The 144,179-nt window shown below is 39.3% G+C and overlaps 2 protein-coding genes and 2 non-coding genes across 5 annotated transcripts; 3 read left to right on the top strand and 1 right to left on the bottom strand.

Moving 5' to 3' along the window:
• The first annotated feature begins 16,154 nt into the window (after nt 1-16,154).
• TRNAR-CCU (transfer RNA arginine (anticodon CCU)) lies at nt 16,155-16,227 on the top strand. The gene has a single exon. It is a non-coding gene; the product is annotated as a tRNA-Arg (tRNA).
• Nucleotides 16,228-47,176: 30,949 nt separating this feature from the next.
• VCPIP1 (valosin containing protein interacting protein 1) lies at nt 47,177-75,842 on the top strand. The gene is made up of 3 exons (XM_068983402.1): nt 47,177-49,889; nt 59,651-59,737; nt 71,037-75,842. The coding sequence occupies exons 1-3, from the start codon at nt 47,177-47,179 to the stop codon at nt 71,906-71,908; spliced, it is 3,672 nt and encodes a 1,223-aa protein (XP_068839503.1). The 3' UTR covers nt 71,909-75,842.
• Nucleotides 75,843-84,462: 8,620 nt separating this feature from the next.
• MYBL1 (MYB proto-oncogene like 1) lies at nt 84,463-119,407 on the top strand. 2 transcript variants are annotated; one of them, XM_068983738.1, is made up of 16 exons: nt 84,463-84,482; nt 93,686-93,791; nt 94,118-94,189; nt 95,640-95,732; nt 98,642-98,862; nt 100,800-100,974; nt 103,310-103,384; nt 103,990-104,094; nt 108,681-108,914; nt 110,143-110,511; nt 112,873-113,015; nt 113,439-113,553; nt 117,088-117,204; nt 117,293-117,397; nt 117,839-118,018; nt 119,279-119,407. In XM_068983738.1, the coding sequence occupies exons 1-16, from the start codon at nt 84,463-84,465 to the stop codon at nt 119,405-119,407; spliced, it is 2,259 nt and encodes a 752-aa protein (XP_068839839.1). The 2 variants fall into 2 exon arrangements, with proteins under 2 accessions (XP_068839839.1, XP_068839840.1); XM_068983739.1 differs by lacking the exon at nt 117,839-118,018.
• Nucleotides 119,408-125,245: 5,838 nt separating this feature from the next.
• LOC138088835 (U6 spliceosomal RNA) lies at nt 125,246-125,352 on the bottom strand. Its single transcript, XR_011145743.1, has one exon. It is a non-coding gene; the product is annotated as a U6 spliceosomal RNA (small nuclear RNA).
• Between the last annotated feature and the right edge of the window lie 18,827 nt (nt 125,353-144,179).

Below are 144,179 nucleotides of genomic sequence, written 5' to 3'. Positions count from 1 at the left end.
CCATCTTACATATTATCCATGGAATTCTCTAGGCCAGAATACTGGAGTGGGTAGCCTTTCCTTTCTCCAGGGGATCTTACCAACCCAGGGACTGAACCCAGGTCTCCCCCATTGCAGGCTGATTCTTTACCAGCTAAGCCACAAGAGAAGCCCAAGAATACTGGAGTGGGTAGCCTATCCCCTCTCGAGCGGATCGTCCAGACCCAGGAATCCAACCGGGGTCTCCTGCATTGCAGGCAGATTCTTTTCCAACTGAGCTATCAGGGAAGCCTGCACAATTTGCCTTACATAATCACCCTCCTTTCACTCACCCTCATTGCCCATCCAGTGTTGAATAATAGAAGAAACTGTGGCTACAAGGATTGTTGGGACCTGTCAGACACAGGAAAGGCCCTGAGAAATTGGTCAAGGGCGAGAAGATTTTACCCTGCCTAGTTCTCTTTGAAAACTCTCTGGCTCAACTTCAGACAGGCTATAACATTTTACTTCTTGAGACTCTGAAACAGCCTCCAACATCGGATTTCCATGTTGTCTTCTTCAGCAATGATAACTCAGAGTTAGTACAGAGTTAAAATTTCTTTGACATGAACTACCAGATGTGAATCAGTACTATCTTTCTCCATTAAATTTTTTCAAAAGTGAAATGAGATCAAAGACTCCACCATAAAGAATGCAATAGGTAAAGGAAAACAGAGACACAGAGTCCCTTAACATAATGTGGGGGCTGTTTCTGTCAGGAATAACATGTTACATAATTTGAGTTTCATGAATCAGCAGTTTTAGCCTGTAATTACAGGAATTTTTCAAAAAGGGAAGAAAAAAAAAAAAATCCCTGAGGATTGGAAAAGGTAAAGTAGTTTTTGAAACGAGGCAGGTTTCAAAAGTATTTTATTCCACCCCCATACAAAAGAATGTTGACAGGCAGATGACTCAGTCTGGCTTCATTAAGGGTTTCTTAACACCTAAAATTCTTCATGGGAAAGCCCACCCCATCTCTCATTTTCCTCCATAGCCCTTCCCAGTTCCTCCCACCAGGTAATGGCCATGTTTTCCTCTCTCACTGAAGGTTATCCATGTAGAGGAAACATACTTGAGGATACACAGAGTTACACTTGAAGGAGAAAAGTTGAGGATTTTTGTTTGTTTTTTGAAATACTACAGTAATTGTAACACTTCAAAAAACACAGCAGTGATGTCAAACACTTCAAAATAATTATAATACCTATGATCTCTGTGTTTGAACTTGCTCATAAACCCAGGTGGCTTAACTGAGTTCACTTACAATGAAAACCTACAGTGATTGGCAGTCCTTAAAAATGATCTTGAATGATCAGGAAGAGATAAGAAAGTTGTCAACACAACCATGAGACCCATGTGTCCAATGGCAACTCCAATTCAGAGGGGGGGAAAGTAGGATGCTTGAAAAAGGGAAAAACCAACTTATTTGCTTTTTCAAACACCAGACATGATCAGTTCCAAGAAATGAGTTCAAAGGGCTTTCCAGCTCATCCCTTTAGTAGAAATTATGTGGTAGCAGATACTATTTGACCTGGCAATCCCTTAGTCACAACTCAACTATGGTGTGACAACTCAACACATAATGTTTTGAAATACAGCAAGAAGTCTGAAGTCATTGGGAGTCATTCATTCCACAAATGTTTATTACAGGCTGGCATGTGCCAGGCACTGTCCATACACCTGCTCTCCATTCAAGCTCTGCCTCTTACCAGCTGTGCTATCCAAGCTAAAGCACTTCCATATTTCTATGCCTCAGTTTCCTCATCTGTAAAAACAGGAATGAAAACTGGCTATCCACCTCATGAGGTCCCTCTGAAGAACAAATAAGTATAGGCAGAAGCACTCTGTAACCCATCGAAGTGTTGGTTGCCATTTGGCTGAACTGAACTCATGAGTGTCTATGTGCCATAAAATTATATCAGAAGAAAGTGAGCCTTCTTGCTTCCAGGAGACACTTCATAATCTTATTTAATAAGGCTCAGAGTGTCATTTCATCATCTCCCTGGAAATTTAAATATATGAAACAGAGAAAGCTGGTATGACGTGAGGATTTTGACATTAGATTCATAATCACTGTAATGACAAGAACCATACTTATTCCAGTCACCATTCCGGGTTTCCATCTGGCCATCAGGCTAAGGCACCATTTGAAGAGGGTGCTTAACTCTGGAAAATATTCTCTCAATATATCTACAAATTACAAAATGATTACCTAGAAGGTTGACCCATCAACTCAGTGTTACCTGAGTTTTACAGTTTACAGCAAATGGTAGTAAAATTACAAAGTGTTGTTTGTTATGCAGATGTGTTCAAACAAAAACGTTCTATTTTATAGTACATTTCAAGTTCAGTCTGACCCTCAAATCTAAGCTAGTCACATTTGTGTGTATATATTAGTCGCTCAATTGTGCTTGATTCTTTGTGGCCCCATGGACTATAGCCTGCCAGGCTCCTCTGTCCATGGAATCCTCCAGACAATAATACTGGAGTGGGTTTCCATTCCCTTCTCCAGGGGATCCTCCTGACCCAGGAATCAAACCTGGGTCTCCTGCATTGCAGGCAGGTTCTTTGCCATGTGAGCCATCAGGGAAACCCAAGCTACAGTCATACCAATTGTCAAATATATTAGGAAGGAAACAGAATTAAGCTCAGTGCAGTGGCAGCTGAAGAAAGGGGAAGTTCTGGTCTCCTCAGAGTTAGTTAAGGATGGGCACTCTGTCCGCTGAGAAGGACCATGATATTGAAGATGCTAGCAATTTGACCAGAAATCTGTAAGAAGAGTTCTCACTCCCTTCACTCCAGACTCCCTTCCCCCAGGGGAGTAGATGGGTGATGGCTTGCTTTACTGGAGTGGAAGCCAAGCCGGCTAGAAGGCACACCCAGTCCTAAAATATGCCTGAAACTTCCTCTGTTTCTAAAAGCTCTTGCAATGACATTCAGGGAACTGAAGTATGCACAGCCTGGACACTGCTGGAACTGCTATAATTTAACATTTTGAGTTAATAATTTGAGTTAATATTTATAAAACACTTAGAACGAGCCTAACACATGTCAGAGCTACCTAAGTGTTTGATAAATAAAAAAGCACTTCCTAGATTGGCTGGGTGAATGATCAACCTACTGACAAAGTAGAGAATCAAAATACACAACGGTCTACTTGTTTTTTTTTTTTTTAACCCTGATAAAGATTTAGAAACTGTCGTGTTCTGCATCTCAAGTGTACCCTGTACACCCTTGTGCAGAACTGAAACTCTAGTCGTGGTTCAGATATCACTACTAAATTAAATAACCTAAAAGTTTAACTTTCAACGGATGAATTCTCTTTTCTGTCTTTCCCGGTAACCACCACTAAAAATGACAAAATCTAAAAATCTCAAAGCATCTCTAGATGGCACATACCAGTGCTCAACTGGGAATCAACAGAGCCAAATGCACGTTAAAAGGGACAGAAAAGGTTTCAAATCACAAAGAGCTTAAAGGACAGCCACGCATTAAGGTCTCAGACGGCAGGTTCGCTGACAACAGGTTAAGGATTTCGGTGCCCTCGCAGATCCTCACAGGTAACCTGCACCCACTTTCGACCTCAGGTGGGGGGTCTCCCACTCTCCCGGGGTCACCCACCCTCCCGGTTCCCGGCTCCGAAGCTGCATTCAGATTAACAACATCTGTCCCCAGGGACACCCCTCGGGCGTTTAGAAATCGGAAAGCAGAAACCGAATTCACCTCTTGGAAACAAAGACCGCAAACTCTCAGAGTCGAGGGCTGGGCGAGGGAACGGCTTTTCCCACCCGACCAACGCGGAGGTTTCCGGGCTGAAAGACGGGGGCGCCGCCACGGGACCCGGGAAAGTCACGTTTGCTCCAGAAAGAGGCAGCCGAGGAGGCCCGGGTACCCTCGCCCCGCCCGGCCCCACCCGCCCGAGGGCCCGACTTGCGGCCCGGCCGCTCGCCCACCCCGCGGGCCCAAGGTCCCCGCCGCCCCGCACCTACCCGGCTCCGCGGTGCTGCCTCCCCGCGCGGCGGTCGCGGAGCCGAGCGCTCTCGTGCTTCCTCCTTCCCGGCAGGGCCGCCGGGCGCTGGCGTTTCCTCCCAGACGCGTCACGGCGGCCGGCTCCTCCCGCACGGCGAAGCCGGGCGACCGGCAGCGCGCGGGGAAGGCGCCCGCTCCGGGCTGAGGGGCGGCCCGCCCCTCGGGCCGGAGCCGCGGGCTGGGCGATACCCCCAGCCGCGGAGACCCGCGCTCCGCCCGCTTCCCCGAGGACCCTCGCGAGAGTCCCCCGCCTCGCCCGGGGCGCCAAGTTCGGGGGACCCCGTGGTAACCCGCCTAGACTCCCCGGGGTTTTCCGCTGCTCCGCTTGTAGTGACCGCTGCCCTGGGGCCCAGGAACGCTGTGCCCGGCCCGGCCGGGGATTCTAACCCTGGTGCGCGCAGGGGGCAGGACCGCCCGACCCCCGGGAAATGGCCTGGTGGGCATGTGTAGTGGTGTAATGCAGAAGTATCCAGATAATTTTAGGGGAACAGCTGTGCTTCATTTAGCATTATTTGCACAATTTTCTACTTTTTCATCAGCAGAATTTTGGCTTTTGTAAGATGGGAGAGCGCTTTCACAAAGTGGCAGATCCTGTGTACAGAGAAATTTCCTTTCCACAGCTATTTTTGGATCCCTCTCTCTCAATATATATGTATATATTGGGGAAATGGACATAAAGTATAGTAGATATTAAAATCCAATACATACAAATCAACATATCGCCAGTGGTCCTTTGTATATTTTTTCTGTGGTCCACACAAAGCAGTTCACACAATAAAGCACAGAGAAGCTAAAGAAGTTCCTCTAGTAACAAAATCAACAAGTGATCAGTGTGATCTCTTAATGAAAGCTATATTCACTGGACTGAAAAATTTCTCAGACAAAAGGAAGTTTTGTGACAATGAACTCCAAGTGAGATGATAGACAAATACCTGGCTATTACTATTCTTTAACTTTTTTTCTTTTGTTTGAAAAACAAACATCTGGGAACCATTACCTTTTCAAGAGAAATTTGTCCTCCTACTGTGAAGAACACAACACACACACACACACACACACACACACACCCATCTTGCACAAACATTTCAAGACAGGAAGGTTGGTGGGCAATGTTCAGCTGATAAGACTGGATATTTTGCATTTACAATCTGAGAGCTGCAATTTAATAGCTTGATTTCTCAGGACAGTAGAGGTCATAAATATATTCAAGAACTATTAAAGGACTTTTTCACTTAAAAGCACACACTTTAAGGCTGATCACTGATTAATCATATTCACCTATAGATATAGATCATATCTCCATTTTCCTTTACATTTCCAATTTCCAAGTTTACACTGTAAAAGCTATTGAATTTTCAGCAATATCTAGCTGATGTTTATGCCTTTATAAAAGGTTTCGTGTACATTCATGTAAGGACTCTTTTTAATAGAGTATTTTTGTTAGACTCTGGGTTCCAATATTTTGTTTGCAAATATGATTCATTTCATGAGATAGGGCAAATATTTTGTTCATCTGTTATATTTATAATGTAGAAATTATGAACACAAGCTTTGGAATCAGACTCAGATTTAAGCTGTGGCTCTGCTACCCTCTACTTCAAATTCACCTCTCTGAACAATGATTTCATCAAAAACTTAAGGATGATAATAGTACTTTTTTCTCCTTAGTAAAACATATAATGCGTGTGTGTATGCTTAATTGTGTCCAACTCTGCAACTCCATGGACTATAGCCCACCAGGCTCCTCTGTCCATGGGATTCTCCAGGCAAGACTACTGGAGTGGATTGCCATTTCCTTCTCCAGGGGATCCTCCCAACCCAGGGATGGAACTTTGACTCCTGCACTGGTGGGCGGATTCTTTATCACTAAGTCACCTGGGAAGCCCAAAACACATAGTAATAGTGCTTATCTCATGAAATTGCTATCAGAATCAAATGAACCTAGTAGAATGGCTGGAACATATTATCAACTGACTGATGATTGTCTTCACATTATTATAGCTTTAACATAGATATAAAAATGCCAATTTTCATATTTCATTTGCACTACTATAAAGAATGGAGCTTCCCATGTAGCTCAGTTGGTAAAGAATCTGCCTGCAATGCAGGAGACCTGGGTTCGATTTCTAGGTCAGGAAGATCACCTGGAGAAGGAAATGGCAACCACTCCAGTATTTTTGTCTGGAGAATCCCATGGACAGAGGAACCTGGCAGGCTACAGTCCATGGGGTTTCAAGAGTTAGACATGTCTTAACGACTAAACCACCACCACTATAAAGAATGGTCAATTTTTAGAGCTTTGAGATTTTTGTAGAAGTCCAAAAAGTAACAGGAAAGAAAAAAATCACAAGAGGAAGGGGATATATGTATGCATCCAACCAGTCCATTCTGAAGGAGATCAACCCTGGGATTTCTTTGGAAGGAATGATGCTAAAGCTGAAACTCCAGTACTTTGGCCACCTCATGAGAAGAGTTGACTCATTGGGAAAAACTCTGATGCTGGGAGATATTGGGGGCAGGAGGAGAAGGGGACGACCGAGGATGAGATGGCTGGATGGCATCACGGACTCAATGGACGTGAGTCTAAGTGAACTCCTGGAGATGGTGATGAACAGGGAGGCCTGGGGTGCTGCGATTCACGGGGTCGCAAAGAGTCGGACACGACTGAGCGACTGAACTGAACTGAACTGATAGCTAATTCACTTACTTGTACAGCAGAAACTAACAACATTGTAAAGAAATTATACTCCAATAAATAAATAAAAATAGATTAAGGATCTCACGTTAAAGAAAAAGAGAAATATTGAGACATAGTTACATTCAGACTTTTAGAAAATTGGACTGGCAATACTATAAACTACTGACCCAAACATTAAAAAAAAAAAAAAAAAAACCTACCTAACCAGGGAATAGGAAGGAAGGCTTTGTCACTCAGCTGTGTCTAACTCTTTTTGACTTTTCCAGGCCAGAATACTGGAGTGGGTAGCCTTTCCCTTCCCCAGGGGATCTCTCCAACCCAGGGATGGAACCCAGGTCTACCACATTGCAGGAGGATTTTTTACCAGCTGAGCCACAAGGAAGGCCCAAGAATACTGGAGTGGGTAGCCTATCCCTTCTCCAGCGGATCTTCCTGATCCAGGAATTGAACCGGGGTCTCCTGCATTGCAGGCAGATTCTTTACCAACTGAGCTATCAGGGAAGCCCAACCAGGGAATACAGTATTTCTTTTTAAATAATATATTCTGATAAGATGATTGGTTTTCATCCTCTTTTCAAAATGGAAAGCCTTTTCTCTAATATGGTGTCTGATATGGAACCATCATGACTTTTTATATCATAATAAAGTCCTATGTTATTTATAATTCTTTTATTGTAACCATGGAAAAGTTGAGGAATATAACAATATAAGATTATCACTTCCCTTAGGGAAAAAAAATTTGATAAAATAGGCAGTCTTAGGACCTGAATGACTCTATTCATAAGTCAGCTGGAAATGGAAGTGAGGGCCAGTATTCATTAGAATATTTGTTTTATAGCAGGAAACTCACCAAGACTAGAGATGTAAAAAAATACTACCAACTACATGATTAGAAAAGGAAGGATGTTCTAGATGCATGTTATTTGTATAGTTTTTATATAAATTTTTCATAATTTTTCCTTTCTTCTACTACATACTCATCTACTTAAGTGGGTCAGACATCGTAAGTTGTTGCTATAGTTTCCAGCTATGTTTATCCGTTGATATACCAACCATCTCTGTGCTTGGCGTTCTAAGTCCCTTCCATCGTGTTTGACCCTGTGTGACCTCATGGACCGTAGCTTGCTCGCTACTCTGTCCATAGGATTCTCCAGGCAAGAATACTGGAGTGGGTTGCCATGCCCTCCTCCAGGGGATCTTCCTGACTCAGGGATCAAACCCACGTTTCTTTCGTCTCCTATATTGGCAGGTGGGTTCTTTGCCACTAAACCCACCTGGGAAGCCCCAAGCCAATCACAGTCTCCCACAACTTCAGTAAAGAGAAAAACCAGTTTTTTAAGAAAGTAATTTAAGGCATAGTCCTAGCCATGAATCAGTTCAGAAAATAACTAACAAGAAAAGCCTGCTGTAAAAATAGGTAAGGATATGAGAATTAAAGTGACCAACTTACTGAATTTTCTGAGTAAAGTAATTTAATAAAACAGAAACAATGCAAATATGGAGAAGGCAATGGCAACCCACTCCAGTACTCTTGCCTAGAGAATCCCTTGGACAGAGGAGCCTGGTGGGCTGCTGTCTGTCCATGGGGTCGCACAGAGTCGGACACGACTGAAGCGACTCAGCATGCCTGCATGCATTGGAGAAGGAAATGGCAACCCACTCCAGTATTCCTGCCTAGAGAATCCCAGGGACAGACGAGCCTGGTGGGCTGCTCTCTGTCCATGGGGTCTCACAGAGTCAGACACGACTGAAGCGACTTAGCAGCAGCAGCAGCAATGCAAGTATATTTAGAAAAACTCCAATACTCACTGGAACTGAAACAGTAATTGGTTTATCCTGCCTTAGCACAAAGCGGAATTACCCTGTTTCCTTGAGCCCTTGTGGCTCAGCTGGTAAAGAATCTGCCCACAATGAAGGAGACCTGGGTTCGATCCCTAGGTTGGGAAGATCCCCTGGAGAAGGGAAAGGTTATCCACTCCACTATTCTGGTCTGGAGAATTCAGTCCATGGGGTGGCAAAGAGTCAGACACTTTTGATCTGGAAAATGGTTCAGAACATGCTCATTTTGTATGTTGCAGGTGGGAGTGGCTCAAAGCTCAAAGTCTTTCTTGGGCCAGATTAGCCATGTTCAAACTCAAAACTGAAATACCTGATACTCAGGCATGTTTTGTATTGGTAATAAAGAGAAAACTCTATTTTAAAACTATATGAGGGATAAATATAAAGCTTCCAGATCACAGAACTTTCTTACTTTCTGTATTAGACTCAAGATAAAAACTACAGGGAAGTGTCAGATCAAACTCCCTAAACTGCTAGCATCAGCTTTTTTATTAAAACGTTGCTAGAAATTGCTTTAAATCCTGCTAAGACCATTCATTATCTGAAGTAAGACTATCTTCCGCTATTAAGGAAATCTCATTGCCTTTCCATCTAGTTGTGAGTATCAAGAACAAAATGTAAATTGCTTCCTTTTTCTTTCTTGATTTTTCTCTTGGTTTTTTTATGTCTCTGGTTTGGATAGTCTGTTATGTACAGTAAACCATGTCTGTTAATAGTTGACCATAACTTATTTATGTTAAGTCAGTCAGCAGTTCCTATGTTCCTCAGAGAATCGTATAGGCCTTTGAGCTCCAACCTACTAGGTGAACTTTGAAGATAATAATTATTTTAGTTACTTATCAGTATGGAATAATAGCTTTTCTTAAACACCATTCATTTGGTGACTCAGTTACTTACTGTCAATTATGTGTGATTAATGATTGAACCCATTTCAGATGGCAAAGGCTTAATAGCCTTTGGCTTAAGGAGGAGCATTGCTGTCATTTCCTCACCTAGTTCCCCAAGGAATCTGTGTCAAAGGCATAATAAAACTTAAGGGACTATAACTCTTCAGATACCAAAAGACCCTTAAATTCCCTAGGTTTTGCAGAATAAACAGCATTTTAACTTTTTCTACTCTTTCTCTTTCTGATGTTTTACAACTCTCAGACAACTTCTTTCCAAATTTTCCACATTCTATTTTAGATGAGATGCCATTATGAGTCACGGAATCTTCTTGGAAATGATTGGGCAAGCCCGTAATATATGAGAGCTTTCTCTCAGCTTTTCAATTCACACTCCTATAATGCAATTTGGAATTATTCTTATATTTAAAATTGAAGTGAAGTGTTAGTCACTTAATCATGTCCAAGTCTGTGTGACCCTATGGACTCTGACTGCCAGGCTCCTCTGTCCATGGGATTCTCCAGGCAAGAATACTGGAGTGGGTTGCCATTCCCTTCTCCAGGGAAACTTCCCGACCCAGGGATTGAACCCTGTATTGTGGGCAGATTCTTTCTCTTCTGAGCCACCACATTTAATATTATGTAGACTAAAATCAGAACTCTAAATGTTTGTTTAGCCTACTTATACTTCTCAAATTATATTTAAGGGGTTATTTTGATTATCCTATTGCACTCCTCTGCACCTGTTTTACCAGACCTCTATTTTTCCTGGATGATTTTAAAATATATATATATTTATTTATTTGGCTGCTCTGGGTCTTAGCTGTGGCATGTGGGATCTAGTTCCCTGGTCAGGGATCTAACCCAGGCCCCCTACACTGAGGAAGTACATGCAGAGTTTTAACCACTAGACCACAAGGGAAGTCATCGGCTCGATGTGTTTTTTTAATTTTATCAAATTCTTTAAGACCAAAAACATCCAAAGCGGAGGGTACGCATCCTAGGAGTACTCAAGACAATCTACCACAGTTGAGAAAGAAAATATCCCAGTGTCTAACAGATCTTCCTCAACTTATGATGGGATTAAGTCCGCAGTAAACCTCTGGTAAGTTGAAAACATATAGTACACCCTACATATTAGACATCATAGCCAAGCCTAACTTAAACCTTCTCAGAATATTAAATTAGGTTACAGTTGGGTAAAATTCTCCAACACAAAGCCTCATGGACATCTCGTAATTCATTGAACACTGTACTGAAAGTGAAAAGCAAATACTTATCTGGGTCCAGATTGGTATGGACTATTCACCCTACAAAACTGCATGACTGTTCAGAAGCTGTCACTGGCTACTGCTGTACACCATCACCAAGAGGATCATACAGCATTTCCCTAGACTAGGAAAAGATGAAAATTCACAAGTCAGAGTTTGGTTTCTACTGAGTTCGTATTGCTTTCACTCCATCTCCAAGTTGAAAAGTCTTAAGATGAACCATTGTGAGTCAGGGACTATCTGTATTTGTTTTACCTAAAAGGAAGAAGTTTAGCTTTATTATTTAACATATCAGCTTCCCAGGTGGCTCAGATGGTAAAGAATCTGCCTACAATGCAGGAGACCTGGTTTCCATCCTTGGGCCAGGAAAGATCCCCTGGAGGTAGGAACTTCGACCCAATTCAGTATTCTTGCCTGAAGAGTTTCATGGAGAGAGGAGCCTACCTGGCTACAGTCCACTGGGTCGCAAAGAGTTGGACACAACAGGGCGATTAACACTTACACGCTTATGCTTATTTAACATACACACTACCACTAGCATGCTCATACAGTCCTTTGTCAGTCATCCGTCTGTTCTGCAGGGTATCCTGAGAATGGTGGGCTTCCACTTGAATGGAAACTCCCATTGATCCACCATCAGTTTGTTGCAGTTTTGTGCACTATCGGAAGTCATTGATATGATTAATTTTGTAAAAACAGATCCTCTCAATAGACTCTATATAGTACTTTGTACTGAGATGGGGAGTAATCATGGAAAACTCTTTATCTTCCATCAACATTTTCAGGATGCTGAGGATTAAAAGTACAGCTCCTGGATCCACACAGTCTAGTTCTGACCATAGTTCTGCCATCACTAGCCACGTAGCCCTGAGCAAGTTATTTCACATCTCTGGGTTCATTTTCTTCATCTGTAAAATGGAGGTCATCATAATATCTACTGCATTGGGTTATACTGAGGTTGAAATAAGTTTACGTATATGCAAAACCTGTATGCAAGTCAAGAAGAAACAGTTTGAACCCGATGGAGTTCAACAGAGCAACAGACTGGTTCAAAATTAGGAAAGGAATGTGTCAAGGCTGTATACTGTCACCCTGTTTATTTAACTTATAAGCAGAGTACATCATGAGAAATGCTGGGCTGGATGAAGCACAAGCTGGAATCAAGATTGCCAGGAGAAATATCAATAACCTTTGACATGCAGATGATACCACCCTTATGGCAGAAAGTGAAGAGGAATTAAAGAGACTCTTGATGAAGGTGAAAGAGGAGAGTGAGAAAACTGGGTTAAAACTCAACATTGAAAAAACTAAGATCCTGGCATCCAGTCCCATCACTTTATGGCAAATAGATGGGGAAACAACAGAAACAGTGACAGACTTTATTTTCTTGGAATCCAGATCACTGTGGATGGTGACTGCAGCCATGAAATTAAGACACTTCCTCCTTGGAAGAAAAGCAAGGACCAACCTAGACAGCATATTAAAAAGCAGAGACATCACTTTGCCAACAAAGGTCCTTAGAGTCAAAGCTATGGTTTTTCCTGTAGTCATGTACAGATGTGAGAGCTGGACAATAAAAAAAGGCTGAACACTGAAGAACTGATGCCTTCGAACTGTGGTGCTGGAGAAGACTCTGGAGAGTCCCTTGGGCTGCAAGGAGAATCAAACCAGTCAATCCTAAAGGAAATCAACCCTGAATATTCATTGGAAGGAGTGATGCTGAAGCTCCAATACTTTGGCCACCTGATGTGAAGAGCCAACTCATTGGTAAAAACCCTGATGCTGGTAAAGATTGAAGGCAGGAGGAGAAGGAGATGATAGACAATGAGATGGTTGGATGGCATCACCGACTCAACGGACATGAGTTTGAGCAAACTCCAGGAGATGGTAAAGGACAGGGATGCCTGGCATGCTGCAGTCCATGGGGTCACAAAGAGTCGGACATGACTGAGTGACTGAACAGAACAGAGAATATATAAATATACCACCAAAATAAGCTTTACATAAGCTCTAGTTGTGATTACTTCCTGTGCTGTGCTTAGTCACTCAGTCATGTCCAATTCTTTGTGACCCCATAGACTGTAGCCCTTGGGGCTGCTCTGTCCATGGGGATTCTTCAGGCAAGAATACTGGAGTGGGTTGCCATGTTCTCCCTCCTCCAGGGGATCTTCCCAAACCAGGGACAGAACCCAGGTCTCTTGCAATGCACCAGTCCATTCTAGAGGAGATCAGCCCTGGGTGTTCTCTGGAAGGAATGATGCTGAAGCTGAAACTCCAGTACTTGGGCCACCTCATTCTTCACCGTCTTAGCCACCACGGAGTAGTTAAATATCAAGATGAATGATGCATTTTCCTCTGATGAAAATACAAGGAATCCAAATTTCCCTGTCTTTTCTAGGATTAGTACTTTCCTTTCAAGGTAAAGTTGAAGCAATGAGTGAGAAAATAACTTTATCCACCCTCCTTTTTAAGAGTACGTGTTTTGAAAGAAATACTTCAGAGAGAAGGCTTTCAAAATGATGTTTGGAAATAGGCAATTCTATTGCAAAAAAAAAAAAAAAAAACTGTGTCATTGAGAACAAACAAACATATGGACACCAAGAGGGGAAGAGGTGGGTGGGATAAACTGAAAGATTGGGATTGACGTGCATGTGTACCTGCATGCTAAGTTGCTTCAGTCATGTCCAACTCTTTGTGACCCCATGGACTGTAGCCTGCCCGGCTCCTCTGTCCATGGGGTTTTCCAGGCTAGAATGCTGGAGTGGGTTGCCATGCCCTCCTCCAGGGAATCTTCCTGACCCAGGGATTGAACTTGCATCTCTTAAGTCTCTTGCATTGGCAGGTAGGTTCTTTACCACTTGTGCCACATGGGAAGCCCTGGGATTGACACATATACACTATTATGTATAAAATAAATAACTAGTGAGAACCTACTGTATAGCATGGGCGGTGAGAAAAAGAAGGTACAATCTGTTTGTTGCATATATATTAAGTTAATCTTTAAAATGCATTCCAGTAAACATTGTTGTTATTTATTCACTAAGTCGTGTCCAGCTCTTTTGTGCCCCCATGGACTGCAGCCCAGCAGGCTCCTCTGTCCTTGAAATTTCCCAGGCAAGATTACTAGAGTGAGTTGCCATTTCCTTCTCTACCAGTATATATTAGGTGATAAATACTATTTGGTTCCACTTATACAAGATACCCAGAATAGTTGAATTCATAGGATCAGAAAACACACTGGTAGATCCCAGAGGCCAGAGGATGGGTGGGGGGAGGTTTGGAGAAGGAATGGAGATTTTTAGTTTAATGTAGACAGAGTTTCAGTTTAGGAAGGTAATAAATTTGGGAGATGGGTGATGGTGAGAGTTGCACAGCAAGGTGAATGTACTTAAAGACACTGAAATATACTGTTAAATACAGCTAAAATAGTATGTTTTGTATTATGGGATTTTACCACAATAAAAAAAACCTGTATATGTGTTATATTAAAACTCTAATACATGTACAGTTAAAATTTTTGGAAACAATTTGTAATGTGTTTAAGTATTTTCCAAATAATGGATTTCACTGGGTCTTGGAATGCTGAGTGCCAAAGAACTGATGCTTTTGAACTGTGGTGTTGGAGAAGACTCTTGAGAGTCCCTTGGACTGCAAGGAGATCCAACCAGTCCGTTCTAGAGGAGATCAGCCCTGGGTGTTCTTTGGAAGGAACGATGCTTAAGCTGAAACTCAAGTACTTTGGCCACCTCATGCGAAGAGTTGACTCATTGAAAAAGACTCTGATGCTGGGAGGGATTGGGGGCAGGAGGAGAAGGGGAAGACAGCAGATGAGATGGCTGGATGGCATCACCGAGTCGATGGACGTGAGTCTGAGTGAACTCTGGGAGATGGTGATGGACAGGGAGGCCTGGCGTGCTGCAATTCATGGGGTCTCAAAGAGTCAGTCACGACATGACTGAGCGACTTAACTGAACTGAAACTCATCTCTTGAAAAGATTAAATGCAATGCTTCTAAACTGCAGGCAGACCTTAGGGATACTTCAGGTTCACTTCCAGACCGCTGCAATAAAATGAGTATCTCAGCAGAGTCACAAAACTTTTGGTTTCCCAGTGCATAGATCAGTTATATTTATACCCTACTGTCATTATATTAAGTGTGTAATAGCATTATAGCTTTAAAAAATATACATGCGCTGTGCCTACTCAGTCATGCCTAACTCTTTGCAACCCCATGGACTGTAGCCCACCAGGTTCCTCTGTCCATGGGGATTCTCCAGGCAAGAATACTGGAGTGGATTGACAGTTACTTCTCCAGGGGATCTACCCAACCCAGGGATTGAACCCAGGACTCCCTCATTGCAGGCAGATTCCTTTTACCATCTGAGCCACCAGGGAAACCCGAGAACACTGTAGTGGGTAGCCTATGCCTTCTCCAGGGGATCATCCCCCCAGGAATCAAACCGGGGTCTCCTGCATTGCAGGTGGATTCTTTACCAGCTGAGTTAACAGTCAAGCCCAAAATGTACATACTTTAACTTAAAAATACTTTATTGCTAAAAAAAAATGGTAATAATCATCTGAACTTTCAACAATCTTTTTGCAACAGGAACATCAACGATCACTGATCACAAATCACCATAGCAAGAAAAAGTTTGGAACATCTCAAGAATTGCCAAGATGTGAAGTGAGCAAATGCTGTGGGAAAAATGGTGGCCAGAGACGCCTGACACAGGGTTGCCACAAAGCTTCAAGCTGTAAAAACTGCAGTAACTGCAAAGCATGAGAATGTAAAGCATAATAAAATGAGGTATGCCTGAAGTTTGCCAGAACTGCTAATTGATAGCAGGGAAGATGGAAATTTCCTTGTCAAGCTTCAGCATAAACCTTTCCAGAACTGGTTGATGAGATAAAAAAGAAAATGAGTATTTTAATAGAAAGAGGCAGCAATAAAACATTTCTTCTATTTAAATCCAAATACTCTCTTGAAATATCTTTTCCAGCTGGGAAAGCTATTCAAATGTAGTATTAGAATAATCTAACCTTAACACCACATCTGCAAATCACTATATCATAAAATATTAAGCCAAGATTTTAAAAGAGTAATAATGTACTGATAACAAAGCATCAAGTAAAAGCAAAAGGCTCTTATATGGAATAACATACCATGAAATTATTTTAGATATATTGATTATTTTACTTTTTAAATTTTGGGTTTATATTGTGTACAATCTGCTACCATGGGTCACAAATACATAATTCATGTGTATGCAGAAACATTCTTAAGGATGGGTGCACAATTCAAAAAGCAAGATATTAGTTACCTTTCATCATCCCTGTTCCTTGGTTTGGTGTCATCTAAGAATTTAATGACTTTTATTCTCTTCTTTCTTCACTCAATAACTACTTGTTGGGACTTCCCTGGTGGTCTAGTGGCTAAGATTCCGCACTCCTAATGCAAGGGGCCCAGGTTCGATTCCTGGTCAGGGAACTAGATCCCACAACCAAGAGTTTGCATGCCACAACTAAAGATTCAGAAGACTGAGGATCCCTCATGCTGCAACTATAACCCCGATGTAGCCAAGGAAATAAATATTTTAAAAAAACAACAAAACTATTTGTTGAGTGCCTAATATGGTCCAGGTATTGTGCTAGATACAGAGAGGCAGAAATTAAAAATGTAATCCTCACCCACATCAGTAGTTTAAATCCTTTATGAAATATATAAAAATATAAAAGGACTAAACTCCAAACTATCACCTGCTTCTCAATTCCTTCCCTGACCTCCAAATCAGGCCTTTTACCTAGGGAATGATTCCCCATAGGTTGAGAATTTAATTTGAAACTGGCCATTTGAACACCTACTTAGTTTTTATGTGTTTAAATAAACCATGTATGACTCATTTTCTCTTCTTAATATCTGCAAGGTGCTTTTAATGCAATCTTATGTAAATAAACATTACTAATTCAACAAACACTTCCTCTTCAAAGCACTGTGTTAAGACAGGGGGAAGTTTCCAGGTACAAAGACAAAGATATACTGTACTTGCAGGGAGGATTTTATATCCTTGATAAAACAAAAGAAAAAATGAGAAAAACACCTTAATTTTTTCTTATGCAGTGTAGATTGCCTTCACTATTGAACATATTCCTCAGTATACTGCATTTTAAATTATTTTACCACTTTTGCCTTGTATTGTTTCTTCAAGCCTAGTACCATGTGTTTGGAAGTTTTACAGGCATATTGTTTGGCTTCAACCCCGTCTTTCAAATTTCATCTCGTTACTTGTAATTTTAACCCATGATTGGGGTAAATTATTTTTAATTGCTACTTATCTTCATTGGAGAACAATCATGAAAAACAAGTAGAGGAAAATACTTCTGGAAACTAAGATCATAGAATGATCCTATCTACTTAAAATGGTATCCTGTACCATTTCCCTACATAGCAAGAAAATGTGGTGATTTGAGGGATTCAGGGCAAGAAACTGGATCATGTGATTTCCTGAGGTCTTGTTTACTTTTAAACTCTGCAAATAAGCAAAATCCTAAAGCTCACAACCTTTGGAGGAATTTATACCCATTTGTCTTTTTAAAAAGGAAGCCCTATTAACAATTCAGAAACTTTGGCATGGTCTGAATGGTCAGATTTCTTACAAAAGTCTGTGATAATATAAAATTCCATTTAGAAACCTGTTAGCAGCACATAGGGGCTTCCCAGGTGACACAATGCTAAAGAATCCACCTGCCAATGCAGGAGATGGAGATTTGATCCCTAGGTCAGGAAGATTCACTGAAGGAGGAAATGACAACCCACTCCAGTATTCTTGCCTGGGAAATCCCATGGACAGAGGAGCCTGGCAGTCTGCAGTTCAGGGGATCACAGAGTCGGACAGAACTGAGCATGTATGCACATATATGTATGAATAATTGACCCTTGAAAAACATAGGGGTTAGGGGTGCTGATCCCTGTCTCAACCCCAGCTGAAAATCTGTGACTAACTGGCATCTCTTCATATCCACAGTTCCACATCCATGGATTCAACCAGTTGCGATCGTGTGTTGCTGTAGTATGTGTTTATTGAGAAAAATCTGCATGAGTGGATACACACAGTTTAAACCTGTGTTGTTTAAGGGTAAACTGTTAATGTATATAAATTACATATATATTACATATATAAAATACCCATTTAGATAGGCAGGATGGTGGTTCCCCTAAAGATGTCCATATCCTAGTACCCAGAATCTGTGAATATGATACATTACCTGGCAAAGAATTAAGGTTGAAGGTGGAATTAACATTACTAATCTTAAGAATCTTGAGCGTCCCTTGGACAGCAAGGAGATCAAACCAGTCAATCCTAAAGGAAATAAGTCCTGAATATTCATTGGAAGGACTGATGCTGAAGCTGAAGTCCCAGTACTTTGGCCACCTGATGTGAATAGCCAACTCATTGGAAAAGACCCTGATGCTGGGAAAGATTGAGGGTAGAAGAAAGGGATGACAAAGGATGAGATGATTGGATGGCATCACTGACTCAATGGATATGAATTTGAGCAAACTCTGGGAGATGGTGAAGGACAGAGAAGCCTGGTGTGCTGTAGTCCATGGGGTCGCAAAGAGTCGGACCCAACCGAGCAACTGAACAACAAGGTTCAGATAGGAAGAACGTCCTGGATTTTCTGGGTAGGTCCAATGGAATCAAAGGGTCCTTAGAAGTGGAAGAGGGAAGCAACAGAAAAGAGTCAGAGAAAGAGATGTGACTCTGGGAGAATGTTCAGAGACATGCAACACAGCTCACTTTAAAGGTGGAGAAAGGAAGGGGACTTCCCCAGTGGTCTAGTGGCTCAGACTGTGCTCCCAAAGCAGGGGGCCTGGGTTCCATTTCTGGTTAGGAAACTAGATCTTGCATGCCACGGCTAAGACCTGGAGCAGTCAAATGAATATATATATTTTTTAAGGTGGAGAAACGAGCCAAGAGTCAGAGAATGTGGGTGGCCTCTAAAAGAAGCTGGGAAAGCAAAGGAAATGGATTCACTCCTAGAGCCTCCAAAACAGAATGCAGCCCGCTGACACACTGATTTTAGCCCAGTAACACCAATGTCAGATCTCTAACCTGCAGAACTGTAAGATGATGCATTTCTATTGTTTTACGTTTCTAAGTTTGTGGTAATTTGTTACAGCAGCAGAAGGAAAACAAATTGAAATGTTAGATTTATAAGCAGCTCTGCAGAGATGCAGCTAAGCTTGGGATATGAAGAATTATCTTTGTTTTCCCCAGTTTTGGAAACCATGCTAATTCAAAAACATTTTCATTTTTGTTTTCTTTGTAGAACTAATTGCAATTGTAAGATTATCCTGTGAGTAATGGAAGTGCTGTTGGCTAACTGCTTAACTCCTTACGACGTGTGCTCAGTCTGACTCTTTGTGACCCCATGGACTATAGACCACCAGGCTCGTCTGTCCATGGGATTTTCCAGGCAGGGATATTGGAGTGGGTTGCCATTTCCTCCTCCAGGGATCTTCCAAACCCAGGAATCGAACCCACGTCTCCTTCACTGGCAGGTGGATTCTTTACCACTGTGCTACCTGGGAAGCCCTTCTTGGAAGGGCTGGCCTTTCTGGAAGCAGCTAGAAACTAGGGAGTGCTTAGTTAAAATTTATTTCCTGTAATTGTCCTTGATGATGACAGCTGACAATTACAGGAAATAAATTTTACTTAAGAATGCCCTCATTTCTTGTGATTTTCTCACTTGTGTCTACACATCTAGAGTACTGTACAAATCAGTTACAAGCTGATGACCACAGGAGTGGCCCTGTCACCCTCAGGAGTGGCCACCTCATCAGAGGTGAGGACAGAGGTTGTCAGTGGAGGCAGGCCACACTCACTGCCTGCTTCATGCTTCTATCAGAAGCACATTATTCACATATTGCCTTTAATCCTCATAACCATGCCAATCACACCATTTGACAGATAAAGAAATGGAAGTGCTCAGAGGTCACCCAGTAGGAAAGTGGCAGAGATAAGTCCATTTGATTCCAAGCCCATGATCTTTGTAGAGCATCACAGAGCCTCCAGGGACAACAAGTAGTGCTGAGTGAAAGGCAACAAGGACCAGGTGTTGGAGAGTTTACAAACACCGGAAGCACCAGGTGGCACCACTGGTACTGAGCGTTGGAGCTGGTGAAAGTGACGCGGGTGGCAACTAACACTCAGTCTTGGTGAGTGGCAGGTGGGGGCGTCCTCTCTCCAGGGAGCGGCTGACAGCTGCTGTATGTAAGAGCACAGGCCCAGTGTTGCCAGGTCAGTTCATTTTTCAATAAAAACTAGCAATATACATTTTCATGTGAAATGGCGTGACTTCAAAATGCTAGGAAAAGGAAATTCCCTTGGTGGGCCAGCAGTTAGGGCTCCATGCTTCTGTCGCATGGGGCAGGGGTTCCATGCCTCGTCAGGGAACTAGGATCCTGCAAGCTGGGCATCATGGCCAGTAATAAGAAGAAGAGGAACGAATTCAGGTTTTCTTAAAACACTGTGCAAGCCAATAAGCCATATCTATCTAGCAAATCTGCCTCAGGGACTGTCAATTTGAGACCACTGCCTAGACCCTAGGGGTCAGTACTCCCCCAAGAGTGGTCCATGGTCAAGTTACAAGAGAGATGTGGAAAGGACTGGACTGGATTTTGACTGAGTAACTTGAGAAAGGAAGGTGCCCTAATCTGAGAACAAGGGAGGTATATTCTAGGGCATTGAGGCACATTGGATAAGGGAGTATGACTCAACTTCTCCACAGAACCTTCTTAAAGAGACCTGTCTAACCACGAATTAAAACAGCTCTAAACATTAACCTACCTGTTATTTTCCCCTCTCCTCTTTGCTAATGTAGAAGCACTTTTGGGTGAGGCTTCATCAATAGATATGTTTATCTGCCATATTACTGCATGTGATAATTAGTAGCCAGATTTGATCAATTATTTTAATAGAAAATGGATTAATTGATGAGGTGAACTCATTTTATACATATACAAAAAGTTGACATATATCTATAGCACAGGAGTAAATGGCATAAGGCTTTGAAAATATTTAATCAAAATAAAACAATATCAAAAAAAGAAAATGACAGTTAAAACTTATTGATAGGCATTTTGAACTAGAAAGCTCTGATTTGAGAAACACAGTTGCAGAAAACACTGAGGGATAAGCTGATAGAGGAGACTGCAGGTTGCACTGCAGACAGCATGTTCACCATTATGATTTTGGGGGACTTCCTTGGTGATCCAGTGATTAAAACTCTGAACTTCCAATGCAGGGGTTGCGGGTTCAATCCTTGCTGGGGGAACTAAGATCCCACATGCCATGCAGTGTGGGGAAAAAAAATCAAACAAAACCAAAACACTGTTGTGATTTTTCTTCAGCAGAGCTGTACAGTTCCAATGTAGCCATGAGAATGTAGACACCTGGATTGAACCTGGGTTGGAAAGGTTCAAAAGAGGGTCAACAGGGCAGAGGAAGACAGCCCATATGGGGAGTCAGGACTTTTACACTTGCTAAGGAAAGGAGGAAGTTGCAAGCAGAAAAATGCAGCCAAGGATGTGGGGAACTTGAACAGGTACAGAGTAAGGTTAAAAAAAAAATTGCTACACACACTGACACTATTAACAATATTTTCCATTTTAAAGCACACTGTCATGTTCAAAGCATTTTAAAAGATAAACTCTATTGTTCAGAACAGTTTTAGGTTCCCAACAAACCTGAGCAGGAAGTAGCAGAGAGCTCCCATAGACCTGATAGCCCACGTATACACAGCCTTTCCCACTATTGACATCTCCTACCAGAGCAGTACATTCATTAAAATCAATGAACTTACACTGATGCATCATGACTAAACAAAGTCTATAGTTTACATTAAGGTTCATTCTTGGTGGTGTACATTTGGTGGACAAATGTATAATGACGTGTGTGTGTATGTGTGTGTGTTAATCCCTCAGTTGTGTCCAACTCTTTGTGATCCCATGGACTGTAGCCCGCCTGGCTTCTCTGTCCATGGAATTCTCCAAGCAAAAGTACTGGAGGAGGTTGCCATTCCCTTCTTAAGGGAATCTTCCCGACCCAGGGATAAAACCCAGGTCTCCTGCACTGCAGGTGGATTCTTTACTGTCTGAGCCACTCAGGGAGCCCATATGATGTGTGTTCAACGTCATAGTATCAGAGAGCATAGATTCACTGCCCTGCGAACCCTCTGTGCTCTGCCTGTTCATCTCTTCCTTCGCCCCACCCCCACCACGCATCTGTTCACTGTCTCCATAGTTCTGCCTTTTCCAGATTGTCACACGGGAGGAATCATTCGGTATATAACCCTTCTAGATTGGCTTCTGTTACTTAGTAATATGCATTTAACACCCCCACCCCTCATCTTTCCCTGGCTTAATAAGTCATTTCTTTTCAGCACTGAATAATCTTCCCTTGCCTGGATACACAAGTTTATCCATTCAGTTACTGAAGGATATCTTGGCTACTTCCAAGTTTTGGTGACTGTGAATAAAACTGTTAAAAACTTCATGTGCAGATTTTTGTGTGGACAATGCATTTTTACATTCATAGTCTGAGTCTGAATACAGAGCACATTTTCTAAATCAAATTCTAATGAGCCAAATGGAGCACATGAAATCACATCATTAACCAATATGACTGGTAGGGATTACCCTTCAAGTACACAAGGAAGTCACAGAAACTGTAACATTTACATTAGGAATGAAGAACTCTGTACCAATGGTGTCAATAAATGTTTTGAAGAAGTCTTTAATTTTATCATTTCCCTCATCTCTCTGCTCTGCACCTCCCTAATACTAAGCACAGGCAGCATGATACAGTGGATCAGTGGATGCTCTAGCCGTGTTGTTTTTGTATCCGTTTGTATAACGGGGCTCTGACACTTATGGGCCACAGGAATTGAAGCAAGTTACTTAATTAACATCTTTGTGCCTCTTCTTCCTCATCTGTCAAGCAGGGATTTTTAATAGAGGCTACCTCGTAGCTGAAACGAGTCTATGTTCATACACTCTTAGAATGATGCCTGCCTGGTACATAAGTAGCTGTCAATTAAAACAAAGGGTATGTACGTGGATCTCTTCTGTGAATGCCAGTCTCACAAGCCTGTACACAATTCTGATGAGGTTGTCCTGTTCAGTCGGACTGTCAGGTCCGTGATTTGATTTTATCCTATTTACAAGGCAACAAGTTAGCTAACTGGTGTCTCACAGATGCTGCAAGAAGACACAAGACCCCTGAGTGAGAGGGAAAAAAACTATAGCAAAAAAAGCATGAGCATCAAAATGTCTGTATCAATTCCTCTTGTCTCCAAGTTACACACAGGTGACATAGGGGTGCCCCAGAGAGATGCCATACAGGCAGTGGGTTGGTGTTGCAGCTGGGGAACAGTAAGCCTGGGGAACCCACTGCTTTTCCAGCAAGCACTAAGCTAAGCCTGCTCTTTGTCCCAGAGGAAGATCGTTACTTCATCTCTCAAGACTGCCCACTGCAAACCCAATCATGGGAAATGGTGTGGGTAGAGTGAGCGGTAGAGTACCTCCGTTGCTGTGTGTTGCTATTTAGTTGTTAAGTCCTGTCCGACTCTTTTGTGCCTGCTAGGCTTCTTGTCTGTGGGATTTTGCAGGCAAGAATACTGGAGTGGATTGCCATTTCCTTCTCCATGGGATCCTCCAGACCCAGGTATTGAACCTGCGCCTCCTGCATTGGCTGGTGGATTTTTTTTACCACTGAACCTCCAGGAAACCCCAGAGCACCTCCCAGACAGCCCATAGTGGTTCTTGCCTCCCAGTATTCACTCCTTTGTGTGACCCCCTACAGTTGACTATGGACTGGACTTCCTGACTCACTTCTAACTAACTGAATATAGCAGAAGTGACAGGATGTTGCCTTTGAGAGGAGGTTTTAAAAGCACTGTGGCTTCAGTCTTGGGCACCATGTTTTGTTTTCTTACTTACTCACTCTAAGAAAGACTGCTGTCATGTTGTGGGCTGCCTTATAGAGAGACCTGGATGGTCAGGAAAGGATGCCTTTGGCCAACAGCCAGGCGAGTGAGCATGGAAGCAGAATTTCCCCCATTCAAGTGAGGACATGACTGCAGCCTTGGCCAGCAACCTGACTATAGCCTTGTCAGAGACCCTGCCCCAGGGACACTCACCCAAGCTGTTCCCAGATTCCAAATCTACAGATACTGTCAGAAAGTAATGATTGTTGTTTTAAGCCTCTATGGTTTAGAGTAATCTCTTGTGTAGTAATATATAAGTAATACAGTCAGGGTCTTGCATTCTGGGCATACTGAGCAAGACATGCAGGGTCATGAGAAACTCACAGGTAACCCTCTCCCAGCAACAGGGTAAACAGACAAATCAGGGGTCAGCAATGCCATCCTCCCAGATGAAGCCTTGCAGGACTTCTCTGGTGGTCCAGTGGCAGGGACTCTGTGCTCCCAATGCAAAGGGCCCAAGTTCTATCCCTGGTTAGGGAGACAGATCCTACATTCCAAAACTGAAGATCCTGCATGCCACAACTAAGACCTGGCACAGCCAAATAATAATAATAATAATAAGGCCGGCAAGCTTAGTGTCCAGCATGTAGGAAAGAAGCAGATACTGAAACTGGAAACTAGAGTTTGGAAGAAAGCCTAGAGCTGAAACTCATCTTACCAATCTTAGAGCTGTTTTTGAAATTTTTTACTTGCTGGAGGATATAATTTGCTGTTGTTGTCGGTTAGTTGATAAGTCGTGTCTGACTCTGCCACTCCATGGACTGTAGTGCACCAGACTCTTCTGTCTGTGGGATTTTTTAAGGCAAGAAGGAATACTGAAACGAGTTGCCATTTCCTTCTCCAGGGGATCTTCCTGACCCAGGGATCAAACCCGACTCTTCTGCATTGGCAGGTGAATTCTTTACCACTGAGCCACCTGGGAAGCCCTTGAGGACATAACACAGGGTAGAAAAAAGTGGCTTCTGCTTTGTGCAGGTAGTAGGAAGCAAGGTAGGGAGGAATCCTTTTATGGTGTCTAATGCAGAAATGCCTGCACTTCATTCAGTGAACAAATGATCTAGTTGCATATTATTACTCCCTGTGCTCATTTGTCTTTTTTTCTTCCAGAGCCCTTTGTAAACTTCTGTTAAATATTTTTCCTGGTCTTATCTGTATGCCAGGGAATTCCTGAGTGTCTGATGCTTGAGCCACAATATTAAAGGGGAAATGGCGCCCCCTGGAGGCCAGAGTGGCAATGCTCAGAGACCCCCAACAGGGAGAAACTAGGAGAGGCAAGGGAGATGGCAAGGTTCTCAAGAAATGCTAGGAAAATATGTGATACAATTTAAAATCCCTCTGATTTAAAAGCCTTTAGGAAATTGACATGAGAGTTTTGTAATTATGTGTGGTGATGGATGTTAACCAGACACTGTAGTGATCATTTCATAATATATATGAATATAGAATTATTTTATATATCTGAAAATAGTTATATGTCAATTAAATCTCAATTTAAAAATTCATTCTAAATAACTAAAAGAACTTTTTTTTTAAAAAAGAAACAGGTTGGTATGTTTATCTTTAATACCATAAAGAGCTTTTTGGTTTCCTCTTTTTTTTTTTTTTCTCCAAAGAGAGAGTTAACTTTATATGTAATGAAGGGCCAGATAGTAGTTATTAAAAACATGGTTTTGAAATATGACAAGGCTTCCTTTTGTTAAGTTTGGCAAGTTGACAAATCTGAGCCTATTTCTTCATCTGTAAAACATGGATAATATCTTATTGGATTATCAGTTCAGTTCAGTTCAGTCGCTCAGTCGTGTCCGACTCTTTCAAACCCCATGAATTGCAGCATGCCAGGCCTCCCTGTCCATCACCAACTCCCGGAGTTCACTCAGACTCGCGTCCATCGAGTCAGTGATGCCATCCAGCCATCTCATCCTCTGTCGTCCCCTTCTCCTCCTGCCCCCAATCCCTCCCAGCATCAAAGTCTTTTCCAATGAGTCAACTCTTTGCATGAGGTGGCCAAAATACTGGAGTTTCAGCTTTAGCATCATTCCTTCCAAAGAAATCCCAGGGCTGATCTCCTTCAGAATGGGCTGGTTGGATCTCCTTGCAGTCCAAGGGACTCTCAAGAGTCTTCTCCAATACCACAGTTCAAAAGCATCAATTCTTCGGTGCTCAGCCTTCTTCACAGTCCAACTCTCACATCCATACATGACTACTGGAAAAACCATAGCCTTGACTAGACGGACCTTAGTCGGCAAAGTAATGTCTCTACTTTTCAATATGCTATCTAGGTTGCTCATAATTTTTCTTCCAAGGAGCAAGCGTCTTTTAATTTCATGGCTGCAATTGCCATCTGCAGTGATTTTGGAGCCCAAAAATATAAAGTCTGACAGTTTCCACTGTTTCCCCATCTATTTCCCATGAAGTGATGGGACCGGATGCTATGATCTTCGTTTTCTGAATGTTAGGAAAAGGAGTACGTCAAGGCTGAATATTGTCACCCTGCTTATTTAACTTATGTGCAGAGTACATCATGAGAAATGCTGGACTGGAAGAAACACAAGCTGGAATCAAGATTGCCGGGAGAAATATCAATAACCTCAGATATGCAGATGACACCACCCTTATGGCAGAAAGTGAAGAGGAACTAAAAAGCCTCTTGATGAAAGTAAAAGAGGAGAGTGAAAAAGTTGGCTTATTGGATTATAGTGAGGATTAAATGAGATTTTATATATATCATGTCCTTAGCACTTAGTAAACACTCAGTATTTAAAAGCTGCTATTATTACCCACTAATACTGCTACTAGTGGTACTAGCAATACTATTACTACATTAATAAGATGATGTGTTCTATGTAACCACAACCTAATATAGTATTCTATATGCTGGTAACAGAATTTTCAGATAAGAATTTAAAGACATATCTGGATAAGAAACCTCAATATTTACTTTTTAAAAGCCCATTCTTAAAAAAATAAAAATAAAAATAAAAGCCCATTCTTCTCATGCTGATCTGTAAATTAAATGCAATTTTAATCAAATTCCCAATGGAATTTTTAAATTTAAAAGTTGATTCTCTAGCTTATCTAAAAGAGTAAATGCTTGAAACTAGCCAAGGAAGTTTTGAAAAACAACTGTAGCAAAATAGGACTTGGCTCAGGAGACACTGAAACGAACATGGTAAATAGGATAGTGTAGTACTGATCAAGAAAACATAAGTAGATCGTAGAAGTGGAACAGAGTCCAGAAAATAATGAGGGTTTTTATGTAGAGGATTTCATATATGCTCAAGGTTGTATTTCAAGTCAGTGAGGGAAAACTGGATTATTAAATACAAACAGCACAAGGATAACTGGCTACCCATAATTTACCAGAGATTTAAAGATCTAAATGGAAAAACTGAAACAATAAAACTGTTTAAAAAAAAAAATAGGGACTTGCCTGGTGGCTAAGACTCTGCATTTCCAGTGAAGGGGGAGTCTGACTCTTTGTGACCCCAAGGACTGCCCACGCCAGGCTTCCCTGTCTATCACCAACTCCTGGAGCTTGCTCAGACTCATATCCATTGAGTCGGTGATGCCATCCAACCATCTCATCCTCTGTCGTGCCCTTCTCCTGCCTTCAGTCTTTCCCAGCATCAGGGTCTTTTCTAATGGGTTGGCTCTTCTCATCTTATGCTCCAGCAATTCTAAAATATGTCACTGGTAAACTTTTCCTGTTCTAGGCTCCAGTTTCAGATACCACACCGCATTGAGCTGCCATGTCTCCTTAGCATCTTCTAATACATGGCAAGAGTCTCCGTCTCGCCTTGTTTCTCAGAACATCGATACTTTTGAAGAGTACTGATCAGATATTAATATTCTGTGAAATGTTCTTCCATTTGGGTTTGCCTGGTGTGTTCTCATGATCAGACTATAAGATTGTCCCCTTCTGTCACCTGCTACAATATGGATGAAGCTTGAGGATGCTGGTGGTGGTGGTTTAGTCACTCTGTCATGTCCAACTCTTTTTGACCCCATGGACTGTAGCCCACCAGGCTCCTCTGTCCATGAGATTTCCCAGGCAAGAAATACTGGTGTGAGTTGCCATTTCCTTCTCCAGAGGATCTTCCCAACCCAGGGATCAAACCCACGTCTTCTGCATTGCAGTCATACTCTTTACTACTGAGCCACTGGGGAAGTACCCTTGAGGATGCTATGCTAAGTGAAACAGGCCAGTCACAAGAGGACAATCACACTGTATGATTCCACTTATGTGAGGTTCCTAGAGAAGTCGCTTTCACAGAGGCAGGAAGTAGAACACTGGTTGGCAAGGGCTGGGGTGGAAAAAGAGAATGGGAACTTGCTGTTTAATGGGTACAGAATTTCGGTTTTGCAAGATTAAAAGAACTCTGGAGATGGGTGGTGGTGATGGTTGCATAACAATGTGAACACGCTTAATACTAATGAACTGGATGCTTTAAAAAGGTTAACATGGTAAATTCTGTTATGTGGATTCTTTCACAATTTTTGAAAAAGAACAAGGATGGCAATGGATTAAAACACTTCAAATAAATCTCACTTTGGATAAAATGTTAGAGATGTCTAATTAGAGTCATATATTGCATTTGATCATGGCAATAAAGACAAGTACCAGCATGGGATGCAGTGATTTGGGAACCTGCATACATGGACAGGTCAACTCATGTTATTCTGGAGTAAGTGGAGGCTCTGGCTTGTTAGGGTAGGGAAATCTGACCCTCTTCATTGGAAAGATTTTTAAACTTTTATATACTTAGAAGTCACTGTGATTCTTACAGTCTGTCAGGCTGGTTTTCTCATATGTGCTGGCAAGCCTCTGGTGATCCAGTATTCAGTAGTGATTAATAAAGGCAAGAGTTAAATTCTAAATCTACATTCTATCTATTATGACTTCAGGCAAATTGCATAATCTCTTCAAGTTTGTTTCCTCATCAGTAAAGTGGACTCTTGTGAAGATTCAATTATCTACAGTAAGAAAAACAATTAGTATAGCTCCTGGCATATAGCTGCTATTCAATAAATTACTGTAATTACATACAGCACTGTAAACTACTTCCCTTTAGGACTCTTGTGACTTATAACTTCTATTGTTCTCTTATTCTTATAAAAAATCATTCCCAGACACTTGATGTATACATCAAGGTCTCAATAAACATTTGCTAAATAAATGGATGACAACAATTGGTTCAACAATTCGTCCATTATAACTCGTAGAATATTATCTGTCAATGTTAATCTCATTGTTAATGTAGTTGGGCTTGGTTTAAGTTACTTTTGCTACTTTACAACTAGTTGAATTGAAGGATGAGGAAGCATCAACATTTTCTACCGTTAGAAGGCCAATTTAATTAAATAAACATTTACTGAGGGCTTACTAGAAAGACAGCTATGATCCCTGCTCTTAGGATACTTATATTTCAGTGGAAGGTATATATTTGTAGACGGTAAGTATAATACAAGGTAGGATATGATCAATCCAAAGAGCTACAGGAGCACAAAGAAAAGAGGGACTAATGATCAGTGGACTGTGGGAAAGACCATCCACTGCCCACCCAATTCATCCCAGACAGTATGTCAAGGCTCCAGCCTGGTTCTCTACACATGTATCTCATATATGGATCAAGAGAGGGCAGCAGAAACCGCAGTAGCTGTCTGGTTGAGGCTTCAACGATCCTGATTCCCAACTCTCTTTCATGTTAAAATAACTAATATAGGGACTTTCTTGGTGGTCCAGGGGTTAAAACTCCATACCTCCACCACAGGGGGTTGTGGGTTTCAACCCCTGGTTTGGGAACTAGGATTCTCATGCCGCATGGTACAGGCAAAAAAAGTGCCTCCCCCCAAAAAGCTAATATGTACCCCTGTCAAATGGCTCCTAAATTAAGGCCTAATATTTTAAGATCTAAAAGACACACCCAGAATTACCCAAGTTACACTTTAAACTCTGTTTCACTTATTATCCCTAAGTCCCTATAAATTAAGTAGGGTGTGTTCCTTTTACACAAGAAAACTATGTTACAAGTTTTCTCTAGCATGTACTGTGGTAGGGCCAGGATTAAGTCCAGAATGTGTGAGACAGGTTCAATGAAGAGATTACCTTTGTTTTACAGAAGTGAAATGATATCAAATAGTTTTCTAAAATACAAGATTTATGCTCAGTTTGGAATTGTAGCTTTTCTTTGAATCTTCAAACTACTAAATGATTCAAAATGATTAGCATAAGATGGATTTTTTTTAATCCTTTAAAATTGACAACATTCATGTACCTGTTGAAACAACAAAGCCAAAAGAACCAGTGATCTAATTCTAGTTACTGCAGGTAAGTTCTTGGCATCATTGGCAACAGAAGCTAATTATAGCAAAGAAATCAAAGGTGAAGCTGACACTGAGGTAAAGAAAACATGCATTGTTTCGTAGCTGCTTTTTCGGTGCATCCTTAGATTGGAACCAAATGTGGTTTTCAGTGAGGCTACCTCCCCCGCAGGTGGCGCTAGTGGCAAAGAACCCACCTGCCTTGCAGGAGACATAAGAGAGGCGGGTTCAATACCCGGGTTGGGAAGATCCCCTTCGAGGAGGGCACGGCATCCCACTCCAGTATTCTTGCCTGAAGAATCCCATGGACAGAGGTGCCTGGCGGGCTACGGTCCATGGGGTCAAAAACAGCCGGACACGGCTGAAACGACTTAGCATGCTGGCAGGATGCTACCTTCAGTTCAACTATTTTTAATTTTCTAACGTCTGAAGTAGAGAAGACTCAAGTTAGCAAACAAGCACTATCTTAATTGTTTTTAAGTGCTTCAGAAACGGTGCTATGTTTCAGATGCTGTTAATTTAGTAACAGTAGACAAATCACAGTGACGAAACAAGTCAAGAACCTGAGAAGGCTGAATGATAAAATTAAAACATTCAGCACAAGCTCTCTTGTTTAACAGCCTGTGTATGCCTGCCAAGCGTGGTGAGTGTTCATGGTTCACTGGACTGGACTGTATGCCAAACACTTCAAAGAACGTTCCAGAGAGACGGGCTAACTTATTGGAAGTTGAAAGGCTCAAACTCCACAGTTTGTTCTTATTTTTACTTTTTAACTTTAAAGTTTTTATTATGAAATAGACATAGGACAACTAATCCAGTTTCTACAAGTCAATGACAGAAATTTTTAAAAAGGAAAAAGGAGGGAGAAAAAAAGCAATGCCCTGGATTAAAAGAGACTTAAAAGATCTGAGATCAAAATACATGGTGTGGACCAACTATGAAAAGACATTTTTGAGACAACAGAGAAATTTGGTTATATTAATAGAATTGATACTAGATGTTAGCAGTAAATTTTTATGTTTCTATTTTATGCTTTGTGGTTTGTAGGAAATGTTTATATTTTAGAGCTAGAGAAGATATGTGAAGGGATAAAATTACGTATTTGGGATTTGCTTTTAATTACTTTTAATGGAGAAGGAAATGGCAACCCACTCCAGTACACTTGCCTGGAAAATTCCATGGACTGAGGAGCCTGGTGGGCTACAGTCCATGGGGTCGCAAAGAGTCGGACACGACTGAGCGACTTCACTTCACTCACTTTAATTACTTCAACAAAGGATGAAAAAAGTGGTAGATGAAGTAAATGTCAGCAGACTTAATATTCATTGAGTAATTCCCAAGGTAATGGGAATTTATTATACTCTTCCTTTTCATGAAGTTTAAATTTTTAAAAATAAAATGTTTTTTAAAAAAACCCTCTAAACTTTAAAGTGGGAAAGGGAGTTTTGGTTATCAGTCTCGACCTTCCAGACCTGTGAAGAGTCTATGATAGTTATTTGCAAACTGCATAAACAGTTCTTTATAGATGAAGTTACTGTAAGTCTGTTTTATTTGCCATTGTGGTTTTTAAACTCTCTGACAAGAGGGAAAAATAATCTGAGGTCACAAAAACTTTCCTTTGTCAAAGATGCCCTGAATGATATCCCTGCTTCCATGTCTGACTTTCTCTACTCACTCTCCACCTACCAGCTGGGGTTATATTTAAAACTGTAAATACAGGTATCTCACTCTCTGCTGAAACCCTTCAGTGGATTCCAGTTCCTGGAGTGAAATCAAATGCTCGTGACTCACTAGGCCCATGTGAGCTAGTTAGTCCCTGTGTGTCTCTCCTGCCTGCTCTGGGCCACTCACCTGCCCCACTGACTGTATTCCTGCCCCATTGACTTCCATCAGCCCTCCAATGGCTGAGGTCTGTCCTGGCCCATGACCTTCCCTGAGCTTGTCGTTCGTCTTGGAACATCCTCCCCAACCTATTGTTTTCTCCCTAATGGAAACAGTTCTTTCCTCTTTTATCAATTTTCACAATTGCTTAGGGTTTATAGTTTTGTCTCTTTACCCTACTCTTCTCCATGTGTATTCTGTTTACCACTGTATAGCCAATGACATTCCATTTTTGTTGAATTAGCTAAGAATCATTTTTACTAAGCTTCTAGTCCTGTAAGTATCATACGAATCTTGAAATTTAGAGTTGGAATTTTGGAAAAAGGGAGTATGGTGAGTATCATCTGAAAAGTTAACTGAAGGTTTGGAGGAATTAGGGTTGAGGGAGCAGGGGGAATTTGAAAGGAAAAATATCAGAGTAGAGCAAGTGATGAGTTGGTTGCAGAGTAAACCTCGTGCGGGGGAGATGATACCACTGTGGTTCCTGGCGTGTTTGAATTCATGAACTTACATTTCCCTGTGATATCTCTGCTGTTCAGCCAGTGTCCTAACTTCATCCTAGGTCTCTGCTGTGCACTGAAGCACAGCCCTCACTAATGGGAGGGATCAGGGGCTGGGATTTGGGCAATGACTAGAAGCTCTCACTTCTGTGCCAAGGAGGAAGAGTTGGAAGAATACAGGCAAAGATATATAGCTCTAAAATCACAGGGAGATTTCAACCCACTTCTCTAAATATTGACAGCTTGTACACATACAATTTGAACAAGACAGTTAAAAAATATGAGCCAGAGGGGTAAGATAGGGGTAGGGGATTAAGAGGTACAAACTATTAAGTATAAAGTACATCGGTTCCAAGGAAATAGTGTACACCACAGGGAATATAGCCAATATTTTATAATAACTTTAAATGGAGTATAATCCATACAAGTATTGAATCACTATGTTATACACCTGAAACTAATATAATATTATAAATCAATTATACTTCAATAATAAAAATATGAGCTAGAGGGCTTTATTTATAACTTACAACCAAATGGCTATTTATTAAAAATCTAACACTTTATGGTGCTTATGCTGTGCTAGCCACTGTTGTAAGTGGTTTACAGCTATTGGATCATTTGCAGAATTCTCGGGTTATATAGAACATTCATAAAAGTGATCAAGTTCTGGATTACAAAACAAGTCTCAAAATAACAAAAATTCATCTCTAGGTCTAATCATACACAGCAAAAGGACAGAAACACGCAAGCCAGCAGGTTCCCTGACAAAGGTGAGGGAAGGCAAGAAGGGAGGAAAGGGGCTGGGTGAGGAATGGGGAGCTCAGCTCTACCTAAATGTTTTATTTGAGAGAAAGCAAGCAAGGAAGGAGAGCTTTCCTGGTGGCTCGGATGGTAAAGAATCTGCTTGCAATGCAGGAGACCTGAGTTCAATCTTTGAATTGGGAAGATCCCCTGGAGAAGAAAATGGCAACCCACTTCAGTATTCTTGCTTGGAGAATTCCATGGACAGAGGAACTTGGAGGGCCCCAGTTCATGGGGTTGCCAAGAGAACATGACCGAGCGACTAACACACACACAAGGAAGGAAAAAGTGGGAGGGAGGGAAATTTACCTTAAATGGCTCAGGAAAAAAAAAAATTAAAACTGCCTATCTAACAGAAAGACAAGGATAAGCAAATGTGGTAGACATTAACACTTGGGAAACTGTGAACGGTGCATGGGAATTCTTTGTAATATTCTTCTGGCTTTTCTAAAAGTCTGAAATTAAGTTTAAAATTTTTTTTAAAGTTATAGCAAGTATGGCAATGTCAGTTTATGGGTAAAGGAGTTTCACATGATATCTTTCTTACATGAATTTATAATTAAAAGATAAAAAGAAAACATTTAAACTGGGCATAGCGAATTGTTTATAAGAGGAACCCCTCATGTCAGAAGAGACACTGATAGGCCAGGGCAGGCTGTCATCTACCCACAGAAGGCTACCTTTGAGCCAATGAAACATGGCGCTCTCGGCGGCTCAGTGAGTCTAGAGCCCAGAGCTTGATTCCCATTCCCCTTTGGAATTGGTGGCTCCATGCAGGAAACCATTTAGCTGACGCTTAGGCCCTGACTCCACATCCCATTTATCACTAGTTGGCAGTTTCTCTATGATAGGATAAACACTTATTAAATATTTAAACACACCTAGGGGAGTCCTCTGGTGGTCCAATGGTTAAGAAAGTGAAAGATTCAGTCACTCAGTTGTGTTCAGTCACTCAGCCACCCCATGAATTGTAAAAGCCATGGCACACCAGGCTCCTCTGCCCATGGGATTCTCCAGGCAAGAGTACTGGAGTGGGTTGCCATTCTCTTCTCCAGGGGATCTTCCTGACCCAGGGACTGAACCCAGGTCTCCCACACTGCAGGCAGATTCTTTATCATCTGAGCCACCAGGGAAGCCCCAAGGCAGGGGATGCGGCTTAGATCCCTGGAGAAGTAAGATCCTACATGCTGCAGGGCCACTAAGCCCATGGGCCACCACTAAGACCCTGCATGCCCCAACTAAGTTCCGATAAATATTAATAAATAAGTATTTTTTAAAAACCCACACCTAAAATCTATCTACCCATGATTTAGTTTCTGCTCATGTATGCCAACATTGTTCAGCTGGTATTTATAGGACGCTTCTGTAAACAAAGCACTGTACTTTATATAGTAGAAAAGTGTAAAAATAAACACAAGACTTGGCAGATGCTCGCCCCTCAAACCACAATCTGAGAGCGGAAGGAAAGGTCTGAGTGTCTATGTGTGCCAGGGGCTACAGGGTCCACTTTCATTTTTGCTGGCTCATTGCATGTTCATACCCAGTTCTGTGAAGCAGACTTCATTATTCCTGTTTTACAGATGAGGTTGCCCAGAGAAGTTATTAACTAGCCCCAAGTTGCACAACTACTAAGTGTCAAAGCCAAGAGTTCACCTCAGGTCTGTCTGATTCCAAAGTCCATGCATGCTCTTTCCACACTGCCATGTTTATAGAAGTCACAAAAACATAAATACTGTAAAATTTCATTTACTCCACACTCTTGGGCATGAGTCATGCTGGACAGATGAGTAAGTGAAAGTACCTCCTCTAGGACAAAGGGCATTGCTCCAGACCTTCCTGGTTAGAGCAGAGAATGCTCCAGGAGTCTCTGGGGAAGAGGCTTTTTCTTCCTGTCCTCTTTGTCCTCTTGGGCTTCAGTGGGCATTTAAAGCCCAGCACATGGTGTGTGCACGCATGCTAAGTCATTTCAGTCGTGTCCAACTTTGTGACCCCATGGACTGTAGCCTACCAGGCTCCTCTCTCTATGGGATTCTCCAGGCAAGAATAGTGGAGTGGATTGCCATTCCCGTCTCCAGGGGATCTTCCTGACCCAGGGATGGAACATGAGTCTCTACATCTCCTGCATTGGCAGGTGGTTTCTTTAACACTACTGCCACCTGGGAAGCCCCCTAACACAAGGTAGCTTAGTGGTAGTCTCCCTGCAATGCAGGAGAAGCAGGAGGCTGAGGTTAGATCCCTGAGTCAGGAAGATCCCCCTGGAGGAGGAAATGGCAACTCATTCCAGTATTCTTGCCTGGAGAATCCCATGGACAGAGAAACCTGGTGGGCTACCATCCATGGGGTCACAAAGAGCTGGAGTGGCTGAAGTGACTTCGCATACATCCACAAAGGTCGATTAACTGGGGGAAGAGGAATGGGGGTGGAATGAAGGGGACAATACTAAGGATAAGTAACTTCCAAAGTTAGGAAGAAGGAGTTGCATATAGGAGGGTGTGGTCTTTTGTTTGTTTGTTTGTTGTTTAAGGTCAGTTATACTGCATTGAAACAGTAACTTATAAGTAAGAAGTGAGTATTCTCCCCCATCATTAGGACACTGATTAAGAATGAGAGTTAACAGCAGACAGAGATTGAATTCCAGCAACACTACTTTACTAGCTGTTCGAACTTCTGTGTTTTCTCATCTGTAAATGGGAATGCTAATACCTATCATCTAAGGATATTGTTAGGCTTAAGTGAGACAATATGATTAAGGTGCTTGGTACAGGGCCATATGTATCACAGTAAGCAATAAAATTCTTTTATTTTTACATCACTGTAATGGCTGAAGAGTATCCTGTCTCAAGGCTGTCCCAGGATTCATTCAACCAGTCCCACATTGTTAAACATTTGGACCTTTTTCAATATATCCGTAATATAAACAACAGCAAAAATTTCCTATACATTATGGTAATTTCTTTAGGATTAAATTCTGTAAGTGATGTGGTAGAGAAAAGAATGTCAACCCTGTAAACTTGTGACACACATTATCACATTATCGATCAATATATGGTTTTACCAAGTTAGTCTTCTCTATGTTGAAGGTATCTAGTCAACTCTTGCCAATAGTAAATATTATTTTAAAAAGAAATATGCTAATGTTGTAGCCCCCCCCAAATCATACTGTTATTTTACTCATCTATTAGATGTTTCAATCTCTTCCTTTGTTATATTATAAAGCTCTTGGGTTCTAAATTAATTAAAGTATGAAATTGGCAGTAAAATAGAAAAAAAATAAAATGGGTAGAAATTTTAGTGTAGCATATTACAGACATGGTGTTTTAAAGTCATTTATGAGGGGATGAATTACTCCAATGACGTTCAAAATACTCCCTGGAGCCTGCCAGATAGGGAGGGTGGGAACAGGTATAGGGAGTGTTGCCAGTTGGAATAACGCTCATCCTTCCTCATTTCATCCACATTTAACTATTTTACATATTGAACTTATTGCTAAGTAGATCTGAAGGATTCTGGACGTGAAAACAAAACCAAAAACACACTTAATGCAAGGTTTGGGGACAACTGGTATTCTGTAATATAAAGAGATAAATAAAATAAGGTGAATCTTTTGCCCACATCTTATACAAAACCACATATTAACTAGAGTATAACATTAAATGGAAAAAGCCTCCATATCCTAGCAGAAAATATGGGCAAGCAGTTTACTCTTTTTCAAGCACCCAGATAAAGGTAGACCATAATGAGAGGCAAACTTTGTCTTGGTTTTTCCTAGAGTGTGCCTCTGACACAGATTCAAAATGGTTTTGCAGCCAAAGAAGTGTAGAAACGCTCCATGTCAATAATAGGGTCCAGGTGGCATAGGCCATTACATCTTTCACCATCCCCAAATCACCCTTGAAATATACACTCTAAAGAAAACAAACCAAAAAAAGTAAATAAATAAAACTGTGCAAAGAGTAAGTGTAACTTAGGATCTTGGGCTGCCAGCAGACTCTGGTCACTAAGCCCTTCCTCTCCCTAGGCATTCGGAGCTGTCAGCACTGCTCTCTGGAAAGAGTAACATTGTCATCAGCTTAGAAAGGCTCTGAGAAGTTCTTCAGCAGAAAAAAGAAGACTTAGTTTACTCAACCTTTCCTCAACGTATCTGACTGTAGAATCCTTCCCTGGACAATACCTATTAATAGCCATAGAGTTTGGGGAGCACACCTTAGCAAATGCCAGGCTATTTGAAAATAAATGTTCATATGGGAAAATGCTGGCTGAGGTGTCCTTGTCAGGGATATGCTATCCACTTAATCACTCTCTCCACGTTGAGATTTGCTGACATCTAGTGCTGATGCTTTAATTTAGGACATGCGTGTAATTTCTTCAATATACTGCTACTCACTGGCATAAAAGCCCCCTCCTGCAGACTGCCTTGGATTTAACTTCTTGCCCATCACCATTATGATGCATTTATATCTTGGAATATTATAAATTTACATACATGATTCACAGGGCTAAAAATGTGTATTGGCTTATACTTTGGCTCTTCCCTTGCCTTTTAAAATAGTCTTATGAAACTATACATACGAAAACTGTGTCAAGTACGTTTTGCTCTAACTTTTTGTTCATGAATGGCACAACTGTGTTTAGGGCATAGAGCTAGAAGGTTCAGAGAGAGGTCTGACCATTCTAGAAAAACTCAAAATTGTTCCCGGAATGAAGATACACGTTTTTCTTTTAGTACATTCTTGAACTTTCTTTTACTCTTCAGGTTCTAAATTGAGGGAAAAGAAAAAGAAAGAAGAGGAAACTGTAATATAACCACAGTGATGAGCATTCTCCTGCCCCAAGGACGATGGTTACTTGGTCCATCCATTTAAAATTAATGTCCATGAAAATTGTAAAATGTTCGGTTTGTGAGTATAAGACTCAACTTATGATCCACATTATGTGTCTCTATATGTTTAATAATGGCAGTGCAAATGATACCTGTTTGCACAAAATATTAATAACTTCCAAGATTTTTGCTGCTAGTGCAAGATGATCAGATTTCATATTTTCATAAGAATTCTGGAGCTACAAAATCCTGGAATGTCAATTTTAATTGAGTATCACTTAATAACTCTGTAAAGCAGTCTTATTCACTATAAGATAGGGTTAGTATTTTTGAGTGTTTGTAGTCTGGATTAAATAGTATTTAATCTAATTATTAGGGTTTCCCAGTTGATGCAGTGGCAAAGAATCTGTCTGTCAATGTAGGACTGACTACAAGGGTTAGATCCCTGGGTCAGAAAGAGCCCCTGGAGAAAGAAATGGCAACCCACTCCAGTATTCTTGCCTGGGAAATCCCATGGATAGAGGAGCCTGGAGCGCTACAGTCCACGGGATCACACAGAGTTGGGCACAATTAAGAGACTACACAACATAATTTAATTATTGCTGGGAACCAAAGAGCAATTTGTGTGTGTGTAACTAGTTCACTCACAGCTAAAGTCGTTGTGAATATAAGCACATGTTTGTGTGTTTTGTGCAATTTCTGCTTCTAACTGGAATGTGGCACTGACAGTTAACATGCTGGTTCTTTTGTTGAGGTTTCTCAGTGACATGTGATGACTCAACTTTCAAAATTACATGAACTCTGTATTCACACACTTTGTCAGGATGTCCTTCGGTGTTCATCGGATCTGAACAAAACCCTAAGTCAGTGTGAACTCAGCACTCGAAATTTCATGTTTTGAGGTGCTCATCTAGAAAAATCATAATATTACTTAGATTTGTATCAAAATGATAACACAGGTTTTTTAAATTTTGTAGAGAATTTGTGGGTTTTCTATGAACATACACTTGGATCTCAGGCTGAGAAAGTGCCATGGATGATAACCATTCATTCATTCAACAGTATTTATTGAGGCTACTGTGTGCCTGGTACTGGGAATCCAACAATCAACAAACTGCCGGCCCTTATGAACAGCCTTACAGTCTGATGGGGAAGGAGGACAATAGACAAGTAATTATATAATTTCAGATAGTGCTTCGTGCTGTAAAGAAAGTGCAAGGGATAATGGAATGGACAGTGACAAGGACAGAAGTGCTGTTGAAGAGAGGTGGCACGAATGGCATCTTTTTGGAGCTGACATTTGAGCAGATACCTAAATGAATATTGTCTGGGAAGGTTTAGAAGAAGAGCAAATGCAAAAGCCTTGAGACAGGAATGCACTTGGAGTGTTAGTTTGAGGACCATTAAGATGGCCGGTTGGGCTTCCCGGGTGGCTGAGTGGTGAATAATCTGCCTGCCAACACAGGAGACACAGGTTCGATCCCTGGGTTGGGAAGATCCCCTGGAGAAGGAAATGGCAACCCACTCCAGTATTTTTGCCTGGGAAATCCCATGGATAGAGGAGCCTGGCGGGTTACAGTCCATGGGGTCACAAATGAGTCAGACACGACTTAGTGACTAAACAACAACAAAAATGGCTGGTGTGGCTGAATTACAAGCCAGGGAAATGACGTCAGAGAAGTAGCCGGGGTCAGATCACACAAGGTCTTATTATGTCGCAGTAATGACTTTGGGGGCTGTTGGGGAAAGAACTGGGACTGCAGAAGGCATGCTTGAGATAGACAAGAGGTAGAACTCCTGTCTCAGAAAATCTTTTTTTTTCCCCGTTCTAAAAATCAACTTTATTGAGGTATAATTTACATACAACAAAATGTCCCCATGTCAAGGGCACAATCAGATGAATTTTGGCAAATGTATATATCCATGCCACCATTACCATAATTAAGATGAAAACTATTTACAGTATCCCCCAAAGTTCCCTTGTTCTCTTTTGCAGTCAGGGCTCATTCTCTGACCCCCACCAGAGCCAGGAACTCACTGGCCTTGGGGGACTCATTATTTTTAGTGTGGGCTTTAAGGACGTAGATCTGGGCTGCCCAATATGGCAGCCACTATCCGAATGTGGCGACTTTAATGTAAATCAAATTAAATGAACAATTCATCACCTCAGTTGCACTAGCCTTGTTTCCAGTACCTAATAGCCACATGTGGCTAGTGGCTGCCATATTGGACAGGACAGGTAGGGACTTTTCCATTACTGCAGACAATTCTATTGGGCAATACTGAGTTGAAACACTGGTGGAATGTGACCTTCACCACATAGAGGCAGGCCAAGCAGCCTGTAAGCTGAGTAAGCCGTACATTTCGCATAACCCAGCTGTATGTTACTGTGTTTATTACCTTTATTATAAGTAGTCAATAAACCCATGTTTGGCCTAGGGTGCTTAAGGGGAATGGTATGGTTGTGCTATGATAATGGTAACAGTAACAATGGAGTTGCTCACTACACAGAAATCCTTCCTCAATTACTAAGTTTAAGGGATGTCCTATTTTTATTAAGGGGAATGATTTCCCTTATAACTTCTAAGGCACAATCTTAAGTAAAATCAAACCTCAAAATCATAGTCTTACTAAGTCTATGTCTGTGTGTGTGTGTTTTTTGGAAGGGAGTATTCGGATGCAAATATTCTGCAATAGAAACATTTGTTAAACCTAGTAGTGGTTTTTATATTATTTTTCTGTACATCTTTGAAAGCTTGAAATATTTTTTTAAAAGGAGGTGTTCATTTGAAATGTTGGACAAGAATATTTAACGTTATCAAGATTGTTCATGACATGAATGAATACAAGTTAAGGACTGTGTGCGTGGTAGTATATATAGCACAATGGTCAGAACAGCCTAAAGGTCAGTATAGGACAACAGCTGAGTGTACTCTGGAGCTAGACTACTTGGGTTTTAACCTTAATTATGCCACTTATTGGGTTTCCCTGGTGGCTCAGACAGTAAAGAATCCACCTGCCAATGTGGGAGACCCAGGTTCGATCCCTAGTCTGGGAAGATCTCCTGAAGAAGGGAATGACTATCCACTCCAGTATTCTTGCCTGGAGAATTCCAAAGACAGAGGAGCCTGGTGGGCTAGCCTGTGGGGTAACAAACAGTCGGACATGACTGAGCGACTAACACTTTTACTTTCATGGCACTTATTAGCAATGAGATATTGAGCAAGTTACTTAACTTCTCTGTGCCTCAGTTTCTTCATCTGTAATATAAAAAAGATAACAGTAGTACCTAGCTCATAAGGACGCTGTAAGGATTAGCTAAATAAATGCAGAGAGCCTGGTGCACAGTAGACACTTAGTGTTAATAGCTATTACGATAAGGCTGGGAACGATACAATCTTGGCTTCTTAAAAAAAGGATATCCTCTCTCCATCTTTATTTTTTTTAAGAAATAAAGGACTTGAACAGTCCATCAAAAATGTTAACAACTGAGAAGTCTAATTGATAACAGACTTAATTTTCTTCCTTTAAATATTAATTTTTATTGGAGCAGAATTGCTTTACAATGTTGTGTTAGTTTCTACGGTACAGCAAAATGAATCAGATATACATATTCATCCTCTCCCTTTTGGACTTCCTTCCCATTCAGGTCCCCCACAATGCATTACATAGAGTTCCCTGTAATTTTCTTCTTTTTTACTTATTTACTAGACATTCTATGTCAAGTGATTCTTTTTGGACTGAAAACAATAGAAACCAAGACACAAAATCTTGGCTTTGAAATCTTCCCTCAAAGTGCCCTGCAGTCAGGTAAGCAGTGATTTTCCAAGTGTGATCTTGGAGTACCATCAGCAGTACCAGAGAACTTGCTAGAAATGTAAATTCTCAAGTTCCAGCCCAGATGTATTCATTCTGGAGTAGAGCCCAGCAATTCATATGTTAGCTTTATATTCTATTCTGAAGCTCGCTAAAAGTTTGAGAATGACTGTGCTAAGGCATAACGTGTGGCTCTATGTTTGACCTCTCTCATGTTCACATAGTGTTAAGTTCTGCCAATCACTCTTCCTCAAATATTCTGCAGCTCTTGTGTACAATGTCTACCCTTGGACATATCTTCTTTGTGAGCCTCTTGAGAGCTACTGCTTCTACGGATCCTCAGTGACTGCCCAGTGATAGAAAATGCAAATGCTTCCTGGAGCCAGGCAGGTAATTTGTCTCAAGAGGGCCTGGTGCATGACCTTAAAGAGTGAAGTGCTGGCCACTGCCCAAACAGGTCCACATTTTTTGCAAAGTTAAACTGCCTCTGGCTGAACAAAAACACATCTAAGCCAAGTTTGGCTCCTGGCCACCGTTTGCACTCTGACGTCTTGGCGAATTCTCTCTCAAATCACTAAGCAGCTATGATGCAGTGGAAAGACTGAGTGCTGAACAAGGAAGAAAACCTTGATTTGAAGCCCAGCTCTGCTAACTGCTAGCTGGGTGGTAATAACGAAAATAATGTTAACTTCTCAGCTTTAAGTCTTCTCATTTGTATAATAAAGACAACCTTACTTACTTCATAGGACTGTTTTAAAGATTAAGATAATATACTTAAAATGCCTGCCCTATAGTAAGTCCTCAGTAAATTTTTCATAGCACTTGTGATTTTTTAAAAAAATATAATTGATTTGCAATATTGTGCCAATTTGCTGTATAGCAAAGTAAATCAGTTATACTATTTTGATTATATTCTTTATTCTGCTTGTATTTATGAACAATTTAGTTTAGCCTGCTTATTCTCAATGGACAAGCTTGAGCAAACTCTGGGAGATGGTGAAGGGCAGGGAAGCCTGGCGTACTGCAGTTCATGGGGTTACAAAGAGTCGGACATGATTTAGCAGCTGAACAACAATTCATGGCTCAGCAGTAAAGAATTCACCTGCTACTGCAGGAGATGTGGTTTGATCCTGGGGCCTGGAAGATCCTCTGGAGAAGGAGATGGCAACCCACTCCAGTATTCTTGCCTGGGAAGTCCCATGGACAGAGGAGCCTGGTGGGCTACAGTCCATTGGGGTAACAAAGAGTTAGACACGACTTAGCAATTAAACAATAACATTCATTCTACTAGACTTTGAGTTCCTTTGGGATGTTTCTTTGGGACAGGGATTAACTTCTGCAATCTTCTCCATTTAAGTTCTTATAATACCTGCTTCAGTAATTAAGTCCCTCTCACATCCACCCCAAACTTTAACGAAAGCTTGTCAATGTCCAGGGTACGTATCTGAAGTGACATAGTCAATTCTCAGTAGAGATGTACCTTTCATAGGCAAAAACATGAGGCCCACTTCTAATCATCCCCAAAGTTATGCTTCCCTTCTTTTTACTACATAAAAGAGAACAATGATGATTGTTCCATTGTCAAGTGGAGGCCACTTGCTCCTTACATTTACCAGGTTTGTTAAAAGCAATACAGAAAGTTTACACGAGCCATACTAGAAATTGTGAAAAGAAAAAAAAAAAGAGGGTTTCAGTTTTAATTTTGACAATTCAGATATAAGTGATGCTGGGATGATGTTGGTAGAAGAGGTGGGTATTAGAACAGCTAACATTAGGTGCCCAGCTCATTTTTCCCATCTGGAATACTGAGGCAAGAATAAAGAACTATTATGCATCCTATAAAGCAGGTTATTACATAATTAAGATCATGGCATTAGGGGAAGTGGAAGGACACACGTGTATTGCCTGCATATAAGCAGGTTAAGGGCTTTCTGAACTCCTATGATTTTGTTTTGTCCTAACAATCTTACTTTATAGGTATCGATGCCTAAGTGCCTGTAAAGAATTCACATATTGGATTTGGCCTGGTTAATATAATACAAAACATATAATAATTTTAATATATTATTTGTTAGCTTTCTTACCTTCTGAACTTTGCATCTATAGATTCATTAAATAAATGACTTTCAGGTTAAATGATCTCATTTTAGAATTGTTTGAAAATTTACCTCCTCTCCCTCCCATTAACTATGCTTTAATCCAGGGTATCTCTATTTTTTTCTTTCAAAATTATAACCCTTAAATGTAGGACAACTACGGTAACAAATGGGTTTAGATATCAAATTTAGTTTTGGAAGTTTGTTTCTAACTAATCTAGGTTCCATATGGATAAAGAAACTCTGGACCAGTCAAATGGATTATGATTGACAAGCCAGTCTTCAGTAGGAAAGAAGTAGTTATTTTGTGAAGGCACAAATTAGAATGAAATATTCAGATGCAATTTTTAAAAATTTCATTTCACTGTTCATATCATCAACAAGGAAAATGTGACTTGGTGATGCTGACATGAAAGTACACAACGTTAGAACTGCACACTGGCATTATCTTTCTTGTTCACCTAAGCTTTCATCATGTTGTTGCTGTTTAGTTGCTAAGTCATGTCCGACTCCTTGTGACCCCATGAACCGCAGCAGGCCAGGCTCCCCTGGCCTCCACTATCTCCTGAAGTTTGCTCAAACTCACATCCATTGAGTCAGTGATGATATCCAACCATCTCATCCTCTGTTGTCCCCTTTTCCTCTTGCCCTCAATCTTTCCTGGCATCAGGGTCTTTTCTAATGAGCTGGCTCTTTGCATCAGGTGGCCCAAGTATTGGAGCTTCAGCATTGATCATAAGAAAAATATAATTTCACCACAGGTGTAACTTCTCTGTCACAGTATAAAATAATTTGCATTTAAAAGGCATATCTAATTTCTCACCTTAGAACTAAAAATCAGTTCCAAGACCTTTTGTGTAGTGTACCACCAAACTACTGTTAAAATAGAAACAGTTTCCTGCATGAATCAATTACGAAAAACTTTATTGAAGATTATTCCCTTCAAGTTAAGTAACATTTCTCTTATACAGAGATACCATTATTTTTGCACAGGCCAGGTAGAATTGAGCAAGAAAATAATTAACATTTAAAGGATTTCTAAAATGCATTTCTTTAGAAGAAAATTGTAGATAATTAGTGAGTCAGTACTAATACCTTTTAGGAATGTCTAGTTTGTAGACAATTCATTTCAGAGCATCAAATTTTATTTATTCAGAAAAACCTAATGTGGTAAATATAGCCTTGGCAGCTACAGAAAACACGAATGGGGTCATGGACTGTACTGATGTATCTATTTTGTGCCAAATGTTTCAGAAGTTTTGAGGTGGTGCACTTATCTAAGGTTTCAGAAAGCAAGAGTTTCCAGAATGATAAGAGAAAGGGACTGACTGTACAATATTAAAAAAAATACTAGCTTTCAATTAATATATGAATGTGTTTTGCATGAGGAGACAGTTTCCTAGCACACAGTAAACATCCTTACAGCCCCTTGAGTCACTAAGAGCAGAGCCTGAGGCCTAACAAAAGGTCTGGGGTTAAAAGTTTCTTTTTTCTCTTGTAAGAAGTGGAGGGGGCTTCAGGATTGGGAACTCGTGTACACCCGTGGCGGATTCATGTTGATGTATGGCAAAACCAATACAGTATTGTAAAGTAAAATAAAGTAAGAAAAAAAAAAAAGCACTCTCTGGATCTGGGAGATCCTGGTGATTTGACTTTGGACAAGTGATTTAATTCCTTCTAGTCTGTTTCTGTAAATGGAGTCAACAATACCTGGTAGAGGAGTTACAGAAGTGTGGGTGGGATGATCTGTGTGATCATGTTATGTAAACTATAAAGCCATAAGCGACTAAAAGTTAGTTACTATTTTGTACAAAACTGGCCTAACCTTTCCTGCCTATGTCCCTTGTCTGTAAAATGGGTACAGACCAAGGCCTGAGAGCTCCTGAACTTGAGCAAGTCATTTCCTTTTCGGAAGTGTTTCCTAGCAAGGTTGCCCAAGTATTGGAGCAACATATGAAGATCAAATGTTATCGTGTATGTAAATGCTATGACAAACATATACCAAGAACGTAATAAATGATAGCCGTTATTACTCTCTGAGGGTAAGGAGCAAACAAAACTACTTAAAAGACTTTGGATATGTACTTAAATTCTGTACACATCCAAGGTATTTTTATTTGCACTGTAAACTGCAAAGACGTACATGGAACGAGGAAACAAATGGCGCCTGTGCTTCCCAATGGCGGGGGAGGGAAGGCAGTAAAGGGGACTCAATAGCCTCAGCGGCTTGTAATAGAGGCGGGAATGAGAAGAAAGGAGTGTGACAGAAAAAAATTAAGTAACACTCCGAGAATCAATTCACTATTCTCCGCCTTTTTCTCTCATGACCTCCAGCCTTGATTAGACCATTTCACTCAGCTTCCCAGCCCGCCATGTCGCTGGACATTTATTTACTGTACCTTCTTCACTGAGAGCCTTTCATTCCCCTCCCCTTCTAGGAGTCGTGAACTTCAGACCCTCTGCTTCCGACACCCATTCCCTTTAACTCTGTTTTTAACCAAGCTTCCCTGCATCCTTCCCTCCGCCTAAGGGGGAAGTGAGCTTGGTCGCACCGCAGGGCATCCTAGGAAATGTGGTCTCTCATACTCATTTCGCTTGGGCCTTAGAATGGGGACGACGACAAAAGAGATTGAGCTAGAACTACAACTTCCGGAAGACAACGTGAGTGAGTCTCTTCCTGTCTGCCCCCATTCCTATTGCTTTCCTCTTCCTCCTCTCTCCGGGCACCGAACCGCTTTGCCTCACGGTACTTGTAGTTCTTTGTGGACCCAAGCTCCTAGTACTTGATGGCCAGGCGAAAGGCTGAAAGACTCTAATTCCCAGAGGGCAGAGTGAAAGCTGCGCCTGCGCAGTCTCAGGGAGGGCGTGTATGTCTGTGTGTCTGAGGGAGAGAGAGCGAGAGTGAGTGAGTGTGAGTGCGGGGTAGGGTGGTGGCCGTTACGTTCGGGGCAACGGCTACGGCAGTGGAGAAGTAAGAAGAGAAACAACGTCCGGCGCTTCCGCCTTCGCTTAGGAGGAGGAGGAGCTGGTAGGGAAAGGAAAGTGATTCGCCCTGGGCCTGGACGAGACCGAGTCGGGCCGGCGGGGGTCTGGGCTATGAGCCTTTGAGGGTCGCTTGGGACGCGGAGCGAGACTCGAGAGCCGAGAGCTATGTCTCAGCCGCCGCCGCCGCCTCCGCTGCCGCCGCCGCCGCCTCCCCCAGAGGCTCCGCAGACTCCGCCGTCTCTGGCAGCGGCGGCGGCGGCGACTCCGGGGGGGCTCTCGAAGCGGAGAGACCGGAGAATCCTTTCCGGGAGCTGCCCGGATCCGAAGTGCCAGGCGCGTCTGTTCTTCCCGGCCTCCGGTTCCGTCAGCATCGAGTGTACCGAGTGCGGACAGCGGCACGAGCAGCAACAGCTGCTGGGGGTGGAGGAGGTGACCGACCCGGACGTAGTGCTTCACAACCTGCTGCGGAACGCGCTGCTCGGGGTGACGGGGGCACCCAAGAAGAACACGGAACTGGTAAAGGTGATGGGCCTTTCAAACTACCACTGCAAACTGCTGTCGCCCATATTAGCTCGCTACGGAATGGACAAACAGACTGGCCGGGCTAAGTTGCTCCGGGACATGAACCAGGGCGAGCTGTTCGATTGCGCTTTGCTGGGTGACCGCGCCTTCCTCATCGAACCGGAGCATGTCAACACGGTGGGCTACGGCAAGGACCGCTCCGGAAGCCTCCTGTATTTGCATGACACCCTCGAGGACATCAAGCGGGCCAATAAAAGTCAGGAATGCCTCATTCCCGTGCATGTGGACGGGGACGGGCACTGCCTGGTGCATGCTGTGTCCCGGGCCCTAGTGGGCCGGGAGCTCTTCTGGCATGCCTTGAGAGAGAATCTTAAACAGCACTTCCAGCAGCACTTGGCCCGGTATCAAGCGCTGTTCCATGACTTCATTGATGCTGCTGAGTGGGAGGACATTATCAACGAGTGTGACCCTCTGTTTGTACCGCCTGAGGGGGTTCCCTTGGGTCTGCGGAACATCCACATATTTGGCCTCGCCAATGTGCTTCATCGCCCTATTATTTTGTTAGATTCGCTCAGTGGCATGAGAAGCTCTGGTGATTATTCAGCCACCTTTCTGCCAGGCCTCATCCCTGCAGAGAAGTGCACCGGCAGAGATGGTCATTTGAACAAACCAATCTGTATCGCTTGGAGTAGCTCTGGTAGAAACCATTATATCCCGTTGGTAGGCATAAAAGGGGCTGCTTTGCCCAAACTGCCTATGAATTTGCTTCCTAAAGCATGGGGTGTGCCTCAGGACCTCATTAAGAAGTACATCAAACTTGAGGAGGATGGTGGTTGCGTTATTGGAGGAGACAGAAGTTTGCAGGATAAATACTTACTTCGGCTTGTTGCTGCTATGGAAGAAGTCTTTATGGACAAGCACGGTATCCATCCTAGTTTGGTGGCTGATGTCCATCAGTATTTCTACAGGAGGACCGGGGTGATAGGAGTTCAGCCTGAAGAAGTCACAGCAGCTGCTAAAAAAGCAGTAATGGATAATCGCCTTCACAAATGTTTGCTCTGTGGTGCCCTTTCTGAACTTCATGTTCCTCCAGAGTGGTTGGCTCCGGGAGGGAAACTGTATAACTTGGCAAAAAGTACTCATGGACAGCTGAGGCCTGACAAAAATTATAGCTTTCCCTTGAACAATTTGGTTTGCTCATATGATTCAGTGCGAGATGTCCTGGTACCAGACTACGGCTTGAGTAACCTTACAGCTTGTAATTGGTGCCATGGCACATCTGTGCGAAGAGTTAGAGGAGATGGGTCTATTGTGTATTTGGATGGGGACAGAACTAATTCCAGGTCCACTGGTGGCAAATGTGGTTGTGGATTCAAACATTTTTGGGATGGGAAAGAGTATGACAATCTACCAGAAGCTTTTCCTATTACTTTGGAATGGGGTGGAAGAGTGGTCCGAGAAACAGTGTATTGGTTCCAGTATGAAAGTGATGCATCTTTGAATAGCAATGTGTATGACGTTGCGATGAAACTTGTTACCAAGCACTTTCCAGGTGAATTCGGGAGTGAAATCTTAGTTCAGAAAGTTGTCCACACTATATTGCATCAGACTGCCAAAAAGAATCCTGATGATTATACTCCTGTAAATATAGATGGTGCTCATGCCCAAAGATTTGGAGATGTACAAGGACAAGAGTCGGAGTCCCCGCTCCCAACTAAAATTATTCTTACTGGACAGAAAGCAAAAACTTTGCACAAGGAGGAGTTAAACATGAGTAAAACTGAAAGAACTATTCAACAGAATATTGCGGAACAGGCTTCTGTAATGCAGAAACGGAAAACAGAGAAGTTAAAACAAGAACAGAAGGGGCAGCCCAGGACTGTATCTCCCAGTACTGTTCGTGATGGCCCATCCTCTGCACCTGCCACCCCTACCAAGGCTCCCTATTCGCCAACCACTTCTAAGGAGAAAAAGATCCGAATCACAACTAATGACGGACGGCAGTCCATGGTTACACTTAAGTCTTCAACAACCTTTTTTGAACTTCAGGAAAGCATAGCCAGAGAATTCAACATTCCGCCATATTTACAGTGTATTCGATATGGCTTTCCTCCTAAAGAGTTAATGCCACCCCAGGCAGGAATGGAAAAGGAGCCAGTTCCTTTACAGCATGGTGACAGAATCACAATCGAGATTCTGAAAAGTAAAGCCGAAGGGGGTCAGTCTGCTGCTGCCCACTCGGCCCACACTGTGAAACCAGAAGATAGTGCTGTCGCCAGCAGGCTGTCATCTAAGGAGCTTCAGGAGCAAGCTGACAAAGAAATGTACTCCTTGTGTCTTTTAGCAACGTTAATGGGTAAGATCAGCTTAACTCAGATGGTGTTTCATAACTGTAAATGTAATATACTGAGTTTTTCTCATGTCTTTGTGGAAAAAAATCTGGTCAGTGTAAAAACATTATATATTTTAGAAGAAAATTCTTTTCTTTCGTTTTTTGACAGTGGATAGATGTTAGTGTGATTCTCTGTTGAGTAAATACTGGGAAAACATAACTAAGAAAGTGAAAGTAGTCCCTTACTGTCACCAGATTATTTAAGTATAATGTATTGCTTGTTATTTTTTAAAAATCGTAGTGTAATAACTCCATTTACAGCCTTTTCCATTTTTTACCCCTTTGGCTGTTTCGAGCGTGCACACCTTGTCCCTTGTCATTTATTTTTAAATTTCATTTTCCTGTATGTCATGTGATTTCAGGACTTCCTGTTTGATGAATTGCAGTTTCTGGGTTACATGCTCATTGCACTCCCACCTAATAATTTCTTATCCATTTCCTGTTCTCCCTTTCCCAATCCCATCAGCTTTTTCTTATTTGTACATTGGGATTTGTGTTTTAAGTAATTTGCTCGGTGACTCTTTGCCATCAGTTATAATGAACTATTATATTATAACTGATGAAAAACATAATAAACAGAGGTAGATGTTAATGGGATTCCTTAAGCATTTCTTATTAATAATTCAACATAAAGAAAAATATATTGTCAACCAAATAGGTGATTTAAAGTTTTAAATGATTTGGGAAATGATCCAATGGTGTACTTTTTACATTATTTTTATTGGCTAATCTGTTTTTAAATTACTGTTAGTATGTTTTATTGAGGCGTAAAGTAGAAGTAAAACTGAAATATATTACATATTAGAGGGGCCTTATTTTTGCTGAGATGATATCTTTCAAGTAAAAAAGTGATCTGGGTTTTTTTTGTCTTTTCTAAGAGTACTAAATATCAGTGAATTGGGCCTTGACCTTCCAAAATGAAGATAATTTATTTCTGGCTTAAGTTTGGGGGCCTAGTTAATAGGGAATCTATTAATAGGGGATCTATCTATGCCAGTTTATAGCTTAATATTGCTGACTTTATTTTATCAGACTTAATTATTGAATTGGGGGATATGTCAAGAAATGTACTTACTAGGGGCACTTTACGTTTTTCTGTCTTTTAAGAGTTTTTAGTTTCTTGGAGACTGTGTGGAGTAAAGGAAAAGACTGATTTCTGGAGTCACAAAGTCCTACAATTTGAATTCTGGCTTCAGTACTTATTAACTTAGTGGTTTTAGGCAAGCTGCTTAACTGCTCAGGCCTTCAGTTGCTTCCTATACACAGGATTACCTCTTGTAGCTGATACTTAGGTAACAGTTATGTACTCCCAGAACTCTGTAAATTAAATAATACCAGCACAGAATGGGTAAACTTAGATGTATGCTGAAGGGACATTTTAAGAAAACCAGTAATCTCCAGGTCATAGATTGGTCAGGAAGAGAGGTCTTTCTCAATAGAAGAGGATGTGGCTCATAGCCAGCCTTGGATGCTCAGCACCTTGTATAGTGCCCGGCAGGTAGTAGGCACTTTGGAAGTTTTTTGATTGAATTAAATAGATGACATTAACATAGCTAAAGAAAGGCTATGTCAGCAGAAATGGAATGGATGGTCAGCATTGAACATTGAAAAACAGTTGAAAAGCAGAATTTGGCACTGTTTATACAGTGCTGTACAAAGGAGAAAGATGTGTCAACTCGGGCTCATGAAAATTCTGGTAACTGAAAGGTAATCTCTTTTGAGGGACATACTGTTTGATCAGTCCTCACCGTGGCCTGGCTGAAAAATCTGTATCCCTTTACCGATTCCATAGTCATCAACTTCTAGTCTAATCACTCGTTTAGCTTCCTGATGTAAGTATTGATGTGGAGGTGACAGTGAGGTGAGGCTTATATTCATTTGGAGGTTGTGTTCTCCATGGAGATTAAAAATGCAGTGGCACCAGTGAGATTATGATCAGTAGTCTAAAATTCTGGCCAGCATAATAATATATTTCTATTTCATAATGAAAATCAGTAAAATATAATTCTTGTTTACAGTTAGTCACTTTTTGAGTTTGACTTGAGGTTTCTGGACCTTAGTGTCTGAGTACTGGACTGTGGACTGCGAGGAATTGACTAAGATGATGTCTTCTTGTTAATGATCTCTTCTCTTTCCACCTCTGGCATTTATGTTGCTGCCCTTAAAAACCCACACATTTCATTAACTCTCCCATTTCTACTCCTGACACAGAATTTAAGCGTAATGCTTTGCTAATTTCATGGTGGTATTACTTGACTTTCTGCTTTAAAGTACAAAAATAGTGCCTGGCCCATATATTAGTCCCTCTGTAAGGATTAGTTTTCTACCTCTAATTCTCTCATAACTCTATTTGAATTATGTAGAAGATACTCTCTTTATTTGGCCATGCTGTGGGGCTTGTGGAATCTTAGTTCCCCAACCAGGGATTGAATTTATGCCCTCGGCAGTGGAAGCATGGAGTCCTAACCACATTACTGCCAGGGAATTCCTGGGAAGATTTTCTTAAAAGTGTTATGTTTGTAAAAAATCTCAGTATGGGGATAGCTAAGTAAGTACGCACAACCTTATGTGAATGAGTGCTGGCAACTCTTGATGTTTAGATTGGAGAGGGCTGGAAAATGGGAAATGACAGGGTTTACTAAGAAAATTGTAATTTCAAAGTGCAGAAATTGTGAATTACTGTGTGTTAGTTTAGCAAATAGCTCATCAAGCTTTCTGCTGTTCAAATAGCTGGCTCCTTCTCATTTAGGTTAAGGTTTGATACCACTTTCTTAAAAGAGGTTTCCTCCTGACCACCTTACCCAGGGGTAAGGGTTTCAGAGACCTTTGCTAAGCCACTCCAAGTAGGTTCCCTCTGTTATGGCACCCTGTTCATCTCCCTCATAGCACCTGTTACAAGTTTTCCTGATTTTATATGTTGGTTTACTTACTACCCTATCACCTAGTACTGGCCGTCACACTTACTAGGTGCTAAGTACCTGCTTGTTGAATGAATGAATGCAGATTCTTTCAGCAAAATGTTTGCTATGAGCTAGAGACTGTGCTGTAGATACAAAGATAAATCACACATGATCCTTGCCTTCCGTAAATTTACCTGTAGGGTCTCAACTGAGGACTTCCCATACTTTTATAGCTTTGATTTATAATTTTTATATTTAGAGAAAAAGGAAGCTGGAGACCTGTTGATGAAAGCTATAAAGATATAAGATATATATGTGTATATGTGTGTATAACGATTGTGTATCCTCATTAAATAGGCTGACTTCTTGATAGCCAGAGACATGAGGTTTCTGTATTGTTTTTTTAAGTAGGATATTTATTAAATAGAATTTATATCTATTATTTGTATAAAAACAGTAAGTGAGTGCATCAGTCTTTTGCTCAGTTCATGGAACTTGGCACTTTGAATCTAATGATTAACATTAGTTAAAAAAGGAATAACAGTGTTCTTACCTGTAATATTTCACAGATTTTAATCTTCTTTATCCAGACCACTTGGATGTTATAAAACAGTTTTTTACACTGTTCTCTTCATTATTTATACAATATGTGAGTGACTCTAACGCTGGCTTTTCAAAATATGTAATTAAATTTTCTTATAGGCCAGCTTTTTGTGGTAGATATGACAGACAGTACATTATCCACTGTAAATACTAGGCTAATTTCTTTTTTTTTTAGTATTATATTCCACAAAACTTTTCATTAATTTTCTTTTTCAAGAGATAAAGACAGATTTGTGAAAAACAGTTGGTCAGTTTTATGGGAGTTTTATACATACGTTGTCAGAGTTGCTTTGATGGAATTAAGCTACTTGTTATATGTACTCCACTTTACTGCGAAGATTAGCATCCTTTCAGGAGGTGAGAAACTACTTTCTATCTTCCTGAAAGAATGGCATGAGTTTTTAATATACAAGTTTAAATTACACAGCTTCTTTTTTTTTTTACACAGTTTTTCATAATTTCATAGTACTTCTTGATGTGGTAGCTGCCTTGGGTATTTTCAGAATCACATCTGGTATTCAGACACTTATTTTTAAGATGACTTGGAGTCTGAATATCATTATGGCTTCTTGAATTTTTTCTTCAAATATTGGGTGAAGGACACTTTCAAATCTAGATATTACTTAATGCATCTATTCTTAACATACTATCAGATAACTTTTCTAATTTATTTATAAACAGCATATTTCTAATGGGGGAACAGTTATAAAATTGAATAAAAGGAATGCATATAGATGTATCTTAAGGTAAATATGTATATTATAAATGGTGATTTTTATAATTAATTTGAAGATTAAGTTAAACATGATTCTATTTCTTTTTTTCTTCATATTTTTTCAATTATAAGATAATATTACTTTTAAAAATTCAAAGAACTCATTTATGTAGGGAGTAGAATACAATAGTTCTCTTACTCCCCAGAGACTCAGACTCTGTATGTTTGTGTTTCCACACAGTTAGGTTTGTGTGCATGTATGTGTGTGATAAATATATCTTTTAATGCTGATGATTACACTGAGACACGCATAAGGGACTGAATACAAGGAGAGAAACAAGCATGCCTTTCTTAGAAATGGTTTTGACAGTTGGTAAGGTAGATGGTGGGTGGTAAAGCATCTGCTTACAATGCGAGAGACCCAGGTTCGATCCCTGGGTCGGGAAGATCCTTTAGAGAAGGAAATGGTAACCCCCTCCAGTATTCTTGCCTGGAAAATCCTATGGATGGAGGAGCCTGTTTGGCTATAGTCCATGGGGCTGCAAAGAGTGGGACAGGACTGAGCAACTTCACTTCCACTTTTCTTTCAGTAAGTAAAGTCACTCAGTCGTGTCCAACTCTTTGTGACCCCATGGACTACAGCCCCCACGCTCCTCAATCCATGGGATTCTCCAGGCAAGAATACTGGAGTGGGTTGCCATTTCCTTCTCCAGGGGATCTTCCTGACCCAGGGATCGAACCCGGGTCTCCCGCATTGGAGGCAGACACTTTAACCTCTGAGCCACCAAGGTAGAGACAATTGTAGATGGCAGAATCTGCAGGAAGGGTAGAGAGATGGCAACAACTTTTTCAGCTAATGAACACCTTTAGAATTTTTTCTAGTAGAAACAGCCCCAAGTTCCTAGTTTAAATGTACATTTTGGTCAGTTTGTTTTATGGTAATAGGTATTCGAGTTCAGAATTAACTTAGATATTTGGGGAGGGGGGACTGTAAATAGTATTTCAAAATTGATTTTGTTTTTCTTATTTTAATAACTTTCACATATATGTTAGATTTTAAAATCTTACTTGCTTTATAAATTGCCAAGTAGAAACTTCAAATTGCCTTTTTAAATATCTAAAGTTAGAAAATTGGAATGATAACCTTTTAAACTCACTTTTAGCTTCATTATTTTGTTGTTAGTGATTAACTGATTTTTTTTCTAAAATCTAGAAAAAAATCATTTAAAAAATTATTTATTTTAACATTCTTTAAAATTTTTATTTCTTTTTAAAGAGGAAGAAAATTAGACAACCAAAGGGAAAATCATCCATACTATCACTGCCATATATAATAATTACTGTCAGGTGGGAGAATTAAGATTATTAGGAAAAAAAAAATTACTAGGAAGGATTTGAGGAAGACAGGGTATGAACAGAGGTTTTCTATGGTTGTGTTATAGTCTTTTTTTGTACAGTTATGCACAGTATGTTCAATGTAAGTATTTTACTATTGTACTATGAAGAAGGAGCTGAATTAAAATAAAATAAGTGGAGGCTATCAGAAGAATATGAATTAACATTTGGTAGATGCTTTATGAGACTAGTACTCTCCTCTAAGAATTTGCTTTCCAGTGAAATGGTAGAAAGTAATTCTATTCATGCCCCCTCCCCCGCTTTTTTTTTTTTAGAGATTACTCTTTTAGCAGTTTTCAAATACAGTATTATTAACTATAGTTACCATGATATACGTTACATTACTGTGATTTGTTTATTTTTTAACTCCAAGTTTGTACCTAAAAGTCTTTACCTTTGTTTTTGCCATGATTTTATTAAATTCATGAAGAAGTATACAGATAGTACCATTAGTTAACATTTTATCCAGATAGCATTATAGAAGAGTTGTCATTATAGTGCTTAAGCTAAGTTTTTTCATGGACTCCTCTCAGGCATTATTAAAAGAAAAAGCCTCATTTATACTATGTATTCATTACATGAATTCTAAGTGCTCCTGTCTCTGCAGCATTGTGCCAGGCCTTGGAAGTAGAAAGTCAAATGGGCCACTGACCTTTTCCTGACTCTGAAAAGCTTCTGATATAGAAAGGGAAACAGAAAAGTTAGTTCAACCTGCCTTGTGACCAGGGCTGTGGTGTTCAGGAGCAGCAAGGAAGGAACTTCCCTACCCACCACTGAAGAATCCTAGAGGAAGTGACACCTAAGTTGAGTTTTAAAGAATGCATAGCTATTACTGGCCTTTGGGGAAATGGAGCACTTTGGTGGTTTGCTTTGTATAAATCAAGATTTAATGAGAGATGTGAGGTGAGAGTGAGGACAAGGAATCTTAGGCTGACTTATATGCCATGAAAAGAGACTAGACCTTTTGCCTTATCGTATGGGGGAACCATTAAAGGTTTAACTCTTAAGGCTGTGTGGAGGAGGGACTTGGGGAGAAGAAGATTAAAGTGAAAACCAAGGATGAGGCAGTGGCAGCCCTTCAGGCAGGAGACAGGCCTAAACCAGGGTAGTTCTAGAAGGGATGCGGAACTGTCCATGGCTGATGGGAGACTTACGCTCTGTCACAGTTCCTGCTTTCTGATCCCTAATCCCTTTCCTTGGTTCTTTTACAACAAACATGACTTCAGTGGAAGTGTATATATTAACACCAAAGGCAATAATTTGCCTTTTTTTTCTTCCAATCAGTCGTTGATGCTGTAGGTTTCTATAAGAAGAGAGTGTGTTGATGGTTATGCCAAATTTGTTCTAACATGATTGACCTTTAGTATCGGTTTAGTCCGGAGAAGGCAATGGCATCCCACTCCAGTACTCTTGCCTGGCAAATCCCATGGACTGAGGAGCCTAGTAGGCTGCAGTCCATGGGGTGGCTAGGAGTCGGACCCGACTGAGTGAGTTCACTTTCACTTTTCACTTTCATGCATTGGAGAAGGAAATGGCAACACACTCCAGTGTTCTTGCCTGGAGAATCCCAGGGACGGAGGAGCCTAATGGGCTGCCGTCTATGGGGCTGCACAGAGTCGGACACGACTGACGTGACTTAGCAGCAGCAACGGTTTAGTAACTGTGGAAAGAGTATAAGCTGTAGAATGTACCCAGGATTCAAACCGAGGCTTTGCCACTTAATGGCTGTTTGATCTTGGGAGAATGATTTACACTCTCTGAGCTTGTCTCTTCTGTGAAATAGGGCTCAGTTGTGAGGAGAAAACGAAGCCATGTGAGGTACCTGCTCAGAGCTGAGTGGTGGTGGTTTAGTCGCTAAGTTGTGTCTGACTGTTGTGCTCCCATGGACTGTAGCCCGCCAGGCTTCTCTGTCAGTGGAATTTTCCAGGCAAGAATACTGGAGCAGGTTGCTATTTCCTCCTCCAGGGGATCTTCCTGACGCAGGGATTGAACCAGCAGCTCCTGAGGCTCTTGCATTTCAGTGAGATTCTTTACCACTTGAGCCATCTGGGAGGAATTTAGATGGTATCTATCCTTTCCTTAAAGCAATAGCGTATGCATACTTACTGGGGCCATATAGTCTGAAGGGGGTGAAACTTGGTTCTTGGGGGAGGGTAAAATAAATCTTACTCTATTTAATGAAACAAGTGTAGGATATACACATAATACCGGATAAACAGTGTGTCTGTAGTATTCAGATGTCATTAGGAAGGCAGATTAGGAAAATAATGTCTAAAAACAATCCTTAGGGAGATGATGAAAACACAGGGTTGATAAGCACTTCAGTAGAATTCTTTCTTTTTAGAGTTCTGCCTGCTTAAGTAAGGAATCATCTGGTTTATAAAGTAGTACTAAGACACATTTTTCTTACTAGTATTTGGGTGGTCAGTTCTGAGCAGTTTATTATTTTGGCACCTGTTTAGATTCCGACCCTGGGTCGGGAAGATCCCCTGGAGAAGGAAATGGCAACCCACTCCAGTACTCTTGCTTGAAAAATTCCTTGGACAGAGGAGCCTTGTAGGCTACAGTCCATGGGGTTGCAAAGAGTAGGACACGACTGAGCAGCTTCACTTCATTTCTAGATTCGGACCAAATAATTAAGTGCTACCATAAAATTTTTGATATGCTTTGATATTCTAGAATATTTGACGATATCCTAGAGTATTTTATAAAATACTAAGTACCTTTAAGATAACATTGATAATAACTAAATGAAAGGTTACCACCAGAGAAATAATCCAAGTAAAGTTCAATGATAAATTCAGCAGTCAGAACTTCTGACAGAGTTGTTAACGTTCTATATTTGGCAGTTCTTATTAATATTCAAAATTTTAAATTAAACTTCTGTGTTCACCCTTAAATATTGCCATATTCCGGTTGCACTGTATCATTAGTGAATGAAGTGTTTATGTGTAAGTAAATGTTCTAATTAACGGAAATGCTAAGTGCTGAGGCTTTTTATATATTTTAGGCTTTGTTGTATACTTTTAAACTTTATACTTTCACCAACTCCCATGCAGATTTTCATATTCCTTTTTATGAATGTGGGAAGGGGTTAGAGCTCTGAGAGATTGTAGGTACAGAATGCTTAACTCACATCATCATAACCTCCATTCAAAGCTCAGATCCAACAATATCATCTTCTAGTAAAAATCAACTTTAAAAAGTCTTGAGTATAAAAGCAGTACTACATATACTTTATCAGATTAGAAAATAATGAAACCACACACACACACAAAAACCATATTCCACAAACCAAAATAACTTTTATGTTCCTTCCATTCTTTGTTAACTTCCGGGATAGTGGTTATCATTCTTAACTTTTTATTTGAAACTTCTTATTGATAATAGGCACTTCAAAGGGTGTTCTTGAAAAATATGTTTCTGTGAAATGGTGGTTTGCTTGTGGCTATTTTGTGGGCTTCTGATACTTATTCTAAATCTCATCATTCCGCCCCCCCCCCACCAAATGTCTGTTTTAAAAAGTCAACTTTGGAACAACAAAATACATTAATTACTTATCTTCAGTCTACCTATTTACTTTACTCCCTAGCCCTTTCCATCTGCTTTTATTAGTTGTAACATAAATATAGAATATATTTTTTATATTCTACTTTAAAACATAAATATCTTTCTATAACCTTTTCTGTTGTTCTAGTCCATAGTTGCATACTGGTTTACTTTAAACTGGATTGAGTCTTCATGTATATTTTGTTTAATATGCCCAGTATTGACTCATGCAGTTTTAAAGTCATTTTTGAATTAGGTCCTGTGTTTAAAAACTGGGAGAATTGACATTAGAAATTTGGATTTCTGGCTTCTCTTAAAATGCCATTTGTTCTTGAACCATTGGACCTATATTCTTCTGTGACAGCACTTGGCAATGGCTGTCTCATTTAGAGGAGCCATAGTCCCTCATTCCACATTGCTCCCTGGATGATATGTTATACTAGACTGCATTGCTCATTTAGAATATCTGCCTTACAGTCTCTGTTTGAGGCTCATCCATATTAAAGCAAGCCTGGGTTGAACTCTCTGGTTTTCTGCTAATACTGTATCTTTTTATTTTACAGGAGAAGATGTATGGTCTTATGCAAAAGGTCTTCCTCACATGTTCCAGCAGGGTGGCGTATTCTACAATATTATGAAGAAAACCATGGGTATAGTTGCTTTCTGATTTTATTCTTGGATAATATCTCCACTCAAGCTATTATAAGGTTTTAAGAAAGTTCAGATAATATTCTTCTAAAATGATTTCCAGTGTTAGGGTATATATTCTTCTTTATCAGGCTGCCTAGTTAGAATGAATTATTATCCTGATAGGGTCAACTGTTTTCTGCTATAATATTACTAAAAATCTCCTATCACTTTCTTTTTCATATTTTCTCATTTAAATTGTGGAATTAGAGGCCAGTTTATTTATAGTGCTAGTGTCCATCCCAGAATCAGATAATGCAGCATTTTGTTGTTGTTGTGTTGGACTGTGATTACTATATACCTCAGTATTTTCTGGAGTCTAGGAAATAATTCACTTTATATATAACTTCTTTTCACATTGTGTATGTATTGTTTATAAAGATATGTGCAAGTGTGTAACTGTTATCTTCAGAGTTTTAAGGTGTTAAGAGAGAGATTGCTAGTGTGTATGTTTAGACACCATATGTTTTTTCAAAGATTTAATGTGAATGCTTTTGGCTTCTGACTTTTATCAGTCTGGCTTTCTCACTTTTTTACCTACCTGACCTCTTTAGACCAAGTGCATAATCTCTATTTTATGTTTTTTCTTTCTCATGTACTTTTTATTCCTTGTTAAAAAACAAAACCCAATTTGGCTGTTGTAGAAATGTTCACACATATAAAAGTAGCAAGAATAATGTAATGAACCCCTATTTACCTACCACCCAGGTTCAGTAATTATCAGTACATTTTTATCCATCCCCTCTCAAATGGACTGTTTTAGAATAAATCTCAGACATAATTTCATCTGTAAGACTTCAGTATGTATTTCTAAAAGTAAGAACTGTTTTTTTAACCTTAATACCATTATCACATCTAAAAGATATGAACAATAGTTTTTAAAAATATCACCAGGCAGTATTTAAATTCCCTTGATTTTTGATTGTTTAAAAAAAGTGTTGTTTTTTTTTTTCCTTTTGATTTATTGAATCAGGGACCAGAAAATGGCCAGTTGGCTTGCTTCTTTTCTCCCTCCCTCCCTTTCTTTCTTTGACAAGATAATTGAAACATAATTTGCATATAATAAAATTCACCCTTTTTAGGTACATGGGCATATGAATTTTGACAAACATATGCAGTCATGTAATCACTACTACACGTAAGATAGAGAATATTTCTACCATTCCAAAAAGTTGCCTTGTGCCCTTCTAATTAATCCCTTACCTCTATCCCTAGGCCCTGACAGCCACTGATTTGATTTCTGTCCCTATTTGTTTTCCTTTTTCATATCACCATACAAATAGGGCCATATCATAGTTTAATCTTTTGTATCTGGCTTTTTGATTGAACATGGGGGTTGGCAGACTACTGCCTGTGGGCTATTTCAGACTCACTGCCTATTGTATATAAAGTTTATTAAAACACAGCCACTCTTATGCTTATATAGGACTGCTTTCACAGTGCACTGGCAGAGTTGAATAGTTGTGACAAAGACTATATGGTCTACAAAACCTAGAATATTTATCATCTTGCCTCTTGACCAAAAATTTTTGTTAATTTCAGTTTTTAATGTAATGCTTGAGATTCATCTCTCTGGTTGCATATATTAATAGGTTATTCATTTTTGTTTATTTTTTTATTGCCGAGTAGTATTCCATTGTGTGTATATATCACATTTTAAAAATCCTATGACCAGTTGAAGGACATTTAGTTTGGTTTTAGTTTTGGGCTTCTGTGAAGAAAGCCACTGAAAACATTTGCGTACAGGTCTTTGTGTGAACGGATGTTTTCAGTTTTCTTTGGTAAATACTAAATACCTAGGAGTGGGTTTGCTGAGTCATGTGGTAAGTATATGCTCATCTTTATAAGAAAGTTCCAGATCATTTTCCAAAGTGACTGGATCATTTTGTATTCTTCAGCACTTGGTAGTATTGGTGTTTATTTTTAAAACTATTCTAATAGATTTATATTATTCTCTCATAATGGTTTTAAAATGCATTTCTCTAATAACTGATACTGAGCATCTTTTTGTGTACTTATTTGTACTGTGCTGTGCTTAGTCGACCCTCATGTTCGACTCTGCAACCCCATGGGGATTATTCTCCAGGCAAGAATACTGGAGTAGGTTGCCATGCCGTCCTTCAGGGGATCTTCCAAACCCAGGTCTTCCACACTGCAGGTGAATTCTTTACCGTCTGAGCCACCAGGGAAGCCTGTGCTTATTTGCATCTTGTTATTTTTTGGCCCATTTTAAAATTGGTTTAAATTTTTTTTAAATTGAGTTTTGAGAGTTCTTTAGATATTCTGGGCACACATCATTTATCAGATAAGTATTTTGGATATATTTTCTCCCAGTTTATAACCTGTCTTTTCATTCTTTCAGCATTATCTTTTGAATATCAAAGGTTTATAATTTTGATAACCAATTTAATAGTCTTTTGTGATTCATACTTTTTGTGTCCTATCCAAAAATCTTTGCCTAATCCAAAGTCACAGAAATTTTCTTCTGTATTTTCTTATGGAAGTTTTATAGTTTTAATTTATATGTAGGTATATGATCCATTTTGAATTGATTTTTTAAATATGTTGTACGGTATAAGATGAGGTTCATTTTGTGTGTGTGTGTGTGTGTGTACATATCCAGTAGTTGCTCCAGCACCATTTGTTGGAAAAGGTATACTTTATACACTGAATTATTGGATACTTGTATTCAAACATCAATCGACCATGAATTAGACACTTAAAAAATCAATTGACCATGAATTAGACACTTGAAAAAGGTGAATTATATAATCAGTAAAGTTACTTTTAAAGCAATCAGTTGACCTATTCATGTGAGTCTATTTCTAGGATCTCTTTTCTGTTTTGTTGATCTGTATGTTTCTCCTTCCACCAATACCACAGTCTGGATTACTGTATTTTGGGTTGAGAGTAGATATTCTTGCCTTGTTCCTGGTCTAAGGGGGAAAGCATTCAAACCTGTAGGTTTTTCAGAAATGCCCTTTATCAGTTCATTAATGATTTCATAGTATTGTGAATGGATGTTGAATATTATCAGATGGTCTTTCCCTACATCTATTGAAATAACATTTTAAGGCTTTTCTCTTTAGTTTGGTGATAGTGTAAATTACATTGATTTATTTTTGAATGTTGAACCAACATCACATTCTGGATTCCAACAGCTAGTATTTTGTTGAGTGTTTTTGTGAGCGTATTCATGAGGCATACTGGTATATGGTTTTCTTGTCAGTTCAGTTCAGTTGCTCAGTTGTGTCCAACTCTTTGCAACCCCATGGACTGCAGCACGCCAGGCTTCCCTGTCCATCACCAGCTCCTGGAGCTTGCTTAAACTCAAGTCCATCGAGTTGGTAATGCCATCTAACCATCTCATTTTCTTGTTTTCTTGTAATGACTGTTTAATCAGGGTAATTCTGGCTTCAGAAAATAGAGCTGGGAAGTGTTATAGCTTTGATATTATTTTTTACTTAAATGGTAGAATTCACCAGTGAAGCCATCTGTTCTTGGAGTTTTCTTTATAGGACAGTTTTTAACTGTGAATTTAATTTTTTTTAATAAAGTGCTCTTAAGGTTAATCCCTTTCTTGAATAAGCTTTGTTAGTTTTGCCTGTAAGAAATCTGTCCATTTCATCTAAGTTAGTAGTCTTATTGGCATGAAGTTGTTTATAATACTGTCTTACTGTCTTTTTAATGTCTGTAAGGTCTATAGCTCTGTCATTTCTGATATTGGCAGTTTCTGCCTTTCTTGTTTTGCTGACCAGTCCAGCTAATGATTTATCAGTTTATTGATCTTTTCAAAGAAACAACTTTGGTTTCATTGGTTTTCTCTGATTTCATTTTCATTTTCATTGATTTCTGCTGTTATGTATACCTTTTCCTTCCTTATGCTTGCTTTGGATTTAATTTGTACTTCCAAGCTTATTTAGGTAGAAGCTTAGATTATTGATTCTAAAATTTGTTTTTCTACTATAATCATTTAAAGCTATAGATTTCTCTCTGAGCATCCCCCTGCCTCCCCCCCTTTTTTTCTAGCATCTTTTTCTTTTTAATTTTTCATCTGTCACTTCTTTCTACCTTTTGAAATATATTGATACCCGTTCATGTTTTTTTTTAAGTTATTATTTAATTGTATTTGATCATAAGGCCCCCAGTAATTGGGGTCCTTATGCAGTGTCTTTCACAGAACTGAAAATAACTTCCCTCAGTTGTTTTTTGTGTGTAGGAGGGTTGTGGTGGGTGGTATGAGGATGATTCTCTTGATTGTTTTCTAAATAGTTTTTTGTTTTCAGTTTGAAATTATTTTAAAAATGTTAGCTGTGATGCTAAGACAGTTTAATGGGGGAAAGAATAGTTTTATCAATAAATGGTGCTGAGACAGCTGAATATCCACATGTAAAGTAATGAAGTTTGACCTCTGCCTCACACCAAATACAAAATTAACTCAAAATGTGTAAAAAACTTGGGTATAAGTGCTAAAACTAGAAAGCTCTTAGAAGAAGACAGAGGCATAAAACATCTTGCTTTTGGATTAGGCAAAATCTTAGATATGACACCAAAAGTACAAGCAACAAAAGAAAAAAGTAGATAAAAAGCAAAGTTTTGTGCTGCAAAGAACACCAACAGGAAAGTGAAATAACCCACAGAGTGAGAGAAGATTTTGAATATTGTCTATCAGGTAATAGATTTGTATACAAAATATAAAGAACTGAGCAGTAAAAAGACACACAACCTGATTAAAAATGGGCAAAGACTCTGAATAGACATTATTCAGAGAAAATATATTGGAGAAGGCAATGGCACCCCACTCTAGTACTCTTGCCTGGAAAATCCCATGGACAGAGGAGCCTGGTAGGCTGCAGTCCATGGGGTCACTTAGAGTCGGACACGACCGACTTCACTTTGACTTTTCACTTTCATGCATTGGAGAAGGAAATGGTAACCCACTTCAGTAATCTTGCCTAGAGAATCCCAGGGATGGGGGAGCTTGGTGGGCTGCCATCTCTGGGGTCGCACAGAGTCAGACACGACTGAAGCGACTTAGCAGCAGCAGCAGCAGCAGAGAAAATATATAAATAGCCAGTAAGCACATACACTGATGCTCAACATCATTAACCATAGGGAATTGCAAATCAAAGCCACAATGAGCTAGTACTTTACACTCACTAGTAAGGCTGTGGTCAAAGAGACAGATAATAAGATCTATTGGCAAGGACATTGTGGTGGAAATGTAAAATGGTATAGTTGCTTGGGGAGAAAGTCTGGCAGTTTCTTCAAAAGATTTAAGATGGAGTTACTGTACAACCCAGCAATTCACTTTCACATGTGTACCAGAAAGAAATGAACACTGTCCACACAAAACTGGTACACAAATGTTTATAATAGCATTATTCACAATAGTCAGAAGTGGAAAGCATACAAATGTCTATCGGCTGATGATGAGATGAGTAAAATGTGGCATATACATATAACGAAATACTACTTGGCAGTAGAAAGAATGAAGTATTGGTACAGTCTACATGCTGCTACTGCTGCTGCTAAGTTGCTTCAGTCGTGTCTGACTCTGTGCGACCCCATAGACAGCAGCCCACCAGGCTCCCCTGTCCCTGGGATTCTCCAGGCAAGAACACTGGAGTGGGTTGCCATTTCCTTCTCCAGTGCAGGAAAGTGAAAAGTGAAAGTGAAGTTGCTTAGTCGTGTCTGACTCTTCTCGACCCCATGGACTGCAGCCTACCAGGCTCCTCCATCCATGGGATTTTCCAGGCAAGAGTACTGGAGTGGGATGCCATTGCCTTCTCCGACAGTCTACATGGATGAACCTTAAAAATATGCTATATGAAACAAGCCAGAAACAAAAGGCCATATACTGTATTATTTCACTTACACGAAAAGTCATATAAATGACAGAATAGGTCCACCTAGAGAATATGTCAGTGGTTGCCTGGAGCCAGGAATGGGATGGGGGAAGGAAATGGAAGGGACTGCTAACGCATTCAGGGTTTCTTTCTGAAATATGAAAATATTCTAAAAGTGATTGTGGTGATGGTTACACAACTCTGAATATACTAAAAAAAAAAAAAATAAACTGTACACTTAAAAATGGGTGAATTTTGTTTGGGTTAGATGTCAGTAGAGTCATTATATATATTTTTTCAAATGTTACCTGCGGTGTTTGTTCTTATTAGGAGGTAGTTTAGAGCTCTGGAGTAAGAACATCTAACGTCAAATTTTGGCTCTACTGCTTAGTCCAGTGTGATTTCTAAGCCTCAGTGTCTTTGTTTGTATAGCAGGTGTGATAATCTTGGGATTGTGACTAGTGTAAACTGAGGTTGTGCACATAAAGCAGTTAGCCAACGCCTGGTACCTAATAATTACTTAGCTAATCCCAGCTGTAACTTGCAGAATTATTTTTTGACCATCACATAGCCATTTGAAATAGGCCACCGTCAGAAAATTATTTTACCTTTCAAATATAATTTCATCTTATATTTGTGGTAAAATGTTATCTGTATTTTTAGGACAGATTCGTTTGACAGATCATTTTCCTCATCCCATGAGCAAAGACTCAAAAGTGTAACATGCCCTCCTCACCCCCGAAACATACACCCACTACCCTCCAAAAACTGAAAAAAGAACATAATTTTCTTACTTTCAAATCCATTCTTAACAGATAGATGGTTGTATCTATGTTTGAACAGACATATTGCCTAATATAACAAATCAGCTTTTAATATTCCTAGTGTTTATGTTTGGAAAGGTGTTTTAAAATTAATTTGCTTAAACTGTAGTAAGTTTCCTTGCAGATGTTTATACAGAGATAAATGCAGAGATGAATGGAAAATTTAGTTTTAATACTTTTATAGTTATCTAACCTTACAATGTTTAGTGCTTTGTTTGGACTTTATAAAAATGGAATTATGCTGTGTACATTGTCTCTGTGACTTTCTCTTCTGCAGCTCTTTTTTCAGATTCATTCAAATTCATGGGCTCAACTAGTTTGTTCATTTTCACTGCTGCAAAGTATTCTATTATCATTTTAATATACTTCATCCATTGTTCTGATTCATTTTAGGTAGTCTCCAGTTTTTTGATGTAAGAAAGAATGTAGCTATAAATATAATTATGCATGTCTGTTGGTATATACGTCCACTGGAATTGTTGATATAAGATATAGAAATTTTAATGTACCTTGATTCTTAAAATTCAGAGGACTATGTAAGTTATGTAAAGCTTAAATGATTATGTTTAATCACAACACAGTATTTGGATTGATTTTTTGATATATATTTTAAAGTTTTTTAACAGTGTAAGAAGTCTAGAAAGTATAGAAATGGGGAACATGACCTAAAATTGCTAAATATTCCTCTTATACATACATTTTTTGGCATGATTGTAATTACAGTACTTTCCTGCTATTTTACCATCATGCATATTTTACTATCTGAGGCATCATAGATTACTTATTTATACCAGTATTAGTAGCTGCGTATTACTTTTGTTGCATAGATAGACCGCAGTTCTCTTAACCCCTCTCTTCTTGTTGAAAGCTTAGATTGTTTCCATTGTTTCATTGTTAAGTAATACTGTGATAAATGTGTTGGGGCTATGATTCTTTCTAGGAATAGCCAAGGGAAAGCTTTACAGTAGAAACCTGGAAGCAATTACAAAACCTTTTGATCTAAGAGAAATTAAAACTATTGACTGCCTGATGTATATTAGGCACTGTGGTATGTGCTTTGCATGAGTTATATAATCCTCAAGTAATTAGTGAATTAAGTACTGTCAGAGGAAAACAATAGAATGGGAAAGAGTAGAGATCTCTTAAAGAAAATTACAGATACCAAGGGAACATTTCATGCAAAGATGGGCTTGATAAAGGACAGAAATGGTATGGACCTAACAGAAGCAGAAGATATTAAGAAGAGGTGGCAAGAATACACAGAAGAACTGTACAAAAAAGATCTTCATGACCAAGATAATCACGATGGTGTGATCACTCACTTAGAGCCAGACATCCTGGAATGCGAAGTCAAGTGGGCCTTAGAAAGCATCACTACGAACAAAGCTAGTGGAGGTGATGGAATTCCAGTTGAGCTATTTCAAATCCTGAAAGATGATGCTATGAAAGTGCTGCACTCAATATGCCAGCAAATTTGGAAAACTCAGCAGTGGCCACGGAACTGGAAAAGGTCAGTTTTCATTCCAATCCCAAAGAAAGGCAATGCCAAAGAATGCTCAAACTACCGCACAATTGCACTCATCTCACATGCTAGTAAAGTAATGCTCAAAATTCTCCAAGCCAGGCTTCAGCAGTATGTGAACCGTGAACTTCCAGATGTTCAAGCTGGATTTAGAAAAGGCAGAGGAACCAGAGATTAAATTGCCAACATCCGCTGGATCATGGAAAAAGCAAGAGAGTTCCAGAAAAACATCTATTTCTGCTTTATTGACTATGCCAAAGCCTTTGACTGTGTGGATCACAATAAACTGTGGAAAATTCTGAAAGAGATGGGAATACCAGACCACCTGACCTGCCTCTTGAGAAACTTATATGCAGGTCAGGAAGCAACAGTTAGAATTGGACATGGAACAACAGACTGGTTCCAAATGGGAAAAGGAGTACATCAAGGCTGTATATTGTCACCCTGCTTATTTAACTTATATGCAGAGTACATCATGAGAAACACTGGGCCAGAAGAAGCCCAAGCTGGAATTAAGATTGCCGGGAGAAATATCAATAACCTCAGATATGCAGATGACACCACCTTTATGGCAGAAAGTGAAGAACTAAAGAGCCTCTTGATGAAGGTGAAAGAGGAGAATGAAAAAGTTGGCTTAAAGCTCAACATTCAGAAAACGAAGATCATGGCATCTGGTGCCATCACTTCATGGGAAATAGATGGGGAAACAGTGGAAGCAGTGTCAGACTTTTTTCGGGGTGGGGGGGCTCCAAAATCACTGCAGATGATGACTCTAGCCATGAAATTGAAAGACACTTACTCCTTGGAAGGAAAGTTATGACCAACCTAGAGAGCATCTTGAAAAGCAGAGACATTACTTTGCCAACAAAGGTCCATCTAGTCAAGGCTATGGTTTTTCCAGTGGTCACGTATGGATGTGGGAGTTGGACTGTGAAGAAAGCTGAGCGCTGAAGAATTGATGCTTTTGAACTGTGGTGTTGGAGAAGACTCTTGAGAGTCCCTTGAACTGCAAGGAGATCCAACCAGTCCATCCTAAAGGAGATCAGTCATGGGTGTTCATTGGAAGGGCTGATGCTGAAGCCGAAACTCCAGTACTTTGGCCACCTCATGCGAAGAGTTGACTCATTGGAAAAGACTCTGATGCTGGGAGGGATTGGGGGCAGGAGGAGAAGGGGACGACAGAGGATGAAATGGCTGGATGGCATCACTGACTCGATGGACGTGAGTCTGAGTGAATTCTGGAAGTTGGTGATGGACAGGGCGTGTTGCGATTCATGGGGTCGCAGAGTCGGACACGACTGAGCTACTGAACTGAACTGAACTGAAGTACTGCCATTGTTATACTTACCTGATTGTGTTATTATCTATTTATATCCATCTCCTAATAATTATGTTTTATTTTTTAATCTTCAGGGTTTACTTTAGTTCCTGGCACAGTGAGACTCAGTAGCTATTCTCTGTTGAAATAATTGTGTGAAACCTTTGCCTCAGGGAATCCCTGGCCTTACCTTTCAAAAGTCTGTCTTCTTTGCTACCTTTGTTTCCTAGGCCATGGTTTACAGCTCTCTGAGGTAGGGGATTGGTAGAAGGTAAAAACTGAATTCAGGGTTGTACTCTGAAAGGTACGATTTAGACATCTCTGATTTTAAAGTTTATCCATCTATTTTTGTCAGTTCTCTCTGCCAAAAATGTTGTTAAGAGGTAATGTTGTTGCTAAGAGGAAATTCTCATTGGATCTTTAACTTACCACCAAAATGAATGTTTATTTGAACTTACTCTCATTCTGTAGCTTTTTTCAGAAAGGAAGAAACTATTCTTAATACTTCTAAGACTACCTAATGCCCACAAAGCACTCCAGATATCACTCATCCTTCCCTTCTCTGAATTTCCGTAGTGCTTGCTAACAGTCTCCTTCATTTTAAACTAGTTTGCTTTTGGCTTTATATTTTGCTATAAACATACCCATATATTATTATAAATTCTCTATTTCATTTTTTTTAACATAGAAAAATCTATGGTTTCATAAAATTTGAAAACCCTGATTTTTGCATATTTGGAGTATACTTACAGTGTACAAACTTAACATGTAAAAAGATATTGGATAGCTTAAAACACATATGCACCTTTTTTATGCCCAGGCTGGGAAAAGTGTAAACATTTGAAATACCACGTAGTGAGACCAAACTCTTCAGCTGGAAAATGAAGGGAAGCCTGCTTTAAAGTCCTTACCCTGTACCGCTGCATCAGTTGACTGTGAGAAAGCATATCACACTGGGCCATTTGAGGTGCATCAACAGCTCACTCTTACTTTGGTGGTTCTCATCTGCCAGAGGAGAATAAGAGTTGTAACATGAAATACAGCTATTTCAGAGGAGTTGAAGAAGATATTATTAATTTATTGTGACCAGATGTCAGTTCTTGCAGTTATACTTAAGTCTTTGCGGTTATACTTAAGCCTTAATGTTAACTTTCCTAAATGTGCCCCCACATCGACTACTTTAATTATGGAATATCTTACTTTGAAAGTTATACTTTTTATATTTGTGAAAAATACATATATACACACAGAGGAAACTTTTTATTCTGGTATTCTGTAATTTAATAGAATTACTATGATTTTTAATTCAGTATTATGCAACATGTGTATGTAACACTTTGCCCTTATAGGAATTTTTAAAGTTTATAATTTGAATTTTATTAAATGAAAATCCATTTTCTTATTGCTTTACTCTAAGCAAATGCTTTACTAACACTAGTGCTAGTGTTTTTTTTATTAAACTCAGCTGTTTGTTTCAAGACTAACTTTCCTAACTTTGTAATAGGTTAATGATATATATATTTCAGACCCTCTGGGGAACTACTTTAAGGTTTATGGTGGTATTTCTTTGTTTTTTTGTAATGTATTAAATTCTGTTAATAAGTATAATAAATTATTTGCTAATTAATTTTGTTTTGAAAGCTGTTACCTGTAAATTATTATTGGAGGTTTACTCTTTCAATTATAATTGTCTTTACTCCACCTTTAAAGTAAGATTTTAATGTGTTAAATTCTTTTTCCTTTCTTAAGGTATGGCTGATGGCAAGCATTGTACTTTCCCACATCTGCCTGGCAAAACCTTTGTCTACAATGCTTCTGAAGATAGACTGGAGTTGTGTGTGGACGCTGCAGGACATTTTCCCATCGGTCCTGATGTTGAAGATTTAGTTAAAGAGGCTGTAAGTCAGGTTCGAGCAGAGGCTACTACAAGAAGTAGGGAATCAAGCCCCTCACATGGGTTATTAAAACTAGGTAGTGGTGGAGTAGTGAAAAAGAAATCCGAGCAACTTCACAATGTAACAGCCTTTCAGGGGAAAGGGCATTCTCTAGGAACTGCATCCAGTACCCCTCACATTGACCCAAGAGCCAGGGAGACTGCAGTTGTAAGGAAGCATACGACAGGGACAGACTTTAGTAGTAGTTCCATTAAAACAGAGCCTTCTGTATTCACAGCTGCTCCTAGTAACAGTGAGCTTATTCGAATAGCTCCTGGAGTAGCTACAATGAGAGACAGCAGGCAGCTTGATCCTGATATGGTTGAGGCCCAGCGGAAAAAATTGCAGGAAATGGTGTCTTCTATTCAGGCGTCAATGGACAAGCACTTGCGGGATCAGAGTACAGAGCAGTCACCATCTGATCCTCCTCAAAAGAAAGTGGAAGCTGTGAGTTCTTCTGTGAAGTCTGGTAGTCTTCAGACTGGCTTACCTGAATCTTTTTCTCCAACTGGTGACACTGAAAATTTGAATATAGAAACAGCCGATGGCTGTGTGGCAGAGGCACTGGAAGCAGCATTTGCTGAAAGGTCAGAAGCACAAAAGGGAAGTTCCGTGGAGGAGCCCGAAGAGATGGATAGTCAAGATGCTGAGATGACAAACACAACTGAGCCAATGGATCACTCTTGATTTAATTAGAGGCTAATAAAGGCAGAATGTTTATTGTGAATATGTAATATTTGTTGGCTGGGCCACATAACTTGATTAGTCATTAAAAAATCTTGTACGTATATAATTCAAAGATTATATCTTGTTATTCAGTGCATGATAGCAAGTGTGTGATTGGCAATAGCTTTTAATATACTGCTGCCCAGGCTGGCTCTGAATTCCTGTAAAATAGTTATTAGATCTGCTAAAATGAGTTACTTCCATATATGTGGTTCATTGGAAGTTCTTTGTAATTTTAATTCCATGAAAGTCTTAATGTTGCAAACATGAAGATTCTCTTGCTATATCTGTTTGATTTCTGAAAAGGCTAGAACTGGGGGAAGATAAGATTTTGCTAATGTTGATGTCATCAGGATAACCATTCCACATACTTACTAGCGTGTCAAAAGATTTATGTAAATTTGAAGGTTATCTGAACTAAATTGTATCTTGAAATTCATAAAGGATATGTTAGACACTGGGATCCTGACATTTCTGTGAACGTAAACACATTCATAGAGATATGTATTCTTCGTGAAAATATCTTGAGAATGTAGTGTAATGATATATAACATTTTGGAAAATATCTTGAGAATGTAGTGTAATGATATATAACATTTTGCTGATTTGAGCAAGCTTGGGGGAAAGTATCTATTCTAGAATGATAAAGTCAATGTGATTCAGTAATGTTGCTGTCTGAGCCAGCGCAGCCAATTGTGTGCTCTGGTGTTGATAATATGTTACCATTATTTGAATCCTGGCCTGGTCAAGTACCACCAAATTTTTGTTCTTTAATCTTGCAGAAAAGTTGATTGCAAAGTGTGGTAGAAAAATAATTAAAAAAATAATGGTAGCAGTAGTTAATCTCTAATTTTCAGAGTTTGTCAGATTCACAGAGAATTTATAAATAAGAATTTATCTTTATGAATGGGTTACATTGTTCTACAATTTTGATCAATGGTATTTAAGCTTGTATATGCTAAATGTCTTTGAGCCCCTCTGAACCAAAAATGTTTCCTTTTTTTTTTTCTTAGAATCCATTACATTTTCTTCATTTGTTAGCTTCACTTGGATTTGGATGCAAACTTGACTGCATCATACCCTGATCAACTGGGCATTTGCTTAAATAGTGTATTCATCAAACCTTTAGTGCCTGTTTCCTCAAGAAGCAGCTTTCATGTTTACTCCTTAAAGAATGTTTATCCTGAGATTGGCATCGCACTATTTTATCCTATTCTGCAAATCTGTATTCTGAAATGTACACGTTAATACATCTTTTTCCTCTGTTCACTGAAATTAAGTTGAATTTGAATGGATGAAAGACAAAATGTATGTTAATACAATCTCTTATCTAGAGCATTCAAAGCCTGGCTCTCTCTGTTTGCTCGTGTGATAGATGCAGGACCGTTTGCATTTTAAGAAAATGTACATCAGAAAGTGTATTATTGGGTGTTTAAAAATCTCAGCCAATTGACTCATAAGGAATATAGACAGTACTTGTGTTTCCAAATAAGGGAGGTTTTGGTTTCTTTCTATGAAAATGTCTCTGCCTGAATCCGCTTATTAAACGAACTACTCCGTTTTGAATAGGGAAAGAATGGAAACTATAGACATTTTGCAGGTGATATCTGAGCAAGATACACATTTGGGTTTTATCACATTATCACCTGTTTAAAATCAAATTTTATCTCCATTCTTCTAAATTTACTTTCAAATACCTTTCTCTATGTCTATAAATAGAAGGAAATTTTAGAACTTTTATATTGTATATTAGTTTTACATAAAGAACTGTGGCTCCCAAATAGTATTTCCCATTTAGTTAATGCAGGTGACTTCTCTATTAAATTTAAAAATTACAGATATCACTAACCACTATAATTATTTTTGGCCTTTTCAGCCACTGAACACCTCCCCTCCTTTTTTTTTTTTTTTAGTTTAAATACAGGAAAACTGTTTCACAAACAAATGCATTGCTTCCAGGTAAACGATATAATCACCTTTTCTTTAACAAATATTTTCTTCACCTGTGGCTCAGTATATTTGATAACTGACAAATACATTTAATAGCATAAAGTAAAAACATAAGCTACACATTTTATCTCCCTGTTAAATCTCCCTTTATCAAGTTAGAATGCACCTGTGGACAGTAGAAGGCAGGCTCAATCTCTGACAACAGTGTTAATTTCTCTTGCTATGGCAGTGCTGTTTAGAAGCTGGTTTAGGTGTGAATATTTTAGTAATAGTTGGGGTTCTCCCTTGATAAAGAATAAAAGGCTTGATGCTGAGAATGGTCAGGTTTCTTGACATTATTTTAAATCAACTGAAATATGGTTGGAATTAATGGATTTGAGAAGTGGGCCAGGAATCATCTTCACAAAAAAGTCTTAGAATTTCTTTAATTTCTAGACTCATTATTTGTCCTTCCATATGGTTACCATCATCAAATACATAAATTACAGAAATGATTTTTAGAACTACCTTTTGTGATTGCCACAACTTTGAGTCTAAACTGGGGATCATAAATCAGTTAAAATATTTTCTTAGCTCTCCATGAAACATAATAACTCTAATTCAATCCTATAGTTAAATTACATTTGCAGTGTTTAACTGAAAGTTGAAGTGTAGTTAGTCATACCAAGATTGAATTGATGACCCGCAGTCCAGGTAGAGTTGAAGATGATATGTCTCTAGAATACTGGTGTGAGAAACTGGTTGAAATCGAAGAAAACAAGACACTGTCAAATATGAGCTAGAATATAATGAACACCCAGGGAAGGGTTACTCAGGAACTAAAGAGCAAGTCTAAGGCCCATTTCCCCTCCTTTCACTGTATTTCAGGTATTTTATTGGAAAAGTTAAGCTAAAGACCTGAGACATTTAGCAAGTGCTATTGACTGTGAAATTTGCTTTAAATCTTCTGATGAGTTTTAGTTTGGTTTTTTGCAATCAAGTCTACTACTTGCAATTAAGATGTCAGTCTGAAATGCATCTATGGTTCCTAGCCACACAGGTCCTCATCGCCATTATTTTTAAGAATCTAACTTTATTGGAAATTAGCAAACTTTTGCATATGATCTCTTACCTCAGGGAAGATCACTTGCTAGCAACTCACTACTAATGACAGGTTTTTGAGAATTGTACTGACATCACTTGTTAGCTACTAAATGCAGAATTTATAACAGTATTATGTAGTTAACTACTAACTGGCTGCTAGTGAACATTTCTCTAAAAAATTTAGACCTCACTAATAACTAACCTTTAGGTATGAAATAAACTTGTAATTTCTTTAATTAAGCTTTGGTCAATACAGTGACAATATAAAATGTTTATTTCAGAATATCAGTACCATTTTGTTTTTATTTTTCAACAAGAATTTCAATTGGTCCATACATAAAATACCACAGAGCAGAATTTTAAGATTCATGGTTCTCAGAACAAAGTTTCCATATTAAGATTTTCATAAAAGCTTTTGCAGAACTGAATTAAACTCCATTCATTTAATATGACTTTAAAATCACCTTTTATAAGAGTAACAGATACATACTCTAGGCTGGGGTATAGATATATCCTACATGTCAAGGTTATCATGTAATTTAACAAAATTGCATAACCTCAGGCTCTTCACATTATAGTTTTTCAAACCAGAAGTATTCACTTGAAAACACCACAGTAGAATGTTTACTTAACAAAAGGGGAGCTATATTACCAATGTAAGATTTATAGTTAATTGTAAGTTCTGCCATTCTTAATAATTCTTTGAGATGCTAAGTGTTTCAATTCATATTTAATGATACTTAACATTTGTTCCAAAATAGCAGAAATTGTAAAAATTGTGAATTATTGGAGAAAATGCCATTACTTGTATATCTGACATTTAATTTTTTTAAATTATGGAATCTACATGCTTTTGTAGTATAATATTAATACGATGATTATTCTCTTGTAAAAGAAAAGGAAAACTAGTAAAAAGTTTTAGTTGATGTTATGTGCTTGTGAGTATCAATTACTTAGTATTTGAAATTTTAAGGTATTGCATACTTTTCTTTAGAATGCACAAGTCCCTTCCTGAGCTTTTATGCCTGTGGTAGAGCAATAAAAGCCTGAAAAGGTTGTCAGTATTTTTAGGTTCATTTGACTTTGAGAATTAGTGCCAAGAGCTGGAGGATCTGCTTTTTGGAGGGAAATGTTATTTAGAATATGTAAAAATAAGTGTAATAGTGTAAATATTTAGAAAAAATTAAGTAGCAAGTGCTTTAAGTGCTGAATAAAATAGTATAGATGTTCTACCATCCCTAAGGCACTGGCTGTTATCCATTATTTTCTGATTTTGTGATTGCTGTATATATTATACTTGAGTAATAATTGGTAATAGTGTATGATATCTATATAGAGTTCTACAACACACCTTACTGTATAGTATTTGAAAATTTTATATCAGTAATAAAACTATAATACATACTGATTTCCCCCTCAACTTCTCCATATTAACTTTTTAAAATAATTTTTTATTCTTTAGTTTCCTGGAATCATACCTAATTATTAAAATGCATGAAAATATAGTTCAGTTTTATAAAGGAATTCTTAGTATAATAAAGTTTTTTTAAAAAAAAACTTCCTTCAGTGGAATATCATATAGGGACAGTGATTTCTCCCCTTAATGCAGATTTCAGTGCAAATGAAATGGATCCAATTAGAAAAGAGCAAGCAAAGTTTCCTTAGACATATTACATAATTGGGTCATGTGATGCTTAGTTTCCTTAGACATATTACATAATTGGGTCATGTGATGCTTACTGAATCACATGATTTAACAAATCACATTTGTTTAAGACGTTCTAATAGAACTTGTTTTTGTGTTGTATAGCTTAACAATCAACACAGCTGATATTTTAAATTTTTAAGGTATATGCTTAATGTCCATTTTGTTAGATTGTTTAACTTAGTAGTCAGTGAATAGCCTTATAGATCTGAGCCCTGGCAACTCTTTACTATGTGACCCTTGTGCTTCAGTTTCATCTCTGGGAGGATAATAACATCTGCTCCTGGCGTTTTTGTGAGGATAAAAACCAGTGAACGCATACCAGATGATTAGAACAGTGCTTGACATAGTAAGGGCTTCCCTGGTGGCTCAGCTGGTAAAGAGTCTGCCTGCAATGTGGGAGACCTGGGTTTGATCCCTGGGTTGGGAAGATCCCCTGGAGAAGGAAACGGCTACCCACTTCAGTATTCTGGCCTAGAGAATTCCAAGGACTGTATAGTCCATGGGGTTGCAGAGTTGGGCACGACTGAGTGGTTTTCTCTGATATATAGTAAACTGTAAAATGTTTGCTATTACTGTTACTTACTCATCAATGTAACTCGAGCTCAGTTGCCATTTAAATGGGATAAATCACACCTAGGGCTTCCCTGGTGGCTCAGAGAGTAAAGAGTCTGCCTGCAATTTGGGAGACCCGAGTTTGAACTCTGGGGTGGGAAGATCTGGAGAAGGAAATGGCAACCCACCCCAGTACTCTTGCCTGGAAAATGCCATGGACAGCAGAGCCTGGTAGGCTACAGTCCATGGGGTCACAAAAGAGTCGGACACGACTGAGTGAATTCACTTTCAGGGCATAACATTATGTTAAACTTTGCTTTATTTGTGGTATATAATAAATGAGCTAAAAACTGAATGGTTATGTGTTTCAGTTTTTAGGCAAGAGCTTTATGACCACACACAACACTGGAAATCTGAACTGACAGTCTGTGCTCTGTGACTAACACATTCTGACCTAAGGCGAGTCGTGGAGCCTCTGAAGACCTCCATTTCTACTACAACCTGTTAACAGTTGTTACTGTCTTGTTCTGGTGACTGTCATCGTGGTCTCACTCACTGACGGCATATGCTGATGACACAAATGACACGGGTATGAGCCCATCCTTTCCAAAGTTTCAAGCAAAAGGGAGTAATGATGTCAAATCCTATAGAAAGTTCAGGCAAAACAGATTCCTTTCTTCAAGTGTCCATTGTTTTTAATAGGGGTTGGTGACTTTTACAGCCACAATTTCAATGGTGTGATGGTGGTAAAGGTTAGATTGTGAAAAGACTTAAGACTAATTGGGTAGTCGAGACACCTATTAAGAAATAGGAGCTTCCCTCCCTGCCACAAAATGTTTGACTGAAAGGAAAGAACAAAATACTGCAGATACAAGAGGAATATGGATGGATTTCAGATAATATTTAGATCAATAGTTTCAACCCTCCTGGAGCCAGTATCCCCGTTTTATGATAATATATTCTAGTCTTTATATCCTACTGAAATAGAATTCAGATAATTTAAAAAGCCAGTTGAATGCTCTACCTATGAGAAACAAGAGATTTATAATAAAACCTCTCTGAAGCACAACTAATCCAACTGATATATATGTAGACAATAGCTGCAAATAGAGATTGGTGGGCTGTATTAATGTCTTAAAATCTTGAGTGTCTTAATAGCTTCACTGGTTGATTTTCTAAAATAGGCAAATAACTCATAAGTCTGAATAAAGTAAAATACAGTCTTGCCCTGGTTTACATAGTAGTTGTGCTTCTGGATATAGTCGGTGTATTTTAAAAGTGTGCAAAATCCTCCGACACTTTGAATACTTGTGTTTATAAGTAAAAAGGAGTTGGTTCCAGGCTTAAATAATTATCAGGTTTTTCACTAACTACCTGTTTGAACTTTGACCAGAACTCAACATAATTTTTCCTTGTTCACTCTCATTTTTCTGTTTCTAGGCCTGGCAGTCTGAATGGCAGTAATGACCTTCAATCACTACAGATTTCCCCAAATTTTCTAAATTCACTTCCCTTTGGGAAGTACCCTCTCCCTTATCTTGGATTCCTAACTTTCGTTTAAAATCCTCAGCTAGTAGGCTCATTTGCTGTAAGGGCTAAAATTTACACACTGTGAAAGATTACTTTGAAGAGAAAGCACCATTTTTATTATGCCAGGTCAAAAATGTTAAAAATTTCAGAGCAGGTAGTTTCCTATTTCTCTTATTGTATTACTGCTGCTGTAACAAATCACTACAAATTTAGTGGCTTAAAACAATACAAACTTAGTATTCTAAGGTTGTGGAGATCAGAGGTACAGACAGCATGTCCCTGGACTAAGATCAGGGTGTTAGCAGGCCTGTGTTCCTTTCCAGAGCCTCAAGGAGAATCCGTTTCCCTGACTTTCTACTTCCTAGAAGCTGTTTGCATTCCTGGGCTCATGACCCTTTTCTTCATTTTTAAAGCTAACAGTGTAACATCTTCAATTTCTCAGATTCTTCTGCTTACGTCTTCCACTCTTAAAAGACATTTGTGATTACACTAGGTCCATGTGGATATTCCAAACTCTGTCAAGATCTTTAAATACTTACATCTGCAAAGGCTCTTTTGCCATTAAGGTAATATGCTCACAGGTTCTGGCAGTTAGGAAGTGGACATATTTGGGGGGTTCAGTTCAGTCGCTCAGTTGTGTCTGACTCTTTGCGACTCCATGAACCACAGCACGCCAGGCCTTCCTGTCCATCACCAACTCCCAGAGCCCACCCAAACCCATGTCCATCGTGTTGGTGATGCCATCCAACCATCTCATTCTCTGTTGTCCCCTTCTCCTGCCCTCAATCTTCCCCAGCATCAGGGTCTTTTCAAATGAGTCAGCTCTTTGCATCAGGTGGCCAAAGTGTTGGGAGTTTCAGCTTCAACATCAGTCCTTCCAATGAACACCCAGGACTGATCTCCTTTAGGATGGACTGGTTGGATTTCCTTGCAGTCCAAGGGACTCTCAAGAGTCTTCTCCAACACAACAGTCCAAAAGCATCAATTCTTCAGGGGGTAGGGTGTGCATTATTCTATCTACCAGAAAAGGATAGAAGCAAGGAATACAGAGTTGAAACTGGGATACTTTAAAATTTTTTTCTTATAGTATTTCTTTCTTGCAGTTCAACCACCCTTATTTTTTACCTTTCAAAGCCAAACTAAGAATTCTCTAGCTGCTTATGTTAGTATGGTTTCTATTTATAACTTCCATTAAATTTAAAATAGCACCCTAAATGTACAGTAGAGATTTGTAATGTAAATGTAAAGTGGGGAGATAGACGTTGTACAGAATACATGTACATATTAAAGACAGATTTATTTTAAAAAATATTTATTTGGTTGCACCAGGTCTTAAGTTGCTGTACATGGCTTCTTAGTTGGGGCATGTGGGATCTAATTCCCTGAGCAGGGATCAAACCTAGGCCCCTGCATTGGGAATACATAGACTTAGCCACTGGACCACCAGGGAAGTTCCCTCAAAATAGAGTTCTAAACCTGATTTGGTTTTCATATTGAATACATAATATACGGTTTCATTATTCTGCCAAAGCTTGCTTATTTAGCATTATCAATACTAGGACAAGTTTTATATACCATATTTGTTCTATTTCTTTCTAGGATTTTCAGCAATTTTTAGAGTTTATCATCAACTAATTTTTTTTAATTAAAAAAGAAACATGGAATTTATGATTAAAAACAAAGTCAAATCATACAGAAGTACATGTGGTAAAAAGTTAAAGCCTGTTCTGTTCCTGTTTCATTCCTCTCTGCAAAGTAAAACACTGTTCAACAGTTTGATTTCCATAGAGCTGCACAGATCGCCTTCCAGACTATTAGACACATCTTCACATATACACTCCCCTGAGTTTTTGTTTATGTAAACGACGTTATACTAATTATACAGTTCTGCTGCTATTTCTTTGCACTAAATCACACTGTCTCTACACCTACACTATATTGATAGTTGAATGCCCATAGATATTAAGGTAGTAGAGTGATTTAGAGTTTGGGTTCTAATTTAAATCTTGGTTCTGTCAAGTTATGCCCCTGGACAAATTAACCTTTTGGTACCCAATTTTCCTTATCTATAAAGTGGTTGAAAGTAACAGTAACTCTCTCATCAGTTCAGTTCAGTTCAGTTCAGTTCAGTCGCTCAGTCTGTGACCCCATGAGTCACAGCACGCCAGGCCTCCCTGTCCATCACCAACTCCCAGAGTTCACTCAGACTCGCGTCCATCGAGTCAGTGATGCCATCCAGCCATCTCATCCTCTGTCGTCCCCTTCTCCTCAGAGTTGTTATGATTATAGCAGTTGTGGATGTTACCTAAGACTAATGCATGTGAAGCACCAAGGAGGGCCTAGTAGTGTAGTAGCCGTTTAATGGCACTGCCTTAATATTACACTATTTTTTACTGGCTATACAATTTTTTTTTCCTGCCGACAACCATTAAACTAATCTAAAAATGTGAATGCTTCCAAACTGGGGTTCTAATGGAATATACTACTATTAGCATTGAAGCCCATCTTTTTTGCTTGTATTGAATTATATTTCTAAAGCTAAGTTTTTGTCAAAGGCTGTGCACACATTTATGGTTTTTGCTCTGTATTGCTTTCCAAAAGGATTATACCAGTTTTAATACATCAAAGAATTATTCAAACTTTGTTGGCAGGATTTAGAAAAATTTTGCTACCTTAGTAGTCATAAAATGGTATTTCAAATCTGGTTTAATTTGTACATTTTGCATTCTGGTAAGCATATTTACTTATGTACTTATTTATATTTTTCCATTCATTTTGCAGTTATATTGCGCATCTGAGTGCATCACTATTCTAAGGGCTGGACAATCTAACAATAGTTAGACAAAAATCTAATCATGGAAATGGTTGATACAGCTCTACTGAAACTACAGTGTATTAGGTACTATATTAAACCAGCATAAGCTTTTCACACTAACACTGGCAAATCTTTGGGGTACTTGGCCTTTCTAGGATAAGAAGCTGGTACTGTCATGTGAAAGATAAGCATGGTGTACCTTCTGCTCATTTATTTACTATTAGTAATAATGAGGCGATTTATTTAAAGATTTGGAGTGAGAAAGTAAATCACTCATTTTTACTTTCACAATTTAAACTCATTTTTATAGTTACAAATGAGTTTTTAAAACTAAGACAGTTTTCAAGGAAATTTCCAGCACTTGTCCCCAGCCTTTGCCCCCTTTGGTATTTTCCCCTGTATTTCTGTGGAAAGACTTGGGAAGCATTTACAGACTATTCAAAACGAACTCCTGGGATGCTGAGGAGTACATGTGTGACAATGTTCCTTGTGTTTTCAGCTTTTGGTGATTACAAATAAAGCCACTGTAAACATCTGTTTTCCAAAGTGGCTGTTTCATTTGCGTTCCTATCAGCAATGTATGAAAATTAATATTTGCTCAGTCTCTTCATTTCCACCAACACTAGTACAGTATTCCCCCTCCTATTCTAAAAGCTTTTCAGTGGTACCTCCTGAGCTTTTACTTTGCATTTCTCTAATGATTAATGATGTGGAGCACCTCTCCATGCTACTTATTTGCCATTTGTATATCTTTTTTGGTGAAGTGTCTGCCCTAACTTCCCATTTTTTATTGCTTTTCTCATTATTGAGTTTTGAGAAGTAAAATTTATTAAAGATATGTTTTGATAAAAAAAAAACCAAGTCACAGGTTATGGTATCTTTGAGCATGTGTACTCAAACAACTGTGAGTCACTTGAAGCCCACATTTTGTTTTTTTGTAACTAATTTAAATGAATCTGCAATGTTATCTTTCTGAGGAATTATATTTTTCTCTATCTCTAACATGAAAAGAATTCTCTTTGCTGTCAAAATCTAAAATAACTCTCTTCAAGCTCTAAAACAGTATTCTGTATAAAACCGACTACAGCCTAAAATATAGCAGAAACTCTGCTTCTTGTTAGGATGTAAATAAGCGGAGTAATGCATGGCCCAGGAGTAAAGAAAACATTGTTTTCAAAAGACATTACTTTCTAAATTAGGTTTTCTTTTTTAAGTGAACTAGCGACATAGTAAGGAATGATTTGAAAGACTGTTTTACCTTACCAGAATCCATACCTTGAGAAAAAGGAACTATAAAAAGGCAGGTGTTTTAAGTTTTGAAAGTAGTGCATGCAAGCTCTTCTTAGTACACATTTGCACCTGCATCTCTGATTTGCAAAAACTGATGCGTAAATTTTCAAAATAGCAAAATATAAGTCTGTTACAATATTAACATGTGGTTTCGTGCTCTATGCAGTAGAGCATGTTACCTTGCAAATTTGCATCCTTTACCATTTCTAATCGTTACTGTAATCTACTTTCATGCTGCTTGAACTGAGCATTTCGTAGGTATTAGAGTTGAAACCTCTAGAGTAGTTGTAACTGCTAGAAGGTCCTGCAGTGCGGTTCCCCACTTCCTCTCGTCTCTCTTGCGAGAGAAGGTCACCTTCTGCCGTTGACTACTCATTTATCTGGGCGAAATTCCCAGTCCGCTCCTGTCTTCCTGCATTCTCCTTCTGGACCAGGGCTCCTTCATCGAGCACAGCAGTTATTTCCCCGAAGAGTCGGATAGGAGATTAAAGTACTTTGAAGGCCAGCCGCAGACCCAGATTATTTCCCTTTCCCGTTCCATGTGTCCAACTAAACTCTTTTTCACCTGTCACACTCGTGCTCCTTCCCGCTACAGTCTTCGCTAGATTAGTAGTTATGATGTCTGGCCAAAAAATAAACCTCTCATTTTTGCTTAAACAGTAACGGCCGCGCAAATTTTATGGTTAGGTTTGTCTCAAATCCAAAGACTGAGCCTCCTAACTAGTGAGGAGGGATGCCCCTGAGAACTGAGGAGCTGTGGACGAGAGAAGGTTGCGGTGAACCGCACTGCTCAACCCCTAGAGCCACCGTCCACGCTCCCGGAGAAGCTTGGCCTCTCGCCGCCGCTTCCGGACACGCCTCTCGGAGAGCCTGGAACTCACTTTCCCAGCAGGCCCCGCGCGGCCCTTAGCGCCCCGCCCCCTCGGGTGCGGCGCTCGGCGCGCTCCGGGTCCTGTCACAGCAAGACCTTTGAGCCGGGCCTACGGCCACACCCACTGGCTCCCAGCTCCTTCCCGGACTCCCGCGAGTTCCAGTCCCGGCTTCCAGCTCCCCAGCCCCGCCCTCAGTCGCGCGCGCTCTCCCCCCGCGTGCGGCCGCCACAGCCAATGAGGTTCGGGGCCGCGTGCGCAGATTCAAACGGCGGCTCTTGAGGGAGGCTGGGCGCGAGATTCGGCGGTGCGGACAAAACCCTGCAGGAGGCTACGAGCCCTGCAGAGCTGCCCGCTGCGGGGAGAGGGCGGGGGTCGGCGCCCGCGGCAGAGCCGCGCTGGGACCAAGGCGAGGAGGCTAAGAGGCGGCGGGAGGGGCCAAGAGAGGGCGGGAGCGCGCCTGCTGACATGTTGGGGGCATCCCTGAACGGGCCGGGCCGGGGCTAAGAAGCAGCGCTGCGGGCCGGGGGCGGGTCGCGGTCCGCCCCTCCGTTCCTCCGTCCTGCCCTGCCGGGGACCTGCGTTCCGCACTCGGTCGGCCTCGGAGCGGGAGCGAGGGAAGCGGCGGGGGAGGGTCGGAGAGAAGGAGCATTCGCCCGAGGCTGGAGGAGGCTGACCCGCGTCCCCGCCCAGCCCGCGCCTATGCGGTACTTGAAGGATGGCGAAGAGGTCGCGCAGGTGGGTGACATCCCTTTCGCCCAGGCCTGTGGGCACAGCCTCGGCTCAGATTCCCTTTCCTTTCCCGCTGAGATCCCCCCCGCGCCTACCTGGGCCCTCCGAGGCCAGGGCAGAAGTTTTCCTTCCCGCTGCGCTACAGCCGCCTCGGCCCGCTGGCCAGAGCGCAGCCGTGACCTGTGGAGAGTTGGGGACCAGGGCATTTCGGACTCAGAAAGTGAGTAACAGATGCCCAGGCGGCTCCTTGGAGTCGATTCTCCCCACAGCATTTGTCCAACTCCCCACTGTCCCACAACCACTTCTTGGGATTTGTTGGCAGGTAAGTCGGTGCGCTTTCAGGGAATACGCTCCGCACCGGAAGGTGGTGGTGTCCTGCCCGGACGGCCTGAAAATGCTGTTCCTAAGGCCTCTTTCTCTCTGAATTCCTGAGCCAGTTACAAACAGGGGCTCTGTGATACACCTGGGTTGGGGACCCCTCTGCTATCTTGAAAGGTGTGGAAGTCCTCTGAGGAATAGCTGAGGAGAGAGTACTTTTTTGATGTCTACTGTGATTACCATTCCCATAGTCGCAGTTTCCTTCTACTGGGAAGATGTCACACTGGTAACAGTAACTTGATCTTAAAACAATGTATTTGATTCAGTTAATATTTTGTGTGTCCGTTGGACTCTGTACCTGAGGGTTGCATAGAGGTAGGGCATTTCTTTGGTGGTGGTGGTTTTGGAAAACTTGCTAGGATGAATTTATGCATTTCGGTTTTATTTAAAGGTCACTCTAGTAGCTACTCCTAAACTGAGTGTGTAGGAATCACTCATATGACAAAAAACACTAGGGTGTCTTTTAGTTGTCAGTATTATTCAATAAATATGAAACGTTGTTTGACAGCATTTCCAAACGGTTTTATTTATCTGGATCCACAACTTCAAAGTCTCAACTAGAGGTGTTTTTCCCAAGTTGAAATTTAGTAGTAACTTCATTCATTGCTGATGTCTGTTAAAAATTGTCAACAGTCACACCATAGTATTTGTTGCTCTATTCATTTATTAAGGATCTGCTATCTGTAAGGTATTTTTACAGAAATCAGCATAGAATGTAATTAAGTCCCTATTAGATTATTATTTTGTACCAACTACAGAATAGATCAAACTTTTGAAGTCCAACAAATACACACACACTTCTCTTGAAGAGGATTTTCAGCTTAGGCACTGTTGATATTTGGGATCAGATAATTCTCTGTATTGGGAAGGCAGTGGTGGGGGCAGTGGGGAGTGCTGTCCTGCGCTTTGTAGAATGTCTGGCAGCACCCCTGGCCTCTGTCCCATGGATGTCCGTAACACTTCACTTCCCCAGGTGTGACAATCAAAAAATGTCTTCAGACATTACCACCAAATGTCTGTTGAAGGGCAAAACCACGCAGGTGAGAATTACTGCTCTAGAACATCAAGGACCTGACTGACTTCTCAGTCTTCAGAAAAGATAGATACTAAAAGCTCCTTAACTATAATTACTGAGGTATTGATTTAGGCCTTTTCTTTTGAATTTTTAAACATACCTTCTTTAAGCAAGGTGACAATATTGTCAACTCAGTAACAGGAGTTTGTTTGTATTTAGTGTGCGGCATTATCTACTTGTCGGTATTGATGTTAATCTTATTTGAAACGGTTTCTTGGCTAATGCTGTCATCAGCAGTTAGTTATGGTTAGATATGGATGCTTGAATGTCAGACCCTGCCTTCTTCAGTTAGTTTTTTGTCCATAATTTGTGTATGCTTCATAATAGTAGGCTAAGAAGAAAGTGATTTCATGATTAATTAACTGGTGTAAGTTATTTTGTTTTATTGACAATATTGTGAGCTTTGAGATCTAAATATTAATTGTACTATTGACTTTTATTCCTGTCAGCTGTATAAATTAATTGAAATGTATTATAGAATGATTGAAAGAGTCATAAGTCTGGAGTAATTAAATGTAGTGAAGCTACACTCCCTATGTGAATATACGGGTAGATGTGAGAAACTATCATCTCCGAATGGTGTATTTCTTAGGGTCTTCATCGTTGAATGGGTTTTGTTCTATAAATTCTATTTCTTGTATATGTAAATATGACTTATTTGCCCTAGATAAAATAGAATGTGAAATGTTTTGAAGGATAAATAATCTTTATTCAGCATAGTCTCATGCCTTTAACTATGAATCTTAATTTATAGTTGAATGATCACTTTGAAGTCTCCACTATACAACCATTGAACTGTTTGATTGAAAACTATACTTTGCTGTATAAAAGTTTTGCATAAGACTACAGGCATAAATCCTGTAATAACCTTTCCTGTATGATCTGAGAAAAAAAGTAAAAAACTGTTATCTCAGGGAGAAACAGCTGAAGGATATTAGCTCTTTTGATCATTGTTTAAGATAGCTGTAGTATCTCTGGTCTGGATTTACATAGAGGAAAAAGTTTATTTAGTGTTGTGACTTTAAATAGTTTTAGGTCCCATTGGGGGTTTTAATGACATAATTTACAGGCAGTACTAAAATTGGTATATATGTTATTAATGTGTACTTGATTTTTAACCGTACTTATGTATTAAGTAATTTTAGATTTTAAAAGCCAGTTCCACTCTTAAAAATTAGCTTAAAAAAATGTCATTTAGAAGCTAGAAGATGTATTTAAGTAGTAACAGATTCAGTTATTTACCCTTGAGATGACTGGCAACTACAGTAAACTGGAAAGACAAAAGCCAACTCTTGAATTAGAAGATGTTTTTCCATGGGGTATGTGTGTGCGTAGGAAGCAATTTTACTGTGTTGCTTCCAGTGAGATGGGTGTCATGGGTGAAAGAATACTGGAATGTGAGAACTGATATGTTTAATTAGCTTTGTAATTAGCAATATTATTTGGAGAAAGCAAGTAAACTCTATATCCCAGTTTTTTGTCTCTTAATAAAGGTTTGGATTTTGTGGTCTTACAAGTCTTTTAATATATTTCCTATTTTGAACTCTTTGTAATCATCTTTCCTCATTTAAAAATATACACACACTAATGGAATAAAATAGAAATGTTCTCGCATTGTTTTTGTTTGTGGATTGCTAGGTAGAACTCCTTTCAGTATATATTTCGTTATTGCTATTCATGGTCAGATGAAGTCCAATTTGTCTTACTATAATAATGCTAGGTTGCAGTCCAGATTTGAAAAGATATTCATGTGTGCAGTACATCATGTTAACCACTGGGTGGCCTGATTTTACTTTACTAAATCAAGCTGGTAAATTTTCATGCCTTGAATTTGATTGAACTTAAAAAAATGCAAATGCAGTTATCCTGTCAAGACAGTATAATAAAGATGTATTTTTGATTATAATAAAAATATTTAGGCTTGATGCAGTTTAATTTAAAATACTGTCAAGTTGAAGTGGTTTTGCTAGAAAAAATTTTATAGAACTTCTGATAATTCTCTAATTTCAAATTTGTAGTTTCTATTCAAATAAAATAAATTTTAAACAATTTCAAATTCTTCCTTTGGCACACCTCATTTTAATCTTTTCAGGTAGAATAATTGATGTCCTTTAAAATTGAACTTCTCTTGAATGTTTTATCTTGATATTGCCAAGTGTGAATAGTTTGTGTATTATTTCACAGGGAAAGTTATGAGTATCACATCCTATTAGCTTAACCCCAGTGTGGAATTACTTTTAAACAATTTTCCTGGTCTAGTGAGTCATAATATTTTTGTGTGTGTGCTTCCTTTTGCTGTTTCATGATTACCCTAATCACTTTGTTCATAATCTACAAAAGTTTTTGAACATAGTACTTAGGTTATATATTAGACAGTTACAGAATAAATATTTTCTTTGACTTAAAAAATAAAACTGGCAGAATAATTCTGGAAAACAGTTCCTGGAGAGAGATTCAGAGACCAAATTCCTCTTCTGTTTTTTGCCTTGTGACTGGAGAAATAATTTCACCTGTTTTTACTCTCTTCTAGATTAGTCACTCTAGGCTTAGAAATGGTTTACCTATTTATAGATAGTAGAAAGTTGACTTTATTTAGCTATTAGATACTGCTAACATTGATTGCTACAATACAGAAATACTAAAAAATGAAATAAAAAGCAGAGAAATAAAGCAAATGAAATATGATTTGTTTTGGTGGTATCTAATGCTTTGATGGTGTCTAACCATTATTAAGGGTTCCCTGATAGCTCAGTTGGTAAAGAATCCGCCTGCAATGAACCTGGGTTCAATCCCTGGGTTGGGAAGATACCCTGGAGAAGGGAAAGGCTACCCACTCAAGTATTCTGGCCTGGAGAATTCCAGCAAGTGTATAGTCTGTGGGGTCACAAAGAGTCGGATACGACTGATCGAGTTTCACTTCAGTTCACTTCAACCATTATTAAGCAGTGAAAATTTTCACTGTTAAGTGGTAAAAATAGAACATTGGTGAGGTTATTTGTGGGGTCTTATCCCTTCTCAGTTTTCTTTGCAAAGCGTAGACGTCCTTAGGCATCTTTCTGTTGTTCAGTTCAGTTCAGTTCACTCAGTCGTGTCTGACTCTTTGCGATCCCATGAACCACAGCACGCCAGACCTCCCTGTCCATCACCAACTCCCAGAGTCCACCCAAACCCATGTCCATCGAGTTGGTGATGCCATCCAACCATCTCATCCTCTCTCGTCCCCTTCTCCTCCTGCCCTCAATCTTTCTCAGCATCAGGGTCTTTTCAAATGAGTCAGCTCTTCGCATGCGGTGGCCAAAGTATTAGAGTTTCAGCTTCAACATCAGTCCTTCCAATGAACGAACACCCAGGACTGATCTCCTTTAGGATGGACTGGTAGGATCTCCTTGCAGTCCAAGGGACTCTTGAGAGTCTTCTCTTGACAGTTCAAAACCATCAATTCTTCAGCACTCACCTTTCTTTATAGTCCAACTCTCACATCTATACATGACCACTGGAAAAATCATAGCCTTGATTAGACAGACCTTTGTTGACGAAGTAATGTCTCTGCTTTTTAATATGCTGTCTAGGTTGGCCATAACTTTCCTTCCAAGGAGTAACTAGTGATAATTTTCTAGGATCTTTTTTGTCACGCTTACTTGAAAGTTTTATCATCCTTTTAACAATTACATAAATAATACAGAAATAATAACTTAATGCTTGCACCAAGAAGTAGTTAGGTAGATAGATTCTAGGAAAGCCCCAGTGGTAGAGAGATGGATTCTAAGAATTCTGCTTTAATCCTCCCTCACACTCAACCACTCAAAAAACCCAGCTTCCTGAACATGATGGCCATGCTTTTGCAAAACAGATAATGAAACCTCTTGTAGAAATAGAAATTTCTCACAAATCAAGTATGTGGTTAAAAAATAAGGCAGATTTTTAAAGTTAAAATGAACACGTTTTCAGGAAGATCATTCCTTGGAAACTAGTCTTTTGACCAGAACAACATTTTTGGACGCCTATCTTGAAAATGTTTTGATAAGAACCTTATGGTGAATTTTGTACAGATTAATGTAGGTATTTTTGTGAATAATTAAAGTTTATATGAATGAGTCCTTTTTAAAGTTATTTTCAAATAACCTAATTTTTAAAGCATAATTTTAAAATATGCTGTTGGGGAAGCTGTTGGGGTCTGAGAAAAGGGAATAAAAGAGGGAACCTGTAAAAACCATAACTGAGGGCTGTTTGGGAAGGCTGGAAGTGTTAATGTTGTGGAGGACAGTTGTAGGAAAGGTTAGGCTGTATTGGTAGATACCTCAAAGAACACCTTCTGTACTGAATATTTTCTTTACATTTGATTCAGCAGGTTTATGCTTCTTAAAATTCTACCACTTGGCGGTGCATTTGGATTTTGAAAGTTCTTTTTATGGGAGTATTTTTCACCTCCTCTTAGAGGTATTTTAATTTGTTTAACAAAGTTTTTTTTTTTTCTCTCATATCAATTTGAGATCATTTATACTGAGGGAGGTGGGAGTTTTGATTGGGTTGGGAAAGAGTGAGGTAATTTTGGAATACAAAATAGTTGGAGGAGGTAAAAGCATAAGTAATTATTCAGTAATTTTACAATCATTTGAATGGTCAAGTCTTGGACTTGGTGCAGAGAGGTGAACGTATTAGGCATGGTCTTTGGACTCCTGAGTTGTTTGGATGGGAAGCATAGATGCCATGAGTGTATATAGTGGACAGTAAGCTTAGTATGGTGTTTTATCAGGTTTAATAGCCGCCTTAGAAATTTATGAAGTCATTGCATCCTGAACCATCTCCAACTTAACAATTTAATCATCACTAATCAGGTGATATTTCTGATAGCTGAAGATGGCTGCAAATAATAGGTATTTCTTTAATTAAGCCTGTGCTTTTATTTTCAGCGTAGTTTATTGAAACAATCATATATGAAAATGTAGGACTGGCAGATTGTTAAATAGACATTGGCTTTAGGGGAGAAAACATTGGAATACTGAAGTGCATTGAACTAGAGAAGCAGTTAGGTGTCATAGCTACTTGGGTGGGGGATTTTGGTGTCTTGTTTGGTTAGATAAGAATAATTTTTGGTCAGATGTAATTGACAAATCAAGGAAATTAGAAGTTCCTGCAAAGGCTCTGTAAACAGTATATATTAAATCTAGGCCTTCATTTTCCACAATGTCTGTTACTCAGAAAGGTTAAATAAATATTAGCTTATGTTATTCTCAGATGTTCATATCTTGGTTCAGTCCACTGACTACTCAGAATTCTCTAATTCAGTTTATCGTTAAGACCTGCTCTCTTTTCTAGGGTTTTGTACTCTCGTGGCTTTAACTTTTGTCTGTGTGCTCAGTTCAGTTCAGTCGCTCAGTCGTGTCTGACTCTTTGCGACCCTGTGAATCGCAACACGCCAGGCCTCCCTGTCCATCACCAACTCCCGGAGTTCACTCAGACTCACATCCATCGAGTCAGTGATGCCATCCAACCATCTCATCCTCTGCCATCCCCTTCTCCTCCTGCCCCCAGCATCAGAGCCTTTTCCAATGTGTCTGTGTGCTAGTGATTGCCAAAACTAAGTCTCCCCTAGACCTAGAGATGAGCAGAAGATCCACATGCCCAGTTGTCTTCAAGATCTGCTCTGCCCAATAGGAGAGCCACTGGCCACATGTGGCTGTCTAACTCTTGATGTACTACTAGTCTGAATTGCTGTGTACTTTTTATTTTATTACATCTAAAAATTTTTATTTTTATTTTTCTGGTTAGCTGTGTCTGAAGCTAGGAATTCACTTTGTTGCTCCCGGGCTGTTTCTATCAGCTTCATCTTCTTGTTATTTTTCTCTTTTGCCTTTGGCTCTCTTTTCTCCTGGACAATGCATGCCAGATTTCAAAGACTTAAGTAAGAAGAATGTAAAACATTTTGTGATTATGTTGGCTACATGTTGAATTGATCACTTAAAAATAGATTGGGTTAAATATTATTTCTTATTAAAATTAATTTCACCTGTTTTTTTAAACTGTGGTTGCTAATAAATTACTTAGGTGGCTTGCATTATGTTTCTACTGGACAATGCTTTGTAGATATATCTAGTATCCACCTGTGTATTTCTCAAATATCTTGAAATCAGTCCAAACTACTTACTCTCCTCATTCCCTTCTCCTTCCCAAAGTTCTTTTTCTCCTTCTATTCTTTATCTCAGCGGATAGCTCTATGTTTCCAAAGCCAGAAATTTTGGAGTTGTCCTTGAATCTTCTTCCCATGTCTCTCATATTCATCAGTTGAACAAAATCCTTTTGTTTATACTTTTTTCTCAGCTTTATGTGTATCTTTCTGTTGCTACTATCATGACCTTAGTTGGTTTATTCTTTTATGGTTTCTCGATTTTTGTCCATTTAGATCTTTTCTACTCAAGGATATAAAAAATTAGAGTTCTACCCTAAAAGGTAGAAGTAATAGGGCTAATAGGGCTTTCCTGGTAGCTCCAACGATAAAGATTCTGCCTGCAATGCAGGAGACCCGGGTTCAATCCCTGGATCGGGAAGATCCTCTGGAAAAGGAAATGGCAACCCACTCCAATATTCTTGTCTGGAGAATTCATGGACAAAGGGGCCTGCCAGGCTACAATCCATTGGGTCGCAAAGAGTCAGACAGGACTGAGCAGTTAACACTTTCACCGTAATAGGTACTATTATGTTTTCATTTTTAAAAGTGTAGAATATTTGCTTCATCTGAATTCTTTTATTTTAAAGTAGGATTTTATTTTTTAAAATAACTACCCACTGTCACCCTTTGTTGAAAAGTCCATCTTTACCACACTGATTGATATTATAATTGATGGAATTCCCATGTGAGTTTTTTTTCCTGAATATTCTATTCTGTTCCATTGATTTGAGTATTATTTATTGTTTCTCTGCAGTATTTTCTGGTATTTGGTAGTGCTAATTCTCTCTCTCTTTTTAGAGCTTTTCTGGGTATTACTGCTTGTTTGTTTTTCTATACGAACTGTAGAATCAGCTTGTCTGTGTTCCTCTGAAAATCTATTGGTATTTTTATTCATTTAATTTAAATTTATGAATTAATTTACAGAGAGTGGACATCTGTAATGTTGTTTTCGTGCCCAAGAATGTGGTATGATTGTTTTTTCATTTGTCCTTCTGTGTCTCCTGACAGTGTTTTGTAGTTTACTGTATCTTGATCTTGTATATTCAAATTATTTCTACATATTCTAACTTTTTTGCTGTTGGTGTTGTAAATGGCTCATTTCTTACATTATGTCTTCTAACTGACTGTGTTTTGTAGTTTACCATTTTACCATTATCATTGCCAGGCCCTAATAATTTCTTACTTGGATTCTTGTGAAAGATCACTAATTGATCTTCCTCCATCTCTCCACATTCCTGCCAGTGATTTTTTTCTGAAACACAAGATATTTGTCTTTTACTCCTTTACTTAAATTCCTTTAACTCTGTAGGTTAAAGATCAGATTAAGAATAAAGGCCAAACTCCTTAGCATGACGTAAAGGTTATCACTTGGCCCTTGCTGACATATCTAGCTTCATTCCTCTGGTATCAGTAAGCACTATAGCTCCTGTCCATTATGTGACTGTTAATATTTTTATACTTTGAATAATCTCATTGGACCTATGTCTGCTAGTCTGAGTGGCTTATTTAGTTGTATCTATGTGTTCAGATTTAGTGATTGAATTCACATATTTAAATAAAAATCTTGATTTCAAATTGTGTTGTTTTCAGTGAGGATGAGGATGATGACCTTCAGTATGCTGATCATGATTATGAAGTACCACAACAAAAAGGGTTGAAGAAACTCTGGAATAGAGTAAAATGGACAAGAGACGAGGTGATTATGTGTAATATGGTTTACTAATTCCATACTTATATTTGCTGATTAATAAGATATGTATTAAAGATACTTAAAAACACAACATGAGAAAAGTTATCCCTCAGCTAACTTGCACATTTTTCTTCTTCAACCATACATGAAGAGTGGGTTGATGTTGAGACTGACAGAATCAGTTTAGTAAACGGGAGAACATGTGTGATAATGGCTTCAGTGCTTCTAAAAATGGCCACCAGATATGACGTGAAAGAATTGGACAGTATATTCAGGAATAGGGGAATAGGGTGAGGGAAAGCTTTTTCATTTCCATAAACCTGTCTTAATAGGATGACAAGTTAAAGAAGTTGGTTGAACAACATGGAACTGATGATTGGACTCTGATTGCTCGTCATCTTCAAGTAAGTGAAACACTATCTCATACTGCTAACACAAATGATTTAGGCCATGGGGTTACAGTTGCTGTTTTTCAGAAATGTGTCTACGTTATTTTAGATTTAGGTTCCCATCCTAAAAACAACTGTTTTGTTCTGCTCTTCCTACAGTTGGAAACTTAGAAAGTCTGGGTTTTCTTTTTTAGTAATTAATTTATCTGGGGATCTAAAAAGATGACTGACATAAAGAGAGGACAGACCTAAAAAAGATGGCTGACTTAAAGCAAAAATGATATGAAGTTTGGATAGGGCTTTATAAATATTTGCTAATCAATGTTAAAACATTTTGAGAGAAGTTAAATCTATTGAAATAGTTTGGTAACTAATGAAACCAGAAGAAGCTATGTTGCTGTGAGAATTAGAAGTAACATATAGGATGTTTGGCACAGTGCCTTACATTTAGCACATGTTCAATAAATAGAATCTAAATTAGAAAAGCTGCTTACATTAGCTTTATCAGTTTAACTTCAGTGGTATAACAGCAAATGTAGTCAACAGAGAAATGCTACAAGGATGTACAAGAACAACCTGATTATTTTGAGAAAATGATAACCTTAAAGTGAATCAGCATTGATGTACCGAAGCTATACATGAAAACACTCAGTATGAGTAAAAACAAGTCCTCTAGGCATCAGGAGAGAGCTGTGGTTAAATACAGTATTTCTATTTATGTCATTCAAAATTATCTGTAATCCTGTATATGAACTAATATCTTTAGAAACCAAATCACTAAAGGAAAAGTTGTGTTAGTAGTATTATCCTTGTAATACACAGGAGTTACTAAGTCATGAATTGACTAAAAATAAGGCTACACTTATTAATCATTTTTCGAGTTTGACATGTTTCTACATAAGGCTTTACCTTGGTAAATTTCATTTTCCTTTTGAACTTCAGTGCTTAAATATTTAACTGATATATAATGTATATCAATCTGGATATATTTATTTTTTCTTGATAACTTGGAGTTATCATTTATAAACATCCTTTAAATACCATGCAGTAGTCTAGTAATGCCTTTTGGGTGTTTTTTGAATTGTGTTGAGTTAGGTACTGCTATACTCTGTGAGTCCAGGCTGCTATGCTGTTTGAGTTTGTACGTCTGTATTGTTTAGTTGTCTGTTTACTCCCTTTTATTCATCAGTACATCTCTTTATGTTAGTATCTGTGTTATTTTGCTTTTTTGCTTGTGTTATCAGGCAGGGAATAGAGATAATTTTAATTTCAAATATATAATTTTTATTTATACTCTAAGCAGTGCTGAAAACTTTAATTAAAAATGAATTGGGATACAGGCATATAAAATAAATATTGCATTTTTAGAGAATGCTATTGAATGTATTACTCCTGGAAACTTTCTTCTTAAGGTTGTGAAAGTTTGGAAGACAGTTGTTCATTAACAAAATCTAAATTCTTTCAGAATCGTTCTGATTTTCAATGCCAACATCGGTGGCAGAAAGTTTTAAATCCAGAATTGATAAAGGGTCCCTGGACTAAAGAAGAAGATCAGAGGGTAACATGTTCATATTCTTTATTTTCACTGTGTAGGTGGACTTGCTTTTTTCCTTACTAATACATTGTTTTTGGGTAACATAAATACATGTTTAAATCATCTGGATTTGTTCTCTGAGTACTGCTTGTACTAGAATTGAAAATTGAGTATTTTGAGATGTAGTTTTTTCAGAATTGAGTCAAACCAAGTGTAATATAATATATAGCTTTTGCTGGCTGAAAGTTTGGTTTGTAGAATAAAAAATACTGTCAGCTTAGTCACCTTTTTAGAGCTTAGGTTAGCGACATTTAGGGCATAGTTTCTTACTGAAAATTGAGTTAGCATTTTTAAAACAATTTAATTTTATTCTTATTTTATCTGAAAACTTGAGGTATAAGGAAGTTATTCTTTAACTTTCCCTCTTAACCTAAAATGGGCTCCCACATAAGACAGATATCTTATCATCGTGTTCCCAGAGAGCTAGAGGATTCAAAACCAAGGTAATTCTTTGTTATGAAAGTATGAGAAGAATGGGAAAGTTACTATCGTCTTCTGAGAATTACCCTTTAGTTCATGCTCTTTATGGCATCATCTTATTAATGTAGTTGGAAAATTAGAGCATTTTTACTGCCACTCAAAAAAAAAAAAATTGGCCAGTGGTAAGTTTTAAAATGTGTGATTTGTGTCCTTTCAGTTTGAGAAAGAAAGTAATTAATAGACAGTAACTATAAATCCTTCCTGCTTCCAAAATGATTTATTTGGCTTTCTGCTGAAGCATTAAAAAAAATGTAAGAGTAGAAAATCTTTAAGTCTCAACATTTTACTGTTATTTCATATTAATTTTGTATGAAACAATTTAATTTACAGGTCACTTTAATACCTTGTATTTAGATAAGTTTGGGATCAATTTTTTGAACTTGGCAAATGCTGAAGGAATATTTTTAGTAAAATTGTTTTTTTTTAATTATACTTGTGGTTTGGATTTAATGCATTTAAAATAGCATTCTAGAGTTATGTTTTAAGATTCTATCAAGGTAGTGCTTTTTAAAAATTGAGATATATGGGACTTCCCTGGCTATCTAGTGGTTGAGACTCCACACTCCCAATGCGTGGGGCACTGGTTTGATCCCTGGTTGGGTAGCTAAGATCCTACATGCCATGGGGGGGTGGCCTAAAACAATAGATAAATAAAAATTGGGATATAATTATATATTAGTTCCTGGAGAAGGAAATGGCAACCCACTCCAGTATTCTTGCCTGGAAAATCCTGCAGTTGGAGGAGCCTAGCAGGCTATAGTCCATGGGGTCGCAAAGAGTGGGACATGACTCAGTGACTTCACTTTCACTTATATATTAGTTTCAGATGTACAACATAATATGTATATTATGACAGTCAGTTCAGTTGCTCAGTTGTGTCCGACTCTTTGAGACCTCATGGACTGCAGCACACCAGGCTTCCCTGTCCATCACCAACTCCCAGAGCCTACTCAATCTTATGTCCATCGTGTCGATGATGCCATCCAACCGTCTCATCCTCTTTCGTTCCTTTCTCTTCTCACCTTCAGTCTTTCCCAGCATCAGGGTCTTTTCTAGTGAGTTGGTTCTTTGCATCAGGTGGGCAAAGTAATGGAATTTCAGCTTCAGTCCTTCCAGTGAATATTCAGGGTTGATTTCCTTTAGGATGGACTGGTTGGATCTCCTTACAGTCCAAGGGACTCTCAAGAGTCTTCTCCAACACCGCACAGTTCAAAGCATCAATTTTTTGATGTTCAACTTTATGGTCCAACTCTCATATCCATACATGACTACTGGAAAAACCATAGCTTGGTAAAGTAATGTCTTTGATTTTTAATATGCTGTCTAGGTTGGTCATAGCTTTTCTTCTGAGGAGCAAGTGTCTTTTAATTTCATCGCTGCAGCCACAATCTGCAGTGATTTTGGAGCCCCCAAAGATAAAGTCTGTCACTGCTTCCATTGTTTCCCCATCTATTTGCTGTGAAGTGATGGGGCTAGATGCTATGATCTTAGTTTTCTGAAAGTTGAATTTTAAGCCAGCTTCTTCACTCTCCTCTTTCCCTTTCATCAAGAGGTTCTTTAGTTCCTCTTCACTTTCTGCTATAATGATAGTGTCATCTGCTTGTCTGAGGTTATTGATATTTCTCCCAGCAATCTTGATTCCATCTTGTGCTTCAACCAGCCCAGCATTTCATATGATGTACTCTGCATGTAAGTTAAATAAGCAGGGTGACAGTATACAGCCTTGATGGACTCCTTTTGTTATTTGGAACCAGTCTGTTGTTCCATGTGCAGTTCTAACTGTTGCTTCTTGACCTGCATACAGATTTCTTAGGAGGCAGGTTAGGTGGTCTGGTATTTCCATCTCTTTAGTTTGTTGTGATCCACACAGTCAAAGGCTTTGGTGTAGTCAATAAAGCAAAAGTAGATGTTTTTCTGGAACTCTTTTGCTTTTTTGATGATCCAACAGATGTTGGCAGTTTGAACTCTGGTTCCTCTGCCTTTTCTAAATCCAGCTTGAACATCTGGAAGTTCACGGTTCACTTGCTGTTGAAGCCGGGCTTGGAGAATTTTGAACATTACTTTGTTGTGAGATGAGTGCAGTTGTGCAGTAGTTTGAACATTCTTTGGTATTGTCTTTCTTTGGGATTGGAATGATAACTGACCTTTTCCAGTCCTATGGCCACTGCTGAGTTTTCTAGACCACTGCAAATCTCATTAATATCTATCCCCGTACATAGTTACTCATATTTTTTCTTGTGATAAGAACTTTTCAAATCTACTCTTAGAAGCTTTCAATATGCAATACAGTATTACTGACTGTAGCTACTGTACTGTACAGTACAGTATATCCACATGACTTATTTATTTTTTAAAAAATCATACTTTTTAAACTTTATTTTTCTATTTCTTAGGTTATTGAATTAGTTCAGAAATATGGGCCAAAAAGATGGTCTTTAATTGCAAAACATTTAAAAGGAAGAATAGGCAAGCAGTGTAGAGAAAGATGGCATAATCATCTGAATCCTGAGGTAAAGAAGTCATCCTGGACAGAAGAGGAGGACAGGATTATCTATGAAGCACATAAGCGGTTGGGAAATCGTTGGGCAGAAATTGCCAAACTACTTCCTGGAAGGTACTTATACAAATGAATATATATTTTCCTGTACTTTAAACTTGATCTTTATTATGGTTACTATTAAATATATTTACAGGTACCCCATGACTTTTATTTATAATTAAAATTTAGACTGCAGAATACAAGCAACCCTTTGTGATATTTGTAGTACATTTTGTGGGATGGGATGTAATTACTTTTTTAACAAAATATTTTATAGCAGTAATTTGTGCAACAAAATGATAGACCTTTAGATTATGTAAACATTTAATGCACTCCCCTAAATTATGGTTACATATTAGTGCCAATCAAGCAGTCTTTGTACAAACTAAGCTGTAATGGAATCTAAGTTGAAGAGGTTTCTTTCATGTTGGATTCTTTGCATAAGACCAGAGAATAACAAATACACTGGCTGAAATAAATTGCTCTGAAAGTGCATTAGAGAAAATTCAGTTCTTAATTAATGCTTTAGATCCTAAGTAGTATATATATATCCATGTGGCTAAAATATGGAGTTTCCATCAGGAGCAGTGATGGGCTACATATACACTATACATTGCATTGGTTCAGATGCTTCCTAGCCATTTACAGTACAGTAGACCAGCAATTTTGGGAAAATCCATTCCTCACTCAGAAGGTGTGCACTTGTTTTTTATTGTTGTAGTCTCTGTATAGTACATAGTAGTTAATTAAATGCATTTACATGTATCCTTTTTTTAATAGAAATCAAATACTTTTATTGTTGAATAAACATTAACTCAGAATGTGATGCCCATCATAGGCAATCTGATAAGAGACTGAAAAAAAAAAGAGAAATCTCACCTTTCACCCATATAACCAAGCAGATACCACCCATTATATGTAGGTTCTCAAGATAATATTTAGTCCTAAGTCAGAAGACTTGACAGCACCATTTTATTTCATGTAGTTCATCCTTTATTTACCTAGCAATTGGAGTGCCCATCTGTTGTCAATTATTGGCTTTATGTAAAGGAAAAACAAACTTCTCATATCTTTTTGTTAGAAGGTGGTTTTACAACTTGGAATCAGGTCAGCTAAAGTTGAGTTCCTTTCCTGATGAAACTTGGAGATAGAGCACTATATTCTATATATTCTTAATTAATCCTCATATACTTGTGAAATAATGCAGAGCAACATTGCTATATTTGTCTTAGAGAAATTAAAGCATAGTGTTGTTTTTTTATCCAGGTTACTGAAGCTGGTTGAGGAACTTCTAATGTTTTCAGTGTTTGATACATCTTTTTACTATCCATAGAACGTAGCTTAGTGCTTAGCATAAAGTAGGTTCTCAGTAAATGTTTGTGTATTTCTAAAATGTATACTATAAGTAGCTGTAGGTTAAGGCTTCCATTTTTACTAGGGGGACTTAGGTCAAAGGGGAGCCAATGAATTTTTTCTTCCATAGGTGTTTTGATGATAAGAAGTGAAGATGAATACTGGGATTCTGTCTTTTTATGACCATATTTGGTCTTGGCTTCAAGGCTTTTGCCCTTGTTATGCTCTTTATCTGAAATGCTCTTTTTTATTTTTCTTTTCTGTTCTTGTATGACTAGTTCATTCTTGTCCTTCAGATTTTAGCTTCCCTGTCCCCTCAAAATTGCTCAAAATCAAAATTACTATAGTTACTCATTTTCTCTTATTACTTTAAATGATCTGCATTGCACTGTTTTTCTTCTTATTTATTTTTTTGTTTTTCTTTTCTTTACTCCTTCCCTGCTGCCATGCTTCCTGTGAAGGTGTAAGCCCCACGAGAGCTGGGACTTTATCTTATTGCCTTATCTCCAGTGTTTAGAAGTGTATTTGATATACAGACATACAGAAAAGTATCTAACTTTACCAGTTGTAAAAATTTAAGTACTTTGTATACTTTATATGATGTTAAAAATTTATGGAGTCCTCTTTTTCTTTTTAAAATATACACTTTAATTTCTTAGGACTGATAATTCTATCAAAAATCATTGGAATTCTACTATGCGAAGAAAAGTGGAGCAGGAAGGCTACTTACAAGATGGAATAAAATCAGAACGATCTTCATCTAAACTTCAACACAAACCTTGTGCAACTATGGACCATTTGCAAACCCAGAATCAGTTTTACATACCTGTTCAGGCACATATTTTTAATACTTTTTTGTTTAAAAATCTTCTTTAGTTGCTCTATGGGAAGGTGTTTAGTTTCTTAGTAGGATAAAAACAAAATATATTAAGAGAAACAGACATTTAAATCTCCAAAATGAAAAAATATACCATTACTAGCTGTTAAACCATTGTTATTGTTGTTTAGTCGCTAAGTCATGTCCGACTCTTTGAAACCCCATGGACTGTAGCCTGCCAGGCTGCTCTGTCCATGGGATTCTGCCGGCAAGAACACTGGAGTGGGTTGCCATTTCTTTCTCCATTAGTGGAAGTTTATCTCTGCTGTTTTGATTGATAGATATTTTGGGAACAAATTCATTAAAATATTTCCTTTTATATATCATTTTTACAGTATCTAATTACGAAACTTAGTATGTACATTTCCTAACTATCATTCTCCGAATCTTCATGATTCAAAGCTAACGATGATTTGTGCTTTAATATCGATTATAGTTTTCTTTTAAAAATTGTTTTTGTGTAATTGTAGGATAGCTTGCCTGTAAGAGGTGAGTGTATATAAATAATGGTTTAAAGGGGAAAACAGTCAAAAATATTTCAAGCCATCATTTAGGGGTGAACCAAATAATTGGTTCTTTGGCATTCAACTTTGCTGTTCCCTCATCAGTTAGCTGACTGAGTGAATTCAGCCTTTGTGTAGACAGGTTCATTGCAGATTACCCACATTCATCATAGGGCAGGCTGTTTTCCTTTCAAAGCATTTTCCTACCTGCAAGAAATCAGGAGTTTTCATGAGCTTTGTTTTACCTTTTCCCTGTCTACTTGTCTGTCGTGCCATTTTTCATGTTGAGCAGTTCTTAATTTGTGTCACATAGAATGTAAAGATTAAGTCAGGGCTTAAAAGTATCTACTGCAAGATAAAATATTGGCTTGTGGTTAACAATCTGTGCTTAGTATTTAATTTTATTAATTTTATTCCAGATTTAACTATTCTTCTAAATGGACATTATTTTTTTTTAGACATAATTTTCAAAGAACCTCTTTAAAAAGGTAGTGACATCTTAATTTACAAATAGGAAAACTTGCAAAGACAGTACAGTTATCTGCTGATACTTAGTACCTTAAGATTTCTGTTGTCTTTTTGTTTACATTTTTCTTTAGAGTCCTAGATTTCAGCAGCATAAACTGAAACATTCTGCTTCTGCCTTAAAAGTTATCTTTAAATTTATTTTTTTTAACTCACAGGATAATTTTTTAAATTATTTGGGGCCAATTGAGTGTTTAATACTCTCAATCAGAATATATTGAAATGTGAGAGTATTTCTTACACTTTTAAGAATTATTTACCTTTTAATGATTCTTGAAAGATTTGTGTATGCATAGTTCAAGTCATTTAAACTGCTGAAAAGCTAATTCTACTTTTGACTTGAAAGAAAATGGATTGGTATGAAGTACTGTCACAGGTTAAAATGAAAAGTTTGAGAAAGATGTTTCTAATTCATTGGAAGTTGAGCAATAACTGATATTAATCAAATGTAAAAATTAAGTTCTGTGTTAGAAGTTATACATAATGCTTTTCCATTACTGATTTACATAGGCCATTATGGAAGATAGACAATTTCCTATATATATTTATTAGATTTTAAGGTTTTAAAAATCTTATGAGGTTCTTCTCAAATTTCTCCCTACCACTGCACACTAAATTTGCATGCAACTTCAAAAATTTTATTACAGATTCTTTAGAAAAGAGACAGAATAATTCATTGTCTGTTGTCAAAATATTAAAAATACATAAGTGATCCTGATTGTTTTTCTGAGACAAATAATAGAAGCAGCCTCTGTTTTCATATCTTTCTATACAGAGGTTGGCATGGAGGGGGCGGTGGTAGGAGTAGGAGATGTGAATACTGAAGACTTGCTTTAGTCTCCAGCTGCATAAGTGCTTCATATGGGCCAATCAGTCCTTTGCCCTGAATGATAAAACACAATTCTTTTGTCTTCTCCAGGAGATAGAGCAATCCTTTAATAGCAGATTTTAAAAAACACTTGGTAGATATTGTAGATAATAAGTAGACTGATTGGGTGATAAATCTAGCCCAAGTAATTCTCATATTTCATTTAGGGGAAAATAGGTCTTTGCTAATAAAGTTATGCCTTTTAGTCAATAGATTTTAAGAATAAGATGTAGCTATTAAGAAATTACTATATGTGTAAATACTCAAAGTTGACAGAGATACTGACTTTTCCACGTTGATATCTTATTCAGTTTTTGTGCTTTGCCTCAGATTTTTAAAAATTTATAGTGTTATATGTATGATATTAATGATATTAATTTTAAATTACTTTTTTAGATCCCAGGCTATCAGTATGTATCATCTGAAGGCAATTGTGTAGAACATGTTCAGGCTGCTTCTGCCTTTATTCAGGTAACTTTTTATTTATTGAAAAACAAAACCAAACCCCAAAGGAAACACTCAAACATTTTCAAATTCTAATAGTGCCTGTTGCTCATCTATAAAATTTCGCCAAAAGCAATACTATCTGATCTACTTATTTTGAGTATTATAGCATTAAAGGAGAAAGTTTTTAAGTGTGTTTGAGAAATATAAACTGTACCAATGTAAAGTAGTTCACAACACTAGTGAGGTGGTTCTTTCATTCTTCCAACTTAGAACATTCAAGTTATGCATGAACATATTTTTACTAAACTGGGTAGAATGTATATATTCAGATTCAATAAATTAAAATAAATTCCACATGTAAAATTTTAAATTGATTAGATGATACAGTGTAAGTTTTTTCATGCATTTAAATTTCCCAATTCTTTTCTGTTAAATTGAAAATATTTACCAGCACCTCTTTAGGTCCCAGAAGAAGTGTGATACTGAGTATTTGGGATTTTGTAGTATTAAGCTTTATTAGAGAGGATAGACTTTATGTTGCATAGAAGAAAATAAAACTTAGAACATTAATAATAAAAAAGCAATTTTGTAAATAATCTGTTTTTTCTCTTTTGCTTAACTTATTTTAGCAACCTTTTGTAGATGAAGATCCTGATAAGGAAAAAAAAATAAAGGAACTTGAGTTGCTTCTTATGTCGGCTGAGAATGAAGTTAGAAGAAAACGAGTTCCATCAGTAAGAAATAATCTAAAGTGTTTTATTTTATTGTTAGACTCTTTTATGTGCTTTATATGCTTTTATAGTTTTAATCAGCACTGACTTTTGTATGCCAGCAAATGGAAAGCATATTCATTGTGATTTCAGATTTTAGTATGGACTGAAAATAGTTTTTCTAATTTGCAACTTTGAAGTTGCCTGTTTTTGATATGCATCTCTTGGAACATACTTTACAGTGTTTTGTATTAAGATGGTTCTTGAATAATATCAAACAAACAAGGTATAATCTTCAATATGTGTATTTGTGAAAATGTGTGGATTAGATTAGGCTTTATTTTCTGTTAGACATTCCATATGATAATGGCCTTAATAGGAAAAAAAAAAGAAACTTAAGGAATTTAATTAGATATGTAGAGAGATTTCTGTACTTCAGAATTATTTTTATTCTCCATTTGAAAATGTTTTCTTGTCTACTGTATTAGAACACAAATTCAGTAAATTGGAAAAAGTAATGTTTTAAATATAGGAAAAGGAAAGATTTAGGTTTTATGCTGTCTAAAGAAATCTTTCAATGGAAGTGGGTTTTGATTACCAGATATGAAAAGTATTGTCTGAGATTTGGTTGATGAGAATAACTATGAGTATTTAATCAGGATAAATGATAATGATTCTAGCTAAGTTAAACAGGCTGTGTTAGGAAGAAAAAACATTTGTATTTAAATGACAGTTTTGAAAGTTTAATATCCTGGGATTTTTTTACATTTAGGAAAGTGTTTTTCTTGATCTGGGGCAGAGTCAGGGGACAATATATTTAGAGTGACTGGGGACTAATACAAAATTACTAAATAGAATAACCTCAGGGCTTGAAATAGTATTATGAGGCAACTGGTGATGTCTTTAAATCATTTCAGATGGTATTAATAAAAATGAAATTTGTTACTTGTAGTAAATGAGATGAATACCATGGGAAAAGTAATTTTTGTTTTGCAACTACAAATACCATGGGCAAACAGGAATACCTGAAGTATACTTAATTTCAGTTTTATTAAGAAACTGCAAATAAATAACCATGATTAGAGGGCCCACATTTATAGATAATATATTCAGGTTTAAGCACATTTAAAATTTTTGATAATAGTGTAATTTTGTAATTTAATAGGAAAATACAATTAAAAGAATTGCTATTTTGCATTAAAAAGGAAGAAAGTTACTAATTATTTTTTTTTTCAAACTTGCTATCTAAAATCCACTGTTATAAAGATCTGGTTGTATAAGGAGATAGGCAATTTTAGAGGGAAATTGCTGCATCCAGTATAACAGAATCTATATTCATATAAAGTATTCTAGACAATTATGTGGTAATAATGATTGCCATTTTTCTGAGTATTCATTATATTCCACTCTTGTAGATGTGCTAGATGTATTCCTGGTAATCCTTGTATTAACTCTGCAAATTAATTGCTAGGTATTCAGAATCAGATGTATGTGATTACAAAAAAATTTATGGTTTTGCCAGTGGGCCCTAGTAAGCTCCCTCTTTGAATCTTTTTCCTGCCTGAAAACTAAGTTGACATGTATATGGTTTGGAAGTTATCTCCAAAAAGTGATTGTAAACTCAGAAAGTGGCTACACTAGTGAAATAAGATTGCTTTAATTTCTTTTATTTATAGGACTCTTTAAAATAGATGGAACTTGTTTTGAAACAGTCTTGGAAAGTTATTTTTTCACCTTAACTTGAGACTTAACATTTTGCTATTGTAAATATGTACTACATTCTAGTGATTTTTAATTTTAATAGTAACAGGTACTGTTTCTTGAGTGCTTCCAATGGACTGAGCAATATGTTCTCTAAGATATGGTAGCTATTCAGTTCAGTTCAGTTCAGTCGCTCAGTCGTGTCCGACTCTTTGCGACACCATGAATCGCAGCACGCCAGGCCTCCCTGCCCATCACCAACTCCCAGAGTTCACTCAGACTCAAGTCCATCAAGTCAGTGATGCCATCCAGCTATCTCATCCTCTGGCGTACCCTTTTCCTCCTGCCCACAATCCCTCCCAGCATCAGTCTTTTCCAATGAGTCAACTCTTTGCATGAGGTGGCCAAAGTACTGGAGTTTCAGCTTTAGCATCATTCCTTCCAAAGAAATCCCAGGGCTGATCTCCTTCAGAATGGACTGGTTGGATCTCCTTGCAGTCCAAGGGACTCTCAAGAGTCTTCTCCAACACCACAGTTCAAAAGCATCAATTCTTTGGCGCTCAGCCTTCTTCACAGTCCAACTCTCACATCCATACATGACCACTGGAAAAACCATAGCCTTGACTAGACGGACCTTTGTCGGCAAAGTAATGTCTCTGCTTTTGAATATGCTGTCTAGGTTGGTCATAACTTTTCTTCCAAGGAGTAAGTGTCTTTTAATTTCATGGCTGCAGTCACCATCTGCAGTGATTTTGGAGCCCCCAAAATAGAGTCTGACGCTGTTTCCACTATTTGCCCATCTATTTGCCATGAAGTGATGGGACCGGATGCCATGATCTTCATTTTCTGAATGTTGAGCTTTAAGCCAACTTTTTCACTCTCCACTTTCACTTTCCTCAAGAGGCTCTTTAGTTCTTCTTTGCTTTCTGCCATAAGGGTGGTGTCATCTGCATATCTGAGGTTATTGATATTTCTCCCAGCAGTCTTGATTCCAGCTTGGGCTTCTTCCAGCCCAGCGTTTCTCATGATGTACTCTGCATATAAGTTAAATAAGCAGGGTGACAATATACAGCCTTGACGGACTCATTTTCCTATTTGTAACCAGTCTGTTGTTCCATGTCCAGTTCTAACTGTTGCTTCCTGACCTGCATATGGGTTTCTCAAGAGGCAGGTCAGGTGGTCTGGTATTCCCATCTCTTTCAGAATTTTCCACACTTTATTGTGATCCACACAGTCAAAGGCTTTGGCATAGTCAATAAAGCAGAAATAGATGTTTTTCTGGAACTCTCTTGCTTCTTCCATGATCCAGTGGATGTTGGCAATTTGATCTCTGGTTCCTCTGCCTTTTCTAAAACCAGCTTGAACATCAGGAAGTTCATGGTTCACACATTGCTGAAGCCTGGCTTGGAGAATTTTGAGCATTACTTTACTAGCGTGTGAGATGAGTGCAATTGTGCAGTAGTTTGAGCATTCTTTGGCATTGCCTTTTTTGGGGATTGGAATAAAAACTGACCTTTTCCAGTCCTATGGCCACTGCTGAGTTTTCCAAACTTGCTGGCATATTGAGTTGCAGCACTTTCACAGCATCATCTTTCAGGATTTGAAATAGCTCAACTGGAATTCCATCACATCCACTAGCTTTGTTCGTAGTGATGCTTCAGCCACATTTAATTCAAAATTTTAAAATTCAGCTCCTCAGTTGCACTAGCCACATTGTTGTTGCTCTTATGGCTGGTGGCACCCATGTTGAGCAGCCTCCAGTGTAGAACATTTTCATCACCGCAGAGGGTTCTTTGGACCATACTCTACACTTTACATCCTGTTGCTTCTTGTTTTTTTCCTATTTTTTTGAGATATAATTAAGTATAGCTCTGTATAAGCTTAATGTGTACAGCATCATGATTTTACTTACATATTGTTAAGTTTAGTGAACATTCGTTGTCTAATATAGATAACCAAAAGAAAAGAAAAAGGAAAAAAACCTTTTTTTTCCTAATGATGGAAGCTCTTAGAATCTGCCATTCTTAACAGTTCTCAGATTATGTATTGTTTCTTAACCATGGGTCTTCAAGATCTCACTTCTTGTTTTTTGTTATGAGACACTAGAAAACTAGGCTCTAAGGATAAGTAAATTGGCCAGTGTACATCTCTAGCAAGATCAGGAAAAATGGCACAGTCCCTGAATTCAAAGGATTTACTTTGCAGTGGGGAAACAGTATGATAAAGTAAGTCACACAGTTTTATGGGAGTTCATAGAAGATTGAGATTTAGGTAGTCAGAAGGGTTCCCGGAAGAATTCCTATTTGAGCTTAGTCTTGAAAGACAGACAGTGAATATATATTAGCAAAAGAGATGAACTTGGACATTATTATAAACAGAGCAGTTAATATTGTATAATAGGATGGAGTACTTCCCAGTATTTGAACTGTATCTTGAATGAGGAATAGGAATTTTTCCTGGTCAGTACTTTGAGCCTTCTAGATAAAGAGAATGCTCCCTTTTTCTAGGGTAAAAGACCAAAACTTACCGGGAGCTGCAGGTACTACAGTTGGGTTATTCCGTATTCCCTGGGAAGAGGGCTTGTGTTGGGAGATGAAGTTTGAAAAGTACAGAAAAGTCAGATTCTAGGAGTTTGGACCTTATTTTGTAGTATATACATACTAGTTTTATCTCACCATGACATTATAGGTTTAAAAAAAATGTGAGTTAGACAAAAGAAATATAGTCAACATGAGGTTTAATGAAAAAAGCTTTTGGGTCAATTTTAAGGAAAGATGGTATATTTGTTACTATATTTTTAGCTGAAATGTTGTAAAGGATGTTTTCCTAGAAAAACTCATACTTAAAATCCACATTTTTGCTTAGGTTGGGAATGACAAGTAATTTTCAAATTTCTTCTGTACTTTCAGCAACCTGGAAGCTTTTCTAGCTGGCCTGGTAGTTTCCTCATGGATGACAGCATGTCTAATACTCTAAATAGCCTCGAGGAGCACGCTAGTGAGTTTTACAGTATGGGTGAAAATCAGACTGTGTCTGCTCAGCAGAACTCACCTACAAAGTTCCTGGCCGTGGAGGCAAACGCTGTGCTGTCCTCTCTACAGACCATCCCAGAATTTGCAGAAACTCTTGAACTTATTGAATCTGTAAGTTTGAAATTGTGAAATTATCAAAAAGCTCAATTTTAGATTTATGGTTTCATATTCAGAAACAGTTTAATGGATACTCACCAATTTTATGTTGCACATTACCTTGTATGTCATGGTTAATTTTGTTCTGATATTTTGTGGTGTTTTTTGGCAAAAAATATATGTATTTACTTATTATACAAGTTGTATATTAGAGATAGTTGGAAAGTAGAGAAAATTAAAGAAGAAAATGAAAATCCTCCATAAATCTAGAGTTAATAATTTGATGTATTTCCTTTCAGGCTCTGTTCTATACATATAAAACATATGCATGTTTTTTTAAACTCAGATGTGCACTAATGCTTGTGAATTTTTTTCCCACATTATACCATGATCATGTCCCTATTTTCTTAACTTGTTTTTAAACTTGAATATAAATGGTTTGATGGTATTCTATCATATGAATGTAGCAAATTTTATTTACCCAATGTACTATTATTATTGGACATTTGTCTGGTATTGTTTTTTCAGTATTACAAATTATAGAATATGTGTAAAAAGCTTTGTGCAAAATCATGATTATGTCCTTAGGTTAAATTGAATTTTTGAATCACAGTGTGTGACCACTTTGAAGATACTCCATGTGTGTTTTTGTGTGTCAGTCACTTAGTCGTCTCTGACTCTGCGACCCCATGGACTGTAACCCTCCAGGCTCCTCTGTCCGTGGGATTCTCCAGGCCAGAATACTAGAATGGGTTACCATTTCGTTCTCCAGGGTATCTTCCCTACTCAGGGATCTGACCCAGGTCTCCTGCATTTCAGACAAATTCTTTATCATCTGAGCCACCAGGGAAGCCGTACATGTTACCAAATGATTATGCAGATGTAGAATAGAGAGTAAAGTTTTCTGATAGAATAGAATGTGGAATTTTATGACAAACTATACTGTTTTATGAAAATAATGTAATTTGTTCCTTTCATTTGAAGTACTTCGGTAATAAGCTTCAGCTACTGAATTAGATGAAGCGTTATTTTGAAATGTTCCAAATTGGAGTTGTAGTAAAACCATAATCTGTACCTCTCAGATGGTCTTGCTTAAAAAAAAAAGGATGAACCAAGGAAAGCCTATTTTGATAGATAAAAATGGGTAGTCAATTAACTCTGGAAATCATTATCCTATGTTCAAGACTAGATGTAACCAGGTTATAATATTAATAACTTTAGTTAGGAATTTAATCTGTTGCAGGATCCTGTAGCATGGAGTGATGTTACTAGCTTCGATCTTTCTGATGCTGCTGCTTCACCTGTCAAGTCCACGCCAGTTAAACTAATGCGAATTCAGCACAGCGAAGGCGCCATGGAATGTCAGTTTAACGTCAGTCTTGTACTCGAAGGGAAAAAAAACGGTTGTAATGGGGCAGACGGCGAGGCTGTTCCTTTAACCTCCCCAAGTGTGGCTAAGTTTAGCACTCCACCAACCATCCTCAGAAAGAAGAGAAGAATGCGAGTGGGCCAGTCCCCGGGCGGTGAGCTTGGCGACAGCTCATTCAACGACGGTGGTCACACAGCACTAAAACACACACCGGTGAAAACACTACCATTTTCTCCTTCACAGGTAGTTGTGTTGCTTCTGTTCATGTTTCCAACTGTTGGTGAGCTCGATTGAATTGGATCTTGGATATCCATACTAGCATCTAGTTCATTGCTTTAGTAACACATAAAAATGTATACTGTAATCAGATGTGTGAGAGTGCTGAGCTGGGATAAATCAGAAAAGTATCCCAGGAAGTGAAGTAGTTGCATTTTATCTTACAGTGTTTAGAGCTGAAAGGGATGTCTTAAATACATAGTTCCACATGTTTGTAGAACTCATCAGGAAGTAGGCCCAGAAAGGGAAAATGCCTTGCCCACAGTTATCTAATGGCAGAACTGAGACAGAGAGCCAGTTTCCTGACTGACTATTTAAGAAGTACCAGGTATATATTCCTAGACAACTGCTTCTTAGAAGAATTTCATGTGTCAGAAGGTCATCTAGGGATGTCAGGAATTAACCTGCTTTCTCCTGTAGTTATATTTTTGGGGAGCAGATACTTATATTGGGGCAAACTCTTTCTTTGATTTTATAATACTGTCTGTCTTAATGAACACCATATTCCAGGCTGTGTGCTAAACACTTTTCTTATAGTTTCTTAGTTAATGCTCTTGCAGAAAACCTCTGGAGGTAGTTAGAATGAAATTCAGAAGTTAAGCAACTTGTCCAAGGTCAGTAAGAAAGAGATGACGCTGGTATTTGTTTAAAGTGTATTGACGGAGGTGAAAAAGTTTTATGGAAGAAGAAGGAAGTTTAATGGCCAAGTAAACTTGGAGGCTGTTATATTGGAGGTATATTTTGATGCTGGGAAGATGAATATCTGGCAGTGACCACAAAGCCACTGTTTTCTCTGAAAATTTACCACCCCGCCCCCTGCCCCAGTGCACCCTCAGGAGTTGCAGAGTGTCCTGAGGAAAGTGAACCTGGGTTGAGCACACTAGCAGTTTTGTTTTTGGAGTTTTGCATGCCTGCAGTTTTTGTTGAGTAAATTCTAAGATGGAAAGTGGCTGAGAAGCTGAGGCATGATTATAAAAACCGTATGCTGTGCTGTGGTGTGCTAAGTCGCTTCAGTTGTGTCTGACTCTGTGCCCCGTGGACTGTAGTACACCAGGCTCCTCTGTCGATGGGATTCTCCAGGCAAGAATACTAGAGTGGGTTGCTGTTTCCTCCTCCAGGGGATCTTCCCAACCCAGGGATTGAACCCACATCTTCTGCATCCCCTGCATTGGCAGGCAGGTTCTTTACAACTGGAGCCACCTGGGAAGCCCATAAAGAAGGTATATTCCATAGCAAAGAGCTTGGATTTTATCCTGTGGCTTACAGGCATCAGAAATGATAGAGCTAGAACTCATTTCAGTTATAAGCAGCCTTAAAGCAGGTTTTACTTTTTCTTATGATTGCTTCTAATCTGTTGGCTACAAAAATAAATTAGTATTTTGCAATTGTATGTAAGTTAAAATCCAATGTGTAAATTGTGTCATTTGGAAAATAGACTCTGTGATACCAGTTTTGGCTGCTCAAAGGTTCTGAACTGTGTTCTAAATAGGCACATTTGCCAGACAGCTGTATTTCTTATTAGTTAAACTTATTCTGGGGCTTCCCTGGTAGCTCAGCTGGTAAAGAGTCTGCCTGCGATGCAGGAGATCCCAGTCCAATTCCTGGGCCGGGAAGATCCTCTGGAGAAGGGATAAGCTACCCACTCCAGTATTCTTGGGCTTTCCTGGTGGCTCAGACAGTAAAGCATCTGCTTGCTCATCTGCCCAGGGAGACCTGGGTTTGATCCCTGGGTTGGAAAGATCCCTGGAGAAGGGATAAGCTGCCCACTCCAGTATTCTTACCTGGAGAATCCCCATGGACAGAGGAGCCTGGCAGGCTATAGTCCATGGGGTCGCAAAGAGTCGGACACAACTGAGCGACTAAGCACAGCACACCACAAACTTACTCTGAGTTCTCTATGTTCTTATAGAAAGGAGCATTTAAGATCATTTATTAATAAAATCATAAAACTTTTTTTCAGTTATACCATTGTACAAAGCTTACCTTTAGCAAAGCAGCTAGTTATGGCTTCTATAGATTCTCATTTGATAAGATATACTGTTTGGAAATTTTTTATTGTGTTTTGTTACTTTTGGATTTTTGTTAAATAGCTATTTTTGGATTACCTGTTAGGTGTTAAACACTGTTCTAAGAGCTGGGGAAGCAGCAATGAACAAAACAAAATTTCCTGCTCTAGTGGAACTTTATTTTTATAGAGTGGAATGTAAATATATTATTATTGGTATCTTTTCCAGAAAGGAATGGAGAAATAACTTGAAAATTTAAACAGTTTGATATTTGTGTAGGATTTTTACATTTTAGAAATTGTCTCTACACTCTCTTTTTTAGTTTTTCAACACATGTCCTGGAAATGAACAAATTAATATAGAAAATCCTTCATTCACATCAACCCCTATTTGTGGGCAGAAGGTTCTCATTACAACTCCTCTTCATAAGGAAACAACCCCCAAAGATCAAAAGGAAAATGTAGGGTAAGTAGATACTAAGTAATTGTGTTGAAGAAAATGGGAAGCAGTTTCAAAAGTAGATTAACTTTTTGTCCATTTATATGTATATCATAATCCTTTTCCTATGAGATTTAGAATTTAAAAAAATCATAACCTTGAATTTTATCCCTAGGAGACTAGAAATCAGCTAAAGGTGGTATAGAAGTTTGATCTTAAGCAAATAACATTTTTAGTACTTATTTCTACATTAATCTTTTTTCTGTTTTAAGATGATTGGAATAAGAATAGTTTAGGCAGGCAAATTTTAAAAGTCTTGGAATATTTAAAGCATGTATATATAAAGCATGTATATATACCAGAAACATTCAGTGTGTGCTTTTATGATGGCTTTGTCTTCCTTAACTTACATGAAATCAAATTTTGACTATAATAAAAATATCTGGACAGGTTTAGAACACCTACTATTAGAAGATCCTTATTGGGTACCACACCAAGGACTCCTACTCCTTTTAAGAATGCGCTTGCTGCTCAGGAGAAAAAATATGGACCTCTTAAAATTGTGGTGTGTATACTCCTTTTATTTTTAAAAACGTTCCTAATATTAATAAGACAAATTTTGATTTTTTTATCCTTGATTTTTAACATTTAAAAAAGATGTTCAATGAACTGGATTAAAAAGACTTACCTCCTATACGTTTGAATTTGTGTTAATCTTTTTCCTTGTAAATAAACCCTTGCTTGGCTGGTTTTGAATTTACACTTTCTTTATGTCATCCAGAGAAAGCAAATCAAGTATCAGTAGAACTCATTTCTTAATACTAAAACCTACCTTTTAGTAGTTGCAGTAGCAGTTACCTACAGTATAATAAAATAATTTTAATATTTTGATATACATAAGCACTGGAGAAGGAAATGGCAACCTACACCAGTATTCTTGCTTGGGAAATCCCATGGACAGAGGAGCCTGGTGGGCTACACAGTCCATGGGGTCACAAGGAGTCGGACACGATTTAAACAACAAAATTACATAAGCACATTCCTAGTTATATTTATGAAACTGATCACGATACCTCTTTAAGGCTCAGTTTCCTCTTCTATTCAGTGGATATTACAAAACACCCCAGCAGGTTATTTATGAAGGTAGATAATAGAAATTAAGGGGCTGGTACTAGGATTCAAGTAGTATGTGCTTAGTTGCTGCTATTTTATTTTAATAATGATGGGTAACAGTAGTAGTACGTGAATAGAGGTGGCAAATCTTATAAGAATAGTTTAGGCAGGTACTTTCATATATATATTGTCAATGTTGAAGTACCTTAGGTGAGCCATGAGCATTCTGATTCTAGGCAGATATAGATTACTGACAAATTAGGTACATTAGAAATAAAATATGATTTTTAAAATGGCCATTTCTAGGGTACTTTAGTTATATAAATCAGTTAATAAATTCTGGTTTACTTGATCAATTTTCTACGAAAAAGCATGTATCGCACTCAAATGTTCTAGTCTTTTCCTTATTTTGAAATACTGTTTTAGAGGGTACATAATAGGATTGATCAGGTCTTTTTGCCACTTAGCTCCATATACTGCTATTAAAAAAAAAAACTTTAGTGTTCTCTAAACTTCTTAGTTTTTATGCATATACATAATAATAGTGGGATCACATTATGTACTTTTTGGTAACCTTTTTAAATTTATAAATTGCATTCATGTTTTTGTACTGTTCCATTGTATGGACTTACCTAGTTGATTTAACTAGTTTATTTCAGCGATTTTTTACTCATTGAAAAAAAACCCATTAATTTGACAAATACTGACTGAGTGCCTCCTGGGGTGCCAGCTGCTGGGCTAGTCTTTTGGGGATGTAATGTTAAACATATCAGGTGTGGTTCCTGCCTTTATAAGGGTGTAGGGCCTAATTGAGAATTCTAAAAATAAGCAATAATTTGAAAACATTTGAAAAATTCTGACAGTTCCTCAGGGTCATTTCGCCAACATATACTTTGAATCAAAATATTTATTTTAATAATAATGCACAAGAAATTAGGATTCAGGTATCTAAAGTCCCTATCAGTTTGTTCATGTTTGGGAAGAATTTATCCATTGCCAAAATAGGTTGTTTTCATAAAAAATTTAAGATAAAAGGAAAGTATAGGTTTTGCAAGTAAAATTTCTAAAATATCTGCAGGCTCATTTGCAGCAAGCTGACTTCATTCCTCCAGTTGTTTACTGAGCACCTGCTGTGTGCTAACCACTGAGATTTCTTTCATATCTTACTATGGATCAGATGTACTTCTTAGATTTTGGCTTTCTCGGACACTTGTATTCCTTTTTTTTTTTTTAAACTGAAGTATAATCAATTTACAATGTCAGGTTAATTTCTGATGTACAGCAAAGTGATTCAGTTACATATATATACATTCTTTTTCATATTCTTTTCCATTATGGTTTATTACAGGATATTGAATAATTTTATAGTCCCATGTGCTATATCTTGTTTTTTATCCTTTCTATATATAATAGTTTGCATCTGCCAACCCCAGATTCCTAGTCTTTCCCCCTCCAACCCCTCTTCCTCCATGGCAACCACAAGTCTGTTATCTTTGTGAGTCTGTTTCTGATTCATACATAAGCCCATTTGTGTCATATTTTAGATTCCATATGTAAGTGATATCATATGGTATTTCCCTTTCTCTGTCTGCTTTGACTTAGTATGATAATCTCTTGAGTCCATCAGTGTTCCTGTATACGATGTTTTCTTTCTTTTTTAATGGCTGAGTAGTATTCCATTATATATGCACCACATCTTAGGGCACTTGCATTCTTACAGGCGAAAGAACGGATTTCAGATTCCTTTTTAAGAACACATAACCTGTGTTCTTTGTGAAACGTAATCCTTAAAACAAGAGCTCTTAGAGCAACACAGAGAAATACTCACATAATTCCTGCATGTCTCAGGCTATAGATGAAAACACTTTAAACATTGTTTCCATTTAAAAATTTTTGTAAGTACTGTGAAATCTCGTTTATGTATGGATGCTATTCTCTCTAACTTTGTTGACTGGGAATGTAAGCTGCTGGTCATTACACGCTGCCAGTTTGTTCTTTGGTTTAGTGGAGCTTAGATTGCTTTTTTTTTTTAAACAGGTCTTGGTTATGGTAGATCTTAAGACCTATGGTAGGTCTTAATATAATTTACATTTTTTTCTGAATTATATAGTATGCTTAGTTATTTGAGGACTTCCCTGGTGGCTCAGATGGTAAAGAATCTGCCTGCAATGCTGGAGACCTGGGTTTGATCCCTGGGTTGGGAACATCCCCTGGAGAAGGGAACAGCTACCCACTCTAGTATTCTTTCCTGGAGAATTCTATGGACTTCATAGTTCACGGGATCTCAGAGAGTTGGACGTGACTGAGTGACTTTCTGTAGTTATTTGATAGAAAGATAAATGAATAATATTTTGAGACTATTTCATCATTCAGCCCACATTCAAGTTTTTTTTTTGTATTCTCCCTTCCCACACTCCAGTACACACATAGACAGCCACAGACACACATGCACACACGCATGCTTCCTGAACACCGACTCAGCTCTAAGCTTAAGGCTAGATGTGGAGAGATGTATACAGAAGAAAAAGCTCTTATACAGCTTACATATGTAGTGGTTAGACAAACATGCAAACTAGTAATTACACACTGTATAATAACTACAATAAAAATAGGATACGGAGAGCTACTGTCGCCCAAATTTATTCTGTGTTTGCTATTTTTATGTAAAAATAGGGAAGTAATCTCTTTTTTTTTAAATTCTGAAGCTCCTGATTGAAGCAGGAGCTATAATGGGTTCCCCCAAGGGAAGACTTTTATTTAGTGCCTTGCCATGAAGGAAGTGGCGCACTTCATTCAGTGCTTGCAATGTGTAGTATTATTTTTGCCATTCAATGGATTAGTTAATTTATTCAACTTATATGTCTATAGGGGCTGGGAGAAAATTATGCCAATAATGAAAAAGTATAAAAGTTGGGTTTCTATATATGGGGAGAAAAAAGGAAGTGCTATAAAAGGCTTTTTAAAACCCCTTTTAAAAATAATTTAGTCACAGCCACTTGCCTTCTTGGAAGAAGATATTCGGGAAGTTTTAAAAGAAGAAACTGGAAGAGACATATTCCTCAAAGAGGAAGATGAACCTGCTTACAAAAGCTGCAAGCAAGAGGTGATCTTTTAGTATTGTGTTGATAAAAGTCTTTATCATGTTCCAGTGACTTGGCCATAATGTCCCTATTGTAAATTATTCATTCTAGCATACCGCTTCTGTCAAGAAGGTCAGAAAATCACTAATCTTAGATAATTGGGAAAAAGAAGAACCAGGTACTCAACTGTTAAATGAAGACCTTTCAGACTTGCAGGTTTGTAAAGGATTTTCCTTATATTAAGATGGTTACTTTAAGCTCTAGTGGTTCTTGTGCTTTACTCATTGTGTGGTTAATTCATTAGAGATCATAGAGGGTTTCCATTGGTGGTGTTCAGCCTAATTCAGAGAGAAACAGTTAACTGTAGAGAATATTTCATTCACATCCTTGCTTTTTATATTTGTTTTTTGTTTTGAGAGAAGTTAGCTCTCTTATGATGTCAAAGAGTGGTAGTCCTCAAAGCTTGAAATTTCAATGTTTATCTTTGGTTCACCTTTTAAATATTTAATTTCGCTACATTGCTAGAAATTTCATCGGAGTGAAAGCTTCCTTGGAGGGACATGCACAGGATTTCCACTACCACTTACTCCTTAGTCCTTCTGTTCGTCTCCATTTTTGAATTAGTTATTTTATTTTCCTCTTTCTTTTTTCTCTTAGTCAGAAAATATATTTACAACATCTTTATTAATGATACCATTATTGGAAATACATGACAATAGGTGCAACTTGACTCCTGAAAAACAAGATATAAATTCAACCAACAAAACATATACACTTAATAAAAAGAAACCAAACCCTAACACTTCCAAAGTTGTCACATTGGAAAAGAATCTTCAGGTATGAATTTATAAATTTCTTTCAGTGACTTTTGTTGTTGTGTATTCAGTTATCACTTTGGACCTACTGATCACAAATCATACTTTTTCTTTTAAATTCAAAATTGACTATAATAGTAACTAGACATTCACCATTGTTTTGTCACTCAAACTAGATTTGGGTTTCTGAGAGACTCACTCATCAGGGCACATATAAAGTAAACACCTGGAATTACAACTGGGGACTCTCCTGGTGATTTCTTAAGCACTGTTTCATTCTTAAACTAAAAATACCTAAATCTACTTCTGGCACCTCTTCTTCTGTAATAAATAATTGTAGCCCAAATTGCAGCTTTTAAAGGGTAAGTGGTTGGAAGCAGTTTCAACTTGATTTTGTTGGTATAATGGTTTCCAGTGAACTTTCTGGCTCATAGTGGTAAAACAAAATGGTTTTTTTCAGATACTGTGCAGCCATTATGTCGCTGCAAATGAAAGCTGGAAAATTTTTTACTGTATCTTAAGAATTCAACCTAGAGAATTTGAGAGGTCACTGAGGAAAAAGTTCTCTTCTTTACGCCACAAAGGTTGCAGAACTAGCGTTCCTGACATTCAAGCATTCCTTGAAAACATCTTTGGCAGTCAGCTGTGTGGGGCCTCCTCTCCTTATTGAGCCGCTGCTCCTCACAGAGCCGTGCAGCACATTCTCTGAATCCATTTAGCGTGATCTGATTTACCAGTGTTTAACACAGAACTTTTCAGGAAAATTTATTTCATAGGAGGTCATACCTATACAGTAGTAACCTTGATAATAGAGGACAACAAATGTAAACTTGACTTTGTGTTATTTTTCTTAGTTTGCAAGACATAAAGCATTCTCGGTTCATTTTTTGACATTATATCCTCTTTAAATCTTTTGCAAAACTTTGAAGCAGTAAAGACTGATATTTCTGTGCTCAGACTGATTTTGTAAAGCAACTATATACTCCAATTTAAAAATAAACTGGAATTGATTTGAGGGGCAGCTATGGAAATAGAACTTTCAAACTGCCTTCACAGGCCTGTATATTGCTAAAACATTGACTAACAATTGATCATAAACATTTTAATATATGATTTTGAAACATCATTATTTAAAAAGAATCACAATGCCATTGTAAAAAACATTTTATAGTAATTATCAAATATCCAATCAATTAATTGATTTTTTAAAAGTCTTAATTGTGAAGTAGAATGGATAGTTTTCTTAGCAGTTTTCACATCACTATTAATATTTCCTTCCTAGTCAACTTGTGAATGGGAAACAGTGGTTTATGGGAAGACAGAAGACCAACTTATCATGACTGAACAAGCAAGAAGATATTTGAGTACTTACACAGCTACAGGCAGCACTTCAAGAGCTCTCATACTGTGATTGTTACTAAGACTGATGAAATGCCCCCACTCCCTTACTAGATTCTATACTAAGTTAGGCTGCAATGAATTTTTTTTGTTGATTGTTTTTAAAGTTTTAAAACAGCCCTAAAACGGTTTACATCCTTCTTCATATTGGGCAAGCAGAAAGCTAGGCACTTAAGTAAGGGGTAGGCAATTTCATAGTTTATTTTATTAAGACATGAGATTTTTAAAAATTGTTTTTAAAAAACAAGATGGGGAAATCATATTAGAATGTTCAAGGATATTCTGAAAGTAAATTCTCACATCTTTTCTTCAGAAGATACATGTTGCTACTCTCCTGATGCTGCAGTTTTGTTATAGATAGGTCTTAGAGTATGTGTGATTTCTGAAATTAGTCTCTATACAGAAAGCACACATGGCCTTATGAAGTACTTTTGCCTATCTGCTGATTTACTTAGGCTACCATTTACAGAGAAACACAGTGGGAAGGCATTTAAAAGAATAAAAGTTGCACTACTAATTTTTGGTATTTTTCAAAAAATAGTAAAATTAACTACAGTGTTAAATGTATTTATTTGAGCATAGTCCTCAAAACAAAAGGCATTGCAAAAATGTTTTTTCCTTATTGGTAAAGAGTCAGTATTTTCTCCATAAATCTCAGAGAGCTGAGAGTTTTGTTGAATGTATTGTACAGTATGTAGGAGCAGGAAAACTTTGTAAATTGGAAAGAAATCTGTTTTTATAATTTATTTTCATTTTTAAAGCTTAAATGTAGATATTTAAACTTATACAGGGTGTCTAGAAGCCAATGTTGTTTCCTGTTATTACAGATAACATAGTAAAGAACAATTTTGACTTTTAAGTATGAAACAGTAGTAAGTTATAGCTGCAAAGAATTCAGTATCTATACTGTATGTCACATCTACCTAAATATTGCACTATGTCCTTTAAATCATGTTGGTTATAAAGTAGTTCTAAAAATTTACTAAATAATAATTTAATATTTTCTTTTTAAATTATATGGGGGGTCATATAAATTAATCTGGTGATTTGTATATTTGTTTTAAATTTTTGCATTTTGTTTAAAAAAATAATATGGTACTTTGGTCCCTAAAAACAGTCTGCACTTAGAAGTTTATTATATTTACTCAATGTTTAAGAAGTAGAGAACCTTATCTTTTATTTATAAAAATATTTGTCCTTTTATAAATGTTTTGTGTTTCTCTACAGGTTACAACAGTTGCTTCAGTTGCCTGTTTTAGGTGTTTGCACTTACTTTATTTCTTCTTGAAAGAATGTCTTTATTTGCTTTTGTGTAGAGATTTTATGTAATTTTTTGAAACATATAATGGTATGCTGTCAACTTAAACACTGACAGGTAAATAGAATTGTACACTGTAGTTGTAATTATTTGTAATTGACACACTCTCTCCCTCTCCACTCCTGAAGTATGCTGCTATAGAAAATAGCAGAATCGGCTTGCTGCTATGAGAGAAGGAAAGAGCGACCACCACTTGCACTGTGTGAAAACATAAAAAGTATGATGATGGCAAGTTCTCAAGTTAACTTAATGGAATCAACCATTACCAGGCAAATTCTTGCAAATACCAAAATGCTCTGCCTTAAAACAAAAACAGCTTAAGATTCTCTGTTGATGGAAATGGAAATATGAAGTATTTTAATGCCTAGCTTTTGAACAGTAGACCTAAAAGGATTTTAAGCTATTTAAATCTACTTGCTCATTTTTGCATATTATATGTAGTGAGAAGTGAAGAAAATGTGTGGTACTAAGATTATGCCTTGTTGATAACAAATAGATGAACCAATTTGAATCTTCCTAGCATGTTTGTTAAGTATGTTGATTGCTTCCTAATTAGTGAACTTCTCACAGAAATTTCACTTTGTAAAACCAATGATTGTAGCAAAATCATACTGGATCATTTCAATTTCAGTTACCTTGAACTAATAGCACATAATGGTTCCCTTTTATCTTTTCTCTTTTTTAATGTAGCCTTTGGCTGGTTTGGATGTACATAGTCTCCAATTACCAAAGTATAATATCTTGGAAGAGCTATATTTTTTTAAAGCATAGTTTTTCTTGAGCATTAAATTATCCCACATGTAATATATTGCAGATAAGCTTGGGATTTTTGGACATAGTACGTATTTCAGTTGGTATTGGTTGAATCCTCCAGTTAACTGCTTTGTTGCTTTTTGCAAGAAGATTTTTTAATCTTAAACATGTCAGGCATCTTAAATCACCTTTTATACTGTTATGTTCAATTTGAATTTCTTTCAGTATGTTAAAAATGCCAGACATAACATGTAGCAGCCATACTTGCATGGAAACTGACTACACATATAATACTGCATTTTGTTGTAAGGTTTTCGCATTAATACAGCCATTACCCTGACTAAATTGAGTTTTTTGATGTATGGGAAAAAATTTTCCATTGTAAGAGAATCTTGCATACAATGTTGACTGTTAACATCCACAATAAAGCATCTGTGTACAAGCTGACGTGGCATTGCCCATTTCACTCAGATTTTGTGTTTTGTATTGACTGACCCTTGAACGACTTAACCCAATATTCTGTGCTTAAACCATTTTTCTCCTTTCAGGTGATTTCATCCGTTAACACAACTTGACCTCTGTACTTAAGAAATGAAAATATATTTCCATTTCTTGAGCCTCATGTAGAGCCATATTTTCAACTGCCTTTAGAGATGTCCATATGACTCTTCTGTCAACACCTTAAATGTAGGATGTTCTCTTTTTCTCCAGCTTGAACCTGCCCCTCCTTTGTTCTCTTAATGGTGTTACTTTCCCTTCAGTCACTCACTGAGAAACCTTGTTCCTCTCCCTAAACTTCCACGTGGAAATCTGTTTTAAAATCTTAGCCCACTGAAAGGCTCAGCTCTAATTCCATTCCTTCCTCTCTGCCTTAGATTATTGCACTTATCACTCTGCTCTCCATTCTCCAGAAGTATCAAGAAATTGTTCTGTGACATCAGGGTGTCACCTAGGCATGGCTGACTGGTCACCCAGACAGGTTTGTGCAGTATTATATCACTTTAGTCAATGTCACCATCCAGATTTTACCATTAGCCTTCTAGGTTTAGAAATCTGATGGATTAACCCATCAGATTAAGAGACTAAAATGAGTTTACCCCCTCACTGGAATGTCTGTATCAAGTGAGTGAGACTGACACATGAACTCAGAACACATTAATTTACAGTGTGAAATCTAAGTCCTGAGAGGAAAGACAACTGCTTACATGTGAGCGTAAAGCTGCTGCTAAGTCGCTTCAGTCATGTCCGATTCTGTGACCCCATAGATAGCAGCCCACCAGGCTCCTCTGTCCCTGTGATTCTCCAGGCAAGAATACTGGAGTGGATTGCCATTTCCTTCTCCAGTGCTTGCGTGCATGCTAAGTCGCTTCAGTCATGTCCGACTCTGTGTGACCCCTATGGACAGCAGCCCACCAGGCTCCTCTGTCCACGGGATTCTCTAGGCAAGAGTACTGGAGTGGGTTGCCATTTCCTTCTCCGGTGAGGGTAAAGAAACATGAAAACACAGAGATTTTATCACCTCTCCTGTTCACAGACCTTCCACAGTTGTCTGTTGCCTAAATAACAAGAATTCTCCTTCACTTCCTTATCTGGACCTGGGGACCTGGATCTTTCAGAACAATGTATGCATGCTTCTGCCTTCGTGCCTCCCCTCATTGCTGTTTCTCTTTGTCTCCCTACCTGTTAGAATCCTACGCAGCCTGCAGGGCACAGGTATGTGTCGTTTCCTGATTATCCTGGTGCGTCCATAAAATGTTCCCACTAGACTTTATGTTTTGAAGAGTAGGAATTGCTCTTTATAACTCCTGCATCTAGTGTGGTGCTTAGAGAGTCTCAGGAAGTGTTAAATTGAAAGAATGTTAAAAAATAGTCATGACTCTTAGGAGATATTAACCGTATTTGTTTTACACAATGGATTGTGAATAGCTTGGCTTTCTTAGTTTTGCTTTATAGTCCGCTATTATTTTGTTAAAAATCTTTTGAGCTCCTTATATAACCATGTGATTTCCTGCCTGATTTATCTAGTTATAGAGCAGTAGGCTTGCCAGCCAATCAGACTTTTAATTGTAATATAAAACAGATGGAAGGTTTTGAAGAGGTACTTCCTACTCTGTGACTCTGTGAGAAGTGAAAAGTTATTTTTAATTAGGTAGTGGAGGATAAAACAAGTGCAGTTCCATAAAAGCAGGGAAGGGGAGGATTACTTCCCCTTCCCTGGGTGTTTTTTATTTTAAACAAGGTCAAGAAGATGTTAAAAATATTGGTAGAAAACCAAGATAAAGTATAGCAGGGAAGAAAATTATTCATGGCTGAGCTGACATGTTGGGAAGAGAGAGTTTTTGAAAACTTTAATATCTTGGCATCAGTACATTGAGTTTGAGCAAACTCCATGTTAAAAGCAGTGTACTCTCCTGCCCTTAGTTTTGAAGGCCTCAGATCTGGTGTGCTTATTCAAGTTCCAAGTACAGAATGTGCTAACTTTGAGGAGAGTTTTCTGACCAGCACAGGGAAAGGAGGAGGGAGATTTACTACTCTGGTTTTACTATAATTTTGCCAAAGTTTGGATAACATTCTGACATAATTTCCTAAGACTCAATACAGTTAGCACTTATTTGTTCAACTAGCAACCAGTACTTACCTGCATGCTTACAGTACCTGGCACTAGGTGAACTATGGTAAATAGGACATGACCCTTCCTTTGAGGAAGCTGATGTTTTAGAAGGGGAGATAAATAAGTATGTAACAGAAATAGCATCTCTACTCCCTTTGGCCAAAAGTGAGACAGATCAAGTAGCCAAATTTTGTTTGAGAATAAGGGGATGGTGTGTCATTGCCCAGATAGTGTGGATTTTCCCTTTAAACTGTGGAGAATTGTGTCCAGGTGCCTTCCACCCTAGGAAGTTCACAGGCTAAAAGTTTGAGTACAAGTAACAGTTGGAACCATGTGCCAGCAGTAATATCCTACCAACAACTATTAGGTAAACATTTTATAATTCACTTCTGTGAATTTGGAAGCAGGCGTGAATTAAGAGGCTTGTCCAAACTCAGTACAATGCTAAGCTGAGATTCATTCAGACATCTGAGAATTGGGTGGATTCTTTAAAATTAAGCACAGGGCACAAAATACATATATATATATTTCTATAAAAATATAAAAACACAAAACTAGTGTATAGTAGGGTTGGGGGGTTGTTGAAGGGAGCCTGGGAGGGAGGCCCCTGGAATGCTGCAATGCTCCATTTCTTGCTCTGGGTGCTAGGTTTTTTTTTGTGTGTGGCGGAGGAAAAGGAAGGACCACACGTCATGGCTTGTAGACTTAGTTCCCCAACCAGGGATTGAACCCAGGTCTTGGCACTGAAAGTGTGGAGTCCTAACCACTGGACAACCAGGGAATTCTCTGGGTGCTGATTTGATGGATGGATTCAAGCTCTACTATTACATGTGCACTTTTCTGTGTTTATGTACATTGTGCTTCAACAACACGTTAAAACAATCCTAGTTTGGATTGTAGAGGAAAATACAAATGTAATGAATTATTCCTTGCCTGTACCTATGATTACTGTACTTGTAAGCATCTACAACGCTAGCCCTGTTAATGGGTGTTTCACTGTTATTCTCCAGCATATGTTGGGCCCATTTCTTCTGGTAAATTTTTGTTAAATTTCTGCATGGAATAAGTGAACTGTGTGGACTACTTCTTTGGTCTGTATATACCAAATATACCAAAAGTTTACATGTAAGAGCTTTCTATACTCCACTGAATGAATACTCTTTTTTTTTTTAAATATGGAACGCTTTATGAATTTGCTTGTCTTCCTTGTGCAGGGGCCATGCTAATCTTCTTTGTATCATTCCAATTTTAGTATATGTGCTGCCAAAGCGAGCACTGAATGAATACTCTTGTTATAATTCCTCATAAAAGTCCACAATTGAACCTAGCCTCCACCTTAAAATTCAATCTTTTACTCCCATCCCACTGAAATTTCCATATTCAACGAATTACAGCTCTGTCTAATGTAGTCCACTAGTTAGTTAACTTTGTCAATTGCATCTCTTGATAGCACAATGTGTTGTTACCTTGTTTATTTACCATTGATGTTCTATAAGCAAGCATTCACTTAATTCAACCATCTAATTGACCCACATCCTTCCTTCCAAAGTCCCCACACAGGCCTCCCCCAGGTTATTTAACACTTTTACTCGATTAACAATGCATGCAAATGATGTCAGCTAAGAGGGCTTCTGCTGCTGCTGCTGCTGCTGCAGCTAAGTCGCTTCAGTAGTGTCTGACCTTGTGCAACCCCATAGACGGCAGCCCACCAGGCTCCCCCATCCCTGGGATTCTCTAGGCAAGAACACTGGAGTGGGTTGCCATTTCCTTCTCCAGTGCATGAAAGTGAAAAGTGAAAGTGAAGTGGCTCAGTTGTGTCCGACTCTTAGCGACCCCATGGACTGCAGCCTACCAGGCTCCTCCGTCCATGGGATTTTCCAGGCAAGAGTACTGGAGTGGGGTGCGATTGCCTTCTCCAAGACGGCTTCTGCTGCTGCTGCTGCTAAGTCAGTTCAGTCATGTCCAACTCTGTGCGACCCCATAGACAGCAGCCCACCAGGCTCCCCTGTCCCTGGGATTCTCCAGGCAAGAACACTGGAGTGGATTGCCATTTCAATAAGATATTTTATCTAACCGAATATGTCCAAAATATTATCATTTTAACATGATTAATATACATTATTCGTGAGGTATTTTGTATTGTTTTTCCATTCTGAGTCTTTGAAATCCAATGTGCATTTTACACACAACTAAGCCCCAGCCAGCCACGTTTCAAGGGCTCAGTAGTCATGTGGTCAGTGGCTACCACACTGAGCAGTGCAGTTCTCAATCACTAGGAATTTACAGGAAAAAATGTTTTGTAATTCAGAAGAAACACTACCTATTTTAGGCCACAGCAGAACAACTTCAGGAGAGAAACACCTTCCATGGGAGGCTGTGACAAAGGAAACTGATCCGTTTTCCTCAGGAGAAAGTTATGTTTGAAGTGAGACCTGGCAGATGGAAAGTGTGGGTGAGTGCTAAGTCACTTCAGTCATGTCCGACTCTTCGCTGGAGTGAGCTCCATGCGCGCCTCCCGGGAATCTTTCGGACCCAGGGGCTGAACCTGCGTCGTTTATGTCTCTTGCATTGGCAGGTGGGTTCTTTATCACTAGTGCCACCTGGGAAGCTCAGCAGATGGATAGGCATGAGGCAATCAGGTAGAGAAGAGTGAGGACCTGTGGCTTAAAGCCCTAACCAAGGGGGCTAGTGTCCACATTGCAGACTGCAAGGCCAGAGGGGCTGAAGGTGAGATGGACGAAGAGGACTGTGCAGAGAAGGCTCCTGAGGAAGAGGGGAGAGTGGTGGGGAGCCCGAGTTCCCTGGAAGCGGACCACCGTAGAGGTTGGCAGGCAGGCCATGAACTAGGGGGTGCTCTTGTCCCCAATGCCTGAAGAAGGCAGCGTTGGGCAGAGGGAGATGCAGGCCTTGCCATCTCCATGGGGACCTCTGAGGCTCCTCCAGAGAGAAACCCAGGTCTTGGGCCTGTCACCACACATGGGCTTCTCCGGCAGGAGGCCTGCCTTGGGCCAGCATTCACCTCAGCAGAGGACATTCTTTGACTTCAGTTTCTTTGCAGAACAAGAGTCGAGGTATTCTGCTGAGAGAAAAGGAGGAATGGTTGGAGTGGGAAGCACCATCAGAGATCTTAGGAGAATAAAGGATTTCTGAAACAATCCTTGAGAAGACTGGGGAAGGGATTTGATCAGGGGCACCCAGTGGAACTAACAAGAAGCTTCAAGGACTTGTTTTAGGTTGGCAGGTGTGAGTTCAGGCCCTTGGGCTAGGTGGGTCAACATCGTGATCTTTTGTGTTCACCCAGCCCTGCCCACCCCCTGGGCTGAGTGCGTGGCCACAGGCAGGGCTCTGCACCAAGACATACCGATGTGAGTCTGCCCTGCCTGGCACCGAAGTGCAGCAGTAGAGGAAGACCGCAGCATGTCCATCTGCCAAATGGGGGCAAGGGAGCGTGGAATGCTATCAAGAAAGGTTAGGCAGGATGACGTCTGCTGAAAGTCACTTTGCCTCTTCTGAGTCCTCACTGCCCCTCCCTGGTGGTTGTCATTATTTGTTTTTTGTCGTAGCTTTTTATGTATGCTTCAATTCCTCTCCTGTATTTGCAGCTCTCTGAAGAGTTCCAGCTCCCACCGAGCCCTCAACAAATATTTTCTAAATGTTCTAGAGCAGCAGTCTCCAACCTTTTTGGGACCGGTTTCATGGAAGACAATTTTTCCACAGACTGGGGAGGGGAAGGATGGTTTTTGGATGATTCAAGTGCATTACATTTCTTGTGCACTTTATTTCTATTATTGTTACATCAGTTCCACCTCTGATCATCAGGCATTGGATCCCCGAGATTGGGACCCCCTGTTCTAGTGTTGTCTTCTGGTTTTATTTTGCCTCACCTACACTGACTGCATTCTAGGTTAGCCAAGTGTTTGTTAGGGGTGAGGAACGGAGCCTGGATCCACACTGCAGGTTCCTCATTCATTCATTCACTCAATAGATGTTAAACTATAACCATGAACTAGTAGGGACAGATAGGACCTGGTTCCAGTCTTTCGGGATTTAGTGTTTAGTGGGGAGAGAGACACACTAAGCAAATAACCATCTAAAGAGTATATGACGACAAACCATGAGGAACATTCTGAGGGAAAGGAATGCAGTGTTTTATGAGTGTCTCTAATGAAGGGATCTGACTAGATGGGTGGTCAGGCAGAGATTTCCCCAGGGAAATGAGGTTTGAGCAGAATCTTTCCTGAGAGAAATAGGGAGATAAAATAGAATATGAACAGAATGAGGCTAAAATTATTTATTGGCTGGCATTTGCTATACAGGCTCCATGTTGAACACACCTCCAGTCTGCACTCCCCCTCAGCAGGCAGGCTTAGGCGGCTTCTATTGCATCCACTGAAACACTGCATTCTAAGATCAGAGGCCACGACTGCAGGATGTTTAGGGTGCATGCCTGAACGTGACCTCAGCATCTTTCAAAGTTTCCGGAGGTCACCTGGTTGGGGAGTGTTGGAAGAAGGAATGCCACCTCCCAGGAAAGCTCTTTGACTTTCCTGGTTCTCAGTTACCAACTCTAGCTGCTTCTGGCAGAACTTTCCTTCCCAACAAGTACAGTTGGTCACTATATATTGAATCTAGAAAATCAAGCCCAACATACACTATTAGGGCCTTATCAGTTATTTTAATTGTCAGTGTACTGTGTTTACTAATTATCATTAAGTCCCATAGAACTCTAGAGTTTATCGAAATAGTGTCTTTTTTTTTTTCCAAATGACTTGAAAGACAAAAGTTATTAGGTAAATTCTTTTGTTAAAAATAGTGTAAAAAATAAACCACAAATACCCAGTGTAATAATAAGTGAAGGGTCTCATTGGATTATGTTTATGGATTTTTTTTAGACAATTTTAACTTCTAGGTTGGTTTGTTTTTATGATCCACCTGGCTCTTGCCCATAATCTTGTCATTTCTGCTCAAGGAATATTGAAACCACACCCCAGACAGTGAATGGAAGCTGGTGGCTACCAGGATTTGAGTTTGTCCTGCAGAACTACAGTTAGGAAAATGGCTTATTAAAACTCCTCTGCTTGTAAACTGCCTTCCTTGCTTAAGCTCATTTTTGTTCTATTTTCTTTCTTTTTTTCTTCTCTTTAATTTTATGCCTTCCTAGGTTCACATAGCCTAGTTGTTTTACAGGAATATGGAATTATTTCTTGTCCAGTACCAACTGGCTAAGGCTGGTTGGGACCTCTGACCCTAAGATTGGGCCTGTGTAGGTGCCTGATGAATGGCCTTTTGACATCAGAGGATTGGGAAACTCCATCCTAAGATCCTGCTAAGTGCCTTCATTTTTGGATGTGCAGAAGTATGTAACCCAAATATACCTGTGCCTTTTCCCCTGCCTCCAATCACTTCTCCACACACCTGAGACCTCCCTGCTTATCTCATAAATATCCCAGCTCCCTCGACTTGAGAGAGGTGAAGCTGAGACTTATTCTCCCAGCTCTTCATTTGGCTGCCTTGTAGTAAATTCTTTCTTGGCTGGGAAACTTGGCATCTCAGTCTTCGGTTTGCTGTGCATTGGCCAACAGACCTACTTTGGTAACAATATCAGCTCATTCAAGTCACTGTGCTAACAATTTTGGATCATAGAAGTTTGAAAGATCTTAGATCTCTCTCTGTAAAATGGGAATTAATACACTATACTCTGTGTATTAATTTCTTGTTGCTGCTGTAACAAATACCACACATTTGGTCACTTAAAACAATGCATATTTATTATCTTACAGTCTTGAAGTCAGAAATTTGAAGTCAGGGTCAATGGACTAAAGTCAAGGTGTCAGAAAGCCTATATTGCTTCTGGAGGGTCTAGGAGGAAATCTATTCTCTTGCATTTTCTAGCTCCAAGAGGCAGCCTGCATTCCTTGGTGCACAGCCCCTTCTTCCATCTTCAAACCAGGAGTCATTGGTGGAATCGTCTTCTTGCTACATCCCTCAGACATTTCTCTATCTGGACAAAATCTCCCTCTGTCACCTTTGTGATTACATTGGGTCCATCTGGATAATCCAGGCTGATCTCCCCAAGTTAAGACCCTTAATTTGATGACATCTGCCAAGTCTGTTTCACCATGTAAGGTAGGTAACATGTTTACAGGTTTTGGGAATTTGCACATCAATGTATTGGGAGTGGGGTGGTCATTAGGCTGCTATAAACAGTGTGAACGGTTGCATTTGTAGCAAATATGTAGCCATGGACAAATTTTTAATAATGGAGTGAATACAATATATAAATCACACAATGCTCAGAAATTGTAATCAATGAAAAGAAGCTGTCCAGATAGCCCTTATCAGATGAATTTTACCTTTAAAAATTTTGTTTGGACTTTTTCTTAAATGCTCTTTTTTCTGTTATGGTATTTTAGTTTCTTTCTTAACTTTTTTTTTTTTTTTTTTTAACAAGGTTGGGCACACTTTCCTTATTAGGAATCACTATTCATCAAGTTACACTGATGTAACCGGAAAGAAAAATCAGGTCAGCCTAACGTTTGAAGAATATGAAAGCCAAAATTCAAGATGTGGGGAAGAAACCTGAATTGAAGCTTTTGGAAAATTTAATTTAAAATTTGAGGTTAATTTTCTCTCTAACAGAAGGCACCATTACCAGACATTTTCTTTCCGTATTTAAGGACATTTGCTTATAAGTATTCAATTATCTCCAAATATTTTAAAAATATACTCTTCTTTTTTTTCATCATAAAAGAGAAAACTGTAGTCTTAGAAAAATCCTGGCAAGTGATAGTTATGCCTCACCACCCACTCTTTAAAATCAGTGAACTGGTTTATTGTCTCCTCTCTCCAGCACTGAGGTGGTATCTCTCCCATCCTCCCTCCCATTAGTCTTATCTGCTTGGAAGATGGGGCTAAGCCTCCTAGTTAAGATCATCTGTTCATCGTTCCGGCCCAGCGTGTGGTCCTCTGACTCCATTCCTTCTTCCTTTGTTATATAAGGCAAGGTTACTGGAGAAGTTCTTCAGGCTGGAGAAGCTGTAACTGCAGAAACTTTTTTTTTTTTTTCCTTTCTTTTCATTAAAGGCAGAACCAAAACCGAGGTGAGTCATTTAAAATGAGACACTTTGCATCTCTTGCCTGGTGGGATGCCCAGGTTGTGTTTTATTTCACAGATGCCTAATTAACTCCTGTTTATCAAAGCCAAAGGATATCATGTAAAATGCAGCCACATGAAGCCGATCCTTGGAGGGATCTATGTTGTAGTGTGAAATCAGTCGCTGATGGACTACTTTTGTGGTCACCTTAAGACTTTAGCATCTTGGAAAAGTTGGTCCCAGAAGGGGGTACTTTTCTTGATGAGGCTACAGGAATTGGAAATAGTTCACTGAAACCTTTGTGAGTTACTTACAAGATATAAAGGACTGTGGCGAAGTCCCAGTGGTATGAAGGCACACGCTTCTGTGTTGTCCAAACTGGTTTTCCCTGCAGTGATTTGTAAAAGCCGAATCGCTAAGGGCGGCGGGTCCCTCTGATGAGTACGGGCCACCAGAGAGGCCAGCCCTGGCAGTGTCCACTGCCAATGGGGCGTGAAGCAGACACATCTCCAGGCTTTTGTTCCCTAAGCAGACCAGCTTGGGCAGGAAATTCATCTGAGACTGCTCTGAATTAGAAACTACAAATTTATGAATGGTCCGTCTGCTCACAGGCCAGAGCCGTTGAATCTCTTGAGTCGTTTAACATTTTTCTAATTGCATCAGTGCATCCAAAAAAAATTTTTTTTATTTGACCATTGATTTTAGAATAAATAATTAAGGGGGATGAGCCAGATAAATGATGGCTTTACCTAGTTCCTCCTTTAACTCTAAATTGCTGGAGGAGATTATAAAAGCTCACAAAATCTATTAGTCTAAAAATCCATTACAAATGGCATAAGGCAGGCAGCGATTGTTAAAAAATGACTGTAAACTAACTAGAAGGAAACTGGTCTCTCTGAGGAGCCTGCACAGTATACAGTGTCACATACCTCACCTCCATCTCCCAGTCACTGGAATTAGAGGAATAAGAATCAGGGTGTGAAATCCTCATAGGTTCCAGCCCTGATCTCTGAACTATTTCACTTGGTCCTCATAGCAACCTTCATGGGTAGCTATTATGACTCCATTTTGTAGATGAGCAAACTGAGGATCAGAGAAGTCTGACCTGCCCCAGATCACACAGACAAAGGTAGACTTACTATAAAGTAAATGAACTTCAGGGCCCCCACTTGCAAGGGCCCCGCGAGGGTGATAGTCACATTGTTAGGGGGTCAGGACCCCAGTGGGGTGGGGTGGAAACAGATTATAATCAGAGAGCATCTCTGCATAAATGTTTCTGATAAATTGTCTAAAGAGATCTCAGAAGGCAAGATTGAAATCTCTGGAAATGTGTTGTGATTTCCTTCTTCATTTCAAAGAAATATTCAGTTCTGCTCTCAAGTTTGTGTTCTTAAAGAGAAGCCCCTAAGCTTTGGGCCCCTTAAGACCTACGTCTGCCTTTGAAGATAGGCGATGAGAGGTAGAACTATGTTTTGAACTTCTGATTCCAAAGCCTGTTCTATTTTCAGACCATGTAGAAACAGAAAAGTATAAACAGAACATCAAGTTTAAAAAAAAAAAAGCTGGATACGAGAATTGTAATTGTAATAATGTAAAGCTTTTGCTCTTATCCAAGCCCCCATCTTTGGGCTTGGAAGTCCACAGCTCATCTTCCTCCACATCACATTTATGTCTGCTCCCTCCCAGGACCCAGGAAGGGCAACACGCCAGCGCGTGGTTGATAAACATCAGTTAGCTTGTATAAAGTAGTAAATGTAATTTATACTTTCATATTGGTTTACTGTTCACTTTCTAAAGGAGAAAGTACATGATGTCACCAGGGAGACACACATAAATGGATGATAACATCTATACTTCCTGCAGTGGCTGAGCCCTGTAGATCTCATGGGAACTTATTTGTGTGATTTTGAGTCTTAATCAGTTTCTTTTGCTGTAACTCTTCATGATGTAGTGATAAAGGTTTGCTGATGGAGAAAGAGTGGCAAAGGGAATTATTTCCCTAGGCCATCATACAAATGAAGGAGATGGGGACGTACAGGCAAATACACAACAGTGCCAACTGATCTTCTGTGAAATGTCCATCGATGTCGCCCACCTCAAGGAACTGCTATACATCCTAGAAATAACTCATCTCCCCTTGGCACACCTACCATGGTGCCTGCACTGGTGCTCACCTAAACTCTGCTTTCTTTCTCCATGTGGGGGGCAGGCTGTCCTAGGAGCTGAATAGCCACCCTAGCTGGCTGCGCTTGCAGATCCTTCTCTGCCCATCATCTCTGGCTGCTGGATCACTGACTTCCTGGTTAACCTGATCATTATCATCATCCTGCAACAATGTTGAAATATTTCCAGGTCTGAGAAAACAAGGCCCTCTACATCTCCCATTTCTTTGCAGAACTTCAGTTCCTCGCTCTCCCTCTTATCTGACAAATTTTCACCTTGCCCCTTTTGCTGTCCTAGTCTTATTCTCCTGATCTCTTAAGGACACGTGACAGAGCCTGAGCCAGTTCTTTTTCTCGGCCTCTGGGATCCTTCTGGTTTTTCTCCCTTTTACTGGCTTCTTCTTCTCGGATTGCTTTCCTGTCTTCTTTGTCCAATTTCTAAATAGTGGAGTTCCCAGGCCTCAGCCCGGGACCCTTTTTTCTTCTATATATTTCTCCTCCTCTAGTTCATGGCTTTAAATAGTATCATGCAGCCATGAAATTAAAAGACGCTTACTCCTTGGAAGAAAAGTTATGACCAACCTAGATATCGTATTCAAAAGCAGAGACATTACTTTGCCGACTAAGGTCTGTCTAGTCAAGTCTATGGTTTTTTCTGTGGTCATGTATGGATGTGAGAGTTGGACTGTGAAGAAGGCTGAGCGCTGAAGAACTGATGTTTTTGAACCTTGGTGTTGGAGGAGACTCTTGAGAGTCCCTTGGACTGCAAGGAGATCCAACCAGTCCATCCTAAAGGAAATCAACCCTGAATATTCATTGGAAGGACTGATGTTGAAGCTGAAACTCCAATACTTTGGCCACCTGATTCGAAGAGTTGACTCATTGGAAAAAGACTCTGATGCTGGGAGGGATTGGGGGCAGGAGAAGGGGACGACAGAGGATGAGATGGCTGGATGGCATCACTGACTCAATGGATGTGAGTCTGAGTGAACTCTGGGAGCTGGTGATGGATAGGGAGGCCTGGCCTACTGCGATTCATGGGGTCGCAAAGAGTCAGACACGACTGAGTGACGAAACTGAACAAATTTTTTTTTTTACTATACTATTATAGAAAAATGTGTGAAAATCAGAAAATATGATCAAAAATAGGAAGATAAAATCAGCCATAAACTCAATATCCAGAAATAATGAGTTAACATCTTGGTATACATACTTTTTCTATGTACATGTGTATAAATGTATATATATTTTATATAGCAAAGTAGAATCACATTATATATATTACTTGGAAACTTGCTATTTATATTTAAGAATGTTTTTGTGGATAGCATTTGATGCCAAAAGACACAGGTCTCCAGCACTGTCTTCAGGCGCTACACAGTTGTATGTGTGTGTTTTTTTATAGTGTGGCTATTTCCATGATCGAGGTAGTCTGCAGTGCTTCCGGTTCTCTGCTGTTGTGCACAAAGGTGGTGCTGCGGCTCCTTAGCAGTCTGGGCCCGGGTCCTTCCTTGTGAATTGCAGTCCAGGCCGCTGGAAACTGCTGAGTCAGAGGCGGGCGCATGTGTGAATCATGAGTGCTGGCGCCTGCTGGGTCCCAGAGTTCGGACACCCTCTGACATCACCTGTTGGTCTTCAGGCCGCGGGGCGCCCGGGACGAGACCCTCGCGCGGGGCGGGCCCCAGGGACCTGACGGCCGGTGGCGGCTGCAGAAAGGCCTGGGCGGGGCGGCCGGGGGCCTTTGTGCGCACCAGACACCAGATGGGACGCGAGGAGGGGAGGGACATGCGAGCAGGTCAGATGGCAGGCTTTCCACAGACCTGCTGCTGCTGCATCGGGAACAGACATTTTGGCGGGAAGAGAAAATTCTTTAAAAAAAAAAAAAAAGAACAGAAGTTTTCCCTGTGATGGGCCCTGTGGACAAATGTCTTTTTGACTCCGTGTGTGCTTGGGGGCGGGGTTGCCGCTCAGAACGCGGCTCTTTCCTTCTGAGATAAAAGCCTTGTGCGCTGTCAGATGTGGACCCACAAATGGGGGGGCGGGGACGCGGGGCGGGGGGGCCGGTTCCATCTGGCCTCTCAGGGAGCGGACCGATATCTGCGCTCCGGTGAGCACGGCTGGCAGTTGTTGGAGGACTCAATGCACACGGTGTCAAGGGGCCGGTTTGTGCGGGATCCAGGGGGTGTGCACCCGCGGAGAAAAAAGATGGTGGTGAGAAGGGAGGGACACGGGACCCCCAAGGCGGATCCCCCGATTTACATCTTAGCCCACTGTTCATAAGAAGATGGGGCAGGGTGTGTGTGTGTATGTATGAGATGAGGGGCGGGTAGTGGGAGATGGAACGGAGCCTTCTTCCTCTATCTGTAGCCACAGCCCCCAGGGCCTCCACCACCTGGGTGCTCCTTTCTAACTAGAATAAATGTGCCTTACTCAGGCCAGTGGCAAAGGCTCCGTTGTTTGGGTCTGAAAGGAGCGCTGAGATCTAGCACACCACTGTCCTGAGTCCGTAGACAAAGGGGGAGGGACTCTGCATGAAGACCCTCCTCGGTCTTCAGAACATCTGCTCCGCGGCCTCGCCCTCTCCAGGTCTAAGTGTCCCTGCAGAGGCCCCTATTGTGCTTCTAGACACAGTGGTGTCTAGACCACAGTGGTGTCCAGCACGCCCGCACACCTATCACTTAAGCAGAGAGCTGTGTCTGCAGCCCAGATGTGCTGGGGAAGGCCTGGGGGGAGGATGAGAGGACAAGCAGACCAACCAGGTGAGGGCTGGACAGGTCCCTACTGGGGAGGGGAGGCGCATAGGGGCTCCCAAAGCCCCTTCCCACACTTTGCCCAGGGCGAGCCCACCTTCCCACCTAACCCTGCATTTCTCAAAAATAATGTTTATCCACTCTGAGCACTTCATGGGGAAGGACTGTACCCGCCGCATACAGTGATTCTCCACAAGGACGCAGACAACGGAGAATCCCTCCTCACCTCATCCGGGAAGCCGCTGAGCGTGTCTCACTGAGTTCCCACCGCAGAAGTGACTTCACACCAACTTTTGTGTACTTTGGCCTCGGCCAAGCAGAGTCAGTTCCGTTTTCTTAGTTTAAAATTGTCTTCTAGACAGTTTAAAAATTCCATTACATTTTTGTTTTTCTGAGTGAAAACAGGCTCTCAGAACAGTCACTGGACTGGGGGTTCGGTTGCGGGGTCGAGATGTCCACGCTGGGTCCCGCAGGTGGGCTGCCTGCTTCTGCCAACAGAGGTGCTGCCACCCCTGCGCCTCGTGGGAGGCCCCTTCTGTGGTCCAGAATGAGGCTGGAGCTGGCTGTTCATGCACACAAAACAGCCTTGTGGACATGGTTCACAGACAAGCCCTTGCTTCTAGCAAGGGTGGGAGGATGTGAGGGATCCCTGGCGTAGGAAGTGACAACCCACTGCAGTATTCTTGCCTGGAAAATCCCATGGACATAGGAGCCTGGCATGCTGCAGTCCATGGAGTCGCAAAGAGTCTGACATGAATGAGCGACTAAGCACTCTAGCTCTTACATTTGATGTATATTTAAAAAGTGTCTCCTCTGGCTTGACCGAGAGCAGTTGGACGAGTCATTCATTCAGCCTTCCCACTAAGGGGATTGGCAAGATGGAATCTCCAGTTCCATCCAGTCCCCAAGTGTTGTGATGCTGTTAGGAGAAAGAAGAAACAGCTGGCTTAGAGGAACCAGGTTCACAGAAGAAAAAAAAAAAAAAAACAAACCCAAACCTGAGCATTTCTTCTTAGAACAACAAGAACTCAGAAACAAGTACAGGTGAAAGCAGATTGCTGTCAAATGGGGCTTCTTATCTGATGGTAAGCCTCTGATTACCATCTGATAAGAATGGTAATCTGATTCAGCCTCTCCTTTCTGATGGTAAACATGTCCAATGATAATCATTCTAACCTCAGACTTTGATAAATAGGTGGTTTTAACACTTGTCATCAGAGCACGCTCATGCTCCATGCCAGTCTTCCTGGGCACTGGGACTGGTGCCGCTTCTCAAGCCACAGGTCAGGCCTCCAGGGGGCTGGAATCTCATCCAGCCCCAGGTAACTCTGAGATGCTGAGCTTCTGTTAACTGCGTGGTTGGCAGGAAGGCGAGGGGAGTGCTGCTGTGGGGAGATGGAAAGACAGAAAAGAAGAGGATGATAACTCTGTCTTCTGCTGGGAATTTGGGAAGCAATAGGAGTGTCTCATAAATTCTTCCTCCCTCCCTCCCCAGAAAAGAATGCCTAGTATATAAAATGTCCAAAGCACAGATAGGGTCATGTCATTGCTCTTCTCAGAAATTCTTGTTTGGCTCCCTATTGCCCACATTTGGCAAATTTATGACTAACTCCAGGGACTTCCCAGGAGGCTCAGTGGTAAAGAATCCACCCGCCAATGCAGGAGATGTAGGAGACATGTGTTCAATCCCTGGGTCAAGAAGATGCCCTGGAGCAGGAAATGGCAACCCACTCCAATACTCTTGCCTGGAAAATTCCATTGACAGAGGAGCCTGGCAGGGGTTGCAAAGAGTCGGACAAAACTGAGTGACTGAGCACTGCTTAGCAAGCAGCACGACTAACCCCAAGCCTTATTTCCAGCTTTCTCTCCGACACTCATCCTCAGAGAAACGCTCCATCTTCCCACCGCCTTACTTTTTCTGGACTAGATACTCTTTCTCAAAAGCTCCATTCCCAGGGGTTTCCCTGGTGGTTCAGTGGTGAAGCCTTCACCTTCCAATGCAGGGGGTGCAGGTTAGATTCCTGGTCAGGGAGCTAGGACCCTACATTGCCTCACCCCAAAACATGAAAGCAAAAGCAATATTGTAACAAATTTATTAAAAATGAATTCATTAAAAAATGAATTTGTCCACGTAAAAAAATCATCAGAATCTTTAAAAAAAAAAAAAAAGCTCTAACCCCAGATCTGCCTCTTGAAATTATCATCATTCAAGGACCAACTGGTTTGACTTCCTCTTTCTTGAAGCCTTCTTGGACTTCCTAAGCCAGAAATTCTCCACCACCGCCCCCCACCCTCCACCACTCCCACTTATCTGAGCAGTCATAGTCTTCAGTTTGTATCTCTCTTTTGGTACAACTTGTTTTCTATCTATTCTTCCAATTATTTCTACATCTTTGACCACACCGGGGTAGACTTTAGCTCTTGCTATTTAGCTCATGCTATGCCCTTACTCAGAGAAGGCAATGGCACCCCACTCCAGTACTCTTGCCTGGAAAATCCCATGGACGGAGGAGCCTGGTAGGCTGCAGTCCATGGAGTTGCTAAGAGTCAGACATGACTGAGCAACTTCACTTTCACTTTTCACTTTCATGCATTGGAGAAGGAAATGGCAACCCACTCCAGTGTTCTTGCCTGGAGAGTCCCAGGGATGGGGGAGCCTGGTGGGCTGCCGTCACTGGGGTCACACAGAGTCGGACACGACTGAAGCGACTTAGCAGCAGCATGCCTTACTAGGTGCTGAACAGATATTTCTTGGACCACATATAAAATGAAACTGGCAAAAGAAAGTCCATGTATTGGTGCTGATGTAGCAGTGCAGCAGGACAGCTGCCAGGCCAGGTGAGGCAGAGATCTAAGAGCAAATGGCCTCAAACCACCTCAAAGCACACAGGCTCTATTTTCCAGAACAGAATCTGCTGGCAGCTTGCCAGCCCTGTCTGCCTCCCAGAGGGGATAGATTTCTGCCCCCCACCCCAAACCTTTTCCTTTCTTCTTTGAGACCAAGGCACCTGCATCCCTCTCATATAGAATAGGGGAAGAATTGGAAATAAAACACATGCTTAAAGAAAAGAAGTACTAATTTTGAAAGATTATGTTGTGGTTAGGTTAATCTTACAATCCTAGGAGTTTAGTTTTGGTCACTTTCTGTTTATCATTTGCTTAAAAAAAAAAAAGACAACCATCATATTTAAGACAAGCTTTAGGACCTTGTGGGCACTAAGCCAGTGTCTTCCACGCTTGGATGAGCAAACACCCCCTCAGAGGATTCACTAAAATGCAGAACCTGGCTCCAGTGGTTAGAGCTTCATGCTGCTATTTCACTGGGCATGGGTTCTAACCCTGGTCAGGGAATTAGATCCCGAAATCATGCGGCAGGGTCAAAAAAGAAAATTGCAGAAGGTCTGGGCAGACTTTATCATCTTTACAATTCTAACAAGCTCCCCGGTGATGCCTTTGTTCTGGTTTTGTGGACTACACCTTGAGAAACAAGGATTTATACATGATTTTCAAATTATGTGCAGTAACTAAGTTTTTCAAATCACCTTTCCCACTTTGAGCCCTTACAATATCTTCTTGATGCTGTTCTTAAATTATATTTTGTATTACAGTATAGTTGTTATTTTCAGGAGTATAGCAAAGTGATTTATATATATATGTGTGTGTGTGTATATATCTCCATTCTTTTTCAGATTCTTTTCCCAGATAGGCTATTACAGAATATTGAGTAGAGTTCCCCGTGTTATACAGTAGGTCCTTGCTGATTATCTATTTTAGTAATATATATTTGCTAGTCCCAAACTCCTAATTTGTCCTTCCCCACCCACATTTCCCCTTTGGTAACCATAGTTTGTTTTTGAAGTCTGTGAGTCTGTTTTGTAAATAAGTTCATTTGTATCATTTTTTAAAGATTCCACATATAAATGACATCATATATTTGCCTTTCTGCATCCGACTTTCTTAGTATGATAATCTCTAGGTCCATCCATGTTGCTGCAAATGACATTATTTCATTCTTTTTTAAATGATTTATTTTTAAAAATGATTTTATTATTGTTATTTTATTTATTTTTATTTTTTGGCCATGCCACATGGCATGTGGGATCTTGGCTCCTCGACCAGGGATCAAACCCACACTCTGTGTGTTGGAAGTGTGGAGTCATAACCACTGGGCCACCAGGGAAGTCCTCATTCTTTTTCATGGCTAAGTAACACTCCACTATATAGATATATAGTGGAATATATATATGTGTGTATCTTCATCCATTCATCTGTCAATGGACATCTAAGTTGGACATCCATTCATCTCATGATGGACATCTAAGTTGCTTCCTTGTGTTGGCTATTGTAAATTTTTGTTGCCGTTCTTGAGTCCTATTTGGCAGATTTCATTGTATTGTAGCTATGTACACATTAGGAGCCATTGCCATGGGGGTAGAAGCCGTCTCTCCCTGTTATCTCCATGTTTTATAACCTTCCTAAAGGAAATGGCAACCCACTCCAACGTTCTTGCCTGGCGAATCCCATGAACAGAGGAGTCTAGCAGGCTTCAGTCTATGAGGGCACAAGAATCGGACACAACTTAGTGACTAAACTACTACTACTACTAGCAGCACATAGTAAGTCTTCACAAATGTTTTGTAAGTGAATGACTGGGCAAGCAAAACTATAAAACTGTTTTCAAGTGCACAGTTTTGCCCTTCAGAGAAAGCTGAGTCCAAGAAAAGAAATCAAAGTATTCTATGGGAACTGATGTCTCTCAGGAGCTGACCTCATTGCTTAGGGAGAGGGACCTTTGTGAACTGACGGAACTATATGCACTTTTGGATGCCATAGGCTCCCAGTCACAGTTTGGAATGTGCTGCGAGGAAGGAGACATCATCTAGCATATGACAGTCACCATACATTGGGTTTTAGTATTAAGAACCTCTGGGAACTTCTCACTATAATCTGTGTCATTATTCAAATGTTGATTATAGTATCCAGGCTCATAGCCTCTTTTGCTTATTTTTTCCTCCTGTTTTTAAAAAAACTATTTTATTTATTTTTGGCTGTGTGGGGTCTTCCTTGCCGTATGGGCGTTTTCTCTAGTGGTGCATGGGTTTCTCACTGTGGTGGCTTCTCTTGCAGAGCACAGGCTCTGGGGCATGGGGGCTTCAGTAGTCACGGGGCAGGGATTTAGTTACTCCTTGGCATGTGGGATCTTCCTGGCTCAGGGATCGAACTCATGTCTCCTGAGTTGACAGGCAGATTCTTTACCACTGAGCTGCCAGGGGAGTCCTTGCTTCTTGTTTCTTTTCGGTCCTTTTTCAACATCTTGGCACTATTCAGCATGTCATATGCAGAGCCATTAGTGAGAGCTTTCTGTAACAGAGATCTCTCCAGAGCCCTCACCTTCCTCCTCTCTTGCTTCTCCACTGCTAACCAAAATCAAGATACCTGCTGAGCCCTTAGCTGCCCACCCTGTGCCCTTTCTCCAGCTTTATCTTTCCTCCTTCCCCACCATACTCTCCACTCCCTCCAGTTGGACTATTTTCCAATCCCCAAGCACATTCTTAGGCTCTGTGTGTTTGCTTATGCTGTTCATTTTGCCTAAAATGCCATCTCTCCACCTGGCAAACTCTCTTTCTCCTTGCTCCTATCCAATCACCCAATCCCACCTCCCCCCGGGGTCCTCCTCAAACTCCAGAAAGAACAAGTCAGTCTTCTGGGGGCCCAGCCTCTTTGCTGCTCCTCGGTTTCTTCGTTTATCCCATTGCACTGTCCTTGGAGCCCTACTCTGGCCACCTGCCTTCTTGGCATCTCCAGCCCTCTGTGGGCACCCAGTTCAAGCTCCTTGAAGAAATGCAGTCACCAGGACAGCACTTTAGCTGTTGCTATTGATGATAAAGTACTTCCAAGGTGGCTCAGCAGTACAGAATCTGCCTACCAGTGCAGAAGACTCGGGTTTGATCTCTGGGTCAGAAAGATCCCCTGGAGGAGGAAATGGCTATATACTCCAGTACTGTTGCCTGAAAAATCTCAAGGACAGAGGAGCCTGGTGGGTTACAGTCCATGGGGTCGCAAAAGAGCCAAACATGACCAGACAACAACAGTTCATGACAATCCCCTTTCCTTTCTCCTGGCCGTCCAGCAGGAATGCCCGTCAATCCCAGAACTGCTGGTGTCAAATTCATGACCTCCTGTCTGATTTCTTCACAACTTCTCTACATGCTACTGCTGCTACTGCTAAGTCGCTTCAGTCGTGTCTGACTCTGTGCGACCCCATAGACGGAAGCCCACCAGGCTCCCCCATCCCCAGGATTCTCCAGGCAAGAATACTGGAGTGGGTTGCCATTTCCTTCTCCAATGCATGAAAGTGAAAAGTGAAAGTGAAGTTGCTCAGTCATGTCTGACTCTTAGCGACCCCATGGACTACAGCCTACCAGGCTCCTCCATCCATGGGATTTTCCAGGCAAGAGTACTGGAGTGGGGTGCCATTGCCTTCTCTACATGGTAGGTGTTAATATTCTTATTTTATTCATAGAAATACCTAGGATCAGGGAAGCTAAATCTCTGTCCCCAGAGCTTTCTGGTGATTTTGTTTGCAGACTTGGGACCCAGAATTTAGCCATCTGCTAAAAATTGGGGTTCTGGAAGCCCAAGTCCCATAAGTATGTGCTGAAAGACTATGGCTCCTTAGTAAGGCTCTTTGTTGGGTAGGAAGTCTGTCAATGGCATCTGAGTCACTCATTCCTGAAATAAGACTTCAGTGTGGAAAGGAATTCCCCTTCCTTCCTGCCCTGGTACATTAATATGACTCAGGAGGTGGGCACGGTAAGCAGGGAGCTCACTGACTTGGTAGGTATGAATTTGAGGGTGGGGCAGCATTTTCTAACCACAAGTAGCCAAGTTATTTCCCCCTCTCAGGAAAGGTTATTGTGGGTCATGATTACAGAGCCACCATTTCAAACTATTTTAAGATTTGCCATTGAATGTAAAGACAGGTGATTTCATGCTTGCTTGTTTCACTCTTTAAACCTATTGAATCTGTGGGTAATTGATCCATCTACGATTGATGCAACACATACTTAGTATCTATGTGACCTTGGACAAGCTCTCTGAGCCACCACTTCCTCATTTAGAAAATGAGGTTCTTGGGGGGATAGCTGAGAGCATGCCTTTGTGAAAACAGGTGCTGAGCTTAAAGTTGTTTAGCCATGTCTGACTCTTTGTGACCCCATGGACTGTAGCTGGCCAAGCTCCTCTGTCTTTGGGATTCTCTAGGCAAGAAAACTGGAGTGGGCTACCATGCCCTCCTTGAACTTGAGTTTCCTGGGTTGGCAGGCAGACTCTACCACTGAGCCACCTGGGAAGCCCCAGGCCTACAGGGCGTGTTTAGTTGCTTAGTCTAGAGTAGCCTCTCACAAATGTTTGCTGGGAGCTCAGGTCTCAGGTCACTTAGTTTTCCCCAACACTGCTTTCTCATTGAAATCTGCTCAGGTACTGAAGTGCTTCAGAAATTCTAGAAACAGGTTATGTATACCTTACAAGCAGTCAGTGATGTATCTGAATATTTAAATAAGAGTACCCTTTGGAATTCTGTTTCTTCTTCAAAAAAATGTGGACCATAGAGGAATAAAGGTAAAAATAAAAATGACTGAAACTCACTCAGTGAGGCTTTTAGACCATTTGTATCAGAACCCCCTGTTTGTTTTTGTTTTAATGCCCCTTCCTAACCTAGGATAATCTGTGGCTGAGGGGCATTACATTTTGGGTGAGTATCAAGAAAGGAGATGTAACTTTTGAGAGAGACAAACTCATCAGGTGATTTTTACAAGCATTGACTACAGGGTGACTCAGCTGCTTTTCTTAATTCAGAAAATTTACTAACAAAAGTGCTATGGAGAACCAGTCTCCCTGCTTTGATCCTGCGCACCCTGAATTGGAAGTCCAGAGTCTTAACCACTGGACCACCAGGGAAGTCCCTACACACAAAACTTTTAAGCCTGGAGATGGTGAACTGTCACGTATTTTGGAAGGGAGACCATGGAGATGATAGAATTACAGCACCACCGTTTTAAATCACAGGCTGTGACTAGAAGCAAGCAAGAAGATTCA

The sequence above is a fragment of the Capricornis sumatraensis genome, chromosome 11 (genome assembly GCF_032405125.1).
Source record: "Capricornis sumatraensis isolate serow.1 chromosome 11, serow.2, whole genome shotgun sequence".
Taxonomy (NCBI): domain Eukaryota; kingdom Metazoa; phylum Chordata; class Mammalia; order Artiodactyla; family Bovidae; genus Capricornis; species Capricornis sumatraensis.
The sequence above is the reverse complement of the archived record's forward strand: the minus strand, read 5'-3'. Positions and strand labels throughout refer to the sequence as shown.

Coding starts and splice junctions, on each gene's coding strand:
- MYBL1 (XM_068983738.1), top strand. CDS start 84,463: ATGGCGAAGAGGTCGCGCAG. Junction 84,483..93,685: donor ATGGCGAAGAGGTCGCGCAG/GTGGGTGACATC, acceptor TGTTGTTTTCAG/TGAGGATGAGGATGATGACC. Junction 95,733..98,641: donor CTAAAGAAGAAGATCAGAGG/GTAACATGTTCA, acceptor TCTATTTCTTAG/GTTATTGAATTAGTTCAGAA.
- VCPIP1 (XM_068983402.1), top strand. CDS start 47,177: ATGTCTCAGCCGCCGCCGCCGCCTCCGCTGCCGCCGCCGCCGCCTCCC. Junction 49,890..59,650: donor TCTTTTAGCAACGTTAATGG/GTAAGATCAGCT, acceptor TTTATTTTACAG/GAGAAGATGTATGGTCTTAT. Junction 59,738..71,036: donor TATTATGAAGAAAACCATGG/GTATAGTTGCTT, acceptor TCCTTTCTTAAG/GTATGGCTGATGGCAAGCAT.